Source organism: Emys orbicularis, chromosome 3 (genome assembly GCF_028017835.1).
Source record: "Emys orbicularis isolate rEmyOrb1 chromosome 3, rEmyOrb1.hap1, whole genome shotgun sequence".
NCBI lineage: Eukaryota > Metazoa > Chordata > Testudines > Emydidae > Emys > Emys orbicularis.
The window spans coordinates 129,276,137-129,420,315 of NC_088685.1; the positions used below are offsets into that span (position 1 = coordinate 129,276,137).

General features: G+C 43.9%; 4 protein-coding genes across 6 annotated transcripts; 1 reads left to right on the plus strand and 3 right to left on the minus strand.

Annotated features, from left to right (window-relative positions):
- The first annotated feature begins 16,494 nt into the window (after nucleotides 1-16,494).
- On the plus strand, nucleotides 16,495-70,798 carry LOC135876836 (centromere protein J-like). The gene is made up of 20 exons (XM_065402190.1): nucleotides 16,495-16,929; nucleotides 20,780-20,876; nucleotides 30,051-30,296; nucleotides 31,347-31,442; nucleotides 32,754-32,895; nucleotides 36,572-36,671; nucleotides 42,241-43,696; nucleotides 47,987-48,113; nucleotides 52,788-52,953; nucleotides 57,650-57,865; nucleotides 58,998-59,144; nucleotides 61,317-61,463; nucleotides 62,114-62,228; nucleotides 62,528-62,634; nucleotides 62,933-63,088; nucleotides 65,335-65,439; nucleotides 67,534-67,674; nucleotides 68,451-68,535; nucleotides 68,867-68,987; nucleotides 70,609-70,798. Exons 1-20 carry the CDS (start codon nucleotides 16,495-16,497, stop codon nucleotides 70,796-70,798), a joined length of 4,395 nt encoding a protein of 1,464 aa, XP_065258262.1.
- GPR31 (G protein-coupled receptor 31) lies at nucleotides 24,848-25,813 on the minus strand. Its single transcript, XM_065400408.1, has one exon. The coding sequence runs from the start codon at nucleotides 25,811-25,813 to the stop codon at nucleotides 24,848-24,850; it is 966 nt and encodes a 321-aa protein (XP_065256480.1).
- A 5,134-nt stretch (nucleotides 70,799-75,932) lies between the features above and the next one.
- On the minus strand, nucleotides 75,933-77,600 carry TTLL2 (tubulin tyrosine ligase like 2). The gene has a single exon (XM_065402184.1). The coding sequence runs from the start codon at nucleotides 77,598-77,600 to the stop codon at nucleotides 75,933-75,935; it is 1,668 nt and encodes a 555-aa protein (XP_065258256.1).
- A 9,932-nt stretch (nucleotides 77,601-87,532) lies between these two features.
- UNC93A (unc-93 homolog A) lies at nucleotides 87,533-117,931 on the minus strand. Of its 3 annotated transcripts, none has more exons than XM_065400865.1 (9): nucleotides 117,303-117,931; nucleotides 112,545-112,750; nucleotides 110,081-110,262; nucleotides 106,846-107,075; nucleotides 102,267-102,395; nucleotides 97,623-97,840; nucleotides 94,950-95,085; nucleotides 93,019-93,150; nucleotides 87,533-88,100 (listed from the first exon to the last, which is right to left on the minus strand). In XM_065400865.1, the coding sequence occupies exons 2-9, from the start codon at nucleotides 112,629-112,631 to the stop codon at nucleotides 87,835-87,837; spliced, it is 1,380 nt and encodes a 459-aa protein (XP_065256937.1). In that variant the 5' UTR covers nucleotides 112,632-112,750; nucleotides 117,303-117,931; the 3' UTR covers nucleotides 87,533-87,834. The 3 variants fall into 3 exon arrangements, with proteins under 3 accessions (XP_065256937.1, XP_065256935.1, XP_065256938.1); XM_065400863.1 differs by having other exon boundaries at nucleotides 102,267-102,398; XM_065400866.1 differs by lacking the exon at nucleotides 117,303-117,931 and having other exon boundaries at nucleotides 102,267-102,398; nucleotides 110,081-110,257; nucleotides 112,545-112,619.
- Nucleotides 117,932-144,179: the final 26,248 nt, after the last annotated feature.

Genomic DNA, 144,179 nt, shown 5'->3' on the forward strand with positions numbered 1-144,179 from the left:
CATGGTAGAAGAAGGTAAGCTGGTGGCCGGGACAGCACTTCAGGACAGTTTGGATGTGGTGGACTCAGTGGCTTGTTCCATGGAATCTGCCATATCTGTGAGGGGATGTTCATGGCTGCAGGGTTCTGGTTTCCCTCCTGAAGTACAGCAGACCTTCCAGGATTTACCATTTGAGGATCCATCACTTTTTTTTGGAAAAGATGGACAGTAGGCTGCATAGCTTAAAAGATTCCAGGGCAGCATTGAAGTTCCTTGGAATCTACACACCGGCAATGAAGAGGAAGCAATTCCAACCCTAGCAGGCTCACAGATATCAGAGCTTTGTACCTCGGCCCCAGGACCTGCTTAAAAAAAGGGGCAGCAGTTGATCACCGACCCCACTCATCATCTGTAGCAGCAAGTTCTTCTTGACCAACAGTCAGTCTAAACATACATTTTGATGGGCTTGTCAAGGGCAGCATACCAGTATTTGTAGACCAGGCTGTTCCTACCCATATCTTTGCCAATTGTCTATCTCACTTCCTCCATGCTTGGGTCCTAAGCAAGATGGATTTGGGATATTCCCTTCAGTTTGTTTCTACTCCCCATTTCCACTCCACTTATCATAGAATCATAGAAGATTAGGGTGGGAAGAGACCTCTGGAGGTCAGCTAGTCCAGCCCCCGGCTCAAAGCAGGACCAACCTCAACTAAATCATCCCAGTCAGGGCTTTGTCAAGCCAGGCATCAAAAACCTCTAATGATGGAGATTCCACCACCTCCCTAGGTAAGCAATTCCAGTGCTTCACCAACCTCCTGGTGAAATAGTTTTTCCTAATATCCAACCTAGACCTCCCCCACTGCAACTTGAGACCATTACTCCTTGTTCTGTCATCTGCCACCACTGAGAACAGCCTAGCTCTATACTCTTTGGAACCCCGCTTCAGGTCGTTGAAGACTGCTATTAAATCCCCCCTCACTCTTCTCTTCTGCAGACTACATAAGCCCAGTTCCCTCAGCCTCTCCTCATAAGTCATTTGCCTCAGACCCCTAATCATTTTCGTTGCCCTCCGCTGGACTTTCCAATTTGTCTTTTCTGTAGTGGGGGGGTCCAAAACTGGACGCAGTACTCCAGATGTGGCCTCTCCAGTGCCGAATAGAGGGGAATAATCACTTCCCTCGATCTGCTGGCAATGCTCCTACTAATACAGCCCAATATGCCATTAGCCTTCTTGGCAACAAGGACACACTGTTGACTCATATCCAGCTTCTCATCCACTGTAATCCCTAGGTCCTTTTCTGCAGAACTGCTGCTTAGTCAGTCGGTCCCCAGCCTGTAGCAGCGCATGGAATTCTTCCGTCCTAAGTGCCGGATTCTGCACTTGTCCTTGTTAAACCTCAGATTTCTTTTGGCCCAATCCTCCAATTTGTCTAGGTCACTCTGGACCCTATCCCTACCCTCCAGCATATCTACCTCTCCCCGCAGCTTAGTGTCATCCGCAAACTTGCTAAGGGTGCAATCCAGCCCATCATGCATAACATTAATGAAGATGTTGAATAAAACCGGCCCCAGGACTGACCCCTGGGGCACTCTGCTTGATACTGGCAGCCAGCTAGACATTTAGCCGCTGATCACTACCCGTTGAGCCCGACGATCTAGCCAGCTTTCTATCCACCTTATAGTCCATTCATCCAATCCATACTTTTTTAACTTGCTGGCAAGGATGCTGTGGGAGACCATATCAAAAGCTTTGCTAAAGTCAAGGTATATCACATCCACTGCTTTCCCCATATCCAAAGAGCCAGTTATCTCATCATAGAAGGCAATCAGATTGGTCAGGCATGACTTGCCTTTGGTGAATCCATGTTGACTGTTCCTGATCACATTCCTCTCCTCCAAGTGCTTCAAAATGGATTCCTTGAGGACCTGCTCCATGATTTTTCCAGGGACTGAGGTGAGGCTGACCGGTGTGTAGTTCCCTGGATTTTCCTTCTTCCCTTTTTTAAAGATGGGCATTATATTTGCCTTTTTCCAATCGTCCAGGACCTCCCCCGATTGCCACAAGTTTTCAAAGATAATGGCCAATGGCTCTGCAATCACATCAGCCAACTCCCTCAGCACCCTCAGATGCATTAGATTCACACCCATGGACTTGTGCATGTTCAGTTTTTCTAAACACTTCCCCATCCCGCTTTGGGGACCACCCTCACAAGACCATTCCTCAGCAGGAAATCCAGTCTTGCCTAGTGGGAGCAATAGAAGAAGGTCCTCTGTTCCTCAGAGGGAAATATTTTAGTTCCCACTATTTTGTATTCCCAAAGCAGAAGGCCATCTCAGATCTATTTTATATCTAAGAGAGTTAAACAAATACCTGAAAAAAATAAAGGTCCGCATGGGGGCTCCCTTTGAACCTCTTGTGATTTGCTCCCTACTCCATCTTCTTTATGGTTGAAATAACCTTAGCAAGGTGAGTGGGCAAACTGAGAGCCCTGGTCTCAGAACCTCCTTACATGGTTTTCCATAAGGTTAAAGTTTATCTATGCCCTCACCCAAAATTCTTGACAAAGGTGGTTTCCAATTTCCACATGACCCAAGCAATTTATTTGCCAATGTTCTTCCAAAAGCCTTATGCATACAGATAAGCAGAGGCTTCATTTGTTGTATGTGAGGAGGGTATTGGCCTTCTATTTGGACCACATCAGACTATTTTGATCCTCAGTGCAGTTATTTGCCACAATTGCAGACACAGTGAAGGGCAAACCAGTTTTCACTCAGAGGATTTCCTCCTAGATTTGCTCTTGCATTCGGTTTTGCTACCAATTAGCTAATGTCATGCCGCTCACAACAGTATTGGCGCATTCGACTAGAACACAAGCGTCAGCAGCTTCCTGATCAAAAGTTCTCCTATTCATGACGTTTGTAAGGCAGCAACCTGATCATCAGTTCACAATTTTGCTGCTTATTATACCATTTCCCAACAGTTCAGGAATTATGCCACTTTTTGACAGATTGTTCTTCAATCACTGTTCAGGTGGACTCCGAGCCCACCTCCATATTAATCTGCTACAGTGGAATGGACATGTGCAATCACTTGAAGAAGAAAAAACAGTTACCTACCTTTCTGTAACTGTTGTTCTTTGAGATTTGTTGCATGTGTCAATTCCATGACCCTCCCTCCTTCCCTTCTCTATTGCAGTCTATCTGGCAAGAAGGAACTGAGAGGGGTAAAGGGTGCTTCTGCCCTTTTAAATTGGCATGCAGTGATGTGTGGCAACAGAGGGCACTCAAGCTGCCCTGATGGTACTGCTGAGAGAAAGAGTTCTTCAACTGCACGAGGTGTGCATGCATCTACAGTGGAATGGACATGTACAACACATCTCGAAGAACAACAGTTACAGAAAGAAAGGTAACCATTTTTTAAGTGCCTAGGCTCCCTATACAATGAATGGGGAGAGATGGGTGCCTTAGAATGCAGTCTGCAAAAGCCAGCCTATTAGGTGGGGAGCTGCCTAAAGTAGCCAGCGGGAGATGCCCAGGAGAGGGCTGTATCCTAAACCCTGCTGCCCTCACAGAGATAGGTACCTCCCCACAGCCTGAATTTGGGCACCTATCTCTGCAGTGGTCCTGCAGTGCTGGAATCCACAAGAATCCAGTATCAGAGTGTTTTAGGAACAATGCAGGAGAAATCAACTGCCCTAAGATGGGAAAACTACAAAACAAATATGCATTCCCTCCATATTCTCCATTTTAGGGACAGAATTGGGTACACCTCATTTGTTCCCCATTCTCAGACCCCACTTGTCTCATGATTACTTTTCTCTTTATCTTCATTTGCTGACATTCCCTTTCTCCTGTGTACATGCCCAGAGGCAGAAACTTAGGTGCTGAGGGAACTTTTAACCTGAAAACGTATGCACTGCATGAGTTTAGGCACCTACAAGTTTCAGCAGGAGTTTTGTGGAGTGCAGTGGTGCCTAAGTCGTGGGTTTAGGTGTTCAAGTACCTTTGTGGATCGGGACCCTGTCTAGCTTTAGTAGGATGTTCTTACCTGTGATCTGCTTTTTCATTCTATTCCTGCTCCTCTCTAGTCTATTAAACTGAATTTAGCATTCTTTGTTAGAGAGAAGCTTTGTGTAATCCAAATGAAATAGCACTTTCTCCTCCAGTGTAGTTTCTGCTGCCTCAAGCTGAGTTGTTTCAATGTGACTGATCAGCACCTCAGACAAATTAAATGGGAACAGTAACAAGCAAGGTAATGCAGATGGACATGAGGAAGTGACAGTAGGCAAGGGGAAAGAGACAGGTAAGCATAAGATAACTATGGTGGGGAGATAAAAACTGCACATAGGAGAGAAACATTTTACGATCACTACAGTGCCTCCTTTTGCTTACAGACAAGATTCTAGTATCTTCATATTTTAGAAACAGTGCAGGAGAAATCAACTGCCCCCCTAAGATGGGAAAACTACAAAACAAATATGCATTCCCTTCATTTTAGGGACAAAATTGGGTACAACTTACCCCTGTTACCCATTCACAGCCCCCACTGGTCTCATAATGACTTATCTTCATTTGTGGATCTTCCCTTTCCCGTTGTTCCTCATTTTTCCTCCCTGCTATTGCTCCCTGAGTGGGTCCTATAGCTGGCTGCAAAAGGAGCATAGAAATCTGTAGATAGGCAGTCCAGTTGCTTAAAGGGAATTGCCCACCAGGCTGTGGTCCCCACTTCAGTGGCTCAGCATCAGCCCCAGCTATGAGGAGCTATATGAAGCAAGACAGATTGGAGCATGGCAGCTATCTCTGCCACTACAACTCTTCTATCTACCCCTTCCTCTGATGCTTCTAATTCCCTCTCTGCTCCTGCCTTATGCTCATTCACTCTTAAATTCTCTGGGCAAATTAGAAACATGGAATCAGAATTTAGAAGCTTTGGGGGGGAAATCTGGCCACCAGCATTGCAGGCCAGGTGGTACTGGCAGCTTCCACTCCATTTTAAAACACAGCATCTGGTACAGCCCTGAAATACCAGTGTTACCGCTGTTCCCCTAAAAACCAACCCAGGGTCACACTTGTATTAGTTTTATTACGATGCCGCTGTTGGGTCAGATAGAAAAGAGATGGAGCTTATTCATACATGCACACATTCACCACATTCATACCCTCATGCATCCACACACTTACACAGGCGGAGAGTTACCGGAGACAGCATGGAGACCGAGAATCCGAAGCGTGGTAGATCTGGTGTGTCCGCCTGCGGTCACGAATCCAGGCTGCTGAGCAGGTCAAGGAGCAGCAGCTGCTTGTGTGCATGGCTGCTTCCTTTTTCTGGAACTGGGCAGCTCCTGTCACGTACGCTGAGTTTTCCTTCTGTGTCCATCACCGAGAAGCATTCCCAGACCAGTTCCTTTCATGCATACCAGGTTCTTCTCTTTACAGCACTTCGTGATTGCCTTCTCAGAGCAGATTATATCAGACACACCTGTCTCCTGTCTCTGGGCTCCTTTCTCCTTGCAGCTCTTCTCTGCCCAGTCCCACATACACTCCCTTGTTCACACTCCCTCGTTCACGCTCTCTCTGAGGGATGGGATATTACAAAGCTTGGAAGTTCATACAAGTGGTAACTTTAAAAGGTTACAGAGCTTGCAAAGGTTACAAAACTTAAAAGGCTATGCTAACAATAACTGAAGTTACAAAATCTGCAAAAAGGTTGCAGAACTTAATGATACAAGTTACAGATCTTACAATTGCATTTGAGCAGAGGATTTACATAACAACCAGTGCTGTAGCTGAGAAATATTAATACATTGATGGAGTTACTCTAGTTTTCCATCAATGTATTGGCCCAACATGTCCAAAGGGGAAGTTTTCACAGTAAAATGCCTCTAAATTGTGTATACTTTTCAAAAATGTTTAGCATTTGGTTAAATATTATTCCCCACAAAACCATGAACAATTAATATTCACTTGATAAATGTGATCTTTGGTGACCACCACAGCATTTGCCATGTGGTATGCAAGTGAGAACAATGATTTAACTGGCAGTATTCAAAGATAGTTATCTTGCACTGCATTTCATAGAGGAATACTTTTTCTATGCAGAAGGTTATGAGTGAGGAAAGGCGAAGCTTGATGTGGAGGTTTTTCATTGTGACAGCTTTAGATCAACCTGAGTGAGCAATTTGTAAAACAAAAATCTCCCATGGCATTGGGGCATCAGGCTTCATTAGAACTGCCAAGATAAACCACATGCAGTTCAAGCACTCCAGTGTATACTAAACAGCAGGCACTAAAGAAACATATTGTGCTAAAATTAAAATAAGTTATGATAACTAGACTATTGCACCAAATTTGGTAGTTATTACTGTGTTAGAAACCATTGAACAAATCATGCTAAAAAAGTACCAGAATCTGTAGCAGCAAGAAAAAAAAAGTACAACACAAACACTTGTTAAGAAATCACATGTGGACAGTGCAAATCTGTGGAAGTGTAGGACAACATTTTAGATTAACTACAGTCTCCAGTGGCATCAATTTACTGTGCATACAGAACTAGGATTTTGTGTGTCTGGCCATGTATTTTTTATCATGACCCTGCTGGATGGTGGAGATACAATATTCTTCATCTTTCAGTTCTTGTTGCTATTACAGTCTAATTTCTAAGTGTCACTGAATGGTGGGCCATCTAAGAGGCTCTCTTAGATATGTATTCAGACCAGAGATGTTTAGAGACTTTAAAATGCACTTTTAATGATAAATAACAAGAATAAGGACCATATATTCAGCTGGTGTAAATCATTGTGGTTCCACTGTAGTCAATGGAGCTACCCTGATTTACCCTGGCTGAGGATTCAACCCAGAATGTGTGTACTTGTATTTGATGCAGACTGGCTGTTTTAACAAATATCAAAATAATTTTCACTGCTTCTAAGTGAATTTTGTAAAATCATTGCTAGTAGGGATTTAGCACCAATTACAATTCAGATTGTCAGCAAATAACATTCACTATGAATCTGCATTAAAACTTTTATTGGCTAGGAGAGAGAAGTTCTTCCTGAAAGTACAAAGACAATTTTGGCATTGGTTTACATTCAATTTAAAAATTTTAAATATATAATATTCAAATGATTAATCAGTATTTTTGCTAGCTGAGTATGTTACTGCGAATGACATCATTATTTTTAGGTGAACATTCTGTAGAGTAGTAATTCCCAAACAGTGAGTCCTGACCCACCAGTGGATCACAGGAAGGGACTAGATAGGTTGCCTGTCACTGCCCCCCCCCCCTCATCAGTTCCTGCCCCATGCGTGCCCGAGAAGCGCTCCCCTGTGTCCTCTGACTTCTAAGAGGCCAGGGCAGCAGGCCGCAGTGTGGGGAATGGGACCTGGCTCCAGTGGCTGACAGCTGAAGCCGAAAACATCACAGAGGTCTGATAAAGTCAGGGAGTCCATGCCTACCATGACCTCCATGACTAAATGGTATCCTTAATCATCAGGAACTCTGGTTCAAAGTGGTTCATAAAGCTCACAGTGCACTACGAGGAGGGAAAATTTAGCTGACATCTGGACCTCTGCCCCTTATGAGTACTTCCATGGGTCTTCAATGTGCACCCAGAGCAGACCGGCCTTCGGTTTTTAGCCTGTTAAACTGCGTCTAGCTGGGCAGCATCCCCTGCCCCGCAGCCCCCTCCACTCACTCACTGGCGTGGAGAGGTGAAAGGGCTGTAGGGCTGAAGAGCTGTTACCAAGGGCAGTGAGATGCTCCGCCTCGGTGTTTGCGCTGGTGCCGCCAGCAGGGATCGGTGCCCTGCACTGTGCAGCTTCTTCCAGGGGCTCTGGGCAGCGCCTCTGGAGACACGTGAGGCCGGTGTGCAAGGAGGCGGCTGCTGGGGTGCTCCCCTGGGCAGCTCCCCCGCTCCCGCCCGGCTGGTGAGTTCCTGACCCAGGGCCGGCTCTCACTGAAGGGCCACGGGAGGCAGGGACAGAGAGACGGGACAACGCTTCCCTTGCCTGGGGCCGCACTTGCTGTTTACAGTTGCTGTAGCTACCGCCGCAGCTCAACGGCTCCAGGCTGCTGCAGGGCTTGGCAGCTCCCCAGCAGGGCGAGGGGCTGTCGCTCCCCGCGGGGCCCCGGGACTGCAGAGAGTGGGACGGGCACAAGGTCAAGGTCCTCGCTGTATAATTCAGCGTCCTCCAGAGAGAGGGACTGCTGATCACCCGTTTTACGACACTAGGTAGTAGCAGATGGAGGCTGCTCTGAAAGAGCCACTGCTGAGGTTTACAGCGCAGTGGGCCTGCAAACTTGGAAACTCCCTCCTTGGCAGCAGGAGACTCGTCAGGCTTTAGGACCCAAGGGAAAGGCTGTTGCAGCCAGGGTCCAGGAGAGCTCAGGGCAGGTAAGGAAGCCAGTGGCTGGGGGAGAGAGCTGCTGCTCCTGGGAGGCTTTCTGGGGTAGGCAGGCGGGGAGGGGCTGTTGCGCAACGCGGAGAGCCCAGCACCGGCGGGGGAGGAGCTGTAGACGCTGTCAGTAAAAGCTCAGAGCCAGCTGTGTACTGGGGGGAGGGGGGCAGACACGGCACTGAGGGCTAGAGCCAGCTGTGTGCTGGGGAGGTGAGGTGGGGGAGAGGCACTGTGGATGACGCCCAGAGCAGGTGTAAGCGCTGCAGCGTGTCGAGGGAGCCCGACGCCCCACTGCTAAGAGCCCTGCCTGCCCAGGGGAAGCTCTGCAGCCGTTTTGCTGAGCCCAGGTGTCCGTGAGGAGGGGAGAAGTTGGCGTGAGTCTCATACAGCAGCTCGCCCTCAGCCTCTACTCAGTGCCCTGGGGTGAGTCAGGTGTCTCCAGTGGATATTAACCCTGGCAGAAATCAGGGGTGCACATGACCCCATCTGCCCCCCACCCCAAGCATTGTTTCTGCACGCTCTGAACACGAGGATAGGAGAAAAGTCCAAGTGCGCTGAATGGGGAGCTCTATTCATTTCGGGATGGGGGTCATGCCCCACCAGGAGGCTCCCACCTAAGTTCCTGTGGGATGCATGCAACCTGCTGGGATCACCCCTTCTCATTAACATCAAGAGATCTGTGGGTGATGCGGCATGAGCCCGGGCTGCAGGGGAATCCTTCCTTGCTGCCACTTACAGAAAGGGGTTTGCTCCATTTCAAAACATACAGAAGAATGGGCCCATATCCATCAGTAAGGGATTACAGGATCGGGCTCCAGGACTGGAAATATTTTTTGTAAATGAATGTTTGCTCTCAGATTAATTTACAGCAGTGAGTTCTATCAACTGTGCATTGGAGCTCTCAGGCAGACAGCCAGGGTGGTGATGGACAATTTAATTAGGCTGTCTGGTCAGACATTCCTTTGCTGAAATAAACATATTAATTCCTATAAAATCAGCAGACCATTGAAGCAAACATACTGCACAACAGGAGTTCAATGAAATAAATAAAAAAATCAATGTACAGAAAACAATTGCTAATTTAAAATCCATAAAAGCAGTTAAGGAAGCATCTGCTACAATATATAGCCCTGAACCTGCAATCAAGTCCATGTAGTTGGCTCCTTGCATGTACAGAGTCCCATTTACTTCAGTAGGTGTCCACCCACACAGCACTAATTGTAGGATTGGGCATAAATGCTCCCCACCTCTCCAATCCCTAATTTTCATATCAAAGCATAACTAGCCTACAGTGAAATGATGTATCAGGAACTTTCAATTAGTTTACATAAGTAGCTATTTTCTGAAGATGTATATATCCCAGCAATCCTAGGAGAGAGGCAAGAAAAACAATTTTTTGACTGCAAAGATTTTGTTTTTATCTCGCAAGGGGAAAAAAAGGCAATGTATTGCCCTACATTTTAATGAGAATTGTTTTTACTGGAACTGGAAATCAAGGAACTGATTTAAAATTCTGATTACAGTTCTAATCTGTTATTTTAATTATTTAAAAAATAGGTAAAGAAATTTGTTACCAAGTTCACAAGACTTCAGGTATATCTGAACACAGAGGGACTTGTACACACATGGGCATGTCATCTTTTTACTCCACTGGTATCAAAGCAGAATTGTATTATTATTTTGGAGAGTCATCCCCAGAAGTGCTAGGCGAGGGGGTTGTAGTCTGAGCCTGACCAGTAGCCGTCCATCACACCAAGAGGAGGAAGCTGCATGAGAGTGGTGCTAGGCGACTGCAGGGCCTATTTCTGTTCTTTTGTTCTGTCATGCCTCTGAGCAGAGTTCCTCTGGGTAGTATCCAGTGACTCCTTAAATGCCTTTGAGGAGCAGTGGGTGCTATCGGGGGTTCTTTGCTTAGTGTCCCCTTCTGGTTACTTGATTTTCACCTATGATCTTCACTCCCATCCCTGGGTTTTACATTTGTTGTCCCTCACTGTTACTTGTGGCCTAGGTTCGCTGGCCCCCTCTCCCTCAACTGAGGGGAAGGGCCTTTAGCTCTGAGCGGTAAGCCCGCCATCTCCCAGAACCACATTAAGTACACACCTTCCCACTTCTGCAACAAGAGAAGCAGTGTTCTACAGACAAGAGTCTCCTCCACTGCACAACACTGATTCACCTCCAGAGCACCATCTAGCTTGTGTACTGAATGAGACAGGGTCCTGTGGGAAAAATAGTATGTGATGATCACTTGGATGGATAAAGGCTGTATTATAACACATACACACAAGGGGAACAAATTAAGATTGCACAAGCAACCTGGCATTTACTAATTTTTGCAACCTAATAATGTTTTTTCACATTGGTTTTTTTGGGGGTATAATTTCTTAGTTTTTTAGAAAAGCAAACTGAAAAAAACATAAATTCCTAATCCGGCATTATATTGACCACCACATAGGTCATCAGCAGCACTGGAACCTTGAGATCCACCACACAGACCTCTGTCACTTGAGTTAGTGGAGTAACTGGTAGAAGTAGTATGTTGTCATCCTCTAGGTAGAGCCGCACTAGAGGAGAGTGGATCACTTTGCCAGTGTGTTTCAAGATATTGGCAGGCAACAGATGAATGGTGAGACTCAGGAATCTTCAGTTCCATTCCAAGCTCTGTAAGGGTATGTTCTGTAGTGGGCACAGATTCTTCTTCTTCATTTCCGCCCACGCTTGACCCCTTCTATCTCAAACCCTCCACCCTATCCCTGCCTCAGTCCTGTCTCTTCCCCACCCTGGCTCTTTGTCCTATTTCCAGTCTCTGCTTCTCAGACTGCTTATCCTATTCTTAGGATCCTTGCTAGAAAGTCCTAGTCTTACCTCTCAGGACTACCTGTTCCAATATCCCCTTTCAGTCCCAGTCTCTCAGCAGGTACTTTTCCTAGTTTTGCCCAGCCATTCCCAGTCCCACTACCACCACCCTGGTTCCTTGTCTCCAATCTCCTTGCTCAGCCAGTCCCAGGTTCCTCCCTATGCCCCAATCTGCCTCTCTCTTCCCCTGGTTTCCTGTCATCCTCTCCACTTCTCCTGTGTCCTATCCCCATTGGGTCCCAGTATCCCTCCCCAGGCTTCTCATCCACTCTGTATCCCTGCCTTCCCCAGCTTCTTACCCCAAACTACTCCTCTCAGCAGCGGCGGCTCCAGGCACCAGCGCTCCAAGTGCGTGCCTGGGGCGGCAAGCCGCGGGGGGCGCCCTGCTGGTCCCTGCGAGGGCGGCAGTCAGGCAGCCTTCGGCGGCTTGCCTGCGGGAGGTCCACCGGTCCCGCAGATTCGGCGGCAATTTGGCGGCGGGTACGCTGAAGCCGCGGGACCGGCATACCTCCCGCAGGCATGCCACTGAATCCGCCGGACAGGGGACCTCCCGCAGGCACGCTGCCAAATGCAGCCTGCCTGCCGTGCTTGGAGCGGCAAAAAAGCTAGAGCCGCCCCTGCCTCTCAGCCTCCTCCTCCAAATTCCAATCTCTGGCTCTTGTCCACACTGTGTTCAAGTACCCGTCTGGGCTGCCTGGGTGCCAGCAGGGGGGTAATTGGGAGCACAGGAGAGACAGGCTTTTTGCTCTCAGTTCTGGTGCCCAGCCGCACACTAGTGCCTGTATCCCTAGTATGGAGGGAGCATGCTCATTCTGTGGGGATGGTGCATGTGTAGTCTGGTCTAATATAAGAACTGTGAGGGGCTGGAGCATGCTCAGTTGCCCTGTGAGAATGATGCATGCATGGTCTGGTCAGCACTAGGAGCTGTGAGGGGATAGAGCATGCTCACTGCTCACAGATGTGTTGGAGATTTTAACTTCTAAATCTAAGAAGTCTCTACTGAGCATGTGCAAACTGAGAGTTTTCAAAGGTTATAACTTGGCCAAATTTGGGGTGGATTTTCACAGGAATAGCAAAAGATGCATCTCTGACACAAAGGCCACCCCCCTTCCAAATTACAAGCCCCCACTTCAAAGCATGGACAGGCCAACGCTTTTCAAAGAAAAGGTTGTCAGAAATGTTTTAACTTGGGCAAAACAACAGATTATTCCCTAGTCTCATTCTCGGAAATGACTGAACTGTTTTGGCTGAACATTTCCAAAAAAATTCAACTAGAAGCAGACATCCAGCATGGGACATTTCAACCCAAACATTTCCAGTTTGGCAACATTATAAGAACCTGTTTTCAGTTGCTTATAATAGAAATGTCAGGCTAATTTAGTAACCGGTGGTGCTACCAGCCCCACCTATAATATCATTCCCCAAACAATGCTTTTTTATTTGAGAGAAAGGAGAAGAGCAGAATATTTCACCAGGCACATTTAATTTACCAGGGGAGCACCTAGATAGTACAGTGATGGGTACTACAGAAAACCCCCAAATTGACAGACATCTATCTTATTGGTCTTGGATTTCTAAAGAGGCAAATGTGAGTCTTGTTGTTGCTACTTAAGCTTCTTAATTAAGTGCCTGCTGATAGTGGATATCTCCTCCAGTCAGCGTGTTTGTAGCTGAGGGTTTTGTAGTTGATGGCTGCAGCTGTGCTGCTGTAGCACTTCAGTGTAGACACTATCTCAGCAGCCAGGAGGGGTTCTCCCATTGCTGTAATTAATCCACCTCCTCAAGAATTTCTCCGTCAACCTAGCATTGTCTACACCAGGGTTTAGATCCGCTTAACTACGTTGCTCAGGGGGATAGATTTTTCACATCCCTGAGCAAGGTGGCTGGGTCAATCTAACTTTTAGTATATACCAGCCCTGAATATCTTCAGTCCAGTTCACCCCCGTCTTATAACTAGACTTGGAAGGATTAGATTTTTATTGGGTAAATGTCAGTAAACATCGATTTCACAGTACACACACATACTGTTGAAAAAATATTTCCATTGACAATAATCGAAAATACAGATGGGCAAAATAAGGAAAAGGCTGCTTGAGAACTTATTAGGGTTTGATGTAAAGATATTTACTTTGTATATCTAAACATGTGATGTTGACAGTTTGTGTTTAACCATTATAAAGTGTAACTTTTTGAATCTCAGCATCTACTTCATTAATAATTATTGTCTGACTTTCCCATATCCTCTGACCCCTCCATAACTTCCCACAACAATGAAAATTTAAATAGATAAAAATAAGCTTAAAGCCCATAATTTTGTGCATCTGTGACTATTTAAATTGATAAAAATAGAATAAAATATTTAACAATAAAAGTCAATATTATTGGTCAAAATTATTTTAAAAAAAATCAAATTCTGCCAAGCCTACTTATAACTGATACTCTTGTCCTCACTCTGACTTTGGCATCCAGATCCGGAGCGAGGCAAGTGGTACTAATCATAATAAGTGGATCTGGAAACACTGGATCAGCGATCATGAATTCTCCCAACACTGAGGATCTCAGGAGAGGAAGAAAAGAGAAGGTCAATGCTGATGCAGGGCTCTTCCATTTCTAATCAGTGACAGCCAATAGAATTGGCTGGGGCCTTGAGTGAGATTAATATATGGCATTCAAGGAATTAAGCTTATGCTATGCATGATAAAATCTGGCAGACTGGAAGCAACAGCATGTAATGTCATGTCCAAAGTGCCTGAAAATATTCATTATGCTTCATTCTCAGCAGCCCAAATCACTAATCACATCAGAGTGATGGATTGTTTGGTGTTTGGCACGTACAATAATTTTATTACTACAGCTCCATGCTTGTCAACTGCACTAGCTCACAAGGAAAGCTTAAAGGAGGCCAGGAGGGGATATTAAAAGAAAACCCTTACGATAAAACCACACTCAAAGTAAAAGTAGTACAAAGTAATCTACAAAATGTACCTTCTCTAGGGCTCATAACTAATAGAAATATTAATTCCTGGAACAGGATTCTAATGTATAAAGTTTGTTAGTGCTAGTCTTTTAACATACAATATGTAGGTTTAGTAGTTGAATGCTGAATATTATATTCTTGCAATTATTCAAATAAGAGAAGTCTACTCTGCTTGAAAATTAAGATAAACTATTATTTACTCTGCTAATGTTTTCACTTTCATGTCTGCCAGATAATTTTAATGGTCGGGTTTTACTTCTGTCTTGGTTTTCTTTTTCTCCTGTCTCTTCATTCTGCATTCTGTTATGTTGGCTTTTGGATTCTTAGCCCGATATTCACTATACATACCTTTTAACCAACATAACCTTTCAACTTGATTTTTCAATGACTCTGGTAACTGAAGTTGCCTCCCCTGGGATGCGACTGACTCCCAGAAACATAAATTGGAATTATGTGTGTGCCCTCAGAGGAGGATGGACTCCTTGGTGCCGACAGACTCTGCACAAGCCACCCTGCCATGCAGTATTTAAATAGAAATTGCCAGTCATGCAGTGCAAATGCTTGTCCTGTAGGCACCAAGATGAGACCACCAAACACACGTTTACTTCTGGACTTATCCAGGATTGGAACCCAGCTCTCTGGAGATGAAAGGCTAGTGCTAGCCCTGGCAACAGCAAACCCTGTACACTATCTGTGATACACCCTGTACATTCATATAACATACTGATATATGAAATGTTATGGGTACTCTGATGGACTAAGATTTTTGAGTTTCTATTGTAATTTAGCAACAGAGGGTCCTGTGGCACCTTTAAGACTAACAGATGTATTGGAGCATAAGCTTTCGTGGGTGCATGACCACTTCGTCAGACGCATGGGTCTGACGAAGTGGGCATTCACCCACAAAAGCTTATGCTCCAATACATCTGTTAGTCTTAAAGGTGCCACAGGACCCTCTGTTGCTTTTTACAGATCCACACTAACATGGCTACCCCTCTGATACTATTGTAATTTAATTTTTTGTATTCCAGACACCTTCTGAAACTGGAAGCCTGCATTTCAAACAAGGAAGAAGGTGTTAAACTTTGACTGATTAATATCTTAGTTTAATTTTTTTCAAATTGTTCATTATTCCCACCTCTCATTTCCCAGGACATCTTGTCTTCTCACTGTCTTCTCCTCTAGCCTGCAAGCACTTAGACCTAACTTTACTCAAATCACATTGAACTCAATGCGGCTACTCACATGAATAAAATTACACATCTAATGCAAACAACAGTGAGATACCAATTGCAAGCTGTTAGAAGCAGAGACCGTATTTTAGGTATTGTACCAGCACCAAGCACATCTTCAGTGCTTAACTAATAATAATAACTGATCAAGATAAAATGGGTCCGTACATCTTATTCAAACCACTTAAATTAAAGTCAGGAGAAAAAGTCATTAATTATCCCGGAGCTTAATCTATTGGAGAGCCTATATTGCATTTCATAGAAGGCAGGAAACTGCCTGTGAATCTAATTAAAATATACCTGGAAGACCCCACTAAGTTCAACTGATGAAATACTTTTAAAAATCAACTATGTAGAAAATGGAGCAGTCAGCCACTCTCTCAGAGAGGAGGACTGAGAGGTTAAGAAAGTTTAAAACAGGGAAATGTGCTTTTTTTTGTCCCACAGCTTTCAGATGCCCTAATCTTCTTAATCACGTGAATCAAAGAGAATGGGCTGTAAGTCATGAGTGTATTTTCCCCTTCCTTTTATAACTAAGCTTTCTTCTGAGTAACCCAAACCTGTCAATTTTTCAGTAGTGCATTTTTTGCATAATCATCTTCTGTTCTCCATGTTTCTTCTGTGGTGTTTGGCCACTAAGCAGATTTTTCTGATCCTAAAGGCTTACGGTGAAGCTAAGGGACTAGTCAGCTCACTTCTGAAGGATGTTTTTGGTGTTGAAAAGTATATTTTTTGCAATATACCTTTATATCTGCTTCCCATCTGTGTGACACTTTAGAATTTAATAGTGAGCAGTTGTCAGGCAGGACACTCCAAGTGGTAGAAATGTGGGATTTTGTTTTTGTTTTATTGCATGTTTCCTGACTGCATAATATTATATTTTGACAGTTATTATGGATGGAAGATCCTTTGCCTTCAGCCTAAAAAAAAGCTCTGGGATTTAAAAAAAAATGGAGGCAGTCGGTAGGATCCACTCGGGCCATCGCTTTAGCACTGCATGTTTATTTTCAACTGCATTCACTGTATGTCCATAGGCTGGATTTCAGAAAGCGGGATATGGAAGCAGATACTCTCAAAGATGAAGACCATATGGCTGAGTGGACTGCCAATGATCCAGCAAGACTGGTGCCACCTCCTAGCAAAATCACTGAGAAGGCCATGTGCTTTTTGGCCCCGGGCCAGATAAACAGCACAAATGGCTCATTCAATGAGCAGTTTACACCTTTCTGCTACTCAGCGGACAGCAGTATGATGGGCAGTAATGGCAGCTCATCAGATAACAGGTTCCATGGCCAAGCTTTTCAGGATGCAAAGCAACTCAATTATTTGGCCAACTCTGCTCTTTTTCCTCATTTGTTGGGATCCAGCATAACTCAGACTGGAATTGTCCAGGCCAGTAAAAGTAGTGACTTGGAAACACTCCGTCCTGTTGCTGCTGCTCCTGCTCCTCAGATAAGTCAGGAACCCACATGCTACAGAAACATGGAACAGGTGGGTTTGCTTTAAGCATTCCTTGCATTTCAATGGAGTATGATCACACCCGGTTTTTGAAGACTGCACAAATAACATCTAATACATTGTCCTAAGAAGGAACAGGTCTGCTAACTTTTGTGTCTGCAACGGAGAGGCTTTAGTGTCAATGCCAGGATGTGGAGTGTGACCCTGTGTCTGATTATGCTGTTTTAAAGCCATCAAGGCAATAAAATGCTGCTTTGTTATGATACTTTATAATAGCAAATTCCTTTTTCCAAGAACAAATCAGTTTGTTCACCCCTTGTTCCTGTCATTTTGATGTTTATTCCTCTCCACTTCCCTCCTTTAGGAAGAATTCCAGACTTTGGTAGCACAATATCATGTATGTGACAATGACATGGAAAACCAAAGTTGGGTTTTTTTTTTTTCTTCAGTGATCACTATTCTCTGTCTTCTTCCTATGCCTTTTTCTTTTCTTTTCTCAACCTTTGTGTCTTTTCCCTCTGTTTTTCTCCGACACCTCCTTCTCTTCCCTTTTGACTGTCCCTTTTCTCTTTTTTCTTCTTTTAGGGGCAGACAGACAGCTGGACAAGAGTAGCTCTGCACTGTCTCCTGCACCAAAGCAGCCTGCTGCACTGGGTTTCTAACTACCAAATAAAACTGCACTATGGACACCACCTATAATAGGCAACAGCTTATCTGAAATGTAGGGTACGTCTACACTGGGAATCTTCAGCACTTTTCCCACCATTGTGCAGTGCCACTAGAGATAGCAATGACAGAAGCAGTGGTGTTGACGAGGCACAGACTTTATTTTACTACTGCCACACCTGGGAAATGCCTGGTAATAGACCAATGTTGGGAAAAGTGCTATTGTGAACAAGGCCCTACTTGAAGACTATGTCTAGCAGGAAAATGGAGTTTGCTGGGGCTTAGTTATTTAAGATTAGGTTGCCGTGTAGATGGTCTGCAACATTTTCTGTGAGGTGTAAACTTATCTTCAGTTTATTGTCAGGCAGTTAAAATCTGGCATAGGGTCCTGGAGATCCTAGATTTTCCTATAGGTCCTTGCCTCTGTCTTTTTGAAATGCTTTTGCTAGAGACTCCTACAGAGAAAGAACATGTTTGAGTGGCTTCTGTGTATGGTGCTTCCCCAGAGAGGCCAGAAGGGGCAGCAAGAGAATGAAGATAATGCTCTCAGCCAGGCTGCTAGGGAAATATCAGATGCAGAAATAATACAGTCACATTATTACTGTTTGTTTAATTCCTGAAATGAGTTAGGCCTTCACAGAACGTAAAGAAGACATGGCCCCTACCCCAAAGAGTTTGCAGTCTAAGCAAAGATGAAAGGCAAGGAGGACAAATTGAAGGGGTGGTGTAATGGAGGGAGGATAGAGGTTATGCACAAAGACTAGAATCAGGTTTCAGAGTGGTAGCCAGGTTAGTCTGTATCAGCAACAACAACGAGGAGTCCTTTGTGGCACCTTAAATTTATTTGGGCATACGCTTTTGTGGGCTAGAACCCACAATGTGAAAGGAGGCTAGAACCTTTTGTGGGCTAGAACCCACGAGAGCTTATGCCCAAATAAATTTGTTAGTCTCTAAGGTGCCACAAAGACTAGAATATTGCTTTTTCTCTGCTAGGTTATGAGCTATTCCCTCTCCACCCCGCAAGGCTTAACTCATTCCTGCACTGCTAGGGGCTGGAGGTTTTGTTCAACAGAGAGGACAGAGGAAGCAGGGCAGTGGGGGGAACAGCCAAAAAGCAGAAGGGGAGAGATGGGAAGGAGACAAACAAGGTGAATGGGGAGTGCACGAGTGAAGGAGAGAGAAAGAAGGAGAGACTGACTAGAAGGAGCAGTGGGCAGTTTAGTAGCAGCATTTTAATTTGGGGCAGATTTGGGTCTCTGTTTCTCTGGACCAGGAGTTCTATGGAGGTAGGGAGTTGTGTTGGGGATAGAAGGATAGCGCCTGACCTGTTCTATTCCGTAATAGTTTAATGCTTGAGGTGCCTATGACTGTGACACTAACAGCTGTAGAGTGCTGAAAGTCCTGAAATTTTAGGGGCACTCTTAAATCTCTCCTTTCTACCCATTCTCTCTCTTCTTCTATGACCCCCACCCAGCCCAAATTCACAGAGTGCCAAGCAGGTAAGGCATTTTCAGCATGTGGAAAGAGTGGAACATGGCTATCTATCTATCTATCTATCTTACTATGGCACTTAGATGCCCTAAGTGAATCACAGCCTTATTGTGCTAAGCATTATGCATATATGTAGTAAGAGACAGTCTCTGCCCTGACCAGCTCAGAATCTAAATAGAAGGGCAAATGGGACAGAGAAGTGAAGTGACTTGGCCAATGTCACTCAGCAGGTCAGCGGCAGAGCTGAGAATAGAACCCAGGTTTACGGAGACACCTACAAATCCCATTGGCTTTTGTGAGAGTTGTATGTGCTCAGTACCTCTGCAAATCAGGTCATGAATTATTGACATAGCAGCTCAGAAATCTGCCAGCAAACGTGTTTCACTCTACTGATATAGCTTATTCTAATAGAGCTGGGTGAAATGTTTAAAACACTTGAAATTTCAAGGAAATTGTTTTGCAGAAATGTTTTACTGCTTTTTGACTGGCTTATAGAGTGGTCTAAATTTTCAAAGAAAAATGTTCTGGAAAAATTTCATTTTTTTTTAAACGTGTGTATTTTTCTACCAGCAATAATACTGAATAACACTATGAAATAATTCACTCTTGAATATGTTTTTAACTATGTGTGATTTGACTGTAAAAACTGCAATAAGACATCAAAGCTTGGGAAAGTGAGTGAGAATACTGTCAAGATTAAAATTGTGTTTAATTTTTTTTCCATATACGTTACTAACAGTATCATAGACTATTGCAAGTGAAAGAATTTAAAAACTCTACTTTTCATCATTTATGTGGTTAATTTACATTTAGAATTTCACTCAAGTTGGACAGTGAAAAAATGGTCAGTTTCACTTCCTGATTCTGATACCCTAGCACAGAGCCTTGTGCCGGACTATTTTTAAAATCCTGGCTCCCATCCTGCCCTGCAATACCAACTCCCACCGGGTCCCACATAGTTTCTTGCATTTTTATCCCACTCCCACCTGCAAAACCCTTAGATCCCACAAATCCCGCAAGAAAGACAGATTCCCCCGTGCCACTAAAAAAAATCAAAAAATGGTCAGTTTTTATATATATATACATATATCTAAACTGACCATTTTTTGATTTTTTTTATATGCAGATATATATATGCGGATATATATATGCGGAATTCAGACACAATTTTTACCATTAAAAGAATTAAAAAAATCTTGCTTAAACCATGTAAAAATACTTTAACTCCTGTTATAATGGACATGAAATCTCTTTCTATCCCTCATTTAAATTTAAGTATTAAAACCTTTATTTAAAAAAAAGAAAAACTTGCTTTTCATTGCTGAAATTCTATTTATGACAAACTGATGAGAGATTTAGTGTTTAGCCACAAATTACTGCGGTCTGGTTTTTTTTTGGTTGTTGCTTTTTTTTGCCCACCCAATCCCTCCCGCAATAAAGTACAGTTTATCTGCTCCCAGAATTATGCCAGCGGGTCCTGCAGGACCCATGGGCTCCCAATCCCGCTGCAAGGCTCTAACCTATCACACTGCTGTTTTCTTTGAGCGTTATCTCTGCAAAAAAATGTTTAAATACAAATACACTCTCTTTTTATTGGAATAAAACAATGGAATCACCTTTTAAAAAAAACAAACACCTCAAAACTAGACTCCGAAAAGAAAGATTCCTTCCTGTTAAAAGGGAGAGATGAGCATATTTTAATTCATTTTGTTGGTGCTATTTACAGAGCCCAGGGCAGCAGGAAATTGTGATGATGGAACAGATGGAGCAGCTGCAAAGGCTGGTAACTGAACAACAGAAAATCATCACATACTATAACCCAGGTACTACCGGGATTTCCTCCTAAGAACTCAGTACTGTACGTGGCAGCTGTTCACATTCCTACAATGAAATGCTGTAGTTCCCAGAATAAATTCAAGCTATGATATGGGGTTGGTCGGAGGAAGTAGAAGGATCTTCATCTGAGAGTTGTACTAAAATATTTTATTCACACCACAAAAATGGTAACTCGAGAAAACTTTTCTTTGACTTTAAGTATTTCCTACAGACATTTCATGTGTAAAAGTGCATTTTTGTTTAATACTAACAGACATTCATGTACATGTGTCGACTAAAGTTTAGATTAAAATTCATTAGTGTTGTAATAAATTTTAGTGTAGTGGGAGGCACTGCTAAAACCTAAAATATCTTCTTTCTCACTATATCAAAACTAGACGAGAAGGGGAAGGGAAGGGATTCAGCAGACAGGGCTTCTAGTGCTGGTAATTCAGTCTCTTCCCCACAATACAAGATTATAATATAACTTCCGGAACAGCTTCCTCCTTAATGGTAGCAGTGCCAGAAAATGCCATCAGCATAGCAGATGAGAAAAGGAGAATCCATCCTCTGCAGGGATTTCCTTGCCCCCCTCCCAACTTTGGAATGGGTGTGGTTCCACAGTGCAAGTGAGACTGGATATGTGAGGGACCAGCTGGGATCTTCACCCACTGCACGGAGTCTGGTTTTGCAGGGTCCCTCTGCATGAGTGCAAGCAGGGGGAAGTAGAGAATGAGGCACAGAAAAGCCAAAGGAGCTTTGAATTGGTTCCCTCCTGGAGGTGTTCCACCAGGGGGGAACAGTTTTTTCCTTTGGACAGGGCTCCACAGTGCCCCACTGGCAAACGTTGCCTGCGGTATGTACATCTGTACATTGCTCTGGCATCCTGGCCTCCCCTCTCCACTTTCTGGGCTACATTACCCAATTTGGGGATTGCAAGTATCTTGTGCTGCTGAGATGCCTTGAGGACAAACTTTCCACTGCTGGTGGTCTGCAGCTGTAGGACATGCCATAACGTATGCTAGGCTAAACTCTAATTCATCAAGAACCCATGAACAATGATTCCTGCAATGTTGTAATCATGGATCACCTGCATCCCTTAGAAAAGGTCTTCTATCACAATTCTGAATAGGTTTGGCAAAATGCTTAGGATTGCAGAGCTCACAAGTGGCTTTAAACTGTTCAACCAACACTTACGATGCAAATGTCACTAATTTTGGACAGGGTCATATTTTATGTGGTTAAACTGCTGTTAAATGATTTCTCCATGCTTTTAGTGACACAGGCTTTTTCCAACACCAGGCCTGCATGTCCTTCCCTCTTCCCCCACCTCCTTCCCTTCGCAAAAAATACAGGCTGTGCAGTCACTGTAAAGAAAATCATGTTCCATTCGTGTCCCTCATATATAGTATAGTCTGAAGCAGTACAGAATTCTTTGCGCATCTGTGGGTTACCATGGTGTGTTTTTGAGTAGGGGTGTCAGAGTGTAAAATTATGGGACTAGCTTCAGCCTGCAATGTGGTGCAGGAGGGTGGCTTTGGTAGTGGGGAAGTGCTGGAACAAACAGGTTTTGACTCTTTAAATCCCTGAGTTCTGGTGGAAAATATAACTCAACATTTGATACTTTTTTACTCTTGTATAGCTCAGAACTGGTTTTTCTGTGTGTGTGTGTAAGTAAGTAAGTAAGTAAAAGGGATGGAGGGAAACCTAGATTTCAATGGACAACCTGCATGCCCTGACTCAGACTGGCAGGTCTTGGCTAAGGTGAGGTAATATCTTTTATTGGACCAACTTCTGTTGGTGAGAGAGACAAGCTTTCAAGCCACACAGAGCTCTTCTTCAGCTCTGGGAAAGATACTGAGAGCGTTACAGCTAAATACAAGGTGGAACAGATTGGTTAGCATAAGTAGCTAGCTCATATTCTAAGGGACCATTCAAGGTAGAGTGGCCTGTTAACACCTTTGCAGTCATAGGACAAAAAGGGGGTTAGTGGATTATAGATTTGTAATAATCCATAAATCCAGGGTCATAACTCTGTTAATCACTAAAAATCATGGACTCAACAGAGCTCTTGAATGGTCCAGTAAAAGATATTACCTCACCCACTTTGTCTCTCAAATATTCTGGTACCGAAACAGCTATAACTACACTGCATAGGTCTTGGTTAGAGCATTCAGCAGCGACCGATGATCCTTAAGGATGTTATGGGTGTCTCTTGCATGGTCCATCTTCTGTGATTGTAGGGGACTGGGTGTTAAATGGACCTTCACGCTGCTATCTTTTTATATTTCTATAATGCAGAAATAATGATTGGTAAAGAAATAAAAACTTGACTTAAAAATTAGACCGTCAGGAAATAATATGTGCAATTCATAATGATTCTTGGTAAAATATGGTCCACACCTCAGCATTTCTCACTAGACTCAAGATATTGTTCCACCAGATAATAGAATGAGTGAATTGCAAAGCTTCATGGGTTCACAGAGGGAGCATTTTGCAATCAAAGGTGTAAATCTTTTTCAGTTTCACTTCCCCCACTCCTGCTGTACTATGTATAGGAAACATTCTTGACAAAAGACAATAAAGTCCCTCTATCCCTGTGGTGGGCAAACTTTTTGGCCTGACTGCCACATCCGGGAATAGAAATTGTATGGTGGGCCATGAATGCTCACAAAATTGGGGTTGGGGTGCAGGAGGGGGTGAAGGCTCTGGTTGGGGGGTGGGCTCTTGGGTGGGGCTGGGGATGAGGAGTTTGGGGTGTAGGAGGGTGCTCTGGACTGGGACCGAGGGTTCAGAGGGCAGGAGGGGGATCAGGGTTGGGGCAGGGGTACAGGAAGGGGTGCAGTTTCCAGCTGGGAGTGCGGGCTCTGGGGTGGGGGCTGGGGATGAGAGGTTTGGGGTGCAGGATGGTGCTCTGGGTTGGGATCAAGGGGTTTGGAGAGCGGGAGGGGGATCAAGGCTGGGGCAGGAGGTTGGGGCATGAGGAGAGGCTCAGGGGTGCAGGCTCTGAGCAGCGCTTACCTCAAGCGGCTCCCGGAAGCAGCGGCATGTCCCTTCTCCAGCTCCTACGCGGAGGTACGGCCAGGCAGCTCTGCACGCTGCCCCATCCACAGGCACTGCCCCTGCAGCTCCCATTGGAGCGCGTAGGAGCTGGAGCAGGGCCATGCGGCTGCTTCCAGGAGCCATGTGCTGCAGCCCCAACCCTGCACCCTGGCCAGAGCGCCAGAGCGTGGCCAAGCTGCATGGTGTGGCCCCCAACCCAGCGCCCCGGCTGGAGCACTGGAGTGGGGCAAGCCCCAGACCTCGCTCTCCAGCGGGAGCTTGCGGGCCAGCTTAAGACAGCTTGCGGGCCATAGTTTGCCCACCCCTGCTCTGTCCCTGTAAAAATAAAACAATAGTGCCTCACATGTACATGAAGGAACAGAACATGGCTAGTTTGGACAGAATTATTTATAATCTAAATTCAAGTTTCAGTCAACATATAAGGAACAACTGCTTGTAAAGCTTCATTCATGTTAATCTTTATATTAGGTACAGCTAAGTATAAGAAAATAATTTTAAGGGTTGGAGAATCTATTTGGCTTTTGTATATATCACAATTTTAAACTGATTTAAGACAGCATCCCCTACTTCCACTGGAGTCAGTAGGAGTTTTACTATTGACTTTAGTGGGAGCAAGATCGGGGCCCTTAGACTGTAGATTTTGTAAAAAGAAATAATCAGATCCTCTGCTGGCATAAATTGGCATATCTCCACTTAAGTCAATGGAGCTACCCTGATATACATCACCTAACGTTACATCTAGGTTTTTGACTTGTTTAACTAGAATTCCAGCCCAATGGAATGAAAGGATTTAGAATAGCTGAGTTCTGACAGACCCTTCATTTGCAGGATAAGACGTGGTAATGGGGGGGGGGGAGAAAGTTTCCTTTCCAACCTGGCATATACATTAGAGATTATCAGAATCTTTCCAATGGCTTCAACTTTCAGAATCTTTGGAAATGTCCAAGCTCTGGGGTTCCACTTCATTTCTTCTCACCCTTAGAGAATTAATGATCTTTCTATAGGAACTTCGAAAAGTCGGACTTGAGAAGCAGTACACGATGGGGTCCAAAGCACTGTTGAGATAGGTCCAGCAGATAGTAACATCAAATACATTCACAGCAAAACGAAAAGCTGCACAACTTTCAAAGCTTTGGAGAATATACACAAGCACTCTGCCCAACACGCTAGGCAGGAAGCAAACTCCGAACACCACCACCACTGCAATCACTAACAACATGGCTTTCCGCAGCTTAGGTTGACTGCTCAAATCACGGGGGCTCTTTTTCAGCTTCCTGACGATGCCAACTGTGCAAAACAAAATGAGGCCAAAGGGAACGAGAAACTCCAAAAAGAATACGATGACATGCCAGATGCTGTAGAAGTTGGCTTCTCCTTGTAGGGTGAAACTGCGGCACTCGGAGGTTTTGGGTCGAGGAGCAACCAGGATCTCAACAGTCAATCCAATTGCTAAAAGCCAAACCAAGCAAGCAATGACTTTAGCATTCCTGGCTGTGAGAGAGCTGGTTTTATTATTAGGGTGGACCACCCGGAAATAGCGATCCAGAGCCACAGCAGTGAGGAATGCGATGGAGACAGCTTGGGAAAGAGACAGTGCGAAGAGTATTACTGAACAGAGCAGCTCTCTATAATCCCATGTCTCTATAATGCTAAACCTGAGAGCAAGCGCCAGTCGAAACGGCAGGCAAATGTTCAGCAAGACGTCTGCGATAACCAAGTTGAGCAAGTAGACAGCGTGTGGCTTCCAAATTTTCAAACGGAAGTAGAACGTCCACAGAGCAATAGCATTGCTTGTGAGTCCCAGCCCAAATTCCAAAATTAGTAGGATGTTCATGGCTATTTCCACAGGCTCATTGTAAACAGAGCATTTAGAACTTGTCATTTTCTGCTGGCTCCTCAAAAGGACTGAAAAACTGAAACCCCTCTGGATCATGTTACACTTTAAAGCCCCAAAAAAAAGGGTTTCTTTTCCTCCTAATACTGTAATTACTTCTGCATTTCTCAGAGAAGGAAGTATACCATCAGCATCAGGAGGTCAAAAGTAAACCACTATTAAGCATCATTAAATAAAATGTAAAGTGTACTGCGTATGTGTGTATATTTATACATACGTATAGATGTGTGTACACAAAACCACACACAGAATGGTTTCCTGAACATGAAATCTTGGCCTGAATCTGCACCTCCTGTGAATCACTGAGCATTCAACTCCCAGTGAAACAATGTGAGTTGAGGATGCTCAGCTCCTTGTATGATCTGGCTCTATTTATGCTTTACAGATGTAAAACCCCAGAAAAGTGTTAAGTGTTATTTAGCCTTCCATGGTACAAACATGTCACTATTACATTGCCATCCTTTTTAGGGAAAAGAAAATATGGTGATTTATTGAGAAAATCAGTCTCCCAATAAGAGAGATGATTCCATTTTAATGTTTACCACTTCTATGCAGCTAAAAAAAGAGGGGGGTGGCATGTTTCTGCGTGTCTGAACAATGGTACTTCAAGTCTCGTTACTAACGAGTCACTAGCACTGGATTGTGACACTAATTACACTGCCGTTCCCAGAGAATATACTGGAAATGCAGTAACATAATGTCACATGATTTCTTCCCCAGTGTGCTTAAAATAACTCCAGTTTCTGAAACTCAAAGTCATTGAACATTTTTTTTTTAACCCAAATGACACTTCTTCTCTCTCTGACTCTTTTCTCTCTGTGTATACACACACACACACACAGACTACCTGTTGTGGTTTTTTCTTCAGTACCCTTCTCCTAATAGGCGCTGACTCTGTGGGAACTCCAGGACCAAGCTCCTCTCCCCCCAGCACCTCCCGCTCGCCAGCAGCCCCGCCAATCAACTCCTTCCCTTCCCTCCCAGTGCCTCCTGCCCGTCGCGGATCAGCTGTTCCATGGCGTGCAGAAGGCGCTGGGAGGGAGAGGAAGGAGCAGGAATGGGGCTTGCTCAGGAGAGAGGTGGGACTGGGTGGGAAGAGGCAGGGTGGGGGCGGAGCAGTGGTGGGAAGATGCGGGGCAGGGGTGGGGGACTGGGGGAAGGGGTGCAGTGGGGGCGGGGCCTAGGGTTGAGTGGGGGTTGAGCACCCCCAGGGAAAGTTGGAAGCTATGCTTCTCCTCCTAGAATTGCTCAGCTTTCTCCACAGGACTGACTGCTTTCTCCAAGCCCTTCAGAGGGTAGCAGTGGGAAGCACACTTGATTGGTGCTTCACAGGGAGAGAGTCAGCCAAACGCCAGTTGCTCTCTTTCCCTGGCTGTGTGCAGAAGGAGCCTGTGATTGGCGAGCTCCTATCTAGGAATCCAGGAGCCACCCAGTATCAAGGAGTAGCCGTGTTAGTCTGTATCTACAAAAACAACAAGGAGTCTGGTGGCACCTTAAAGACTAACAGGAGCCACCCAGAAATCCAAGAGAAAAGCTGTGAATTCCTGGAAAACGTAGAACAGGTGGGGAGATGCAGAGGTGTCTTCCCTAATTCTGGGGTGCTCCAGGGGCTGGTGCAGCCCCAGGTACAAGTTAGAGAAGCCCCAGGGTGGCCTTTGCTGTGGGCTTTGCTGCAGCCTAGAGTAACTGGAGCACAAAGTACTCTAGCCATCCCCACTCCTGATCTGCTCCTAGCCATGCCCCTACGCCAGGGCTGTGTGTGAGGGTGGTGAAGGGCTCTTGGCCCTGTGCTGGGATAATTTCTTAGAGGGGTATTGCAGACCTTTCATGCTGTTGCAGTTGCTTAAAAGGGCTGTTTCGGGGGGCAGAATCTGTCCCCATGCCTCACAATACCCACATGAGGTGCCGTAGGTGAGCAGTGTCCCTCTTCCAAGAGTCTGCTCCAAGTGTGGAAGAAGAAGGCTCCAGGTTGGGAGTGTGCACAGGAGTTAAGTGGAGCTGTCAGGAATGTGTGAGGGGTGCAACAGCATAGAAGAGACAGATGGGTGAGGTGAGGAAGAATTTAGTTGGTGGTGTTCCTGCTTTGAGCAGGGGGTTGGACTAGATGACCTCCTGAGGTCTCTTCCAACCCTGATCTTCTATGAGTCTATGATTCTAAGTCATGACTTTCAGAGCGCGGTCTGAGCAAAGAGCATGCAGCTGTCTGTGTGGCCAGGCCAAGCCATCTGTTAAGAACATTTTCCATATGGAAATCAGTGTATGTGAGCCAAAAATCTCAGGGTGGTTGGAACTTAGCTTTACATTGTATGTGAAATGCAATTTACTCTGGGGGATTACTAGTGTGCTGAATCAGATGGGGCAGGACCAGACTCTGAGGGTAACAGGCAGTTCTAGCCATTGCCTGTAAGATGAAGGTCTTAACCCCTCTCCTTAGCGAACATAATGTCATATATTATCTTTATATTAAAATACGTTTTTTTTCCAGTCTCATGACCAATTATTGATGATTCCATTGGTGCACAAATGACACAAAAATGACACAATTGGGACAGCATGATAGACCCTTTACCCTATAGACCAGATACATTCTGCATAGAGTTGCCAGGCGTCTGGTTTTTAACCGGAACACCTGGTCGAAAAGGGACGCTGGTGGCTCCAGTTGGCACCGCCGACTGGGCCATTAAAAGTCCGGTCGATGGTGCAGTGGAGGCCCAGGGCTAAGGTAGGCTCCCTGCCTGCCCTAGCTCCACGTGGCTCCTGGAAGCGTCCGCCAGGTTCCTGCAGCCCCTAGACTCATGGGCGGCCAGGGAGGCTCTGTGCGCTGCTCCCTCCCCCAGTGCCGGCTCCGCAGTTCCCATTGGCCAGGAACCACGACCAATGGGAGCTGCGGGGGCAGCACCTGCAGACGCGAGGGCAGTGCATGGAGGCTCCCTGGCCGCCCATGCATCTAGGGGCTGCAGGGACCTGGAAGCCGCTTCCTGGGAGCCATGGTAAGTGCCACTGGAACCCCAAACCCCCCACCCCCTCCCGCACCCTAACCTTCTGCCCCAGCCTGGAGCCATCTCCCACACCCTGAACCCCTCATTTCTAGCCTCACCTGGAGCCCGCACTCCCAACCCAGAGCCCATACACCCCACTCCCCAACCCCCTGCCCCAGCCTGGAGTCCTCTCCTACACCCCAAACCCCTCATCCCTGGTCCCACCCCAGAGCTGGCACCCCCAGTAGGAGCCCTCGCCCCCCTCCCGCACCCCAACCCAGTGAAAGTATTGAGGGTGGGGGAGAGTGAACGACGGAGAGAGCGGGGATGATGCAAGCAGGGACAGGGTCTCAGAGAAAGGGCAGGGTAGAGGCAGGGCCTCGCTGCTCCTTTGTTTCCCTGCTGTGCAATCAGAGAGGCAAAGAACAGGGAGCTAGGTTCCTGGCAGGGGGAATCTGTCTAGTAGTTAGAGCTATAGTCCCTGGTGGCAGAGGACAGCATTGCAGGTAAAACCTCCTAACAATTCAGAACCTTGAGTTCAAGTCCAGTATTCAGTGGGGCCCAGCAAGGAAAGATGAGATTGGCCTGGTCATCTAGTTGGAGCTGCTAGCCAGTATGGAATAGATTTAATTTATTATTTGATGTATCTCATTAGGAGGCATAGTCCCTTCAAAATTAAATATTTCAGAGCGGTATTAAAGTTATATCTAGAATGTCTAGAAACCTCTTCTCTCCAGGTGCTCTACCCTGACACTAGAAGTGCTCATACTGACAGTCCCTACTCTGTATTTCTGGTGTCTGGGTGCTCTTTGGGAAGGCCCCCTCACTTCCATCACTGCACTGAGAATGCCTTAGTTCCCCTTTGGGAGCCATTGCAAGGCCTTTCTGTTTAGTCACGTTTTTGCCTGACGAGCTGGCCTAGAAGAGATGGAGGGCACCTGATTTTCTTTGCTTGGGGGTACTTTGTGAGGACCCTTTAAATGACAATGTGTCAGCTGAGTTATGCTCTGATCTATGTGGTGTTTAATAATTATGGGCATGTAACTGGTGGTTGTGGTAGGCCTGGTTTAAACATTAAAAATAAATCTTATAACAAGATTCAATATTTTAGCATTTTGGCTGAACATGTAAACACCAGTAAACATGAAAAAATGAGTATTTTAGTACAATGCCTGTTTAGCAGGAGTATTCTGGGTCAGAACTGGTTCTATACCAGACTGACTTTTCTCCTTTGTTTGTTATCGCAGGCTTTTCAGTCTATCCCGGCACCCCTTCCCAGCTCGTTGCCATGGTGCCAACACTTCCAAGATTTCCTGCCACTTTGTTTCCTGTCCAGCTCCCTTTGGAAAACTCTTCACCAGTCCAGAACCACGGACATTTACAAACCAGTCCATCAATAACGCAGACTTCCCTTCAGAGACATTCCCCAGCGTCCTCACCCAACAATAGCTGCTCAGAAACCTTAGGGGAGCGCCTGCAACCTCCAAGTCCAGGTGGGGAATTAACCAAGGCACTGGAAATCTGCACCCAAGGACATTGTGCAAATCATGAAAGCTAAAATCTATATGATTTTTGATGTTTTTTTTGTTTTAAAAGCTTTGAAATAAAGTTTTAAACTCATTTCCCCACTAGTTGGAGATGGTGGCCATGCTATTTTCAGTGCTAACCAAGTAATCAGAGGCTTCTTGATGTGGATGGAACTGAAATAAATGTTAGATTAAAATAAAAAAGTTGAGTCATAAAGTGTAGGGAACATGGTGGTTTCCAGGGGAGAGACGATAAGAAGGAACTAAGTGATATGGCTTCCAAAGGTGATAGATGTGTCTGCTTAGCTAAGGAGGAAGTCTCTGTGTTAGCACTCTCCGTGTTTTCACAGAGGCACGTGGTCCTGCCTTAAAAGGACAGGGATGGAAGCTCCAGTCTGGCTTTTTTCCCCCCGTATCACACTGTGCTGTACTCATCCTCAACAGTATTTCTCAACCTTTTTGATAACAGAGACTGGCTTGCTGCCTTCCTAAACTTCAGGGAGATCTCAGGGACTGGTGCCAGTCCACAGACTGGTAGTTGAGAAACTGCTTTATAAGAAAATGTTGAGGAGTGAGAAGGAAGCAAAGCCAAAGTGGTCAAAGAAAGTGATAGCAAGAACAAGAAATGAGAAACCAGGGTAAAGCAGGGAGAATTTATTATGGATGGGATGCAAAAAAGTGCAAATGGTGAAGGCAATTAAATGCCAAGGGGAGAAAATGTAAATCAGACCTTTGTCCTAGCTTCCTTTAAGTTTATTGCATATCAAGACCAGCTACAGCACAATGGTATGGTTTCCTTTTACAGTGGGAGACACCAAGGGACCCATTCAGCAGGGTATTTAAGCAAGTGCCTGACTTTAAACATGACTGGTTAGGCATATGCTTAAGTACTTCGCTGAACTGGGGCCTAGTCGAAATTACGATGGGTGTGTTTTGTTAGGCCCTAGACTTGAAAACTAACAACAAGTGTCAAAATGTATATAAACTAAAAAAAAAAAGGTGTTTCTCTGACTATAGGGAAAGAGATCGAGTCATTATCTCAAAGTGCTGGAAGCCCCACAAGAAAACTTTCCAGACAAGATGCTCAAGAAGAGGAAATCATAGCCAGCAAAGGTGAATTACAGGAACAGATCTGAGCAATGTATCGAGTTCCTGTAAGAGAAAGAGGAAACATGCTAAGTGTGTTTTGGGAGAGGTTATGAAGAGTATTTTCTTTCTCCAGTACACTGCGCATTATGCATATTATTCTTCCTCTTAGTTTGAAAATTGTAGAGCTAGAGCAACTCATATATCAGAGAGCTCATCTTGGCACTGTTTGCAGAGTTAGGCAGGCACTATAGAAAGGCAAGGGACGCAGCATGGCTCAGTGCATCGGGCACAGACTTGGAAGCCAGGAGAGCTTGGTTCTAGTTCCAGTTCTGTTACTTAACTTGCTGTGTGACCTTGAACATGCCACTTAAACTCTTTGGGCTATATCTCCATCTGGCATAAATTAGCATTGCTCTGTTTACTTCCTCTGGAGTGTGCCAGCCATAAACTAAACTACAGCTGATCCCAAGGAGGAGTAACTTACATCTCCCTGCACCAGTTCCTGTTGAATCTGATTCTTCGTAAATCACCTACATTAAGTCATTCAAGCTAAATGAAACTAGTTGTTAACCTCCATTAAACACTTGCAGATGCTTTTTCTCTAGGAGCAAAATACTCTCCCCTGTGCAAAGCTGGAGTAGCTTGGCTTGGCACTGGGGGTTGGGATGTCTGTTGGAGAGGAAAATCAAGATGTCTCCACAGGGCTTCAGTAGCGCTTGCTGTATTTGTGCTGCAAAGAGTGGACACGAGTTGCCAGCAATGTCATATTTGTTAAACATGAAGGATCAAACATAGGCTCTTCTGCTCCCGGACCACAGAATTCTGTGATTTGAACTAAAGAAGTAATTCTCCATTGGTTGACACTAGTATTAGGCTTTTATCAAAGTGACAACCTACTAGTTGTAGTGAGTCTTGCCAGTTGGTTCAGTTTGGAGAGTGTGAGGGGTTGGCACATTTTTGTGACAAAACCTCCTATTACAAAAACGACATGCAGCTCTTTTTGTATCCATTTAGTAGGCGACATAAACGGACACACTTGAGCAGGTTTAATTCTATCCAGCAGATAGCAATGCTGTGCAATACACTTACTAGCCAGTTAATTTCAGTTTTATACATTGAACGGGCATAAATGAATTCATTTTCACTTTCCTTCTTTGTAATCATTAGATTTAGGGATTAGAGATTCTTGTGATCTTTTGTGAGTCTCATTCTTCTGTCTAGTTAAGTTTAAAATATTCCAGGAAGCATTTTCAAACATTAAAAAATCTTAGAAGTTATGGAAAACTTGAAAAATGTCAAGGCTTTCTTCTTATGTCCCTCCTTACTGCTGTTTAGATGAAAGCCCACTAAAGGAAGAGGCTTGTCCTAATACTCTGCCTGCCATTAAAGAAGAAGAGGGAGAGCAAACCGATGAACAGATTCCCCTTTCCCCTTTTGGCATAAGGATGGACGCAAGGACTAGAAACCTGGAAGACAGGTGAGGAAAGGGTTTAGTTTGTCATTTACAATGATACAGATAAAACTGTCAGTGAACAGTTACTAGTTTTCCTCACTTTTATACACATAAAGTCCTAGGTGCTGGAACTAGGGGTGCTTGGGGTGCTGCCAAACCCCCTGGCTTGAAGTAGTTTCTAAATACAGGGTTTACAGTTTGGTTCAATGGCTCTCAGCACCTCCACTATAAAAATTGTTCCAGCGCCCCTGCATACAGTAAATTGCAAATGCTAGCATATCAATGGGTATCACAGACAAAGCTCCTTTCCCTATTATGAGATTAGCTTGTGTGCATGGGTGAAGGTGGGACAGTTCCATGGCTCCTTGATAGGGCTGCCAGCTCCAGAGCAGAAACACCGATGACAACATTCAATCACCTCCTAGAAAAAAAGTCAAATGGAGGAGGTGTGCTGGGAGGGGGCCAGACGCCCTGAGCACACCGGTGTAAGTGGGGGTGCAGGCTAACCAGCCAGAGAAAGAAAATAAAGTCCCAGTGATGGGCCTCTTCATATCCCTTTCACAGGGTTTCCAAACACACCAGAACAGAGCAGCTCAAACTACTGGGTAATAACCCCCCGAGGCCTTTTCAGTTTAAGACAGCTGGGAGGGGAGAGGACTGTTGTACAGAGAGCTTTGTTTTCGAAGTTGCCCAGGTAATCGAAGTCCAATTTAGCCTATTATATACAATTGATTGTAAAAGTAAAAGATGGAGACCAAGACTGGTACAAATTGGACTGTTTACATTAAAGAACTGGGATAAAGGGTCTTTAAAGCTCCTGCTAAAGTCACTGGCTGGCATGACTGAGCTGAATGATTCTAGAAATGGAAGGAAATGTTTGCAGTTGAAATCACCAACATGTGTTTTGATTGGTTAATGTTAATTGTCACCCATTGTCTGATATTGCCCATCTGAGCATCACTGAAAGGAACAATGGGATACCTGGGTTGTAAGAAGCAAGCTCTACCATCAGGGGTTGCCGCCCTGTCAGATCTAGGGATCCCGGGACCCACCACGACACGCTGGGCCTTTGTCATTCTCATCTGCAAAGGCATCCTCACCAGACCCAGTTAAAGAGAGGGAACCAGATGGCATTGCTGCTTCCACTGGCTTTGGCTAAATCCTGACCAACACTTGGGATGTGAACCTGCTGTCACCCCCTCCCGAATGTCTTACTTTCTTCCCCCACCCTCCCTTATTTCTCCTCTTTCCTATCTCTCTCCTTTTGCCTTTTACCTAATAAGACTGGCCAGCCGGGACAGCTCCACCTTATGCTACACTGCTGTGAAGGACAGCTAAAAGCACAGTTAAACACAGCCTGATGCTGGTAAAAGTTTGCCAGGTGTTTGAGTGGCTGATCTGACTGTGCTGGGCCTGTGTTTTTCTAGCAGCAAGGTTGTAAGTGAAAATCAGCCCCAGAGGCAGAAGCTGCATTTCCTATCTTTACTGTTCCTTTCTCACCCCTTTCTTGTGCTTTTGCCTTGTTTTGTGTAACTAAAGAGAAAGGGAACAGGATGCACCCTTCCCCCTACAACAGCCTCCTTTGCAGTAGCTTCCTCTTTTCTTGCATAATCTTGCCTAGCTCAGCTATGTGATAGTGAGGACCCAGATAACCCCTTTCATGTCAAAGCACCCTTACACCTTGTCACAGGGAAACATTCATATTAAATAACCTAGAATTCCCCAAGATTCAGGATTGCCAGCCACAAGTGTTTAAAAATAATAATAATAATGAGTCAGCCTCGCACACCCCAGAATGAGATTTTTAAAATGATAATTTTGGGGTTCTTTCATTTGCCTTCTGAATTTCGGGTTCAAATCTTCCAGCTCTTCTCTGCAGTCTTGAGGGCTAGAAAACTGGGTTTTTTAAAAATGAAAGCTGAGATTCTCACAAAATCAGAGGACTCCTGGAGCTGAAGCTTTAAGAAAAAATACCAATATTGGCAACACTGAGATGCACACTACATACACAGATACTTCTCACACACACTTTCTTTCACTCACTCCTCCTTCCCTGGGGCAACCCTAATTATTCCAGAAACAACTTTTAAATATTAGCAACTATGCATAGTTTACAAAGAAGCAGGGCAGCAGGAAACAAGGAAGAAAAAAGCTGACCTCTGTGGGCAAGAAGACTAGGGCTAATTTTTGCAAAAGCACCCTCCATTTTTGCATATACAAACACCTGCACACACGCTTTTCGAGCACTAGCACCTGCACACACAGGTGGTAGCATGTACAAGTGCAAACCCCATTCTTGCATACGTGTTAGAATGTATCAACTTTCACACACGGGAATTAGTGCTTGAAATGGTGTCTGCAAGTGCAAAGTTTCATGCAAACAAGTGAAAGCCAGTTTGAGGCCCTTTGAAAATGCAGCCCTTAGCTTCCTCAAGTGATTAAGCCTATGCAGAAAAAAATCACCTGGTGCCTCAAGACATCTCTTGAGCATTAGCAACAATTATAGCCATAATTTTACTCTTCATTGAGCTTCAGAGAGCTCCAGATCAGGCAATAATGTCATCAGCAAGCAAGGATCATCCACCCGGAAGGAGGAAGTAATGATAAATACTGAGATGCTTTTCTAAAGCAAATTAAGAAGACCCTCCAAAAATATTTCCATATGTGTCCTCAGCATGCTTGTATTTTCAAATCTTATGATGTTTTCAAGATTTGCTTTCCCTGAGACTTCAGAGACTTTTTAAATAAGCTTTTAGATACATCCCCAGTATAATACTGAAAGATTTACCTCTGCTTCACTACCCTGGTCTGTTATTCAGAGACTTCCATTTGGCCTTCCAATGCATTACAGACATGCTTTTTCTCCTCTGACAAAGTAAGGGCATGCTGTGAAATGTCGCTTTTTTCACCAAGTATTTCAGACTTCTCCCTCTCGCTGCGTTATTCTCTGCTGGAGCTGGTGCGGGTCTGGGACAAGTGCTTGGAATAAGCAGGCTGTGCAGGGTTGGAAAATAGTCCTGCTTTTGAGATTTATTTTTCCTTTAGGTATTTTCCATTTCCCAGTGTTTTAGGAGAAATTTGCTATCTGTCTGGCTGTAAAACATATATTCAGGCTCACACAGGATATTTTCAAAGTGAAAGGTGGGTCCTGTAAGGATCCAGAGGGCCAGAACCCTGGTTTGTAGGGCTCCAGATGACCAATGCTGCCCTGCCACTCTCTGGCAGCTATGGTAGAGCCATGATCAATGCACTGTAAACCATGGGAGACTAGGCACCACAGGAACTGCCATCCATGGAAGCCTCAATTAGCAGTATCCCCGTGACCTCTGATTGGTCCAGGAGGAGCACTATTTAAGCATGGAGAGAGTTCCAGGAAGCTGTCTCTTCTACTAGGTGGATCACTGGTTGACTGTTATGACAGACCTTACTCCAGACCTGTCCTGCTCCCTTTCCTGACTCCAGCTCTAACCCTCGGTTCTGGTTCCTGGCTTTTGACCCTGGCTCCACGCACTAGGCATGGGTTCCTATGTCCTGGCCCTAATAGGTGCCAGGTTATGCTCCATTCATTGCTCTGTCACCTCCCCTTTTTAAAAACTGCAGATTACCTTTGAAATCGGAAGTAGAGGTCAGCTGTACTACAATTATAAAGAAAAATAGCTGGGAAGTCATTACATTTGATGCCATCTTATTCTTTGCCTAGACCAATCAGACCAGGAATTGGTGTAAGACAGAAGACTTTTGAAGAATTTGTTGAAGAACAACTTAAAGTAGATTCTCAAATAACAGAAAACCACCAGCAGGTACTGTGTTATTGGCTGTATTGATGAAACTGTTCAGCTTGTTTCTACAAGTCCCTATGGGCTTAAGTGGTACATGGGCCTTGTTCTGGCTCTTTGCACAAGGATGAATTTCTCCCCTCACCTGTTAATAATGGTAGAGGGGCCTAGACTAGCTTCCACAAACTAAAGTTGTGTCCCCAGAAATGCACTGTTTGCCTATGATATTGCTGACATTTTGTGGGCTGTTTAATATTCACAGTATCCTACTCATCTAGGTACTCCATGGCCTATATTCTAGCCTCCTCCAGTTTATTTAAACTAAATTAAATCTCAGGATGGCTCTGTTATTCCATTGGTCACCGTTCCCTATCCTAAAACTGGTGGTGTTTGATAATCATGTCCCTCTGCTTTTTGTCTTTTCTAATGTGAATTTAGTGCTTCATTCTGCCCAGTGCTGAGCATGCTGGTCCCAATCCTGCAAATTAAGCACATGAGTAATCCCACGTGCTTAATCAGTGAGATTGCTCACATGCTTAAAGATCAGCATGTGCTTAAGTGCTTTGCTGAACTGGGGCCAGAGTGCTCAGCACCTTGGGCAGCATCAAACCCTTAATCCTGGTGACATGTTCTGATTTGGCTGCCCTGAAGACAGATCTTCAAATAATTCACAGAACAGGTATATCTTGGACACTAACAGTCCAGACTTCTCACATGCCTTATTGACGTTGTACTCCAAACCTGATCTGGATGAGCTATGTGGGAATGGGGGTGAGAAGACACATCATTTTCCAAGGCTCGTTAAGTCCTTTCTGCTGAGACTGACAGAAAGGGTACAATGTGGATGGAGCCAGATTTTCAACAGCGCTCAGCACACTGGATGAGTGTCACAACGGGAGCCACTGGGTGCTGAGCACTCTTGAAAATCTGGCCCTTAATGTCAAATGTAGCAGTGGCTTTTGTCCACTTGAAATTGGGGTGACTGAGACCTGCATTTTATCTTCAATCCTGTCTACCAGCTCTGCCACCTTGCTATATTTACTGACCTGGAAGACATACAATTCAGTATCAAACGTTTGGAAACCCAGAGCAATAGATTCCTGTTTCCTCTTTGTCCACCAACAAAGTAACGCACTAACTCAAACTGATACATTATCTTCCTTTCTATATGATATTACACAAAACAGTCATACCTGCCTTAGCTGCAGGCAAACTTATCTCATCCTTAGGGGCTGTTCTTCTTTTTTCCAGTATCATATTTAGTAACACTAGAGATAACACAGAAGGAAATAAGTTGTTGCGTGTCATTTAGTACTCCCATTTGCATAAGGGATAGCTAGTATGTAGGTGCTACTGAATAAAATGTGAAATAGTAGTAGAAATTAGGGCCAAAATTTTCCAACTTGGGTGCCTAAAATTAGGCACTTAAATCCATATATAGGCACCTAAATTAGTGGCTGATTTTCAGAGACGCTGAAAAATCCAAAGTCAGTCAGAAGCCCAGCGCCTCAACAACTGAAATCAGACTACTAATATAGGTGCCTCATTATGGATTTAAGTGCTTTAACTTTAGGCATTCAAGTTTGAAACTGTTAGCCTAGTGTAATATGATTAATAAGTGTGGACATCAGAAAAAATTGTTACAGAAAATACATAAATCTAAGGAGTTGAACTAGACCCCTTTCTTTTAGCTCCAAACACACAGGCCTCTACCACTTGAGCTAAAGGAGAAGCCCCACAGCTGCTGCTGGTAGTTCTCATATCCTCTCTGGGGGCTAGCTATGATTCATTTGCAGTCACCCAAAGCCAGTACTGTAGACTAGGCTTCTGGTGGCCCAGTTAGGTTTCTTATTGAATCCTTTGCTTGTATTATCATGTGTGAACCTTTGCACTGGGTGAAGCCACTGTGCTTTCTGAATAATAGAGCACTTAGGGCCATAGCCTGTCTGGAACCACATGACAGCTCTCACTCATAGCAATGACGTGGATAAGACTTCCCTGCAGGCACAGAGGACGCCTAAAAATAAAAATTCTTTGCTTTTGCATTTGTAGTGTAGTTGTAGCCATGTCGGTCCCAGGGTATTAGAGAGGCAAGGTGGGTGAGGTAATATCTTTTATTGGACCAACTTCTATTGATGAGAGAGACAAGCTTTCGGGCTACATGGAGCTCTTCTTCAGGTAGCGCGAAAGCTTATCTCTCTCATCAACAGAAGTTGGTCCAGTTAAGAATATTACCTCACTCGTCTTGTTTCTCTAGGTTTTGTGTGGTAGTTTCCACCCCCAGATAACTTTAAAAATATTAATTGATCCACATAGTACTCTTGTGAGTTAAGTGTATTACAAATTGGGACAATCAGATAGAGAAGGTAAGTGGCTGCCCAAGGTCACTGCGGAAATCAATATCACAGCCAGAACGCAGACGTTTCTGGCTCTTAGTCCAAGACTCAGTCCACTGGACCTCACTCCTCTCTCTCTTGGGGTGCAAAGCACAGGTAAAGGAGGATGAATTCCTCCCTCCTCTGAGCTGGAGGTGGGTATGAGTCACCTTTTCACTCAGGCCATAGCTGCTGGTACAGTGTATGGGCTCTAGTAGCAGCTGTAGCTTGCTGTACAGCATCTCTTTCCTTGTGTACACACACAGTTTTGTGGTCCAGTGGATCAGTGCAGTCTGAAGATCTATTGTCCATGCCACCATTCTGCTGTCTACCCACAAACAACCCTAGTCTTGCTTCCACAGCACACAGGGATGTGGAGGCTTCTGCTTTCTGCTTCTTGCTTCCCATCATAACATATTGTTTCTGTCAAGCTTTGGGTCTTCTGTGGCATGGAGGGTGTATTGCCTTTTTAGCGCTTAAAGGACACATTTTGGGTTTGAAAGTTTTTATGGTGTCGTGTAGTTCTTGTTCAATTCAGATATCTGAACAATAATGGGGTACACTTGCACATTAGAACAGATGTGACATGAGGTTAACAGAAAGAGTAAACTATCTTAGTTTAGTGATAAGCATAATACAGAATCTAGAAGGTTCTTATAAATCTCTCACAGGTTGGTTAAGCATCAGAAGAAGAGCTGGGCAGGAAATGGTTCTCCTGTCCAATGACAGTTTTCAAGATTGCAACATTTTTTCCCCAGTCTGAATCAGGACAGAAAGTTGGAATCTCAAAAATGTTTATGAATTGAAAATAAATTCTGTTTGGGTCAATCAAAACCTGTCATTTTGATTTTGACCATTTTTATTTTATTTTACTTTTTTTACTCTAATTAGCATAAATTTCTGTGCAAAAATTGTTTTGAACCAGAAAACAAGAAATTTTTTATTTTGAAAATATCAACATCTTTTTTTTTAAACAAAAATTTTTTGAATTGAAAAATGCATTGAATCCAACTACTTCCTGTGAAAAGTTTTGGTTTCAACAAATTGGCATATTTTCAACAACAAAAAAATCTCCCCTCTCTCCCCGCTCAAAATTCCTGACCCGCTCTAATCAGAAGGCTCCTTAGCCTGGTAATTTTCAACTATGCAAACTGTCAAGTGCTGACCTATTGTTTACAGCTAGGTTTTCCAGTTCAAATAAATACAATTAAAACTCAAGTGAAGAAAAAATCTGAGACCACTTGCTGGGAATTCATCCCTGGGTGTGTGAGATTTCAGAAAAAGGTCAACTTTAATATAATTCAAGGAAAATTATCCTTATAAACAGATTATTAAAACAACTATTTTCTCCTCTTAAATATTATCCATTAATTTATCTATCAGTAAGCATTGCAAAATTGACAAAATAATCACCACAAACCAGAACGTTGTACTCTATATCACTAAACCAGAATAGAATGTATAACATTTGGAAACTTCAAGGTGATACAGTATACAGTATACATTCCTCAATCAATTCAGGTACTACTATAAAAATACAAGTAACGTAAGAAAACTTTTTTTTTAAAGATTATCTAGATTTATAGAACTCAAACTACTTAATACCATAAACCTTTTCACTACACCGTTTAGTGCTGTCCATATGACATAAAAGCAAAGGTGTTTACGTTAATAAATTTCACTGGCCTGAAATTAAATAAAGGAGAGTTCTAACACCTCTCAGAATTTTTGGGAGGCTTTTGCCAGATCACATCAGCACAATAGCAGGCATCCATGGTTCACTTTAATCTGAAATTCTGGGAAATCTTAGTATTTCTTTCTACATGGAAATGTAATAATAAAATGAAGTAGTGAATTATTTGGTATGTAATGCACAGTTATATTCATTACATTCCTCTATCATTCTGCCTTCTATGATATCCTTTATTTGTTTCCTGTCTTTCAATTCTGTGCATGTTGAGAGGGATTTTCAAAAGTTCCAAAATTATTTAGGAACACAAGTCCCATTGACTTTCAGTGGGACCTGTGCTCATAAGTGATTTAGTTACTTTTGAAAATTCCACCCATTATCACTCTGTATTTCCCCAGAGTATAGTAATTCAAGATGTGCTTTAAAAGTAAACTGACCCAGCTTTAAAAAAATACAGCACAAAATCCTGTTTAAGGTCCTCTTTCCCCCAGTGCAAAAGGGCCATCACTTGACCTAAGCACCACCGGAGGCCTCAAAATAGGATTTTAGTGGGATTTAAGTGATACAGAAAGGTCTGGTCCTGTCCATCTGCACAGGGATGAATGTTGCCCTAACAGAACATGGACTAAATCAACGAGACTGCTTTTGTGAATAATCTGAGCAGATTTTGGATTTAAGCGCAGACTCAAAATGTATTTCAGTGCAGTTGTTAAATTATGAGAAACAGTGAGAATCATTTGCTTGCCAGAATCTGAGTTTATTGGCAACATCTGATGTCATCACTAAACTCTTTAGTGCAGTGACTGTGGGTCAGGTTCTGTTTTCAGTTATACTGCCGGCAGTTTGTTAATTTGTCCATATACCTGAGCTTAGAAAAAGAGGACATGATTTTGTGCTAGCTTTGATGTCATCACCTGTTGCAGAGAGCACAGAACCATGAAGGCAGGTTAATTTATATATTTTTCTGTAATTTTTATTTTTTTTTTAAAGAAATGCAGGGCCTTAGCCACGAAGTGATCATTGAATGACTTTTTAACATTTTTTATACCTTTCATCTGAGATATTGAAACTATTTCATTGTTATGAAAGCAGAAATAGGAAAACACTTTGATCACATGGAAATAAAAATTCTAAGATAGCTGTGCACAAGGACTGAATTAACAGGGTTACAAAAAATATCGGGGCATTTCAGAAGTGAATTTTAACTTATGTTAACCAAATACTCTGGAAGGGTTTTTAGGACTTTCTAAAAAATGATTAACTAAAATAACACTGTTTGAACATTATCTCAGTATAATATTCCTCCCTGTGAGAATTTATTTTGTGCTGTGTGACTTGAGCAGTATAAATGCTGGAAAACTAGCATTGTGTGTTTTTAAAAAGTTTTGATATAAAGGAAAATAGAAAAATGTGGCATACAACAAAGAAACTGTTTTTATTATTATGGCTTCCGCCTAATGGGATCTGATTTCTCTCTCCATTTTTGAAGAATGTCTCATAATTTAAACATAATTTTTGGTATTTGCAGAACTTCTGTGAGGCTAAAGTGACCCCTCGGAAATCTTTCCTGAAACGTGGAGAAGGCATTGCAAGGCTGGAAAAAAATAAAGAGAACCTTGTGAAAGAACAAGCCAAACATCCCAGAAGAGTTAGCTTTGATTGCCAGAATCTCTTCTCTTTGCCTCGCCAACAGGATGCAGGAAAATTACAGCTGGGGAAACATTTAAATCGTTTACATCGACGGGCCAGCAGCCCCACGGTGTTGCTCTCTAATGAGAAGAATACAAATTGCACTGTCTCCTTGAGTGAAATAAAGGCTCAGGTTGACAGTAAGGCAAGAGATCCTGAGCAATGCCCAGAAGAAAGAGGAGAAGGAGGTGGTGGAGAAGAGTGTGCAAAGGAGGATCCTGCTGTACCACTGCAGATGAACTGGGCTGAACTCCTGCAGCAGTGTCAGGAACAAATTACTGAAATGAAGCTACAAATAGGTGAGAAAAATAAAGCTCAAAGTACTGATTCTCTAGGACATTCAGACAAAGCAGACAAAAATTCCATGGAGTCTACAGTTCAAAAGGACCTAGATATTGTGGATCAGCGTGTGAGGGGCAATCTAACTCAGAGAGCAGAAAAGCCCTTGGAAATCCTTCAAGAAGGTTCTAAGCTTCAGAATTTAGAAGGAAGCCAAACCAAGCAGATGGATTGGAGCACAAGCCTCAAATTCACACCAGATGTGAAAGGAATTAGCAGTTGCCACAATGAAGATTACACTGTGAGCAAAAGCCCAGAGACCCAAAGAGGAACCATCACTGGGTTTAAGATGGTTAATGACAGAATAATGAAAGTTACCCACAAATCAACTCAAGGCATGGACAGGAAAAAGAATATCACATCTGTCAGCCACCAGCAAGAGTGGCAAAGTAATAGAAGTGCTGCCAACAGGTTGAATGCTCAACCTTTGTCTAGTGGGTCAGGCTGCACATCCACTGACAGTGAGGATGACCCCAAATCTTACTGCACTCGGTCTCCCACAACGCACATGCCTCAGAAAGCAGGTCGCACAGACAAAAATTTGGATCTCTCTGATGCTGATTATGCTACTGATGAGCCCAGTGGAGCAGAAGAGCTGGCCCTGAAAAAGCACACCAAGCCACCTCCAAAGAAACTGGGTGCTCAAGAGATAAAAGGCAAGCAGGATCTCTCCCTCAGCACAAGCAGCAGTGAGTCTGGTAATGGGGTTGCCAGGCTGAAAGGAAACAAGGCTTGCTCTTCTCTTCGAAAGTCTCCCTTTCGGTCCCCGAGATCTGCAAGAGGTGGAAGAGAGCCTGAGCCAAGGAGTGAGAGTAATGTTGGGGATGTTAAAAATGTAGATCTGCAGTCATCACCCTCCACATGTGATCTGGTGGCCAGCCTATTCCCTGCGTTCAAAAGTAAAGAAACCCTTGCAGAGGAGAGGGCACAAAGAAAACCAGTTCTGGGTATGCTAGGTAAGGGCTAAGTAAAACTTCTTTCCCCATGTCAGTAGAAGTTGAATTTTTCTTGGTTTATAATGATTCTACACCAGTGGTGCAAGTAGAATTCATTTCTTACCAGTACGCTGCACTCATGGGAGGGACACAAAGGGGAGCACCAGCTAAAGGGGGGGGGCACATGACACCCCACGTGACTTCTCCCTGCCCCACCCCTAGCCCAGGGCCCCATGCTCTCCCGGTGCTCTCCCCTCCCCATGATCCAACCCACGTTACCTGGGGGGGCAGGCCTCTGTCCTCTTCCCGCTGTGCCGGAGACTTCTGAACCACAGGGCTCTCCAGAACCACAGGCGAAAGAGCAGAACATGGGGCCACCTGGCAGCTCCTCCAGCGGGCTGTACTGCCCCCAGCCCTGTCCTCTGGCAGGGCTGCTGTACAGACCCCAGAAAGGAGATGCAGCTGCATGGAAGGGCTGGGGGCAGGGATGGAGGTGGTACAGTCACGCCGGAGGAGCTGCAGGTGTATGGCCACCCAGCAGCTCCGCGTTCTGCTCCTGTGTCTTTCCGATATGGAGTACCGGCTATAAATATCTTACTGGTACGGCGTACCAGACCGTACTGCCGTACTTGCATCTCTGTTCTACACATGCTCCATTAGTGCATGCACCATCCCATGCCATGCCAACCACCATGCCAACATTCCTCAGCCCTGACCTAGAAAAACCAAGCTCCCGCTAGGGCTGAGGGGATAGTTCAGTCTATATGCCCGTTCCAGTCTTGGCCTCTTTGCAGAGACTGCCAACAAGGACGTCTATCAGTGCCACTTGTAACTGGTTTCATGAGGAGAGCAACTGTGCACTAGGAGCTGGACTGAGCCCACCCACTACTAATTGTATATCATTTAATACTGTTTCGGTGTGGATGTGTAGGTGTGGTTGCTTAGCCCTCATAATACTTCACATCTTCACAGCACTTTACAAATTGTTAATTCATCCTCACCGCACCCAGAGTTGTCACCAAAGTTGAGTTGCTGCCATTTTAGGGATGGAGAAACTGAGAGAGAGTTTAAGTGTCATGTACAAGGCCAGAATGGGAGCTGGTTTGAGATCTGGGATTAAAGCTGAGGGGTTCAAATTCATCCCTGGTGAATCGTCAGTGAAGTTATGCCTGTTATATCCTGGTTCCCGGCCATGTGCTCAGATGCCAACATCACATCTCTCATTTTGTAATTAATTCGTATTGCTATTAAGCACAGGCAAACGTGCTTGGCACTGTGCAAGACACAGACATTAAGACAGCCTCTGCCCTGAAGAGTTTACAGTATAGGAGACATTCAGCCCACAAGAAAAAGCAGGATGCATTGGAAGAACCAGAGGGGAGAGTTACCTTACAAACTAGGGTTACCATACGTCCGTATTTTCCCGGACATGTCCGGCTTTTTGGTTCTCAAATCGCCGTCCGGGAGGAATTTCCAAAAAGCCGAACATGTCCGGGAAAATAGGGAGGCATGGTAAGCCTAGAGTTACCTGTAGGAGCTGTGTGTCTGGGATGCTCGCCCGGCCCCGGCTAAATGTGTAACCCGCTTCACCCCGTTGTGTGAGGGGGCGCTGCGGTTTTGATGGGCTCTGGCCAGCCAGGAAGTGATGCCATTCCTCTTCCGGCCCCACACCGGCCGGGGGCGCGGCGCTGTGGGAGCGGGAGTCATGTGGCCGCCGCCTGGCCCTGGGCACGGGCCCTGTTGCTGTGCTGCTCCCCTGGCCCTGGGGCTCCCGCTGCTGCTGCTGGGCCTGGCCTTGGGGCTCCCGCTGCTGCTGCTGCCTGGCGGGTCCCTGGCTGCTTTGCTGGCCTGGGCTGAGTCCTGCTGCTCGGCTCGGGCTGCTCCGTGCGCTGCTGCCCCGAGCCGCTCTCCCCGTGAGTACCCGACACCCTGCCTGCAGCCAGCCCCTGCCGCACCCCCTGCCCGCACCAGCCCCACACCCCCTACCCTGCCCACAGCCAGCCCCACACCTCCTGTCTACAGCCAGCCCCTGCCGCACCCCCTGCCCTGCCTCCAGCCAGCCCCTACCTCCAGTCAGCCCCTGCCCTGCCTCCAGCCAGCCCCACACCCCCCGTCTCCAGCCAATCCCGCACTCCCCTGCCTCCAGCCAGCCCCACACCCCCCAGTCAGCCCCTGCCCTGCCTCCAGACAGCCCCACACCCCCCGTCTCCAGCCAATCCCGCACTCCCCTGCCTCCAGCCAACCCCACACCCCGTTTCCAGCCAGCTACACACCCCTTGCCCTGCCCGCAGCCAGCCTCACACCCCCTGCCTCCAGCTAGCCCTGCCCCATGCCCCTGTCTGCAGCCGGCCCCATGTCCACTGCTGCCCTGCAGTTCCCAGGGCAGTAACCCTGCACACCTGCTTCAATGAGAGGGGCAGGGAGCAGCTGGGACCCACACATGTGAAATGGAGCTCATTTCTAGTTCAGGCCCATCTTTTTAAACAAGAACTTTAGGTAGGGTTACCATACGTCCATATTTTCCTGGACATGTCAGGCTTTTTGGTTCTTAAATTGCCATCCGGGAGGAATTTTTAAATTTAAAATTTAAAAATTCCTCCGGGAAAGTACGGACGTATGGTAACCCTATTTAAATATCTAAAAACGTCCGGGAGGGCACTGCAACAGCAAAGGTTAATCCCCGCCCCGTGGAGTGTCCTCTTTTTTGAATGTTCAAATATGGTAACCCTATTACAAACTCGATTTAATCTTATATTTTATTTGATCCTCTTACATTTCTTCTTAATGTGGGGAGAGTCTTGCAGAGGAAGTGGGTTTTCAGGAGGGATTTTTCTATTTCCATTTGAGCGATAAGGACAATACTTGGGAACTACAGTGGCAGAAAAAGAGCCTGCCCTGTGGTTTCTGGTTCATTGGACCCCTGGAAGCCCAGGGCTGCAATTCCTAAAATTATAAAAATACCACATGCCCATGCAATTTAGTTACTTATTTTCTGGGGTTGAGTGGAAGTTAATTATCTATTTATTTATTACTGTGCTTCTGCCATGTTCAGTCTCCTTTCCCCTCTGGATCGGTTTGATGTCCAGGTGAAAGTTCTGAGAGGCTCCTCTGTTCTGAATTAGAAATTTTTTGGTGCAGCACATTGTACTTAACGGGGGTGAATTCCAATTGGATTTACAGTAACCAAGAGCCTGATCCTGCAAATACTGTCACAACCTGGTCCAGTCCCACTCTCTGGATGGACTCTAGTCTGTAGTAATTGGATCCAATCACTGAATCCCACATACTAATACACTCCCAGGATCTGGATACGAGTAGTGGATAGTCACTGTTCCTAGCTCAGGCACATTCCCAGTTGCAGATCCATGTCTGACCCTCTTCTTGGGCAGTGGGACCTTACAGTCTGATTGCCTGGACCCAGGAACCAGTGCCTGAGCCCCTTGTTGCTCATACACATCCCCCTCCTTCGTTCCATTCTTGGCTATGGGAGCTCTGGTTTTTCTAGTTACACACTTCGGGGACAACATGGCAGGAAAGCAAGGAAACACAGGCTTAGTGAAGGAATTTCTTATACAAGGAATGTCTGGGCAGAGAGTCGTTCAATGTCAGTGATCCTGCTGGTAGAGAAGCTACAATAATACAAATAATTAATAATAATTGTTCCACTGGAGTAGAGCCATTCAGTGTTGATGGCCCTTGATTGCTCTGTCACACCTCCTCAGACACAGACTTTTCACTAGCTGTCAAGTTCCTGCTACAAAATGGATGCTCAAAGCCACTTCAAAAGTTACATTCAAAATGGAGGTTGAAATACAGCGTGGCATTAACAAAAACCAAAATGGAATTTATACCTTGGCCCAGACATAGCCCCCAATCCATTAAACTTACTGCCAGGTGTAGTGCTTAATTTGCACTAGTAAGCATTATGCTGTATAGCAGGGGTTCTCAAATTGGGGGTCGGAACCCCTCAGGGAGTCGCAAGGTTATTACATGGGGGGTCATGAGCTGTCAACCTCCACCCCAAACTCCACTTTGCCTCCAGCATTTATAATGGTGTTAGATATATAAAAAAGTGTTTTTAATTTATAAGGGGGGGTCGCACTCAGAGGCTTGCTATGTGAAAGGGGTCACCAGTAAAAAAGTTTGAGAGCCACTGCTGTATAGTGAATAGGTTCAGGATTGGGTCCCAAGATGTTAATGTCAAAGAAATTTACATTTTCCTGGTCTGTGCAATTCTACTGTAGTTAAATATGTGCACTATTTTAATGAATACACAGTAAGTTATATGTACTAACATGATTGTCTTCATAGAAGCAGCTCAGAGAAGGCTTACTGACAAGTTAGAGGAATTGGAAAAGGAAGTTGGTGTATATCATGGAGAAACCCCTCTTCTAGCGAGGATGAAAGAAGAACAAGAGAAAGCAAGGCATTTTCTCAGGTACGTAAACCATCCCATGGTATGCAAAACAAATCTAGCTGAACACGCACTACGGCCAATATTTTCAGTCTTGGATTCCTAAAGCTAGATTGTTAAATCCTACATAAGTGGCCTCATTTCAGTGGGAGCTGTGGATGCTCTGAAAAGCAGGCCATTTATGTGGATGTCCAAATATGGATGTAGCTGACTAACTAGAGGCACACAGATTTGAAAACTGTGGCCAGATGACTAGTTTTAGGGCTTGATCTTGTGAAATGCTGAATGATCTGTACAAGTTGCTGAGCATCCTTAAGTCACAGTGAAGTCACTGTGAGCTGGGGGCACTCCCATCTCAGAAGATCAGGCCCAACCTGGTTATCATCCTATGTCACATTTAGATTTACTCACCTTTATATAGTGGTATCTATCCAAACCAGGCAAAAGATGTATTTGGAACTACGGATGTGCCAAGCTTGAAGTTTCAAAAGAGCTGATTTGTAAATAATCTAAGTGCAATAAAGCATCTGAAAAATTGCTTAGCTGTAAAATGTTTGTTTGCAAAATTCAAACAATTTTCTCCTCGGTTGAGATCAAGCAGGAAAGTTTTCAGTCCAAAACGTAATATTTTGAAGAAAATGATGATTGAAAACAGGGGTTTGGAATAGAGGGAACCATCTCAGCTGTAGGTACCCGGTAGCCATTGGGGTGCCTGTAATAAAATCGTAGCATGGTTAAATTCAAACCCAGTGTGATTTTTTTTTTAAAACGTGTCTGCAAGCTGTTAGAACCTACACTCACCATGAGGGGCGGCTCCAGGCACCAGCCAAGCAAGCTCGTGCTTGGGGCGGCAGATTCTAAGGGGCAGCATTCCGTCCAATCGTAGGGCGGCACGGCTGCCCTATTTTTTTTTTTTTATTTTTAATTTTTTTGCTTTGCCTCCGGGTCCGGCCGCCCTGCGCCCTGGGGTTTTGGGTTTTTTTGCTTTGCCTCCAGGTCCGGCCGCCCTGCGCCCTGGGGTTTTGGTTTTTTTTGCTTTGCCTCCGGGTCCGGCCGCCCTGCACCCTGTTTTTTTTGTTGTTGTTGTTGCTTGGGGCGGCAAAAAAGTCAGAGCCAGCCCTGCTCACCATATATCTATTGTAATACAAACTCCTTTTTTTGGTATTACTGTGTTCATTCTATTTCTTACTCGATATGAGAATTTTTTTTTCTTATGTAAAGTAAGAGTAATTTCTTGATTTAGATTTTTTTTTTTTGCATTCCTTTAAAAAAAATTGAATACATGTTGCAAACTGAACACGCCCCAAACCAAACCATAAGTTTACACTTTTATATGTTCACTCCCATTGATTTCAAAGAGCTTAGGATCAGGTCCTTTCAGCATTACAGTGTGCTATATTTTTCCTTAGCTATCCTTGCCCAAAATACTTTGCATTTATTATAAATTGCTTCATTAAAGATATTTTTCTGGGTATGATCCCACAAGCATCCTGCAGGCTGATCTCCAATGGACTGCAATAGGAGTTCCATGTGTGAGAGCTTGTGGGTTTGGGCTGTTTATGTTTAACATCTAAAAAAGCAGTAAAAGAAAGTAGGCTGCAGTTTTCCCAAAGTTATGTACTGGTGTTACCTTCAGCTGCTAAGTGATGTTTCTCATGCAGAGTTAATGCAATACTTTCCCAGACAGCACTGTACTCTGCTCCTCTAGATAGATGGTGCCCTCTGGTGGGTTTGTCTTACTGAGTATAGTGCTTTGGCATCTAATAATAGTGTTGGCCCTAAAAAGAGTGTTGTTGACAGTGTTTTGGTGGAGTTAGCTGTAGTTGCCTCTACCATTTTCACAAAGATGTTTATCCACGAATCCATAGATGGCATGCTGTGTAGTGTAGACCTTTTCATTTCCTCTTTCCAGTTTGTGGGCCAGATCCTCAGCTGGGGTAAACTCACTTAGCTCCATTGACGTCAATGACCTCACAATGATTTACACCAGCTCAGGATCTGGCTCTGTATTTTTAAACTAATGAGCACATCAGGAGCCCTGGCTGGTAACCACAGTGATAGAGCTCTTCAGTTATTCCATGTTGACTTTTTTGCCTGGTCGAAGCAATAAGAGCCCTATTGAGAGAGTCAGCTGGCATGCCTGGACCTGTCCAGGCTCCTATCCATTCTCTGGTTTCCAAACACATTTTTTTCCTTAGGCCTCTGCAGGCATGAGGAGTGCAGACTGGAGGGTGAACATTCTCTGAGTTTAGAATTTGGCATATACACAGTGCCTAACGGAGACCGGGGTGGAGATGAGAGCTAGTAGACTGAGACTCCACCCAGACCGAACTGAGGTAATTGCTGTTGGCTGTGGGAAGCTGTAAGGAGATTTGGTGAAGATTATTTCTGGGGAGTTTTCTGCCGTTTGTGACATATAACCTGCAGTTCTTGGTGGATCTACAGCAGCTTCTGGATGTCCAGGTAGCAACAGCAATCATGGGTGCTTTTTCCCTCCGTTTAGCTAGAAGGTTTTCTCTTGGCTGTGGATTTTGCTTCCATCACCAGGGTCTTTGTCAGTTCACAATTAGGTCGTTGCAATGTGCTTTACATGGGGCTACAGCTGAAAACCTCATGAGAACTTCAGTTTGCATGGAACATGGAGGTCTGCTTTGTAGGCAGTGTTTTCTGCAGGGAACACTTTACACCTGTGATGTGCACTGACCGCCAATTCACTTCCATGTGCAATTCAAGGCTTTGGTTTTAATCAATTGTATAAGGCCCCTAAAAGGTTGGGGTCAACCCTAACTGAAACACGTCTGGTCTCTTTGGGTGATTCTGCAGCAGATGAAATCAGTTGAGGTGCTGGAACTGATTGCTCACTGGTCTAGCTATGAAAGTAGGGCATTTGCCGTGAAAGACCCTCCACTTTAGAATTGCTTCCTGCTGTGGTCCAACTTTGTTGACTTTCTGGGTAACACTTCTGTTCTCAAAAGGGGCACGGAGAAGATGGGCATAAGTAGGGGTGTTGTATTTATTACTCCTACTAGATGTTGGGGTGAGGAGTTAATTGGTTACTGGGGAGATGTATTACTTTTAATGTTCATGAACCCAGAATACTGTAACGGCTCATTTTAAAAAAAAGGAACGAATGAATTAAATCCAAATGAATAAACTGTAAAGGTCTCTCCTGCAGTGGCACCTTCCTTCGGGCAGGAGGAGGAGGGGGCCTGTGCGTCTCTTAATGTCAGTGTTAGTTTCCATTTTGTACATTAGAGAACACTCTGCAGTGACAGGCTCAGTTAGTGAGGTGAATGCTCTTAACCACCTCACTGCCACCTCATGTGCCTGCCTATGAGGCTAACAAATGATATAATATATTCAAAAAATGGGGTAAGCATTTTGGCCAAACACTGATTTCAGTTCATACAAATATGCTACATTTTGGGCAGGGCTGGCTCCAGCTTTTCTGCCGCCCCAAGCGGCAAAAAAAAAAAAAAAAGACAAGCGGCAGCACTTCGGCGGCAGCTAAATCGCGCTGCTTCTTCGGCGGCAGTTCGGTGGCGGGTCCTCCATCTCTTCCTCTTCTGTGGCAATTTGGCGTCAGCTCAAAGAGGAAGAGAGGGGATGAGGGGCCTGCCGCTGAATTGCTGCCGAAGACCTGGACGTGCCGCCCCAGAGTGCCATCCCTTTGAATTGGCCGCCCCAAGCACCTGCTTCCTACGCTGGTGCCTGGAGCCGGCCCTGATTCTGGGCTCTATTAAGAACTTACAGCCTGGAGCTCCCGTGGGGGAAAACATGCACTGCCCCAGTGCTGGCATCTAGAGGCTTTAGGATTGGAATGGCAAAATGTCTCCTAGGTGCTAAGATTGTACATTGGGCACTTGGACTTGCCATACCTCTAGCAAGAATTCCCAACAGCTCCCTATCCACTAACTGGTACGTAAGGTCTATGGCCATTCTCACTCCGGGGAAGCTAGGGCTTCCGGAAGCTCAGCCTCCAACCTTGCACCCTGCATGGGTATGTGTGGGGAAGGAGCCACCTGTGCTCTCTCTCTCTTTTCAAGCACAACTGCTCTGGGCTGGGATCAATGGTGTGCCGTCTAGGTATGCAACGCATGCATTGCATGCCCCAGAATTAAAAAACATGATCCAACTGGTGGCCCATGGGCCAGATCTGGCCTGTAGGATGATTCTGTCTGGTGTCTTCTGTACAGTGTGACCTCACAGTCACCAGGGGCATGGTCATGCTGCATAAAGGACACCATATTGTGCAACATCACTAAAAAGATTGGACTACCTAAGGCATTCAAGTTTAGAATTGAATCATTGCATGCCTTACTAAAAATGTCCTGGCCTGACACTGGCTGCCATAATTTATCCCTTCATGGCTTAAGAAAATGTGTTTGAAAGCCTATAAAATTCATGGCTATAGAGCTGGCTGGGAAGAAAATCCCAATGGGAATTTCCTTCCATTTGCTCAAAAAGACAAACTCTACCTCCAAACACTCACCTGAGACTCTCAGTGATTAAGGACCTGATTTTTTCAGAGGTGCTGAGTACCTATTGCTCCCCTTGACTTCAGTGTCTGCTGTGAATGCCCGAGACCTCTGAAAATCAAGCCCTAAATCTGGGAATCCTGGATACTCATCCAAAGACAGGATTCAACCTACATTCTTTACAACAGCTTCATAATCCCCAAATTTACCTTTTGAACAGAACACGAATGGATCAGCTTGAGACCAGCAAGGCTCAAGAACTTAATTGCTTAGAAGAATATAAGACAGACCGCATTCACACACCGCAGAAAGAAAAGGTTGAATTTAAGAAGTACGCAACAGCAGCTAGAGTCACTTGGGAGGAAGTCAAATCAGAAGAAATACAAGTAAGTAGTGTATAAAGAAGGGGGAAAAGAAAATGTGATTTTAAAGATCAGTTTGTAGTCCATCCTAGAATGGATATGAGAATTGCTCCTCAAGTGATGGAGAATCCACCATGCTTTGAGATAACTTGTTCCAATGGTGAATTGCCCTCACTGTTAAAAATCTACAACTTATTTCCAGTCTGAATTTGTCTTGCTTCTGTTTCCAGTCACTGGATAGCATTATGCCTTTTTCTGCTAGATTTAGAAATCACTTCCCTATGTAAGTATTTGTAGACCATAATCAATTCACCTCTTAAACTCCTCTTGGATATACTAACTAGACTGAGTTAAGTCTCTCCCAATAAAACATGATTTCCAGACCTCAAATCATTCTTGTGGATCTTTTCTGAATCCTTTTCAATTTTTCAATATCCTCTTTGAAATGTGGACTCCAGAACTGATACAGCATTTCAGTAATGGTCTCATCAATCCCATACACAGAGATAATACCAGCTGCCTATTCCTACTTGATATTCCCCTCCTTATACATCCAAGAATCACGTTTGCCCTTTTAGCTACAGCACTGCACTGCACTGGGACCTAATGTTTAATTGGTTATCTACCAAGTCCTTTTCTTTGCCAGTGCATTCCAGGATACAGTCCATTATCTTGGAACTATGACCTACATTCTTTGTTCCTAAATGTATGACTTTGCATTTGACTCAATTAAAATACACGTTCAAATGAGCTCAGCTTACTAAGATCACTCTCTATAACTGACCTGTTCCTATCATCATTTACCACTCCAAATCCCAGTGGGAATCCACTACAAACACCTCACTGGATGATGATTCCCCATTTACAATTGCTTTTTGAGATCTATCAATGAATCAATTTTTAATCCATTTAATATGGGCTACATTGATTTTATATAGTGCTAATTTTTAAATTACAAAGTCGTGCAGGATCAAGAGACACAAGGTGGGTGAGGTAATAATACCTTTTATTGGACCAACTTTTCAAGATTGTCCAACTTCTCTATAAAAGATATTACCTCACCCATCTCGTCTCACCGCTATCCTGGGACCAACATGGCCGCAACAACACTGCATGCAAGATTAAGTCAAATGCCTTACATTAATAACATAGCAGGTGCACAACATCATTCATCCTTGCAAGATTGGGTACCCCCGCTGTCTTTGCTTGCTCATCACTTTTCACCTTCTGCTTTTAACAAGCAACAATACACACCTGCCCTTGTGCAGGATCAAGCCTGTCAATGTACATCAAGTGCCCCCAGTGCCATAATGGTGGGTGCATAAATATATAAATAAATAGCTTTCTTGTGTCCACCTCAGTTTGGAGGCATGTCCCACATCTGGCAGATTAAGAGGTAAATCACAATTCCACTACCCCACAGTGCACTATTAATGGTGAAGTTGCAGAAGAAGAAAGAATTATGTGCTTGAAGGAAGAAAGGAGGGAGAGGATGAAGAGACGGGAGAGGGAGGATGGGGAAACTGCTGCTTTTCCTCACTGCCTTTGCTAGTGTTAGGGGTTGGGGTTTGCAGGGTTTTGTTCCAAAGGGTCAAGGATTTAAAATATACTGTTCAATTTGTCTGGAAATACGCAAAGAATGAATGCAAAACCACTTAGTGCAAGAAAAAATAATAGGATCATAGAACTGGAAGGAACCTCGAGAGGTCATCTAGTCCAGTCCCCTGCACTCATGGCAGGACTAAGTATTATCTAGACCATCCCTGACAGGTGCTTGTCTAACCTGCTCTTAAAAATCTCCAATGATGGAGACTCCACAACCTCCCTAGGCAATTTATTCCAATTCTTAACCACCCTGTCAGTTAGGAAGTTTTTTCCTAACGTCCAGCCTAAACCTCCCTTGCTGCAATTTAAGCCCATTGCTTCTTGTCCTATCCTCAGAGGTTAAGAAAAACAATTTTTCTTCCTCCTCCTTGTACATACTTTTACATACTTGAAAACTGTTATCATGTCCCTTCTCAGTCTTCTCTTTTCCAGACTAAACAAACCCAATTTTTTCAATCTTCCCTCATAGGTCACGTTTTCTAGACCTTTAATCATTTTTGTTGCTCTTCTGTGGACTCTCTCCAATTTGTTCACATCCTTCCTGAAATGTGGCACCCAGAACTGGACACAATACTCCAGTTGAGGCCTAATCAGCGCGGAGTAGAGCGGAAGAATTACTTCTCGTGTCTTGCTTACAATACTCCTGCTAATACATCTCAGAACGATATTTGCTTTTTTTGCAACAACGTTACACTGTTGACTTATGTTTAGTTTGTGGTCCACTATAACCCCCAGATCCCTTTCCACAGTACTCCTTCCTAGGCAGTCATTTCCCATTTTGTATGTGTGCAACTGATTGTTCCTTCCTAAGTGGAGTACTTTGCATTTGTCCTTATTGAATTTCATCCTATTTACGTCAGACCATTTCTCCAGTTTGTCCAGATCATTTTGAATTATAATCCTATCCTCCAAAGCACTTGCAACCCCTCCCAGCTTGGTATCGTCCGCAAACTTTATAAGTGTACTCTCTATGCCATTATCTAAATGATTGATGAAGATTTTGAACAGAACCGGACCCAGAACTGATCCCTGTGGGACCCCACTCATTATGCCCTTCCAGCATGACTATGAACCACTGATAACTACTCTCTGGGAACGGTTTTCCAAACAGTTTTGCACCCACCTTATAGTAGCTCCATCTAGGTTGCATTTCCCTAGTTCGTTTATGAGACGGTCGTGTGAGACAGTATCAAAAGCTTTACTAAAGTCAAGATATACCATGTCTACCACTTCCCCCCATACACAAGGCTTGTTACCCTGTCAAAGAAAGCTATCAGGTTGGTTTGACACAAAATTTGTTTTTTACAAATCCATGCTGACTGTTATTTATCACCTTATTATCTTTTAGCTGTTTGCAAATTGATTGCTTAATTATTCTCTCCATTATCTTTCTGGGTACAGAAGTTAAGATGACTGGTCTGTAATTCCCTGGGTTGTCCTTATTTCCCTTTTTATAGATTGGCACTATATTTGCCCTTTTCCAGTCTTCTGGAATCTCTCCTGTCTTCCATGACTTTTCAGAAATAATCGCTAATAGCTCCTTGAGTATTCTAGGATGCATTTCATTAGGCCCTGGTGACTTGAGGACATCTGATTTGTCCAAGTAATTTTTAACTTGTTCTTTCCCTATTTTAGCCTCTGATCCTACCTCATTTTCACTGGCATTCACTATGTTACTCATTGAGTAACAGGCCTACCCTGTCCTTGGTCTTCCTCTTCCTTCTAATGTATTTATAGAATGTTTTCTTGTTACCCTTTATGTCTCCAGATAGTTTGATCTCATTTTGTGCCTTGGCCTTTCTAATTTTGTCCCTACATACTTGTGTTATTTGTTTATATTCATCCTTTGTAATTTGACCTAGTTTCCACTTTTTGTAGGACTCTTTTTTTAATTTTAGATCATTGAAGATCTCCTGGTTAAGCCGGGGTGATCTCTTGCCATACTTCCTATCTTTCCTATGCAATGGGATAGTTTGCTCTTGTGCCCTTAATAATGTCTCTTTGAAAAACTGCCAACTGTCTTCTATTGACTTGTATCCCATGGGATCTTACAACCAACTCCCTGAGTTTGCTAAAGTCTGCCTTCTTGTCTTTATTTTGCTGTTCTCCCTCCTACCATTCCTTAGAATCATGAACTCTATCATTTCGTGATCACTTTCACCCAAGATGCCTTCCACTTTCAAATTCTCAGCCAGTTCCTCCCTATCTGTCAAAATGACAGATTACAATTAAGCATTAGGTGTAGTTCTCCCTGAGCAAAGGAAAGGCTCGAGATCTTTGCACATCCACTCCTTTACATTTAAAGGTGCAGGATTAATAAAGGGGCAGGGCATGTCTAAGGAGATGTACGCTTAAATGTATTTCTAAAATGGCTTGGCCAGTGTCCATAGATTCATAGATTTTTATTTTAAGATCAGAAGGGACCATTATGATCATTTAGGCTGACCTCCTGCATCACACAGGCCCAAGAACCTCATCTACTAATCTCTGCATCAAGCCCATAACTTCTGTTTGAGCTACAGCATGTCTTTTTGAAAGACATCCAGGCTTGAGTTGTCATTGACGTCAGCAAGAGTTGTGGATGTTCTAGACTCATTAGGATCAGAACCTGAATCAGTCAAATTGTTCCATCAGTCCAAGCCGCTTAAAGAAAATCTTTTTTTTTTTAATGCAAACACAGTGAGATGCTCCATGATGGTTGGAATGTTAGATCCTGATTTTGAAAGGTATTGATCACCAGCAACTTCCACTGACTTCATTTATAGTGGGTGTTCAGCAGTTCTGAAAATCATCCCTTTTGGCTTAATATCTCACTGCTGTAGATGCTTGTCAGTACACCTTAAATACTGTAGGGGGCTAATACCTATTCCTTTTTCTTAGGCTCCTTTTCTTTGGCTCTTCTGCAGCATGGATTTCTGTTTGTTTGTTTTATTTATTGCTGTGTATTTTGGTAGATCTGGTGTGATTTTGTTTTGTGTGTGTTTATGTCATAATGAAAAGTTTCAATAAAGCTTTAAGCAAAACAACAGATTTCATGTGTCTTTCCAAATGCATGAGCTGCGCTTGCCTCGTCTGGAATGGTGCACTAACGTTCTGTGCCTTTCCCTAATAACAGATGTTAAAACAGCAGATTGCAGGGCTCCAGGAGGAGTTCAGGAGAAATGAGTCCCACTGGCATGCTGCCCATGGCAAGCTAAAACATCAGATTGAGATGCTGACCAAACAGAACCTGGAGCTTCGAGATGAGCTCAGAGTTTCAGAGCATCAGAGGCTGGAAGCAGAAAAGAAATCTGGAGCTGTGGATTTCATAAGCAGAAAATCAGAAACCCCGGTACTGAAGGATCTATTGTCTGTAGGTGGTTGTGTGAGCAGTGGAACTGTCTGGTATACCAATGTCAGAGCAATTCAAAGTTTTAAGATTTCTTCAGAATCAGGAGTGCATGAGCATACTCTCTCTCTCTCTCTTAGCCAATTATTCTCAGGGAAATAACCAGTCCCAGGCTAGTACCCTAACCACTGGGCCATCCTTCCCTTTATAAGTGACAGTAACTACATTCTTCTTTACAAGGTGCCTGGAACCACCAATTTCACTTGATAAAGCAAGGGAAATGGTAAATAATCTTTATATATTTTAATATAGCATTAATGAGAATGAAGCCCCTAACTCCCTTAGGCTCCTTTGGACAATGTAATCCCAAATTCAAATTTAATTTTGATTTTTAACTTGACTGGAATCTGCCTGTTACTTCTGATGACCCTTTTTTTTATGCATAGTGAAGGTCACACAGAAAAATGATTCCAGCTGTGCTGTATGCAACATAAAGGACACCAGTACGGAACAAAACTGTATAACAATCCCAATCAAAGCAAGAGCTAGAGAAGGCAAAATACGCTGGACATTTTTGTCTAGATTCTGGCCCCCACTCCACCTGCTTTGGCCTGCTCTGGTGGTGCAAAAGAGCCATAAAGCCTGGGCCTTCAGCCTCTGAAGATTCCCTCTGGGCTGGAGAATCCTCAGCTGGCATAAGGGCACTGTATAGGGGACATGACCCTGAGGCTGCTGTAACTTATGCTGGGGACCACCCTGTCCCTGGCTAGCCCCAGGCTCAGAGGAGCATAACTCAGCCAGATGGGGGATCTAGTCTTTTGTGTATAAACTTAGGGTGATTCTGTTTTATCTCCTGTCAGAGCCATTACGTTTTCCAACTCCAGGCACCTAATAGTGAGGGATTTCCATTCCGTATTGATCTCTTTGCTTGGGAGAAAACTGGTGCCACCTGCTCCCTCCACCCCCCTGTGGTCTAGCTGACTGAATAGTAGCTACCTGTGTACATATTGCCTTGTTACCTCAGAAAATGTGAAGGTTTGGTGTGAGTTTTTTCACCAGGTACAAGATGACGTGACTGATTCTATTAGATGTGATGGATAAACCATTGCTTTGTTTATCATAAATTCTCCATTAGGTTTCAGAAGCTATTTTGAGAGGGACATCGTCTCTGGCTAACCTAGAAGAAAGGCCATTGCGAAGTAGCCATAAGAGTCACAACACCACTCCGGTGGGGAGGAAAACTCCAGTGGAGAAACACCCCCCCAGAGATGTGAATATGAAAGTATGGATAAAACTCGGGTCCTTATTGCAAACAGTCACATTTCCACAGTTTAAAAACATGAGACTTATTTTAGAGAATGATTTCTGGGACCAAAATGTATGTAAATGAAAGTGTCCAGATACATGGGGTCACCTTTTCTACATAGCCCCGTGTTGTGACTCAGCACTAAGATCGTGCAGTAGTAAAGTTTTCCTTGCACTCTTCCTAACTCCATAATGGTGTGAGACAATCATCTGTCTCCTATTTTAAGCCTAACTGAATTGCCTATTTGTAGTTATCACAGTGTACTATGCCCCTGCCCCAATGCATGGTTTTGGCCCTTGAATTTGCAGTGTGAGAGGATCCAGTAGCCTTGCCCCACCCACTCTTCCAGCCTCCCCTTCCCCCAACCCTCCCTGGCTCTTTGGTCCTGAAGAGAGAGACACACTAGAGAATTGCACCACAGCACACATGAGGCTGTGAAGTCTCCTTTCATGGGCTCTCTGCAGCCTTGTCTCTGCAAAGCTGAAATCCAGTATTTTCACTGTTTCAGGCTTTGCATAATTACGAAAGAGACCACACAGAATTTGGCCCAAAGTGTGAAACCCAATTTCTCTTTAGTGCACATAAGACCTAATCCTACTTCCAGTCAAATCAATGGCAAAACTCCCATTTGACCATAATGAGTGCAGCACTGGGCTCATATTGATAGCCCTTTGACTGCTCTTCTGTGGCTGGATTACACCATTGTCTGATGCATCTCACTTTTAAGAACTTTTTCCTAAATATCTAGTTAGAATTTTCCTCCTCCTGGCTTCAAGTTGTAACTTTTTATTTTGTCTCCATTTGAACATCCTGAATAATAATCCTTCCCTTGCCTTTTTTTTACACCTAGTCTACATCTGTGCCTTGTCGGTCAGATGAACTGAGACTCCTCCTGTCTCTGCAGTTAATGATCTCATGACACAAATATGTTCTAACATCCAGGGACATGTGGAAGCTACTTCCCACAGTAGCTGCAGCAATTACCACATTTGCCTGCCCAGTCACTGAAGTAACTTGGAATTTAAAAACATGTAAAAGGCAGTTACTTGTGAAATGAGGTTACTGTGCAACGTGAATAGAGATGGCAGGAAGATTTTAGGAAAAAACCCTTAAAATTCTATACTGTATTATTTGTGAAGTAAAATGTGATCAGGTGAATAAAGACTGTATTGTGTAATGTGCACAGACACAAAGGGGCAACATTTATATTGTGTGTGAACTATTAGCTTGTCATTGCCCCACTTTTGAATGGGGTGGCCTAGATTGGATGTTTGTCCTCAAGACTGGATGTCTTTCTAAACAATATGCTCTAGTTCAACTAGAAGCTATGAGCTGATGTGGGAATTACTGGGTGAAATTCTATGGTCTGGGTTACGTATGAGGTCAGACTAGGGATACAATTTTCAGAAGCACCTAAGAGACTTCGGAGCCTAAATCCCATTTTCAAAAGAGACTAAGTCACATCAGAGCTGGTGCTAGGCATAAGCAGACTAAGCAATTGCTTAGGGCCCGAGCAGCTCAAGGGGACCCCCATTTGCTTTTTATTATGTGTTGGGGGGGGGCAAAATATTCCTGCTTAGGGCCCCCAATGGGCTAGCACTGCCTCTGAGTCACACTTAAAGTCAGTGGGACTTTAGCTCCTGAATGCCTATGCCATTTTTAAAAATGAGGCTTAGGCTCCAAAGTCACATAAGGGCTTTTGAAAATTTTACCCAAGGCAATTGTTATGGTTCCATCTGGCCTTAAAAACTGAGAGTTAAATCTTGGCCTCAGTGATGTCAATGAGAGTTTTGCCATTAACTTCAGTAGGGCCAGATTTCACTCTATGAATCTATAAGTGCTTAATATGTGAACATCCTGCTGCTGTGATTGCAACCTTTCGCAGGGTTGTTCCAGCTTTACAAGAACCAGAAAATGAAACTGCTTAGAAACAAAAGTGAAAGTGGGTTGTCCACTTCCATTTTCCAAGCAGAGAGAGAAACGTGAAAAGTAAACAAACAGCAAAAATAGTGAAAAGTAAATTTAAAAAAAAATTCTAACATTTTTGAAATAAGCAAATTATTTTTGTTACTTTTACAGAATGACTTCAGTGTGATTTTTTTAACATGACAGTGTATACTTAATGCAAAAATATTGAATGCATTTCAGGCAGTGCAAAGGACTGAGTCTTTGAAATCAGTAACCAGGGAACCCAGAGAAAAGACACCATCTAATCACTTTCATAGCAGAAGTACGACACCCACTGGCAGGAGAACACCCCATCAGGGAAGATTAACACCCTTTGAGCCAGAGAAGGTAACCAGTTAATAGTGCAGACTATTCTGATTGTTATGATTATTTACTGTTTATATTATGATATTGCTCAGAGGCGCTGGTTGGGATCACGGATCCATTATGACATGTGCTGCCCCAAAGAGTTTACAATCTAAGGGTATGTCTACACCCAGCCGCTAGTTCGGCGGCTGGGAATCGAAGTTCTGGGTTCGACTTATCGCGTCTTGTCTGGACGCGATAAGTCAAACCAGGAAGTGATCGCCATCGACTGCGGTACTCCAGCTAGACGAGAGGAGTACCGCGGCGTCGACGGGGGAACCGCGGCGTCGACGGGGGAGCCTGCCTGCCGCGTGTGGACCGAGGTAAGTTCGAACTAAGGTACTTCGAACTTCAGCTACGTTATTCACGTAGCTGAAGTTGCGTACCTTAGTTCGAATTGGGGGGTAAGTGTAGACCAAGCCTCAGATGACAAGCAATACGCTTATGTTGGGGGAGAGGTAGACAGTTAAATAGAAACAAATTGTAGATACCATATCAGTAATTTATGGTACAAGCTTCATTTCTTGACAGCCCAGGAGAAGTTCACATGTGACCATTCATACACTGAGAATTGCCAAGTTACAGAGATGGTAGGACTGTATATTTGTCTAAAACTCTTCATTTTGTTTTAGGTTATGCATCAATCATCTCTTAATGAACAAAGAACCTATGGCAGGAAGTCACCTGTACTTCCCGTCTCACACTTGACTGTGTCTAAGGAAACCAACTCATCGTCTTACATAAAAGGTAAGATTTCCTGCAAGCCCTACATTTCTATGGCTACGATTTGTGGGAACTTTCCACCTGCCAGCAATGGTCTGCAGGTGAGTGTACGGCTTCTTTCTTTTGCTCCAGGAGGAGGCAGCACCAAGTGTTGCTGTCAACAAGAATGATATTATTGCTGCAATAGGCAATGTGTTGCATGAATCTGAAAGTCAGCATTTTTAAAATGGACTCTGAAACAACACCGTGGCAGTTGTATGACTGGGCACTTTCCTAGGCCTGCACTGACCTTTTGAATCTGTTTTTCTTTCCACACTCTGTAGGCAGATTTTCATCCACCTCAGGTAGTTCAGAGGACACAGTCCTCTTTCGCAACCAGAACGATGATGTTTGTAGCTCTGCATCCTGCAGTAACAATGAGGAAACACAGGTATATTTATACATAGAGAAATATTTAATCATCCAGCAAGATTTATACTTCAGCTTTCACAGACACTGAGCTAAATCCTAGTCCCATTTCAGTCATTGGCAAAATTACCATTGTCTTCAGTGGGGCCAATATTCAGTCTGCTTCATTTTCCCTCCCATCTGTTGGTGCTGACTGTACTTAAAACAATATAGTGACATCTTACAAATCCTATGGTATGTTTCTCTGTGAAAATAGCCCTTTATAACGATTTGTTTTAAGGAGGTTTACGTTGCAACTTAATATTTTCATCTTGACACAGGAGAAAGAGAATCTGTGCCTTAAAAGGACTCAAAAATCACTTAAACCTTGGGATCAAACAGCCTCTGTGACACTCTCCAGGAGAAACAGCATAATCCCAAGTGGCAGAAAAACACCAGCAGAAAGTTTTTATGCATTACTGGATGCTGAAGCAAAGGTTTGAGCTAATTATAGGTACTGGCTCACGTACTGATCTTCAACACCCATAGCTCCAGCCATGCAACCATGTGCTGAAATGTTGTTTCGTCAATCCAAGCAAAATAAAATACGCCAGGGAAAACAGAACCCTCCATTTCAGCCTTCTAATCACTAGACTATATCACATTTCTTTCATGGGTTAATATTAGTTCAAGCTCCTGAAAGGTCTTGCCTTCTGTTGCCTGATGAAAATGCATATGACCTTGTGGGGGTAGGAAGAGGGATTATTTTCTCTGCAAGACTTGGGGCTGCTCTTAGCTCCAGTGCAAAGCTTAAGCAAAACTAAATATTTTTTAACTACAGTTTAGTTGCCACAGCTGTCTTCAGAGCTAGTCAGAGTGTGTGTTTTCTGTCATTGCCTGACATTGCTAATGTGCCCCAGAAGGCTTTGCTGCAAAAGCAGCACTCTGACCCTTTGGAGATATCTTGGCATACATCGGCAGGCAGCAGAGAAAACCCGAAAGTGTTTTGGGCCACTGTTAGGAAATCTGGATTTGGAAGAAATGGGGAATGGAAGACAGTTAAATTCAGAGAGAAGGGGAACCACTGGTGAAAATACCACTGAGGAATCATGAATAATGCAAAAGATGAGGGAGGCCCTTATCTTGGCAGGGAGGGAAGAGGCATTGCTAAGGAACTTCAGAGAGGGTGGACAGCTTCTGGAATGCTGTGACAGTGTTCGGGGTCCCCAGGATTGTGGGTCACCTTGTTACCCCCCCACCCTGTCTCCAGTGAGAGGGAGACTTCCTTGTGCTTAACTGGCTGTCAGCAACCTGATACCTCCAGCATGTTAGCCACCCAAACCCTCTCCTCTGGGCTGTGCCCGCCCTTCCTTTGCCTTGCAGCTTAACAATAGGTGCACCCCAGTCCCTGAACCCCTTTGAAGCATTTGCCCTGTAGCATCTGGCCCCTTCTCCACTGAACACTCACAGAAATACCAGGGCTGCAGTCCCCAGGGGAACAGCGTACATACCAGCTTGTATGATTCAGCTCAGGATCAGCACCTTGTTTAATACCCCAGCACTGAGTTTTATGTATAGTGAGAACAACAATAAGTTTATTATCAAAGGTTCAAGAGATAGTGAGTAAGGATAACGGAACAAAAGGGTGATATATAAAACAAAATCTTGATTTGCTTCCTAGAGACTAAACTTAACTATTAGGTTAACCTCCTGTCTAGTTTATCTCGCCCAAAACCTTTTGCAGCGATTTCAACCAAGGCTGATTAAGGTCCCGTTTTCATGAATGTAAACGCACTACCTGTTTACTTCCTAGGTGCAGGTTACTAACTTTTGCCTTCTACCTATATCCCCAAAGTTCATTGTCTGTACTCTGAGATGGGATAACCCATCGCTTGCTTTTCCTGTATGCTCTTTCCTGTTGATTTCATGTCTCCTGTTGACTTCATATGTAAATATGCCTCCATTGTGTTAGCTTATGATGCTTAATTTACATGCAACAGAGAAACAGGTGAATAAATACCTTTTTTTCTGACAGGAAACCTGTTTCTCCACCTCTGCTGTAATACAGAATTTAAGAACATATTTTTAGTATAGATATGTAATTCCTTTGTAGTATCTGTACATACATTTCACGGTGGTATCAATGGCCAGTGTGACCCTGGCTTTCATTTAAGACCTCATATGATATTCTTTGGTGAACCAGAACACATCAGATCAGGATATTCTTGTAACCCCCTTGTCAGCTGAAACTGAGAGGCCCAGGGTCCCAGATAGGGCCGGTGATTTGGGGTGATGGCTCACTCTCACACCCTAAACTGTCTGCAGCTTACTGTTTCCCTCTTGTGTTGCTCACCTGAATGGGTTACTATCCTGCCAGGAGAAAGACTTTGTGTTCCACTGGATTTCTGCCTCCAAAACAAAACACACATACTCCCTGACTGTAGCTAATATTGGTTCAGGATGGGTCTGGACACTGTGGGCCTGATTCTCACTTACATTGAGGGCCCTTTACACTGTGGGTGTAAATATACCTTGAGCACATTTTAAGCCAGAGCAGCCTGAAGGGGCCTCCATGTAAATGAGAAGAGGGCCCTGTGTCTCACCCTTCTGTGCAGTGCTTGTCTCCCATAGTAATGCTCTTCTGATTACCATATTTTTGGCAGAGTTGATTAAGATTAGCAAAAATATTAGCAAAACTCTATGTTCATGTAACAATATAACAGGGACTATAATGTTTCCATAGACTTCTCCTCCAAAATCAACATTATCCAGAAGATCTTCGCTATATGAAGAAAGCAAAAAGAGTGATGAGGAGGTCCGAGAAAAAATAGAGTATGCAGATGGCAAGGTAAGGGACCTTACGCAGATGTAAGGGTAGAAAAAGGGGGATCAATAGGATCCCTGATATGGCTATGAATTACCGTTACACAGGCTCTAGAGAACGTTTTGTAAGTGAAGTTTCCCTTTTCCACAGGAAAGCAAAAATGTAAAGATCACACCATATGTTATGGGAAATTTGATTCAACTAACGAGCTTGGAATCCAGACACCTGGATTCTATTCCCAGCTCCACCACTGATTCACCATGTGACCTTTGGCAAGTCACTTATCCTGTGTGCTTTAGTTACCCCATTTGTAAACTGGAGATAATGACACGTACCATCTACAGATGAAAAAGTGCTATCTAGGTGTGGTGTTTATCTGCTTGCATGGATTGGGCAGCCCTCTTTCCAATGCCATTACAGGAAGTGCGGTTGAGACTTGCACCTAGGCTCCTGCCAACTCTTGTGTAACATTGCTACAAACCGTCTTGTCCCATTAAACTGTTTTCAGCACTAATTTAGGGGGGACCCATTGTCAGCTATGGGTCAGTTTTCTGGCATCGACCAGGGCTTAAGCCATGAGACATTAGTTCATTCCTCATGTCCATTCAGTTCTAGACCTCTCTGCAAATGCTGCCAATGAGGGTGTCAATTAATGACGGTTGTTTTAATGGGAGTTTATGTGATGTAGATACTGTCTGGCTGGTGGGGACTGGCCAGAGACCACCAACTCTTCACAGTTGTTATTGAGATGGGCTCTGACAGCCTCTACCTGTCACACTTCCTTCTCACAGAAGTAGCAAATGCAGGACCTGTAGTTCTGCATCTGGAAAGGAAAACAATCATGAAAAGATTAGGCATTTTCACCACTTCTTTCAGCTCATAAAATCAAGAGTTGTTCTGGGCTTGTTTGGGGGGGCTAGAGAAATGGGATAGAGAGGTGTTATGGCATTAAAGGTGGAGCGAGACATTAACACCCACCCTAACGCACGTGGACCTCTTAGTAGCAATACTTCTTGTTAAAGTGTTCTTCATAACAATTTTCAGTTATTATCCAGGCATCTTTGAATACAATTGCATTTAAATAAAAATATTGTCCCAAGTATTCATTACAATGCCTGTTTTGGGAAGCCCTAGTTTCCTCTCTTCCTCCTCCCTTCCTTTTTGTATTCCTCCTCTCTCCTGTTCATGACCTTCCTTTCCCATGAGGAATGGCTTATGACACTGGCGCCATATGGTAGAGTTAAGGCACAGCTCTTCTGACCACCTCCTCCACTGGGATTTCACTGAATGGATTGTGTTATGTAAATCAATGCAACCTGATGACCAGAAGCAGCTACCCTAGTGACTCCAGCAAAGCCTGCTTGGGTTAACTAGAGGTTCTGCTAGACAGCAGGTCTCATCTGATAAACACATCAGCTGCAGAAGCGTACACGGATGATGTGTTCACTGTCTGCTTGTCAAGTGGTCTTGAGTGATTTCCGAGGGGCTCTCTGCATACAGCAAATTTAGCTTCCATAGAGCTGAAGTGCTTGTTAATGGGGTCACATTATCTGGAAGTAAAATTGCCATCTGCATATGTTACCACCATATGCCAGCTTATCTGATCAGATCATTTTGGTCCCCTCCACCCAGATCCTAGGTTTCTTGGTGGGGGACTCAGTTTGTTCTGACTTGTGTGGAGATATATGCAGACTAACTAGATTGTCTTAATCAGGAGTCTTAGCTCGCTCCAGCTGAGTAGCTGCAGAATTGTCATCCTTCATTGAAATCACAGTGCTTGCCGGCGCTCTGAAACTCAGACTGAATGAGAGGAAATAGCAATCTGGTCAACCTGCCAAAGCCCGCATTTGGGGGTGGGGGGGAGAGATAGACAATGTTGAGGTTTCTGTGTTGGCACACAGGTGACGTAGGAATTACTTACCCATGCTATAGAAATAAGCTTTGAAGGGCTGCAGCATAGCCTCAGGTCCCTGTGTTAATGAAATATTTAGCAGCAAACTCTCATTTCAGTTACACCACTGCAACGTTACTGACTGCACTGAGGCTGCACTGGTGTAGCTGAGAGGGGTGTTTGGCCCATTTTGTTTCTCTTATGCAGGGTATTTTGTGTGTTTAAAGGTAGAAGAGGTGCTTACTGATGGCCGTCGAATCATTACTTTCCGCAACGGTACCAAGAAAGAGATCAGTGCTGATAAAAGGATGACGGTGGTTACTTTTTTCAATGGAGATGTAAAGAAGGTCATGCCGGATCAGAGAGTGGTGTGTAAACACCTGTATTTTCTTTTTTTTTTTAAAAAGCTTGTCAATATTTTATGCAGATTGACTAGTACTACAAGGCCCTACATCTTGTGGCCATGGTAGAAGAAGAGACTTTTTAGTAGAGATTTGAAGGAGAAGCAGGGTGGCTTGGTGACCTGGGCTAGAGAGTCTACCCCACAGACAAGTGGAAGAGTGAAAAGATGCCAAGATAGCAGTAGAAGATGGAACAAATGGCGCACTGATGCTGACATCTTTGGTGGAGCAGGTGGAAATGGAAACCATGATACAAAGCAAAGTGTGAGACATGGCTCCTTGGGGCAGGGAGTGTCTCTTTATTATACGTTTGTAGGGTGCCAGTGCAATAGGCTCCTGTCCTCTAGGTGCTACCATAATACAAACAGGAGATAATAATGTAATGTGAGCTGGGGTGGAGTTGAACAGGTTCTTGAAGGTAGGATGAGAATTTTACACTTCATTACGTGTGCAAGGAGGAGCAAGAGGAAGGATCCAGTGGGCAAGGAAGATAATTTTAGCAACTGTGTTGATCATTTGTATGTTGTAGAGGAGAAAGCAGTAAAATTGGGACACATCCTGTATGTGAGGGAAGGAGGAGAGGAAGGAGTTGAAATATAAATACAGTTACTTGTGCGTATTCCAAATACCCTACGTTAATTCAAAATCATTTTTCTGTGAGAGATTTTTTAAAACGTTGTTATAACTGTATCCCATTATTAAAATATTAGAAACAAAATACAAACTCTTCACTGTCCTTGCAGATTTATTATTATGCAGATGCACAGACAACCCATACCACTTATCCAAATGGCTTGGAGGTGCTGCAGTTCCCTAACAATCAGATAGGTATGTGGTAGCTCATAACTGTTGCAGGAGTATCTTCTTATAAAAAATTGCCTGACTCTAACTCTGGGAGACTGGGACTTTTCACGTCACCACTCTGTCCCTTGGATTCCCCATCTATAAAACGTGGATAATCGATATTTGCTTTGAGATCTACAGATGTAAAAGCACCGTTTTGATGCTTATCATTATTTATTCTTTACCATTTTTAATAGGTTATCGTCTATAAAGTTCATTCCTCATCCCTGTATCTTGTGAAAGAACATGCTGTAGTTTCATATAAACCAACATGATGGAGTTTCTAAATAGACTTTAAAAATATTGTTTTCTACAGAAAAACACCACCCAGATGGGACCAAAGAAATTGTGTTCCCAGATCAGACAGTGAAACGCTTCTATGATGGTGGGCTTGAGGAAACGGTTTTTCCAGATGGTACAGTAGTAAAAATAGAAAAGTAAGTATCCTGTGAGGTGACATGACTGGGGTACTGAGCAGATGTATACCGGCTTTCCTGGTGGGAGGGCTGAAGGTTACAGCTTTAGTTTGTGTCTTACAAGGTTCATTTTTACAAACGAGAGGGTTGTTTTGTTTTCAGTACATACCGATTTGTTCGGAGGTTTCAGAAGAATTGAAAAGAGACAGGATTTGGAGTACGACTGGAGGAAAGCTTTTACCAGAGCGAAGCATTGGGGATGATTCTTCACGGCCTTGCATCTTGTATAGTCATTTGCAGCTGGATACAGTGGGTGTGATTTGATTTAGTAGCACTTTACACTCACTTTGTTCAGCTGTAATGACTTGTTACGCAAGGGGCAAGGCACCAGAGGGTCAGGTGCACTGGGTTAGTGGATAGAGCAGGGGACTGAAGATATGGACTCCTGGCCTCTATACTTACCTCTGTGGCTGACTCTCTATCCTTGGGCAAGTCATTGCAAGTGACACCTCCCTGTGCCTCAGCGAAAAATGAGTAATAATAATACTTATCACCGCATACATCACAGGGGTATTGTGAGAACCACTGTTTGTAAAGTGCTTTAAGATTCTTGGATGAAGAGTGCTCTGTAAGTGCAGATTATGTTGTTCATTATTATTTGAGTTAAGTTTACATACTGACACATCTCTGTGATGAAGACCACATTGTGAGAACTGCTGAGAACCGCAGTTCTTCTGTAAACGCTGTTACGTTTGGGTGGTTGAAGATCAGAGCTGTGCTGAAACTTGGAGGGGAAAGCTTCCATCTGATGTGTTATATATATTCATAAGATATATTCATAAGAACATTCAGTCTCAGTGATGCATTCCTGTGCACCCTGTCCGTCTCCTGCAGCAGCATATATAACATTAGGGCTACTTTCACCCATGTGAACACAAGGAGATGTCAATCGTGTGTCCTTGCACCAGCCTGGGCCTATCCGCCATAGGGAGGATTCATTTCACGCAGCATAATTGCAGCTTCACCTCCCTTGTTGCTTTCACCTGCAGGGAGCAGTTTTAAGTTATGGATGGGACTCCATCAAAGCCCCACTGTTGGAAGCAGCTCTTGGAATGTGTTGATTCAGAATATCCACGCCCCTTCCCTGTCCAGTGCTGGCCACTTTGGAGGCAGCCCTGGCCCTCAGCATTGGTTTCTGCAGCTATCTATTATACTGTAGCAGCCTCCCCACAGTGTATTTTCCACTGCTGGAGTCTGTCAGGATCAGGGGAGCCAGAACAGGGGTGACCAGGGGGTCATGGCCCCATCACTTTTTACCAACCATAAGACCAAGCGACAGGGGGAGGAGGTGGAGAGGAGTGAGTGCGGGGGGGTGTCTTGGTGGGAAGAGGCGGTGCGGGAGCAGGGCCTCAGGGGAAGGAGTGGTGTGAGGGTGGAGGCTCAGGGAGAAGGGGTGGCATGGGGGCATGGCCTCAAGGGGGGAAGGGTGGCATGGAGGGGCAGGGCCACGGTTTGGGTGCCAGTCCCTCCTCCCCCATTTTAGGGAGCTTCCACCGCTCCTGGTCAGGATGTACAATACACCCCTGGGGAATCTGGGTTTTTGTACATGGCTGAATACTTTATCGATTGTCATTTTTTTCAGGAACGGCGATAAAATGGTGATGTTCAGTAATGGGCAGAAGGAGATTCACACGTCACAGTTCAAGAGGAGGGAGTACCCCGATGGCACTATAAAGACTGTGTACTCCAGTGGCCAACAGGAAACAAAGTATTCCTCTGGACGGGTGCGAATCAAAGACGAAGAGGGCAACATCATCCTCAATAAGAAGTGATTCATCTGCTCTAGGCACAGTGTTGTATGTAGGTTGTTCAAGCCAGTTTCTGGTTGAGATTGGTTATTATTTTACAGTGTAGATATCTGTATCCCCCGGAAGTACACAAGTCTGATGTGTTTTGTTTCTTGTCCCTTTGCCTGCCTTTCTGTTCCTTGAAAGAATTAGGGCCTGACTGTGAGTGGCGCTGAGCACCCACAACTCCTCTCAAAGTCAATTAAGGATCAGGCTCATAACAAGTTGTGTTCTCTAAAATCATAAATGAATGCCACGCGTCTCAAGGAAAACCAGAAATTGCAGTGTGGAGAACATTTCACTTCTTCCCACCGGGTGTAAGGAAGAAGGGGATGGACTAGGAGACTAAGCATATGATATGCCTAGATATGATAAGCATATGATATGATATGGTCCACTTTGTCACGTGGACCATACGTTCACATTCCAAGTAGATATGTAGGATTGAATTTTACTTGCATTCACTGAATTTTAGTTAAACTACAGCTTTCTGGGTGGGTGTTTCTTGAATGAGGCTTCTAAAACTGCACTCACGTCTGCCCTGAATAGACATTAACCAACCCATGGTACTTTCCTTTCCACCAGGTGTTTGCCTGATGACCTTGCCCAGAATTTCCCTTCCCCTTACTCGGGTGCTAGTTGGCTCCTCTGTCTACCCCAGAAGTGCCTGCATTTCAATGGTGTTGTATATATACCCCATAGCTGTAAGGCACTTTGAGATCCTTTGGAAAGACACCATATAAATGTAAAAAATATTGTTTTTATTATTCAGCATGATAGATCCACCCAGACATGCTGCATTAAACAAAATCATTAATGTGAACGCAGTTTATTAAGTAAAAATCTAAAGACCATGGTCCAGCTCCTCAGACTTCAATAGAGCCATGTTGATTTACACTCCATGAAGATCTGGACCGAAGTCTTTAATTTTAAAAATATTTCTTGTTGATTGTCTCTGTCTCTCTCTCTCTAGCATTATTTAATTTCTTTTGACTCCAGCACCCAAAATACATGTGTAAAGTCCTGCAGACTCCTAGCAATCTACCTTTATTCTTTCCTCACATGCAAGTGTAAAATAATTGCAAGATTATGCAATTGTTCATTTTTCTGTTTTGTTTCTTGCAGCTCAGAATACAAACAAATTTACATTCAAATTACTGTGCAGTCTGGAAGATGTAGCCTGACTAGACAGAAAGTGTATGAAACAAGTTATTTCCCATTAATATTGATCACAGATGACAGTGTGTATAAATGTAATTACTCTTTTCTAAGCATTTGATGATGAATACTTTTTAATGTGATTCGGGTGTGATAACATAGTTGTAGTTTTATTCCTTTTACTCCCTATGTATAAAATAAACTATTTAGAATTGTGTGCTTTTCACTATCACTTTAATTCATTTCTACATAGCTTGCGAAAGGCAGCTTATTTAAGAAATCCAAAAAGATCTCTATTCCATGTCCTTTGTTACAGGGTAATACTTCTTGCTGCTATATAAAGGCTGAAACGAGGCTAAGTGGTTTGTCCCAAATAGCCATCACAGCAAAGCTGTCATTGAAAACTGCATTCAATCAGGTTAGGAAAATAGACATGGCGTTTGCATCTGCAAATGAGAAACATCAAGCTTATTCCTAAGAATACTGTTTTTTAAAAAGTTTACTGATCATCAATGAAGCAGCTGATTTGTGCTCATTTACGGGCATTGAGGAAATGTTTGGTGGTTTTTGCTTGTCACTTTTATCCTTAAATCATGACTAAGTATCTAGAAATCTGCTTGTTTGCACCATTAATTATAATCCTGTTATGGGGTGCCTGCCCCACACTGGGCTCTAAGGGGTTAGCCTGTGTGGGAGGCAACCAATCAGAGAAGGGCTGAGAGGAGCAGTCAATCAGGGCTGGGCAGGCCCATATAAGAAGGGCTGCAGAGCATTCACAATGGAGAGATCTGACAGCCTGAATCAGTTGCCTTTAAGGGCACATTGTAAGGTCTGTTTACCCAGGCTTTCTCTGAGGGTGTCGTTTGGGATTGTTTGTGTTGGCTACTATTAGATGCTGGAGGCATTGTACTGTTAGGCCAGGTCTACACTACCGCGGTAGTTCGACAGCTGGCAATCGAACTTCCGTGTTCGATTTATCGCGTCTGGTCTGGACGCGCTAAATCGATCCCGGAAGCGCTCGCTGTCGACTGCGGTACTCCAGCTCGGCGAGAGGAGTACCGCGGAGTCGACGGGGAGCCTGCCTGCCGCGTGTGGACCGTGTCTGAACCGCGGTAAGTTCGAACTAAGGTATGTCGACTTCAGCTACGTTATTCACGTAGCTGAAGTTGCGTACCTTAGTTCGAATTTGGGGGTTAGTGTAGACCAGGCCTTATATGATTGTTCTTATTTAAATGTGCCATGGGTAATAGTATACTCTGTAAGTGACATAAAGACATTTACACTGTGGTACATGAGGAGAGGCATCTTCTCAAGTAACCAGGCTCTAATCTAAACTATGTACTGTAGGGCTTTTACAGATCAAAGTCAGCACCTTGAATTGGACCCAGAAGTAAAAGTGAGAACAGTAAAGTCAACAAAAAACTGGTGTAAAATATTTCCTCTGAGTAATACCCATCTAATAGTTATATAGTTGCCTTGTCCACTACCAAAACTTCCACATGGCCTTCATGTATAGGCTCATGTAGATGAAAAATACATTGCAGTAATCCCAATAAAAGTCACAAAAGTATGGTATTTCCTTGGCAGGCTCTTGATCCAAAATAAAACGTCACAAATGTCTTACCAGCTGTGCTTGAATTATGGTGGGGCTGGGGAGGGAGGGGCAGGCCCCCATACTACTTTTAGTGGTTACCTCACTTCTGTCTTATGACTCCCCCTTACTTCTCACTACTGTTTACATTAAAGCCACCCCCTATTTTTTCCCCATAATTTGAGCACTACTTACCATCTGCAGGTAAAAAAGGTTCTCTGGGCCAAAAGCTTCACCAGTAGCACCCCCAAATTGCAAACATCTTGGAGAAAAGATAAGCAAAATCTCTTTCAGGCACAGGGCAGGAACTACTTCTGTTGTATTCCCAGGTTCCAACCCACTAGTATCACCTATGTCTTGTCTAGACTGAGTCTCAGGCAACTCGCTCTAAGTCCCTGTCCTGGCCAGGCACTAGGAAAGTGGACACTGCACCATCTGGGTCTGATGGATTTAGAGCTGCATGTCCTGTGCATGTTAATGATACCACACCCCAAATCATTTTGCTAGCTCTCCCAGGAGCCTGGCACCATACTGCCTGGGGTAGTGGCAAACCAGAGCCTAGCTCGTAGAACCCTTTACAGCTGCAATTGCCCATAGTATAACCATTTTGGGTGAGAGTAGGAATGAATATTTAATGGTAATTTTGTTGTCTTGTCTGACCTGGGGTGCTAGAAAGCAAGCCTCAGGAGATGCTGAATAGTATAAAAGCAAAGGAACCATCAAAATAAATAGCACAAGACTAGTTTTCTCTCAGAGAGAGGGAGAAGGTGATGGCATAAATCACAAGAGCTATGTAGCTCATGCCGTAACCAGAACACCTTCAATGGAAATAAAAACATAGTAAAAATGAGCCCTGATTTGGTTATTCTTAATACAAAAAGACAGCTCCCTACCTCTTCCTCACACCCCTCTGTTCTCTAATCCTTCATGCTGCAAAACCCCTCTGTCCTGTATTCCGACTGACAATGGCCTTTCCCAGCCACAGATGATTCCTTCTAAGAGCACAGATAACCTGTATCAGTGTGGCTGCATACTCCATTTGCAGGATCAGAGTCTTACCAACCCTAAACACACACAACAAGCCAGCCCCAAAACATCCCTCTGTGATTCTTATTATAGAAGCTGTAAGGGGTGACTTTGTAGGGAGATAGAATACAGTTGCAACACTTCAATTCTTTGTTACCCACAGATTTTCTGGCATCAGACTTAGATGCCACGGCAGTCCGAATTTTGCCTAATGTTTGGAACAAAATGAGAATGTACTTCTGTAGATCAAGCAGATGCAGTTACTGCCAGACAGACAGTTGGTGGCAGTAGAGATGCACAAGGAGCTCAAATGTTTCAATTCAGTGTTAATGGTGGGGGGGGGGGTTCTCCCTACTCAGTTTATTGCACAAAAAGTGTTAAACCAGCAGTCTGATGTAAGGCTGCATAATTATGGCATAACATAGCTGAGTAACTGTTTAACATTAGTAAGGCCCCAGCAGGTATATAATGTATTGTGTCTGTGGGAGAGATTTTATCTGGTGATCCAAAAATGGCACTTGGCGGTCTCATCGCAGCTCCAATATTAAATTCCTCTGTTGCCATGGGAGACTTAATTATAATATTTTCTACCTCACAAAGACTGTTGGGGATTCTTTGTTTAGTATTTGAGAAGTGGGTTTGAAAACCAGTCTGGAACAGCATGTAGGATATTTTTGAAATTACATTTCATAAGAATTTCTGCAGAAACCCATTTTTCAATAAAATGAACGTAATTCTATTTGGATGGTATTTCTTCACACAACATGTAGTCAGTTTGCAGCTGTGACTGCCCAAAAGCTCAGTGTATGAGATCGTGTACTGAATTCTTAAAGAGACTTGATAGTTTTATGACCATTAATAACACTGTAAACTATGGGACATGGATATCCAAGTCGCATGCTTCAGGGGGTAAACTAACCAACATTTTATAGTTATAAAGCCTCCCAGGCAGGAAAAGAAAAGCTATTGGCAACGAAGGGTAGGACTTAATAAATGACTCATAAACAAAAGCAAAGATTGAGATTTTTAAAGCTTTTGAAAGAATATACAAGTTTATATTTTCATTTTGGGACTATTTCACAGGCAGAAGAATACTGTATAAATTAATTATGCAATTCATTCTTTTATTTAAAAAAATAATTTCCTAGTGTCATTGTTAAATTACAAGAGACATTTTCAAATTGTGTGTGGTTTTGCAAGATCCCTATTTCTGAGATGACTTCTGCACATACCCACCGTCTTCAAACTAAACCACCAGCTAAGATGTGTCAATAGCACCATTCATATCTGGTTATTGTCTTCCTCTTTCATTGTGTGGCAGCTTATATCCTAACATCCACTGAGTTATCTAAAAGTTAAATAATCTTTTCTCTTCTTTACTTTCTGCTGTGCTGGGGGCAACTGTTTGTTCATTAACTTGTGTATTTCTTGTACGATGCTTTTTACATCTATTCCATTTCTGGAGGCGTCAAGCGCAGCATCGTTGAAAGGAAATATAAGGACAAAATCACCTACTCGAGGGAAGGGCCTTTTGTCTTTAGTGGAGAGAAAATATGGAGGAATAGTTAATTTGTAGTTACATAACTCAGTGGTAGGCAACCAATGGGTGACTTGGACAGATGCATGTGCAGGGTGTCTAGATCCTGGCAGCTGTTTGCTTTTAGACGCCGCCTTTGATTGCGAAGATGTTTTCGGCCTGTTCATCCTTTCCCGGAGCTGTGAGGTTAGTGTTTTCCTTGGATATGTTCTGGCCATTTCCCCCATCACTATGGCCTCCTTCTTAAACGAACCTCCTGCAACCTCTAAGAGAGACTGCACTGCAGAAGTGGCAGTGCATTCACTCTCTTGCCTAGAAGCAAGGAAATTGGGAGCGTCATCTGTTGCATTTTCACCCTGTGTCGTCAAGGGGATATGTGTTCTACCAGCATATGAAGCTTTATTGCCAGGCCCGTTGTTTTCTCTCAAGGTGTCAGTTTGCTTATAATTTAGCAATTCAATGATATCATGGAGAAGTCTTTTTTTCACTGTTGTGTCAATGGAACAGTCTAGGCGCAAGGCTGGGCTGTAGTTTACCTCTAAAAGCCATGGTTTGAACGTGTCATCGATCAGAATGTCGAACCCAAAGAGCTCAAAGCAATTGGACGTCAATGGAACAGAAGGGGTTATAGCAAGCAGGGTCAGCATTACGATGTTGTTTATTCTCCGCCACAGAAGCAGGTCATCCACCTCATGGCTGCGTAGGTAAGATCGGAATTTGCTGAATGTCCATTTGCAGCCACGGCCGATCCCTTCTTTATTTTTTTTGTATGAGGCGCCAAATTTATTGATGCTGGTGTTTGTCAGATGGGCATAGACGTTGTCCAGAGAACCGAGGTCAAACTTTTCAGTGGCAAACCTCACCAGCCCTTCTTCGTAAGTGTAAATGGTAAGGGGACAAAAACTGGTGACACAGACATAGAGGCGGAGATCCCATTTGTACCCAGAAATAAGCAAAGGGTTACTAATGTACTTCTGCACAATGACCATGCAATCATATACAAAATCTTTAATGTCCTGGAAAATGAGTATGCCCCTTCCACGAGACAAATCCACAGGCTTACAAATCCAATAGCTTGGCTTTTTGCCCTGTGACTGTCTCTCCTTGGTGTATTCTGCTATAAACTTGACATAGTCATTAGGCATGATGAATGCCACTGGACTAAACTCATAAAGAGATGGTCCATAAATCCCCTTCATGCGTTTCAGATGCCTTGCCAGATAGTCTTTCCTTGTGATCCTCACTGTTTCTGGATAGTGGTTGAGCCTCTGCCATGGTTTAATGCTTCGGTGGTCAGTCATACAGAAAGGGGAGTTCTGCCAGTACAGATTCCAGTCTGCTTCATCTTGCTCTTGTTCATCAAATTCACTCCAACCACGTTCCAGTAAGACCTCACGGACTGCTTCAGGAACGCTCTCGTGGAGACGGAAGACCAAAGGCTTCAGGATGTCTTCTGTATCATGGTCATATGCCATTGTGTGGGCCTTATTTTCTGAAAAAGAATTATCAGGAGGGAAATAAATAAATAAATAAATAAATGATTGTCACGAATTGAGCTGAAACACATCATATACATCTCGGCACACCCAAAGCCTCTCTCTCCCATGGTTCTTTCTGCCATGAATGTGCAAATTGCAAATGAAAAATGGAGTCCAAAGCTTTATTTACTGCTGAAGGAGCAATTGTACGAGCCTCATGTACAATACTGGTTTCAGAAAACTTTAAGGCAGCATGAAACACGGCTGTCTCTAACAAATTGAATGTCCATATATTTCCTTTTGCTTTGCTTTTTAATTTAAAGTGACCAATCTTAGCAGTATTGGGCTTGCGCTTTTGTAATTCACAGATATCTATTATTTTACAATGTCATTGTTCAGTCCAATGATCATAACTTCCCCTATTAGACCTTGTCTAAACTAGTAATTTAGGACCCATAATTCCCAACAGTTGCCTTGTAGACAAGGATCAGACATTTTACCACCATGTTATCAAACCCTTTTCTGAGGAAAACCCCACTGTAGACAAGATCTTAGGACCTGATCCAAAGCCCACTGAAGTTAATGGAAAGACTCTATTGGCTTCAGTGGGCTTTGGATCTCAGCCTAAAGTCCTGGTATCACCTGTCTGGTCTACCTAATACTTTGCTGTTACCAGTGAAGCTTTTCCTCCTTCCTGAAGAGCTCCATATACTGTTCCTTCTCCCCATTGCCCTCCTGCAGAGGAGTTAATACTCCCTGGGGTTTGTAAATAATCTCCTATAGGAATTAATGTAAACTCCAAATAATGCACCATTTCAGAATATGCACAGCAGATGGTGCATGCCAGCTCCTTTGAGTTGGAAATGCATTTTAATTCTTCTAGTTTCCTGGGGAAATTAGCAGCTTTAACACAGAACTCTTAACTTTTAACTATTAAATAAGACACTCCCTTCCCACCCTCCCACCACACACACACACCCCAATTAATTCTAAATATAAAGAAATGGGGTACAACTTGAAGGCTCTGTTGCCCCTGCTGTCTGTGGAGGGCACAAAATCCCAGTTGATATCTGCCTGAGGGGGTATTGCTGCTTCTGTGGCAGTGCTCTGCCCTTCCCCCAAATCTGCTGCAGAAGCTCCTCTACATCTAGAAAGGAGGAGAGACTGCAGTTAGGGGGAGAGCAGTTCTACAAGGTATCATGTCTGCCATTGAAATCCATGCCCTTATGATCAGCATGAACTTACCTATTTTACCACTCCACACTCTGAAATCCCCCAGGATTGGGCCTCCAGAGACGGACATTAAATTTTACTCTTGGAATGTAACAACATCAGAAAATAAAAGAAGAAAGGAATTTTCCTAATCACAACTCTTAGGCTTTGTCTACACTGTGCCGCTTTTAGCGACACAGCCATGCCACTACAGCCGTGCCGCTAAAAGGTGCACAGTGTAGCCGCTGTTTGTTGGCGGGAGATCTCTCTCCTGCTGACAAAAAACTTCCACCCCAACGAGTGGCGGTAGCTTTATCGGCAGGAGAGCACTCCTGCTGACAAAGCACTGTTCACACCGGCGCTTTTCCTCGACAAAACTTTTGTCTTTCGGGGGCGGTGTTTTTTTAACACCTCTGAACGACAAAAGTTTTGTCGTTCACTTGCCAGTGTAGACAAAGCCTTAGTGTCTGCACAGGTCTGATGTTTCCCAAGACATGCACATCAGCTATACAGTGGTCAATCCTCTGCTCAAACTGTTTTCAGACTGACATCTTGGTATATTTTTTAAGGTTGAGAATCTTTTCTCCTGAGGTTTAAACTCCCAACTTTTGAAACAATCCCCAGAATGTAAATTCCATACATTCTAAATCGCCATAGAAACCTAGGATGCGTGTCACACCTCACAGCACAGAGTATTTATGGGGAAATGGCAATTTGTCAAAACTGAAACTTTTCACCAAAAGTGGTTGGTTTGACAAATTTCCTGCTTTGAAATATTTTTGAAAAAAAAAAAATCTAAATTGTTGAAAAGTTCTGTTTTTCAATTGAAAAGAAAAGGCACAGTTGAAATGAAATGTTTCAATTGACCTGATTTGAATTTTTTTTCAGATTTGTCAGTCCACCAAAATATTCAAGATTTTGACTTTTTTTCCCCAATTCAGGATGGAAAAAAATTTCAAAACCTCAAAAAATTCTTGCAGGATGGGAAAACCATTTCCCACCCTCTTCCAGTATTCAGTGACATTCTTGTCCAGCGTACATGTATTGGTTACCTGAGCCTTGTGCTGTTGTCAACTGGCGCTGTCGGCTCATCACACTAAGTATCTTTCTTTTGTGAGCTTTAACCCTTGTCTACCTTAGAGAATTTCATTGTTGCAACTTGAAACAGGTATGAATGGTCTGGTGCTATCTTCAGTGGTGCCCTGTGCACAGGACAAGTTAGGACTTTAGGAAGAACTCAGGACCAGCTCTCATCTAGGTTTGACTTGCTGCCCAGGCTGTGGGACTGGAGCCAGGTCTGCTGGGAAGAAGAAGCCAGGTTCAAAGACAGATTGTGCTGTTCAGTCAAGGGAGAAAGCTGAGAGGCAGGGCAGTGGCTGGGAGAGATCAGGGGACAGCAGTGGTGCCCTCCAGTGACCAGGCATCTGAACCGAGACTGGTGGTGGTGCCCCTGACAGGGAACTGGGACCAAAACCCAGGAGGGTTTCAGCAGAGGATTGATGGCAAGAGGCTGAGGAGAAGGGCCTAACAAGAGACAGACATCATAGGAAGTGGCCCCGGGAAGCAGTGAAGCAGCACAGTTAGTGTTTGAGTCAGGCAGCTGTGTCACAGGAGGACCCAAGGGCTGGACCCTGAGTAGAGGGAAGGCCTGGTTTCTCCTATGGCACCGCCTGTAGGTGATAGGGAAATGGCTGTGTACAAAGGGGGTGACTGGGGGGAAGTGGCAGGAAGGTGAAGAATAGTGTGATCCCTGTTGAAAGAGGACAAGGAGAATCTCTGTCCAGTGGGAGCAGAAACTATTGAGGACACATGAACTGGGGCTGAATTTCTTCATTTCATGATTTCTAATCTGTTACTCAACACTATTTATAGTAAAACAAAGTAGTTAATAAATAAATGAATATTTTTTCTGTTGTTTTGCAGCTGAATTTATAACTTCCTTCTCTCTTGTGTTTGAGCCAGAGATGGAAGTCAGCCTGGCCCAGGTTTGGATTGAGGACACCCCTCTGAGCCTCTTCAGGTGACTCAGGAATTCCTCCTCCCCATCTCTCTCCTACACATAAGGCAGAGTCCTCAGGGGATGTACCACTCTTGGGAGATGGGATTGAGGGGAACCATGTGGGTACTAAAGCACCCTAGTGATGTAAGTAGATTTACTTGGGTATATGGGAAAGCAGCCCACCAATGTCTATTTTCTATTCTCTTTAAGGTCCCAGGAGTGTGGTGGACACTGCTGGGGCAGAACACACATTGCCATGGCAGCCCCCAGTGATGTAAGTACATGTTAGTTATTGTCCTTGCCTCCATCTTCTTCCCTAAAGTTCCACTCTCTCTTATAAAATCGCCTTTGTAGATACATATTAATCATCCATTTAAAAAGCCCTGCAAAGAAACATTCGTGCTGCAAATTTTCTAGGCTCCGACTCAGCTCCCCTGACAAGGAATACTAAATTCCAAATAACATTTAACTGAATTGACCAAGCTTGACAGCTCTGAGTCATAGTTTAAATGTTGCTGTTAGTTGTGTGTGTGTGTGTTATGCACTGATCAGTAGTGCTATTAGCAACCCTTCATTGAAAGGCACCGTATTATATGACTACTGAGCACAGTAAATGCTGCCACCAAGGAGTCTTAACTAACACATTGTAAATTACTCATTATTGGCTGCTAACAATACCTAACCAATAAAGCTGTTGACAGTGGTTTGCTCATGTCAGGTTGTGTCAGTGGAAAACCTTTCTTGCCATTTACACTCACAGGGAAGTTGACTGGAAAGACAAGTGCTTTGCAAACCTAGACATAACAAATATCAACACCAAATTCCTTGGAAACTCAGTATCTAGTGTATATGGAGTGCAAAAATAATAAAAAGATTTCAGATATAAGGAATACAATTTAAGCACAATGAGAGGAGAACTATCATCTAGTGATCAGCTAAATGCGTGAACACAAATTTGACTACTTTTTCCCTATAAATGTGTGTGAATCACTGTACAAATGTCCTTTCATTCAGATGAATTTGCCTGAGTTGCTCAATTTTCTTTTGCAAATTATGAAAATATAATAATTTTAAGCTCCACCTATTTGCAATCATTGTTGCACAGTGCACTTGCAGTAGTTTCCATTAAAAGTTAACATCTGCCCACAGTTCTCACACAGTGGTATCTGAGAGGCTAATGTATTTCCTTGTATTTAAATAAAAAATACTTGTGCTGCAGTGACTCCGTAACAAATAACTGTATGCTGATGATATTGCAATGACCACTACTGTAAAAGGTGTCCAGTTTTAAAAGTTCACTTTTGAAATTGAACATTTGAATTTGAAATGATTTTGTTTCAAAATTTTCTTTAATTTTATTTTTAAAATTCTAAAACATTTTAAAATGGTCAAAATCGAAATAACTTGTTTTGGCTTGGTCAAAATGAAATGTTTCATTTGACTCAAACAATGTTTTTCTTTTTACTTCTCAATTTGCCCATTTTTTAAAATTATTTTATTTTGGTGTGACCCAAAATGAATTTTTTCAACTTTTTGAAATTGCCAATGAATCAAAAAATCCATTATTCACCCAGCTCTCCTGGCTCGTAGATTTCAAGACCAGAAGGGATCATCAGATCATCTAGTAGTCTGACATCCTGTATATCACAGGCTATCAAATTTGACCCTGTTACCCCATATTGGTACCAATAACTTGTGTTTGACTAAAGCATATCTTCCAAGGAGGCATACAAGCTAGCTCAGATAACTGATTTTCCTTGCACAAAAGAGTTTTTGTGGCATCAAATCTAGCCATAGCTGCATTATGTTGGAATTAATATTGTAAAAGCCATTGTACAATGGACAAAAGATGTATTGGACAGGTGCATACTAAATATTTATTTATTGGCACCTTGTTCTTATTTAAAAATGCTACTATTGAGGATAGTCGAGAGAGACTTACAAAAAAACCTCCCTTTTCTTACTCTGCCAGTTGAAATGCAGTTGAATTCAGCATCTTACAAATCATTACATCTCTGTGAATCTGGTATGAAACAAAGAAGGCTGCTAACCCTTACACTCTCAACCCCTGTTGTGTGTCCTCCATCATCAGCTGGGAATGAAATCCTTTTCACAGGATTTTTTTTTTTCCCCTGTATAAATTCCTTCTTTCACAAGAAAGGCCAAGGACTAGAAAGTGCTTAACACACACACGACTGTACTCATCAATTCAAAATGTGCACATACCTCTCCCGCTGGTACATCTACACTTCTGGACAGGTGCATTCTCTGTATGGTAATTGTCCTAATCAACAATGCATGCTGGCCGGGACACTCCAGGCTCTAGGTAGAGAATCAGCATACATCAACATGCACTTGAATTTTCAAATACGAACATAAGGAAACCCCTTCTTTATGCTCGCAAACGCCAAAGGGGGATTTGCAGGCTGCCTGATTCAGCAGCTACAGCTGTCTGATTGGTTTTTCTTGCCTGGATGTCTCCAAGGGCAGGCCAAGAGGGTTGAAGTATTGTTGCCTAGCAACACAAAGTAGCAATCCTGTATACAAAGGCAAAGAGTGACAGCATCATGGAAGTAGGCGAAGTGTTTTATTGAGTCCTTTCAGCTTCTGTCACCAGCCCATAGGTTCCTCTTTCTCTTCTTTAATCTCCATGAGCCAAAGCCAGCCAGCCTTGCTGTGTCAAAACTGAGCCCAGCTGGCCTTGCTCAGGCAAAACTCCCATAGGAGTCAATGAAAGCCTTGGCTTAGTAATATCAAACTTTAGCTTATGTTGCTTTTAATTTATTCTCTTTTGTGGTTTCATGCGGCGCAGCGATGGGCTTTGGTTTTTATGTGTAGGACTCTTACTGCAGTCACTGGATGTATGTAGACAATGATTAATATTAATGATATTCAGTTTAATTTAGAAAGTCAGGTGGTAAAGTAGGATGCCCCACCTTCTGCCTCCTCTCCTCTCCCCCCACCCCCCAGTGGCTGCTGCTTGGGCCAGGGCTCTCATCAGTGCCCCCAACTTCCATATCAAACTTTTATCTCAGCTGCACCGAACTAGGAAAACAGGATCACAAAGTGTGAGACCAGGTCCCAGAAGGAGAAAAAGTGGTAACTTCCCTCGTCTCCATCATCTATTCTCTGCTTCCCTCCTCCAACTAATTCAGTTCTGCTCCCTCGCTCCGCATTTGAGTGTCTCCTCAGCCATGGCCTGGGAACTGAGGGAACTCAGCATCTGACAGGAGGTACTCAGCAGCTTGCAGGGGGTGCTCAGCACCTTGCAAAGCTGTGACCCTGTATAATATTTGTCTGGTATAAACATCTATCATGCACAGCATTTAGTGGCAGTCTGCTTATAAACTGTTTGCTGTCCAGGTGATTGGTGGTTATCTTTCCAGTACCTTCAAGCCTGCAGCGTGTACATATTGGGATTGCTCAGCATGCTACCAGAATGGGCACTCATTAACCTCATACAGGTGGAGTCAGTGATAGAAGCTACTGGGGTGAACACAGTTGTTGCTGGTGGCATTATAATAGATTGGCCATCAGTCAAGCGTGAGGTGAGAGGGGATGGCGATTCCAAGTGAGTCCTGCCTCTAGTTCAGTTCAAACGTGATTTGCCTGCTTACTACCCAGTCAACCAAAGCAAGGCTTGTGGAATGTTCCTCTGGAAGGCCAGAAGCTTCATGCCACAGTGACACCAACCGTCACTTTGTTTTCCCTCTGGAGCACAGAGGCCTCCCTGGCTCAACTCCCTACCAATATTTTGATGTTGTGAGTCGTTCTATAGCACAGGCTTGGTTTATTAACTTTATATTAAATCACCACAGTTCTAACTCACTTATGGGGCCTGCTCATCCACAGCCTAATTGAAAGTTAAGGCTGAATAGATCAAGTTTGATAGTTGCCTCTGCCAGACAGCTCAGCCGTGTTATTCGCATATGAGGCTATCGTATGCTTCACCTCACTCTGCCCTGACTAAGGCATCTCAAGTTAACTGTCTAGCTGGGTATTTTTATGGCTCCCATTGCCATACTATCTGAACTTACCCTCACAATACCCCTGTGGGGCAGAGATGTAATTATCCCCATTTTACAGAGGTGGAGCTGAGGCACTGAGATATTATGTGACTTGCCCACGTCACACTGGAAGTCTGTGGCAGAGCCACTAACTAAACACAAATCTCCAGTCCAGTGCCTGACCCACAAGACCATCCTTCCAGTTCTGACTCTGCCTAGCCTGTGTGCTGAGATTCCCCGAAACCAGCAGCATTTTGTTGCATACTGCCTGCTTCATCCGTTGTAGCTTCAGTTGGAATCTATGGTGTCTGTGGCAAGCCACTGTGGTGTCATTGCTTAACATGTCCACAGCATGAAAAATAGCCAAATAGTTTTGGAAGGAAGGAGAGGAGGTAACTGAAAGTATTTTGATAGTATGGTGATAGAAAAAACCTGCTGTAGCAACAGATGCAAAGTTGCATGCACACAAATGGACATTGGGCTGAAGGACACTAAGCCCTGGTCTACACTGGGGGCGGGGAGAGGGGGGAATCGATCTAAGTTACGCAACTTCAGCTACATGAATAATGTAGCTAAAGTCGACATACTTAGATCGACTTACCATGGTGTCTTCACCCTGGTAAGTCGACTGTTGCTGCTCCCCCGTCGATTCTGCCTGCGCCTCTCGTGGTGCTGGAGTACAGGAGTCGACGGGAGAGCGCTCGGTGGGAAGCGACGGCCAGCACATCCCTCGGCCCGCGCTGCTTCCCGCAGCCCCCATTGGCCTGGAGCGGCAAACCGCGGCCAGTGGGAGCCGCGATCGGCCAAACCTGCGGATGTGGCAGGTAAACAAACCAGCCCGGCCCACCAGGGTGCTAACCCTGGCGAGCCGCATGCCAAAGGTTGCTGATCCCTGATCTAGACTGTTCTCAGTGGTACCAGATGACAGAACAAGGAGTAATGCTCTCAAGTTGCAGTGGGGGAGGTTTAGGTTGGATATTAGGAAAAACTTTTTCACTAGGATTGTGGTGAAGCACTGGAATGGGTTACCTAGGAAGGTGGTGGAATCTCCTTCCTTGGAGGTTTTTAAGGTCAGGCTTGACAAAGCCCTGGCTGGGATGATTTAGTTGGGGATTGGTCCTGCTTTGAGCAGGGGGTTAGACTAGATGACCTCCTGAGGTCCCTTCCAACCCTGATATTCTATGATTCTATGAACATGTGTTAAGAATATGCAACAGAACGGTAAAGGAGTCAGGAGGTAAACTAGATGTTATTGAAAGTCCATCTGTAATCACTGAATGTATGGTGAACATTCCTGAGGATTCCACTGCTATAATAGTTTAGTCACACATATAACAAACAGAGTGATTAATGACAAGCCTTTTTTCAGAATTGACAATGCCATCAGGGAGGCAGAGCTGTAAAGGAGCTCTCCTGTTTTTGTTTGTTGTTGTTTTTTCTAGACATAATGAATTATACTTAATTATAAACTAGAAGGTAAAGAAAGATATAATATGAAATGCTAGACACAACATGGATGAAATTTGGACAGGAATCCTGGTACTAGAAAATACTATTTGAGGAAGGAAAGTGGTGTGAGAACAAAATTGTAAAAAGGAATACTTTGGGGGGGAGGTTCCCACATTAATCTGATTATTTCTTTCTATCTTCTTGTTACATCCACATTTGTTTTTATTTCATTAATGCCTCACTCTCATGGTGCAGTTAATAACTGAACCTATTAGTCTTAAATGTTAGCTTTCATGGCATGACATAATTTATCTTACATGTCATTTGTTTCCAGGTGTGGTGCTAATCCTGATGATTGGCAGTCATTGTCTTCAACTTTTCTTCTCTTACATTTTGTTAGCTTTACAAACAGGATTATTTCTGTCCTGCTGCTGTTACTACTACTACTAATAATCATTGATTTTGGACAGTACACACCTGCCAAGGTGCTGGGGACACTGTTCAATAATTTCATGATGCACAAAATAACCCCAACAATGTAATAAAATTCCAAACAAAAATGAAGTGGGGTTGGGAAAACCCTGCGTGGTACATAGCAGGAGGGACAAGGTGACTATGGTTATGATTTTTTAGAAATGTTGATGACCGACATTTTGAGTGGGGGGTGTTTTAAAGTGGCGAGGGAGGAGGTGAAGAAAGGAACAATAGGAAGGCATGAGTACCAGGATGCAAGAACCACAGTGGCACAGACACAATTGTCTGCTCTCCTAAGACATGGTGGAGTGGATTTTGCAGAGTGCAAATACACATGAAGACAGCTCAGATAGAATTCTTAAATATTGTAGAGCCAGGGCCTACACCATTAAGGTTTTAAACACGAACCAGGCCAACCACACGTTCTCTGTAGTTACAGAGAGCAAGTGTAAAAGAAAAAAATTCTAATGGAGGATGGCAATAATATGATGACAGATACTCTTAGGCACACAGTGCGGCATTCTGCACAAGCTACAAGCAATGGAGCAGCCTTGCATTAAAACTAGGTGGGAAGGAACTGCAATAATTTGGGTTTGCGTTCATGGGAGTAGATGTTATGATGAGGTAGTTATAAATAGGGGGTCCACTCGCATGAGGTGAGGAGTGCCCCCTGAAAAAGGCTGAGCACGCTCTATGCCCATTGACTTTTGCACCACTGTATCAGACCCTTTTGTATCCTATCTATTTATCTAATACTTAGGTACAAAAACTATCCTACATTAATAAAAGGTTTTTTATCATGTTTAATAAAATTTTATTTTATTGTAAAAAAAAATCCAATACAATTTTTAAAAAAATAGTTGGTCATTATTAGTAAGAGTTTGAGTGAAATGACAAAGTCAGATAATCTTTTAAAAACCAGAGGTATGAAAGGAGATTTATTCCTATTTCTTTATATTAGCCTGACCGGGAAAACAGTTCCTTTATATTCTTCTAAAATCTGACTGAACACTTTGAATCTCCCTTAAAGAAATCAGTTGTGCTGAGCTGCCCAGCATTCTTTGTTTCCACCGCTCTGATCCTGTTGGGTTTAAAGGCGTGTTTGCTGGACTACAGATCCTGTTATTTCCTCCTTCACAGTGGTAGGTGTTCCAGGCAAGTCCTTTGCTTCCAGGTATTCAAGTGCCCCATACATCACTATAGCCACCACCAGCACAGCCATTACGATGTACAGTTTGACGTAAACATGTAAGAAGGTGCTGTATCCAAAGGCGATGACAAATCCCAATGACTCCCAGAGTCGATAATTAGCAAAGGCTGCCTCTTTGTGCTTCTCAAATAAAACTCCATAGAGTGCTGCAAAGAAAGAGAGATGATCTTTGTGATGGTAAGTCTGAACACATTCTATATTTCCTACAACAGCAGCTATATTTCCTTCCCTGTAAAGGTCAAATCACAGGAAAATACAAGCTTGTATTTTAGTCTTCTCTGTCATGCAAACTGTATCCCATAGTGTTATAAGAAGTTAAATAATACATGTAACTTGGTGAATATATCCTAGTTGGGGAGGTGGGGGAGACAGCTATAGGCAAGGAAGAAAGGATGTTTTCTGTTGAAGATTGAAATGAGATGGCAGGAAGTTTATTCTAGACTCCAAGAGCCATGAAGCAGAAGGCTCTTACATAGAGTGATGAGAACAGAAGAAGGGAGATGAGGACAGTGCTAGATGCAGTGAGGAAGTAGGATGAGGAGTAGAATGAGAAGCTTGATCTAGGTACTTATCTGGCCTGTAGTGTTTCAGTGTAAGATCAATGAGGTGGGCTTAGGACACACTCCTCTTTCTGGCATCTTCCATTGGCTAGTGTAGGCCCCTCCTAGCATGCTGGCTTTTGTGGATCCCATTCTCAGGTGCCTATCTCTCCCTATTCATTGTATAGGGAGCCTAGATGCCTAACCCAGAATTTGTGGATTCCAATGATTTTCTAGGCACCTAAAAGTTAAGTGTTGCAACACTCAGCATGGCAATGCCTAAGGCCAGATCCTTAAAGGTAATTAGGCACCTAACTGATAGATTAATGGACGTGAGCTGCCTGAATAGCTCTGAGGGTCTGGGACTATGTCCCTTTGTAAATCTGGACCTATAACTCTAACTTCTGGGTTGAACATGCGCTAACAGCTGAGCATAAGTCACACAGGAACATGAGTCTGGTGTCTCATCCCAGGCCCTAACCATACGTTTGTCCATAGCATAAAACTGTTGGCACAAATTGGCAGGTCAGGTCTGAGATGCTCCAGCAGCGCTGTGCTTCCTTGGTGCGATGCCTGATTCCAGCTGGCAGAAACAGCCCCTTGCTTTTAGAAGCATAAGCCCCAACCTCATTTTTCAAGCATTTCCGTTAACTCCTTTCCCCCTCATTATGATTAGGAATGGGCACAAACCAGGGCTGCCGAAAATAATGTGAGCTCCAGTTCTATCAGCTTTCCAGACTGATTCATATCATTTCTAAACAGGCACGCAAGGCTGGAAAGAATTTTATTTTGCTACCCTCTACTTGGTTGTCCTGTACACAATTGCTATTGAAGAACTGCAATTATTAGCAGGAAGGCCTGTGGCAGCTGTGTTCAGTTTAGATAAGAGTGGGTACTGCTCAGGCTAAAATGGAACAGATTCCATTCAAAATAACTAGGGACACACATAACCACCCAGCCACTCAAAAATATTAGAATATTTTTCCTATATATATATAAGGAAATAGGTGAAAGGATTCATTCAGTTCTAATTAATATCCTCTAGGGGGAACCCTTGATCAGTATTAGAGTACATATCCATACCAGATCACAGTAAATCTTCTCTGATGATCTCATAAGTCCTAATTGTGCACCACAACCTAGTGGTCTTACTCAGTTTTTCTCAACCTTTAATCTAAGATCCCAATGGACTTCAATGGGGGTTTGCCAGAGTAAGAAATGCAAGATTTGTCCTTTAAACTTTTATTGTAAAAGGCATGAATCTTGACTCACACTGCTGTAAATCAGGAGTAATTCCAGTGAAGGTAGTGGTGTTATACCTGTGCAAAACTGATGTAGGTGAGAGGAGAATCAGACCCATATAGGACTCCTGAACAGACTCATATAATACTGGAGATCCCATGGTGTGATGCAGCACTATGATGTAATAACATTGCATCTCTCCACAAAGGGGTAATGTTATCATCAGTGATGCTATGTGACCGTGTGAAGATGCAAACTATTGTGCTGTAGTGATTTTATTTTGTCCTGCAGCACAGCTAAAGATAAGAAGAAAAGATATAGGGGGGTTGTACATGTATGAAGAACACTTATTGTGCTTCCTGGTCAAACACTAAATGTGAACTTGGCTGAATGACCTTCCAGGAACTTAGGAAAGAAGGTAGGGTGACCAGACAGCAAATGTGAAAAATCGGGACGGGGGTGGGGGGGTAATAGGAGCCTATATAAGAAAAAGACCCCAAAATCGGGATTGCCCCTATAAAATCGGGACATCTGGTCACCCTAAAAGAAGGTGACACCTGTACTAGGGAACAGTTCATAACAGTGGGTAACCATGCCGCTGCACCACAAGGCACATTAGCCACAATCACTCACTCTACACCAATATGAAGAACCATCCATTGTCAGTGACTACTCTATGGTTAGGAACTGCCATCCCTCCTCAACCTCCTTCTATGACCTTGGGCGCTTCCCTCCTGTTTTTTTCTTTCTCTCTGCTGTAAGGACGTGCAGCCACTTTTAAGGGAGATGCAGCCCAAGCCTCCTGTTAGTGGGCCATGGTCCCTTTAAGGCCAGGCATTCTGAAGGATGTGCTATCCAGAAGGAGCAAGTTGCGGAGCGCAAGGCTTGCTGAGAAAGCAGGAAGCAGGATAAAAGACAGGGCCTGTTCCTCAGTAAGAGGAGAGCCTGGGGATGAAACAAGACCTGCTGCATGGTTAAGAGAGCTGGGGAAGAAGCCTGGGAAAGGTGAGCCCAATAGGCAGGACCCCCATGGATCAGTATATTGTTCCAGCCAGGAGAGGAATGAACTGTTTAATCCAGGGAGGACAAATAACTATTGATATCAGCCTTACCTCAGCAAGTGTGAACCTGGATATGAGAGGTGGGGGTGATTAGGCTTGTGCTGGATGCAGGAGAAGGATGTGGCCTGGCATGAGAGAAGAGGTGTGGGCTTGTAGCCTGGTGTGTGCACCTGCTCTCATTTAGGGGTCCACAGGGAGAGGGGGGTCTTCCAGAGTGGGTTAGAGGAAGCCCCACCTTTCACTCCCCTGTATCTAAGGGGAAGACTATGGATCTTGGGAAGAGGATTATAGCCTGAGCAGGGCAAAGGGACTGTGTTTTGTTTCCTTTGGCCTATTTGGGACCATGAAAGGGTAGAGCATTTTGATTTAGCCAGAAGGTAAATTGATCCAAACTCCCCAACCAACCAGAGGGAAGCTGAAGCATTACAGGGAAAGGGACGCCCAGCTATACAATCTGACATAGAACCTGGTAGGCTGGCCATGTCATACTCCCACATCTCACCCTCGAGAGAGTCAGCCAGCACCTGTAATGCTATGTTAATAGCCAGATCTGAATTATAGTTGCAGTTGAAAAAATTAAGAAATGGAGAGAAAAGAAACACATGATAAGATAGGAGAGCACTTGTGATGGGGTATACCAGACCCTCTGAGGCCCTGCCACACCCCGCCCCAGAAAAGGGCAGTGGAGAGGGTCCTCCAAACTGCCTAGAGCGGCTATGTGGGACACCACCAATCAGGGCCAGCAGCCTAGTATAAGAAGAGCTGCAGGGCCAGAGAATTGAGTTCCTTGCTGGAGCTGTAGTAGTGTGGCTGGCTGACCGACTGACCTACAGAACCCTAGACAGGGCACTGCGGCCAGAAGCCAGGGAAAGCAAGAAGGCGCTCTGAGCTGGTTGCTGGGACTCCATTAGGACAAGGCCCTGAGGTAAGGGTGAAGATGGGGGGGCTGCAGGGAAGTGGCCCAGGGAATTAGAGAAGCCATGTGACATAGATGAAGGGATATAGCAGACGGCTGCTATCTACAGGGTCCCTAGGCTATGACCTGGAGTAGTGGGTGGGCACGGGTCCCCCGCACACCCCATTAGCCTCTGGGGGGAAGTGGCCTGGACATTGAGGCACCCTAGAGAGGCAACTGAACTATAGTGTCCCAGTTGGACAGCTGCAGCCAGAAGGCCCAAGAAGAGGGCGAAGACATTGTCACCAGGGAGGGAGCCTTGGGGCACTATCCCAGAGCAGGGACAAACTAAGTGCTTGTCTACACTGGCACTTTACAGTGCTGCAACTTCCTCGCTCAGGGGTGTGAAAAACACACCCCTGGGCGCAGCAAGTTTCAGCACTGTAAAGCGCCAGTGTAGACAGTGCACCGGTAGCTACGCCCCTCGTGGAGGTGGTTTTTTTAGAGTGCTGGGACTGGGAGAGCTCTCTCCCAGCGCTCTGCAGTGATCACACAAGGCACATTAAAGCGCTGTAGACTAGCCCTGAGAGAGAGAGTGCAGGCTCTGGCACATGCACTCAGCCAAGGGGGTGCTTACGAGAGGTGGGTGTGCCTCGTTACAGCACTTAAACTGTGTCTTGCTTGTGGCAGGCTATGGAAAATCTTGCCAGCACAGGTTGGGATATTCAGTTAGGAAGACTAAGGTTGGTGTTTGTTAGACTTTACGTGTTCAAAGGCAGTCCCTCAGGCCACCATAGTGCATGACTCTTTCTTGATTTGTCCTGTTTTTAATCTTTAGGTTGTGTGTGCCCCCATCTTTAAAAAGAAGAACTTCCTTTATTCTCAGCAAAGTGAGGTATTGAAATATATTAATATTTAGAGTTTTGAGAACATTTGCATCAACTGTTTATCTCAGATGTCAGTATATACAGGCCATGTCTACAATGATAGCTCTATATCACAACCTGGTTATTAACTTAATTACCTCTGAATTTTGATTTTCCTTCTGGAATTTAATGAGCATTTCAAAGATATATTTTGATCATCCATTACCTTGTTCAAGGATGTCCCCTTCCTCCATCTTGGCCAGGCTAATAAGCATTTTAATTAGTTTCTCATTCCTGAGTGTTTTTCTGACTGAAAGGAGGGTAAGCATATTTTCTGAAGCCCGTCTTAAACCCATCACCATGTTTTATGCCCATGTACAGTAAAACAGACTGCATATAAATTAAAAACATACAGAATACTATCGCTCAGTGAGGCTCAGTTAGCTGTCGCTGGGACTTACCGTTGGTTTGCGTCTGCCAGATGGCATCAGCTAGGCCCCAAAGAGCAGGGAATATGAAGAATACAGCAAGTTGGTTTGGGTGAGGGTTCCACAGCAATAGTGCTATTATACAGGCAAGGTTTGTAATTGCAGCTGTATGTTTAGGACAGGAGGAGAAAACATAATTACTGTTATAAACTGGAAATTTCATATTAGATATACAGTGTTTCAGAGTCTATTGCAAGAGTTCTTCAAACTCTATTGAGTAAAATAAGGTCAGTGAACCAGGAAGGTTCCAACATTTGTACTCATCAGTTTAAAGTTACATGAAGACACTGCAATACTCTCTTGGTCATCAGTTAATATTGTACAATGAAACAGTTGGTAAGCGCCTGTTTTCACATAGTCATCCCAGGCCATGTCCTAAATAGAGAGGAATTCTGAGCTAATGTAAATATTAACCCACAGGTTAAGACCTACCAATGGGAATAGTCAAGCCAATGTACCACTGAGTAGGCATAGGGGACCCCAGAAGACTTTGAATCCTAATGTGATGTATGTGTCTACTGGTAGATAACTGAAAGGATGTTTCATTCTGTTTTCCATATACTGTCTGTAAATATAGATTTTTGGTTTTTTAAGGAACCATTAAGATCATCTAGGTTGCCTGTTGAAGGGGCGGCTGCCATTTTATCTTTCTGCTTAGATGGAGAATGTTAGTGAGTCACTGCATTTTGATCTCACACTCCAAGGTCCTGATTCAAAACCCACTGAAATCAGTGGAAAGAGGGGTGGGTGGGCGGTGGCTTTGAATCACACCTTTATAAAGACTGTAACTTCTTTGTTTTCCTTAAGATAAAATGGGTCACCAAGAGGGAGGAATACACAAAGAGCAAAAATATGTATGGCAAAAACTGAACTAGAACCTGCAAAGTTCTTAGGTTCTATATTAAGAACTCTGAATCTCTTGTCTCTAGCTTTAAAGCTACCTTAGGGGAAATTTCTAGGGCAATGCATGTGGAATCAAGCAATGTGGTTTCTATTAATAAAGGGAACCGTGCTATGGAATTCAGGACAACTCATTGTAATAAACTTTCTTCAAATGGCACAGAAATCTCATTTTCAGATACTCAGCTGAAAATGAAACACTTGCCTTGATATTTTTCTGCCCTGGTAAATTATTTATTGGGACCGACCGCCTTTTTTCAATGTCCACTGAAAGGAGCCCTTAAATATATCCATCACATAAGTCTCTTCTCCTCATAGTACCCTGCACACTTCTTGTCCATATGCAGCACTTCATTTATTCTAAACTGGCGCACTGAGATAGTTCTCTCTCTTGCTTTTATTTTCATTTTTTCTGTCCTACAAAATGCGTGGCAATTAGGACACAGGACTAATGTTCAAAACATATCCTGCAGTTATTAGACTGACTGCCAGTAGCCCCAAGTTCACATTTCCTCCCCAAGGACCAAGCTAATATGTTAGCTCATTACTCACTGTGTTTTTTAACCAAAAGTAGGCAAGGAGTTTGGTCCTGACAGAGCTATTGGTAAATTCAGATCTCGTTGAAGCAAATAGCAATACTGCAATGGAATTCAACAGGATCAGGATTTTGTCTCTCATTAATGGGCCATCTGGCATCAGTCACATTAGCTCCAAAGAGCTAACAGCTCAGCCTGAGTATATCATATCACCAAAAGCAGGGTGAGCTGAGCCTGTCAACAATGGAGACATGCTGAAATGAGTCAATGGAATGACTTGAATATGCCGCTTAATTGCAGCTCCTCTCTTCCCCAGCTCCTCTAATGAATGAAGAGTTTGCCTCCAGGTATATCTCCTTCTAACTGGTAACCTATAGCATGATGCCCCCTGCCCCATGCTCTGGGAAGGGAGCACAGGATTTGTCTTACCGGATGAGATAATTGGTCCTCCAAGCAGTCTTTACATACCTAATGCAAATAGGGCTTTTCTGCCAGTAAACTGGGAAATCTTTCCAAAGAACAGAGAGCAGAACGAATTTGCAGCTGAAAAGGAGATCATCACATAACCAACAAAATGTATCCCCAGGGCACAGGTCACATATGCCTAAAGAGAAGAGAACAGACACACGGCATTATTATTCACAGACTACGACTCGCCTTTGTGGCCAAAGTCAGAGGGTCTGATTCTCAGAGCTGGTGAATATTCATACAGTGTAGACATGATCAATAAAGCACAGTTATGTATCTCCACTGTCAAGTCTCTGGAATGCTGCTGTATCTGGCCTCCAGCAACATTCCCATCCCAGTTCCCAGTGAGACCTGCACCACAGTAGCAGCATTTCTTTTAAAGGAACAGGGGCTGCATTTGGAGCCCTATTTCCCCTTCAGATCAGTCCCCATGGTAGTGTGTGATAGGGTCTACAGGCCCCATGCTGAACCAGGGCAGGGAGTAGACAATACTGGTCCTGCCCCTCAACAGGTGCAAGGCATGTTCCCAGGGGAGGAACAGTTTAAAGGGACACTGGTAGCCCAGAAGAAGGTGAGAATGAGCTGGCACCAGGAAGCAAGGTTGATGCTGAGAGCTGTTCAAGGAATGACAACAGCTTTGTGAAGGCTGCGCTAGCAGCAGGGACTTGGGCTCCCCCCTCCCTCCTTGGGAGTTGAAAGCCATAGTGAGAGAGATTGACTGACTGAACAGGACACTGAGAGACTGAGGAGAGTCTGCTAAGCCAGTGACCCTGTTCCAAACTGAGGAGCTCCAGACTGGTAGGAAGTGACCTGGGGGTAACATAATTTTTGGGGTAGCTCAGTAACTGGGCTGGACACTTTGAGAGAACTCCTAGTGCTCTGTGTTGGTACCTGGTGGAATGGGTGGGCCCAGGTCCCCCTACCTTGCTCCCCCCTCTTTGTAGTGACTGAGCTTTGGGGGGAGCAATTGGAGCATGAGGGGGTGATTGAGGCCACAGTCATCCTGGATGACTAGACCAGTAGAAACTGTAAGACCATGAGCTGACCACTAGGCCATCTGGTCACTAGACCTTCTTGCTACATAGTGGCACAAGAACTCTCTACCCTTCCTTGGCTGGGATTGGGATTTGAACTCTAATCTCCATAAAAGAGCACCCCCAGAAAGGGAATGGATTAGTAATGGGTACATCCTCCCTCCCTGGTTGTGCATGGTGCTTGAACGCTACAGTTTCAGTTGAGCAGTCTAAGAAGATGTTCATCTCCTTCCCTATTTCGGATTCCTGGAAGACTTTCGGAATGTACAGCTGAGGAGTAAGTCTGTTTTGTGCTGATTTTTTGAGAATGCATGTGAGGAGGGGTGGTTCTGACTCTTCCTTATCACTTCAGGCTGTCTGGTTTTGAACATGTTGTGCAAGTAGCTAGATAATGTTTTGTAGCCAGCCAGCTTACAGATCAGCCATCAAGCCATTCAGTAGGATTCAACAGGGGGATTTAACTTCACAGCCCTAACTTAGTCTCCCTATACCAGTGGTTCTCAAATGTATTTGCTCATGCCCTCCTTCTTTGTGTCTAGTAGTTTATGCCCCCCACCTGCTACACAAGTACATATACCAATAAAAAAATCAACATGCAACGCTCACTAAATATTAAAAACAGTAAGGCATTGATTCAAACAGAGCCATTTAAGTATATAGGAAATACCAAGCCATGCCACCCTTATTTCTGCTCTGCTGCTGATGGCAACACTGCCTTCAGAGCTGGGTGCCTGGCCAGCAGCCGCCACTCTCCACTTTGCCTTCAGAGCTGGGCGGCTAGAGAGCGGTGGCTGCTGGCTAGGCGCCCAGCTCTGAAGGCAGTGCTGATGCCAGCAGCAGCTCAGAAGTAAGGGTGGCATGGCATACCCTGAGAAGGTCTCGAGTTTTCTGAAACTTACTGTACTAGTGACTATGACAAAAATGTGAAAAGCATGAGCCAAGACAAAAGGAAGCCTGAAGAATGACAAGGTGGCATGATAGTGTTAAAGAAGAAAAAACTTGTATTTGAACTAGCGATATTTTTGGACCTGTTCCAGAATTCAGGATGAGCTAATCAGCAATTGCTCAGTGTCCTGTATTTGCAAATCTTATTTTAGAAGATTCTAATTTTTGTTCCAATTTTATGCTGCCTCCTGTAATAGCACTGACTTCTGCCTTTTTAAAACTGCCATTGATTTATAGACATGGAAAAGAAATGTGCAATATAATTTTAGACAACTTAATAGAACTAATAGTTTAATAGTCTTAAACAAAAATGGAACCAAAATGTCTATGCAATACTTAAAAAGAAGTCAATAACATTTTAATGAACAATAATGTATTGATTCATTACTGAACAAATACAAATATTATACCTAATTCTAAGGAAATTTTAAAAAAACCTTTTGCTGTAAACTCAAAATAATTTCTTTCCAGATTTTTTTTTGCTTTGATTTGGTTACTGCCAGCCACTTGTATTTGAAGAGCTCAGTCGGAGTTAATTCAAATAGTATTAGGCAGTAATTTAGCCTTGCCAAGGATGTCCCCTGCCATTGAATATATATCATTTTACTCTGAGTAATTATCTGGTAGATGAAATAGTATTAAGCAGAGGTAAATTATAAAGAGATCGGGTATAACTAGGAACATTCAGTCCCACCTTTGTATAGTCACCAGCAAGGAATGCCTGTTCAAACCCACTGTACATTGTCAGCGGGATTAGGAGACACTGTCGCTTATCTTTAAGATGCTGGAAAGTTGCTAGGAATGTGGACCAAAAGGACTGTGTCTGCATTTTTTCTGTCTCACTCTCTGCTTGGTTGGCTTTGATTTGATCCAGAAATAGAGCAATCAGCAGCACAGCTATCACACCACTACCTGCAAAAACAAAACAAATGCATGAAACCAGGAGGGAAGCCAAGAGACTGACAGACAGTTGGTTTATTATTATTCAGACTTAGTGCTTAGTTCTGGGTCACATGTTTTGGTGGCTGAAAAACTGATTTAAATACAGCCTTGTGGCCATTACTGTCTAATTAAAAATGCCTGATCTAAGGTCCAGTCCGCAATATGCCGCTGTGCACTTCACAAAATTCCCTCAGCTGAGGTGTGACATACATGTTATGACAGCCGCAAAGTCAGCTGCACCGTTACATCAGAACAATCTCTCACTCTTCCAAGTCATATCAGAGGTCGTAGGGAGGCTAGCATGAAAGAGTTCCCTTTGCATCTATCAGCAGCTCCTAGCTCAACTAGGTTACATCCACGTTCAATGCCAAGATATTCATGGTTAGTAACAGTCTTCCCCAAAATACTCGAAAAAAATAAATATCAGGCCACAGATAGAATTTTAACTTTTATTTTCCTGGATCCCGCTACAGATTCCTTTTTGATTGTCATCTCAAAACAGTGCTGGTAGCTGACTTGCCTATAACAGTAGTGAATGTATGGGACATGAAAAATGAGAGGAGGCAACTGCATATAGCTTGATAGATCAATTATGTGGCTGTACACTAATATAAAAACTACAAGTAACGGAGCACATTGACAGTTAGCGCAGATGATCATATACATATAGGGCCAAATTCTCCTGTCACTATAGTGTCATTCCACTGAAGTCAATAGGACTGCATTAGTATAAATTAGAACAGAATTTTGGCCCAGGATGTCTGAAGCAGCAGCAGGTGATCGTTTCCTTTATTAAAAACTCAGGGCCTGACTATCTTTTTTGCTACACTGGTGTAAAGCAGGCATCACTCCATTGAAGTAAATGGAGTTATAAAGTGAGAGGAGAATCAGGCCCACTGCATGTTTAACATGCTGCACATCCATGCATCACTGTAACACTGTAGTTGTATGTGTGCATCTGCCTATCCATTAACTCAGAGCCAGATGCTTTGTGCTTTTCATATCTCCTCCCAATGCAGGGGCAGGCTTACCATAAATTGCACAAAACCACTAAACTTGCTTCTTAGGTACGTCCCCTTAAGACAGTGTTAATATTAATGTTCTCATGAAGCGATTACAGGTGTTCTGTGACCGCTGGAGTGTAGCCATTAGTGATGTGAGTTATTTTTAATTCAGTTAGGGTTTATAGCAGTGTTATGGACTTATTGCAGGGAAGTGAGGAGTGCATGAAAAATCAAGGGACATCTGCAGGATGAATAGTCTATAAATTCCTATAGTGAACTGAGAGCAATTGCAGGAGATTAGCAGTTGTGAGGCTTATAAATATAAACAGAGAAGTCCACACTCTGGTTTTCAAAATAACCCCAAAAACTCTACAAGATAGCCTAGCTATTTATCCTTCTCTCCAGCCAAGAACTGCCAAGTACACCTCTACCCCGATATAACGCGACCCGATATAACACAAATTCGGATATAATGTGGTAAAGCAGTGCTCCGGGGGGGAGGGGGGGGAGGGGGACAGGGCTGCGCACTCCGGTGGATCAAAGCAAGTTCGATATAACGCGGTTTCACCTATAATGCAGTAAGATATTTTGGCTCCTGAGGACAGCATTATATCGAGGTAGAGGTGTATATAGTCATCTACTAAACTGAAGAGACATTTAAAATATGTCTATGAATGAAATATTCAGATATTTGGTTTCCCTCAAGGTAGGAAAGTAATATCTCTTATTAAGAGTGAAAGAGAAATTGAGACTGTTGGAGTGAGGTCAGTGGAAGGCAGGATTACATTCATTTTGTATGAGCAAAGCTTAGGGGAGCACACATTAGTAATCAGATTTAGAGTTAAAACTCACAACCCAAACCCACACTCTGCAGAAAGGTAGCAGCTCCAACATACTCCAGATGAGGTGGAGGGTGTGTGTGGGGGGGTTCCTTTTTTACTTCCTCCTTTTTCCCATTAATTAAGCATGGCAGATTTGAGGTGTTTTGCCAGATGACACACTCCCTTCCATTGGTGTATTACACATTTAGTGTTATATCTCCACACAGAAATTGCATATATCTGTAGAAAACATAAAACCATGTCAAAAGGTGAAAGGTGACATGTGGCTGTCAAAAACCTCTCCCCTTTAACCAGAGGGGAAGATTTTTATCTACCCAGTTTGGAGTCAGCTGCATTATAAGCTTTACTCACTGCTGTAAAATGTCTGAGTGACATGAGTGTTCTTTGTCTTGAGGACTGGATTCCAATTAAAGTTGTTTCATTGGCTGCATTAGTCCTAATTTACAAGTGCACATTGAGGGGAAAAGAGGGTGTGAAAAGAGATACCTAACTCTGTTCATGTGTTTCCTCAGAGCAGAGGATGTTGTGCTGCCTTATCCTTTTCCCCTTGTCAGCAGCTAGATCCTGACTTCAGATCTAGGAAAACACTACACTGGCAAAATGCAGCCACACTAAGGTGGGCAGGCTGTAATGCACTCTTTATTCCTTATAATGGGCTTTTGGCCACATGTAGACAGACAAAATAGTCACTTGACAACTGTACCAGCTCTGGGCCCAACTCTACTCCACTAGCTTGGCCAGTGGAAGGAACCTATGAGCAGCTTTCACATACTCCATCCAGTGTGGGGGTGGGAGAGGGGGTAGTACATACAATACCAATGTACTGGTATCATAGTGGTGCTGCAATGGGGTCTATTCCAGAGGGTAGAATGGAAACTGTTAATTCTCTCCCTCTCCCTAGAGGAAGAATAATTTATGCCTATCTCTGAGTGTTGTGGGGCTGGACCAGCTGTAAGGAATTATGTCCTCTAAGCACAGCTGGGGTGTATCTAGACTATGTTAAAAGGATTTATTTAAAGTGTTAGCTAACCTGTTTTAACTATTTCAAAACCCTAGTGTAGACAGGACAAATTGTATTTTATAGGTTCTCTCCTAGGATTCACTTCAACCAGCTAAAATGTGTTAAAGATACAACTTGCTCTGTCTACACTAGGGTTTTAATAGATTTTCCAAAAGGAACCACTATTATTTACTATTATTTATTTGTATTATTGACTTACTCTGACCTCCTGCAGAAGACAGACCAATGAACTCCATGCAATAACTTCTGCATCAAGCCCATAGCTTGTGTCCGAGCTACAGCTTGTCTTTTAGGAAGACATCCAGTCTTAATTTAAAGACTTCAAGTGATGAAGAGTCTACCACATCCCTAGGTTTTAAAATAAGTGAGTGAACACTTAAGAAAACTCCTTTTATCCTAGTTTAAGCACATCCAAGAAGACAGATGTTCTGTTTGGGGTTGAAGCTGAATCTGGCAGTAAGATTCAGGGAGGTAGGATCTGTAATGAGTCATTTTTTAACCTGATGAGTGCTCTCAGAGCCTCCATAAAAATAACAGGAGTACTTGTGGCACCTTAGAGACTAACAAATTTAATAGAGCATAAGCTTTCGTGGGCTACAACCCACTTCTTCGGGTTGCCCACGAAAGCTTATGCTCTATTAAATTTGTTAGTCTCTAAGGTGCCACAAGTACTCCTGTTATTTTTGCGGATACAGACTAACACGGCTGCTACTCTGAAACCTGTCATTATGCAGAGCCTCCATGTCACTCAACCAGGGCTCAGCCAATCCACAGGTGCAGGTCTCACCAGGTGACCCCAAATCCAGGGACCCACTGAGAGCAGCTACTTCAGTCTGTTCAACATTGCTACCCCACTGGGAGTATCACCTGCCGCTTGGTGGCACTGACACTCTGCTCCTGCCCCAGCCTCTGCTTGCTCCTGTTCTGTTACAGTCCCAGCCCCAGCCTGTCCTTGTCCCCACTTCTGCTTTAGTCTTGTTTCAACCCCATTCTTGATTCTGGCTCCTGTCCCCAGCCCAACCACTAGGCTTGACTGCTGCTGCTCCAACCACTACCCCAGACCATCCACTACTCAGTTTCTGACAGGCTCTCTAGGAAGAGGCTAGGGGTTCCTCTGTGGGGGTTGTCTGAAGTGAGCCACATTTTAAACCTTTCTTTTGGACATTGGTTGAAGAAAGCCATATTCTATGGGGCTTTCCTTAGCCGAAGTAAAGACTGGTCCAAGCAGGAGAGGATTGTGTGTGCCTAAATGTCCAAACTCTACCTTAATTGTAATTTTCATTCTAAGTAAAAATGTAAATATAAAGGATGTCCTGCTCCTTTAAGGACTAAAGGAATACAGAGTTGCACAAAGCAGCTGGGGCTTCTCAGAAGGAAACTGGTTGCAGCTCAGGAGAAAGGGGCTTTCCTTTTGTCAGCTCAAATTGGAGGAGGAAGCTGGAAACATACTCTGCAAGATCATTTTTGATTTCATTTGCATCTAGTTTCCCTGTAAGTGATGTTTGGTTGAGACAGCTAGAAGCACGTACCAGTGTAGACACCCAACAGGATATAGATTAAGGTCTTGGTTGGCCCACTCGATGCAGTGGTGTTAGTTGTAGCATTTGTCATGCAGTCATATGCTCCACAGCACATCAGGTCTTCTTCTGAGACTTCCGCTACTTCAGTAACAATGAAAACAAAGGCAGAACATGAGGGAGGTCAGATAAGCACAGTTCAAGGCAATAAGTAGAAATGGAGCCAAGTAACACAGGCTGATCATAGATCCAAACTTCCCCAAAATTCAGCAATATTCTAGTTTACCCATTTATAAAGAAAGGACCAGTTACAGAGTTTGAATCCTGAGTTGTGCTGCTCCAAAGTTTGGGACTGTTCTTAGCTGGGGCTTTGGTTCATGCCACTCTTTATCAATAAGCCCTGTGCGGGAGGGGCATGCTTCCAAGGCCTGAAGTCACCCTGAGTAAACTTCAAAAAGGTTGATGGTTCAGTTCAGCACTCAAAAAGGTTTTTTTTATTTTTTATTGAAGCCTTGTTTGAATTACTTGGGTCTGCAAAGCTGGGCTGGAAATCTGAAGAAAACGCTTCCCTAGCAGATTTCCATCTGGGTCACAGAAACCACAGGAATTGCTTTCCTTGAGATATTGCACTTCAGCACATCCATGAAAATGAAATGCAAGTTAAATGAGCTTTTCTGAACCACAAAAAAAAAAAAAAAAAACAGTGCAAGTTCTGGGTAAAGGTTGGATAGGTAAGGTTCTTAGTTTGTCCAAACTGGTCCTCCCACCTCATAGTGTGTATTTCCAGTGCAACAGTAGCTCCAGTTAGAGTACTGAATAAGTGGTTATCTGTAGAAATGGTCCTAAATCAGTAATCACAGATCTGAGCACATCCTCACTTTGTGAGTGTTTGAAGTTCAAATAAGTATCTGGATCTCAGATTTTTCAAATGGGCCTAATTTGTTATCCTAGGTCAAACCAAAACCCCTTGTTTGGAATAGCCCTAACTTGGGGGTGTACAAAATCCAGTTCTAGATCTGAATTCTTCAGTTGGGATCCATTGTAGGTTAGTTTCTATACATGTTTGTTGTAGTAAGGAGGACAGTAGACAAAGTTACCAAACTAGAGCCCAGGCAACTTGAGTTCTGGTCCCACCAGTGAAGCTTGCTAGCTATGTAACTTTAATTAGTCACTTCTCTTAGTTTTCCAGTTGGTAAAATGAAGCTAATGATGCTTACCATTCATTACAGAGTACTTTGACATCTATGGATGAAAAAGATCAAAGTATTTAATAATTAGTTTGTAAAAAAATAATGTTGGGATCTTTCTGGATGAATGGCACTGAAGAAATAATATTAAAGAATGATCTAACATTTCTGGTTGCTCTTAACGCTTCTGAAGAGGAAACACAGGCCCTGGTTGTTGTGTTTTTCTGAGTAGCATCCTTCTTTACTCTGCTCCCTAATAGAATTTCACATTCCAGTAGCACTCTGTCTGGGAGGACAGTTCTGAGACACTCATTTTTGATTGATCTAGGTGACATTTAGCCATAATCCATCCCTGCAAAGAACCAGTTCTTCCTGGTTTTATTGTTATTTGCGAATATATTTGAAACTAAAGCAACTCCACATGGCTTTGCTTCATTTAATCGTCTAAAGCCTATGCTGAGCATATGACAGTACCCACCCCACACACACACAATCCCTCTGTAGCATGGTCACACCATGCTAATTCCCTCCTGTACTCGTTACTCATTGTATGAATGCAAAATAGTCATCAGAATTGTGAACCTGAATAGGCCGGGGCATGCTAGGAGGAAAAGAGAGAGCCTTAAAATGAATTCAACAGCTTTCATTGCAAAGTGTGTCGGTTCATGAATAAGTGGGAATAAAGTTTATCTAGGTTGATTCCTTACTTAATTAGGTCTATTGTATGGTTATTTTAAACATTAATTGCAGTTGGTTTGTTTTCATCACAGCTTTTAGTCTAAACACCCACATGCACAAGCTGTTTATTGACCACGTACACAAATCAAGTTTACTCTGAGGTAGGGTGACCAGATGTCCTTTTTTTAAAGGGACAGTCCCGTTTTGGGGGACTTTCTTATATAGGCGCCTGTTACTCCCCACCCCCTGTCCTGTTTTTTCACAGTTGCTGTCTAGTCACCCTATCCTGAGGGCAAGTCTACACTACAGCACAGCATTGGCGCAGCTGCACCGATGCGAGAAGCAGAAGCTATGTCAGTGGGAGAGTGTTTCTGGCCGACATAGCAATGGTGTGGACAGTGCAAAACTTGTGTTGCTTGGGGCTGGGGAAACTTTTTCACATCCCTGAGAGTCATAATTTATATCGACGTAGGCAGTAATGTAGACATGCCCCGAGGTGAAAATTAACAAGGTGGATAAAGTGATCACCGCGGCCAGTGGCCACATTTGCATAGCTTTGGACCAGTGGCACTTCAGGAAAACAATTGTATTCCAGAAGTGTGTTAAATAAACAAGGGTGAACTCTTCATTTTGTCCCAGAGTCTTTATGTCATACTGGAAGCTTAAACAGAGTGTAAATGGCCCCTGGGGAATAACCCTGGTATAAAGGGATTCTCCAGATGACAGAGACCTGCCTCAGCAGTTTTACATCACCGCCTGACACTGCACTCTGGCTATTCTCAGCTTCTGCAAAGGCCCCTGGGGAGCAAAGTATAATGTAGAGCAGTCCTGAGGCTCGGGAGTGAAAAATAAATCAAGAACGTGATTAAGTTTTCAACTATGTAAAGCAAAACCTGGTGCTCTTTCTTCTCACGTGCAATATCCTGGTGGTGACACAGGGCACTTAAGTAGTATGAGGCCTGGTTTCCAGCAGTGCCGAGGACCCACAGCTCTAACTGAGGTCAATAGGTGCTCAGCACCTCTGAAAATCAAGCCCAAAGTGGTGCTAGTAGGAAGGGGAGAGGAAAATGAATGTTGCATTTTATATGTGGCTACTGCCTTTACAATTTTATCTCCTGTGTCGTTCCCTCGTGATGCAGCCAAGCAGCATGTCCTGCCAGCCCCTCGATATTTCGGGAGCTCTCATTCTTACAATGTTTCCCATTAAAATCGGGGTGTCCTGCTTTCATGGGGATGGCTAGCTATTGTGACGGGTTTGGCCCAGTTTATAAGTGTGTGTGTGGGAAGGAGGTCTGCATTTTGTAAAGGTTTTATTCCAAATGAGCATATTTTACTTTTTTTTCCATCTTGCTACAACAAAAACAAATGTTGGTGATGAAAAGTACGAGTACGCCCTTGTTGGTAGTGTCCAAAGAGAGGCTAAGAACTGAATTAGCTGGAGACTGGAGTTCAATCTCAGCTGTATAGAAGGTCCCTCCACTTCAAGGCTGAGGCTCATTGGTGAGGCAATGGGGGGAAGCTTATACTGGCTCTGCCCATGTTGTCACTGTTTAGATAAACAAAGCTTCAGATGTGAGAGCTGCTAAGTTAGCCCCCTTCACAAGTACAGCATTCACTAAAATCCAAAGGAGCCAATCAATGAAATAAAAGCGGAGGCCCACAGAGATGGCCTCAGCATTTTAAGGGAGACGTGCAAACCTAAATGTAAGAGTGAGGGAACCTCCTCAAAGTGGATCTGCTGTATCTCCGTGAGCCACAATACAGTTCAATACTAGCGAGACTGCACCTGATTCTCCCTTGCCTTGCACCTTGTGCTGCCACTCACTATTCTGATATGGTGGTGTGTTATATCCACCTTGCTCAGGGGCAAAGGACTGGAGTAGAGATTCATACCCAGGGGACCAAATTCTCCACTCTGTTATACAAGTCTGACCCAGGGTAACTTCACTGACTTCAAGAGCTGCGCTGGCATAAAACAGGTGCAACAGATTGGACAATATTTTTAGACTTACACTGTTAATAAAACCTGATGTGAGTTTCCTGAATATATAAGGTTAAACCCAATTTCTAGTTGAACTCTGAACTCTTGGAGACAAAAACCTCCTTTAAAAGAAGCAATTTTTCCTGCTTGATCCAGTGATGTCTGTAACTTCTTTCCACTCAATAATCTCCCATTTCCATTATATACCGACCTTTGAATGAAGCAGCAAGATTAATGTGATAATGATACATTATAATACTTCCCATCTTCAAGATGTTGACCAAATACAACATTCTTGTTAACGCTTGTTATCCCCATTTTAAAAATGGAAAACTGAGGCAGAGAAGTTAAGTGACTTGTCCAAACTATATGGTAATTCACTGACAGAGCGTGGATTAGAACACAGGAGTCCTGGCTCCCAGTCCCATGTTCTAGACAGTAGACAGTTCTGCCTCTCTCTGGCACTTAGTTTAAGCACTAAATCTAAGAAACCTCAAAATCAGTTCAATTATTATCAGTGATTAAACTTGCATTTTTAAAAATGTAAAACACATTTGACTTTTCACCCCAAAACATCCATGAAATTGCTTCTGCATTATTCTGCCTGACTTTTTTAACCAAGTTTTTAAAAAATAAACTTTAAAGCAATAAATCTTTTCTTTAAGAAACCGGGCATGATGGAAGGGTACAAGAAATAAATATTATACTTTAGATCTTTAAATATACATATATATATATATATTACCTGTGGTGGTAGTCTGGCCAAATATCAAAGATGAAATAAGATTTCCCCAGACTCCAGAAGACTGGAATATGAGAAAGAAGAGCCCAAAATACTGATTGATGACATCTCTTCCAATTTTCCCTGCCTTTTGGGCATACAAATTGCCAGCTATTGTGAGATAGGTGCATTTAGCAGACCACAGAGGGGCTCCCCCAAGTCCCAGGATTATGGAGGTAGGGATTAGCGTGTACCTGCCAAAGAATACTTTATTTAGCATATATTTTATCTGTTTGTCCATCTATCTGCCCTCCAAGGCAGATCACTGAACACTGCATTCCATAAATAAAAAAGATAAGCCAAATTATTCCCAGAGCCTCAGATATCACAATACACCTAAACCATGGGCAGTGTGTGCATCCCCTGTTTGGGGAGGCTAGCTCCCTGCCCTGCCTCTTCTGCCTGAGGCCCTGATACCACTCCTACTCTTCTGCCCCAGCTGGCCCACCAGCACAGACTTGAACCCTGGCTAGTGCTTGGAGCAGCCCTGAACCCTGGCTAGCCTGCTACCCCACCCCCACCAGCTTGCTTCTGCCCAGAGTAGGCTGGAGAAGCCCTGAGCCCCAGCCAGCCACCTGGGGCCGAGCCCTGAGCCTGAGCCACCCAGAGAAGCTCTGAGCTCTGCCACACCCTGGCCCCGGGCCAGTGGCAGGGAGCATTAATGTAGGTTTGGGGAGGTTTAGCCTCCCCCAGACTCCATTACCCACCACCCATGACCCAAACATATTCAACTTTTGTGTAAATCAGTGGAGTTACTGCAGGGACAAATTTGCCCCAATGAATTTAAACTAGGAATGACTGAACATTGTGAAATCTGAGAACGATGCCAACTATATTTTGGGGTTGGGGGGACTTGTGCAGTTCATACAAGTAGTCTTAGTTCATGAACCCTTTCCTTCTGTAATCTAAGGACTAGCTTGTGCCTACCCTGGATGGATGTAAAGTGGGCTGGAGGGGTACAAAACAAGTAGCCTTCCCTTCCAGCCTCACGTCCCCTACCCAATGACGAGCGGAACTGGGTTTGGCATGAAGGGTACCACAGCTTGAAAAAGGGTCTAGCAGGGGCTGCCCAGTTCCACAATACCCCAGCCCCCCCAGAAGCATTGGATTAAAGCTGCAGTCTTGTCCTAAATATTTTTTGAAAAAAATGTTAAAGGGAAAATCAACTTACAAGGAAACATTTTTGTAGCTAAAGGGAAGTCTGTGCTATGCATTTGGGATAGAAGAAAAAACCCCAAAAGTAAAGTGGCTCAAATGGATGGTCTGCATTCAGTTCTATTTTTTAGTTAGAATTTTACAATCTCATAGTCTGCTCTTTTCTCATATTCTATTTGTTTTTAATCCTTTTTTCATTCTGGGCTAGACATATTCCTTTCTTCTCTGGGATAGCCTCTTGCAACTTCCCTTAGGAAGAACATGAACCAGTAAAGTTCAGGGGAGTGGTGTACTTTCTAATCCATAGTACTAAGGCAGGATAGGAATGAGGCAAAACAAGGGTGTCCATCCTCAATTGAAACGAATGGTGATTTATGCAGACAACTGAAATGTTAAAGCATAAAGTGGATGGAGTTGGGGCACTATTTCTTTTTCTGCAGATGGGTTAACAGTTTTGAGGACTCACATTTGGGGAAATTCCTGGGGATTTTGTTAATGTAATGTCTCTTTTGTTTCTAAGATGGACTCTGGCGGAAATAAATACTGCATATCAGACCACTAGGTCAGCTGGTTTCTCCCCACATCTTTAGTGCTAGAAATATCCAAAATCCTGTCCTTAGAAGCCCCGTTTTCTGGCCTCAGCTTGGTTTTAGTTGGCACAGAGCAGTGTTTACTGATGGAGGAGAACCTTATGATCACCTAAGCTACAAGAGTGATGGACATACACAAGTACAGCTTAAATGGTATGTTGTAGGCTATCTATTTACTCTGCTATGGCTTTTCTTCTCTTACACTGGTCCAAAAAGCTGTATGTGTTTAGCTGTTTTGTTCTTATGAGAAGCTATTGATTGAAATATAGAAATGGACAAGAACCAAAAAAATTGATCTAGAGAAGTTTGGTTTGGATATGAACTTCATGACTAGCTCTAAAATGAGCCAAACCCCAGATTTGAACACCCCAATCTATGGGAAAGTTTGGATCCACATCCAAACTTTGCAGCTTCAGCCCATCTCTAAATGAAGCATAGAAGACGATTGGCTGGACTAGTGTTCACCAATGCCTTGCCATTCCTACAGCTGCAGTGAGAGTAAATTAATCATGTGGCATGTACCCACCTGAGCCTAAGGGATGTTTGCTGCTGACTGCTTCAAAATAAGGCAAATCTTCCCTACCCTACAGCCTTGCCAACAGGTTCAGGGGAGAAATTCTTTCCTGATCCCCATCAGTTAAACCTCTATATGTGATCAAGAATCTCACCATTGTTAAACTTCTAATTCTGTTTATACCCCAAGATACCATTGGTGCCCAAGTACAGGGCCGTCCCTAGGGGGCTGCGGGGCCCGGGACATAGGCCCCGAGTTTCTAATCTGCTGGGGGGTGCTCCTCCCCGCTTCCTCCTAGGCCCCGCCCTCACTCTTCCTCTTCCCCTGAGGCCCCACCCCCATCCTGCTTCTTCCCACCCCCCCTCCACCCCTGCCCTGCCTCTTCCCTGCCCAGTTTCGCCCCCTCCCCTGAGCATGCTGTGCCCTCGCTCCTCTCCCCTCCCCCCCGCAATGCCTCCTGACACCCCGAAACATCTGATCCGTGGCAGGCGGTAGGCGCTGAGAGGGAGGGGGAGGTGCTGATCGGCAGGGCCCACTGGCAGGCAGGAGGCATTGGGGAGGAGGGGAAGGTTTTGGTAGGGGGGCTCCTCCTCACTCCCCTGCCTGACTGCTGCTTGCATCCCCATTCACCTCCTCACCCCGCTCACCCGCCCGACCACCTCACCTCCCCACCTGCCTCCTCATGATTTTATCGAAGCACAGGGCCCCCTAAAGTGCGGGACCCGGGGTGGTAACCTTGATTCGCCCTACCCAAGGGACGACTCTGCCCAAGTAGTTGTCCATTTGGTTGGTTCTGGCAGTTCCAGTGGGGGCAGGAAATTCCAAACACTGATAACCCTCTGAGGAGGAAAAATTGCCCCTCTGCATATCTAACCCAGATGTAATGAATGGGGTTTCACTAGTTAAACTCTGGCAGAACAGTATAAAAGGCCATTAGTACCAGCTGGCATAGAAGTTGCCCAAGGAGTATGTGATGTAGCAGCACATAGAGCCTGCAATGGTCCATTTGCAGCCCAGCTTCTTAATGAGGATTGGAGGGAGAAACATGGAAGAGAGGATGAGAGCTGCATAGATAACACTTAGTGAGGCAACGCCAAGACCTTCTTCAGAGTGGAGACTGCTCTGTGGAGACAAAAACAAGTTGACCCAGAATTTACCATGTGAGAAGGGGAGATATGGTAGCTGAAATATCAGTGCTTCAAAATTTTGATCCAGATTCAGGTTTGGATTGTGAATTGTCTAAACATTTGGGATGCAGAGTGGGGTTCAGATCCAGGATTTTGGTTTGCAACCAACGCATTTTGATTTTTAGAGCAATGAGACTTAAGGAAAATCTGTTTTCCTTCTCTCTCTCTTTCTTGTTTACTTTGAAAAGAAAGTCTCTTGATTCATAATCCCAAGGGGATTTTTGCCTGAGGCAATGTCTTAATACTTTAAGCACAAGGTTTGAAAACTTCTTAGACCCAAAGGTTCAAATTCCAGCATGGTCTAGTTGGCCCTTCCTAGGTAGATCTGAGTTCCAGACAATTTGCCCTGTGGAAGGTTATTTCAAAGGATACCTTAAAAATTGAAGTTGTGTGTGCCCATGTAAGCCCCAGGGCATTTTTTTGTAGACGCATGCGGTCACCTTGACCAAAATTGTCTCCTCCCTACCCATCACTATTATGACACGTTGCATGGTGGGTAACTGGTTGTCTGCTGCCCTCCACTCTAGAGATGGGTGCTTTTCAGTGGCTGGCTACAGCTCTTGGATGTATATAGAGTAATTAGTAGAGTGCAAAAATGTGCTTCCTGTTTACTAGCTAAACACAGCACCTAAACCATTGGGGTTCTGGTCGATGACTAGGGCTCATAGGTGCTACAGTCATATTAATAAATAAGAACCTTGGGTCAGATCATGCTCTCTACTTCCATGAGCACAAGGGGTTAAAATTAGAGCTGGTCTGAAACTGGAATTTCCATTCCATGGGAAATTCTGACATTTCACACACCCACACAAAAAAAGTTCCCAGTCCGAATGAAAAGAATCAAAATTTTGAAGTTTCCCACAAAACAACAATTCCAAAAAGGTTTGATTTGGGAGCATCGAAATGTGTCATTTCAATAAGGTAAAAATATGTTGTTTCTAGTTTCTCGTTTTGATTTGTTTTGACTTTTATATTTATAATATTAAACTATAATACAAAGTTGAAATGAGAAAGTCAAAATGATTGGTTTCAGCTTTTTCCCACTGAAAAACATTGTTGAAATCAACATTTTTCTGCAAAAAGTTTTAATTTAGGTGAAACTGAATTTTGACCTAAAACTAGTGTGTTGCCATTTTTTGGACCCATTCTAGTTAAGATCTTTCAGAGTGGGTGCAGGGTACCATCTTCCATGGCCTCGTCTCATCCTTCATCTGAGCCTCCAGCAGCTTCTCCACCAGTGGAGCAACTGGCTCTGCAGGGTTTGGACCTCAGAGTTGGCGCTGAAGGCCAGCTGCCCATAATCCCTGGCTGGTTCCGAGAGCAGTTCGGAAATCCCAGTGGGAGTAATGCTGCCTGAAGCAATATTAGCTTCTGCCACTTCCCTTCCATGGCCGCCATTGTGCAGCTGTAAGGAACTCATTGTTCAATAGACATGCAGATTGGCTTGCAAATCAGAGGGGGATTCTTATTTAAAAATCCATTGATAAAGTATTGCCAGCTCCAAGCATTTAAATATTATTAGTCAGAACACAAAAAATCATGAGATCGGTTTAAACATCATGAGATGAAAAAGAAATTCTTTAAAGGTTCCTGCTAGGCTACAATGCAACCAGTTAACCAGGCTTCAAATGTATTAGACTGCGTATTAACAGGACTTTCCAATCATATTAAGTTTACATGATTGAAAAATGCACCCTTTTTCTTCATCAAGAGGGGGCCACAGAAAGAAGAGAACCACATCCTGAATTACCAACATCCCTACTTGCAGCATTCTGGGTTTTTCGAGACAGCCTTTTATTCCGAAATTTGATTTGAGATCTGACAAGATCACAGTTTAAGATCGTATGGCAGGAAGGGTACATCCTGCTTTTGGCATTGCACAAGTCTGCAAACAAGATAGCATGTCACCTTTTCCTGGCCAACTTACGTCTTAGGCATTTCTTTACAGATCTAGGCATTTCTAGAACTATTTCTGCTCCTAAAAATCCCCTCTCTTTCTGAGGCCTTCCATTGCATTACACGGATAAAATTCTTAACAGAAGCTCTGGAACTTGGGTAAAACACATCATCTTTTGCCAGACTGATATCTCAACCCACACCAGAAAAGCACATGTGTTCTTCAAAGATACCAAGAAAAGATTATGTTTCACACCCCTTGACTGGACTGATACTATAGGAACGGATATCATAGCAACTAATGAAACTAGCTACATTTACCTGCAGACTCTGCAGCCCTCCATAAGCAGTAAATAGAAGTAAAAATCCAAAAGAAATGACAAGAACATTCTTAAGATTGCTTTCCATGTTGGTTCATAGAAGATAAACGCCTGACAGTTAAAGGTGGTGATCCAAGTGGCCCAGCTGGTGCTTAGGGAGGGAAAAACAAGGTCTGCTTGTTGGTAAGGATCAACTTCTCACTGCATCTGTAGTAGAAAGAATTGTTAGCCAGTTGTGTGTCAGCCAGTGAACTTTACTTTCTCTGATACTGAAAACTCCATATGAACCTGTTACTCATTCAGTTGCTGTGAAGCAATAATAATTAGGACTTATCAGCTCGCATTAGATCTCTGTACTTTATATTCAAGTTCACAAATCACTTGTAAGAATGAGGCAAAATTTCATATTTCATCTGCATAGTATGTGGCTTCTTTCTGTTCCTGGCACAGAAGAATGCAGATAGTTAAATGCATAGCTGGAATACAATTACAGCTAAACCTTAAAGGGCAAAGATTAAAAGATTGCTTGGAAATCTATATCAGGTCTGTTCCTTAACTAAGGTTGCAAACCATACAAACAAACCAGACTGTTTATGTGACTAGGTAATGTGAGACTATTACTTAGAGGGTTTCACAATCTTTACAAAGATATAGCAGACAAAAACAAGTTTGTTGCCTGTTTGTCTAATGGAAGATACCCTACCCCCAGCAAGCCCAGTGGAATTTGAGAATACACAGCTGGGAATCATTCTACCAGCTACTAGATGGCACAGTGTTGCTTCCCATACACACACTCATTCAAGACCAAAACAAAGAAAACATGAAAAAGGCTGAATATATTTTAACATACCAAGAAGTCAAAGCTAGCTCCTGTTTTTGAGGAACGTCCAGTTTCTGATATTTTTAGTTCTTGTTTTATAATTCAAGTAAATGCAGAAGAAAAATATTCTTCCAACCCCAAGTAAGAGTGAAGAAGTTCTTAATATCCCTTTGAGAATAGCATGTGTATAAATAAATGCAAGACTTTCTAAATAGACAGTGAAATACTGTCTCTTCATATTAAGGACTATCACACTTGGCACACATACATAAAGTCTAATTTTCAGCTGAGCCTCAACCCAGTCTTTGTTTTGGAGGTGCAAATATTGGTAGTTACATACCTAGCCTTCTCCTGTAGTGTTTGTAACCCAAACCAGTGCTGAACTGAACTAGTGCATAAGAACATGACAGTGATACTGACTTTAAACAAAAATGAAACGCTTCACGGCCCACTCTGATGCAAGAATAAACAGAGCACACATGCAACAGTGAGAGGCACGTTAAATTTTCAAAATCCTTTGTTTTGTAATACTTCACTGTGTTGGTAGTCACTCAGATAGGGAAGCTTTTTTAAAATTGTTTTTAACATGCCACTCTTTTTTAAAGGCACAATTGGAGAGATTGTCAGTTGAGAGCCAACACACAGTCTTTCCCGCCAGCAACACCTGTTCCGGGAAAGCATTTTTGGGCCCTTTGTTTTTTTGATTGATCTGAGAGACATTTTGGCCTGCTTGATGTCCCTGTCCAGACCTTTGGATTATCTGCCTTCTAATGAGTCTCTCCAAAGGAATGTGCAGACTCTTTACCAATGAAATCTGATAAGGTTGAGATGCTCTTCATTTTGTACCAAGCTGTGAGCGTCTCCAGTGGGCCTGCTGTGTATCAACCTGACACCCCTTTCATTCCTTCTGTCAGTTTACCTAAGATTAAGTGAGTCTCAAGATCTGAGCCCAACGTGTGTGCAATCTCAGTTCTCAAGCAGGGGATCGACACACTCCTAGCTAAAAGCTCTCACATGGAGGGCTCACTGAAACTGGAGATGGAATGGACCTATTAAATTAATGACTCCATCTCACAGTCAGGAATGTCTGTTCTCTGAGGTGACTATAACTGAGCCCTGGCTTCTCTTAAATCACAACAGACCTTCTGGCTGATTTTTTCCCCCAAGTGTTCACCCCTCCCTCTAGCCATCCACCTTTTACTAGGGTATCTGTTCATTTTAGGCTTTCGTTGAACAAACCCAACAAAAACAGAAGATCCACCCTAGACCCCTCTATCTCAGGCCACAGGCTGGCTGTTACTTTATTGGCTTTGATCTCTTGCTATGCCCACTAGCCAATGGATGCAGCTGAAGGAGGGATGAATAGCATTTTGTGGCTCCCTGATCCTGGGTCATAAGAACATAAGAACAGCCATACTGGGTCAGACCAATGGTCCAGCTATCTAGCCTGTTTTCCAACAGTGACCAATACCAGGCACTTCAGAGGGAATGAGCAGAACAGGCAGTCACTGAGTGATCCATCCCCTGTCATCCACTCCCTGCTTCTGGCACCAGCATAGTTTACAGCAGTCCAAGAGCTGCTCGAAACTATCCCTGGCTGCTGCTGGCCCCCAAGGGACTGACCACTTACTGGGGGTTGCCAGAGCACACTGACATCTGGCCATGCTTTCCCCCCAGATTGTTCCCCATGCTGGAATCAGGCTATGGGGGGAGGGGGGATGACAGAAGGTAGCTATGACAACTTTACATGCCAGCTGGAGACATCTGGCTGTTTTGCAGCCCCTTTCCACAGCTGGAGTGTCACACATGGACTAGAATGCGGGCCCAGGATTGTCTTTAACAGCAGCAATTTATAAAAAAAAAAAAAACGTAAATCGGTCACTGTGGAGGGAGATCCCCTTCCCAGTTACTTGGTTTAGAGCCATCCTTTCTTGTGGGCTGACTGTTCTCTGAGCTTCCCCCACAGGCAAAGTCAGCAAGTTACATGCCCCAAATTGGCAAGTTAACGAGGCCCACTTGTCTAACAAACTCCCCTTGTATAACCCATGCTGACCTCATTATATTAGAGGGATGGATGCTGGGGTTTCTTTCCAGCGACCAACTTGGGGGTAGGGTGCTGTCAGACCAGAAAAAGTTCTTCTCTGTGAAAGGCCAGAAACACCTCACACACTCATCCTCTCCGAATGTGACCTGTGATTCACTCTCTAAAGATTGCAGCAGTATTAGTGTCCTGAGAAAGGAAGTTAACCCTTCCCAAGCTGCCTCCCAGGTCAGTGTCGTACATGGAAAACATAAGGCTGGAGCCTCAAGTAGTGATGGATGATCTGGAGATTAGACTCTTTCACAGTATGTAACCAATACAGGGCAGCATGGCCTGTAACCAAAATAAAAGGGTTCCCAAGCCAGTACTGTCTTAAAGCAACCACCCTCTCTACCTTAAAGATCTTCCCCACTCCGCACCCCGATGGGAAGGAGTCTACATCTCCAGTATAATATATTGTGGTCTTCACCCTGAAATTTCTGGAATCATACAGCCCCCAATTCAATATCCAATTAATCTGCTCAGTAGAATAAGCGTCCAGTTAAAATCCAGGCTGCTCAGTCCAGGCTGTTTACAAAATATGTTCTTGTATCATTGTGAAAGCCTGGTCACATGGTTCTGTCTCACACACCTGCTGTGGTGCCTCACTGTTTTCTAAGCTCAGTCAAGTGTGGTGAAATATGGCAGGAATCCCGTGCAATAGCCGGCCATCTCCAAGAAGGATCATACCTGCTTCTTGGTTTTAGGGAATGGCTTTTTGCAGGATCTCCACTTTCTCTGTGGGTGGAGGTAGGGTAGGTTGAACCTGCCCATTTCCTAGCAGGTATGTAGCTTCTCCTTTCCCAGATTTGCAGGAGTTCAGGTGAGCACTGACTTCAGCCTCCCTCCAGGTCAGTTCCCTCCTCACTCAGATGTGACTGATAAGCAGGACTAAAGATGACGCATCATGCAGGTGTGCAGCTGCATATTGCTGGTGGCCATGGAGGATACAACCTATTAAATGCTGAGGGGTGGCTAAGTGGAATAACCCAAGTAGCAAAGGCTGTTTTCTCCTGGGAATCAATCAGGCCTAGCTGACAGCTGCCAATCAGTGGAGTAATTCTGTCAACAAAGTCAAGGGAGGACAAAGACACTCACAGAACCAGGAGCCACGCTATGCCCAAAGCTCCCAGCAGTATTAGTTCCCTCCTACCGCCACCTAAAGTTCTAAACACCTCCCTGGCCTCTACCTAACTTTCCATCCCTCTCTCCTCTACCCACAAGTCCAGTCTCTACTTCCTGTCCCTTCAAACACCATCCATTCTCCTCTCCACAACCTACCCATAGCTATCCCACTTCTGTTCACTCTTCCAAGGTGTCTATAACCCCTTTGCCACATCCAGTATCCCTCTACCCTTAGGTCTGTCTAAATCTTATCCTGTGATGTCCCCCTCTCTATCTTCCTTCTATGATGCCCACTTGCTTTTCATTCCCCCTCTTTGCCCCTTGATGTATCCTATCATCCCGCCTTGCTCTGCCTCTCCCCAGTCCCATCTCTCCAGCCCCCCTTGTCTTCATCCTTCATTTCTCTGCTTTCTCCTCCACAGCTCCTCTTCCCCAAGTCCCCAGCCCAGTTTCTGCCTCTCAGGCTTCCCTCCTGCAAATCCCTTGCACATCCTGCCATGCTCCTCTTTCTTCATTTCTTGATGTTCCGCCTTGCCCTCACCAAGGTCCCCCTCTGCCTTCCCTCCCACACTGTCCATGTCCACACCCCTCCGCTCCCTTTACCTATCCCCGAAGGTGGGAAGAGGAGAAACTTCCCCTGCTCTGCACTCAGAGTGAGCTGGGGTGGGGAGAGGCGCCTAGCTAGAAACAGAGCAGAGTGACTGCAGACGGGAGTCTAAGCTATGGTTTCTTACCTGCACATCCATGGGGCTGTGTGGTCCTTACTTGCAGGAGGCTCACAGCAGCTGCCACCTCTGCTGAGTCCAGTTGTTCAGTTAACCTGTGCTGGTCCTGTAGTAGAGGCTGGGACTGGCTTGGGGCAGGGTGCTCTCACACAATAGGGCTCCTCCCCTGAATCCCAAAGAGCCAGGACAAAGAAGCATTTCCTGCTTGCTCAGTCAGGGTGCCAGACTTAATCTTTGTGTCACAGATCCAGTAGGACATTAAATTCAGCGGGGAGCTCCCCAAATATGAAGTAGTCTGTTTCTCTAGTATGCGTATTGCATTCACTTCTCTACCTGCAGTAGCTCTCTTCTGCTAAGCCTTCAGCCCATCCACGTCTTATCTTCTAAAAATATCCTGCCTCTGAGCAGTTCACATCTGCATTACCTCTGCTCTTTTGCGTGGCTCAGAACAACTTTATTAATGCCCGTTTTACTGGCTTTTGCTTGGCTGCATACAAGGTGACTCTGACTCAGCAGGACCGAGCACTGCTAAGAAAAAGCACATGCCGCTGTTGTGATATGGACCTTTTCTAATGAAAGGAGCAGGCAGTTCCTGTTTGTGAACAACAGCGGCTTGTACCACGGCTGCTCTGCAAAACTCAGTCGCCACTTGTTGGCAACTCAGGAAATTCACTCAACTGCTTGTTAACATCTCCTATGATCACGCCTCAAAATTACTGGTGCACTCATGACTCACTCTCCTCTTCGATCCCTCTAGTGGCATCCCGGCATCTTTGCTTTGAAGTTTAATTTTCTTCTCTTATCTGCAGGGCCACGTACGACTCCACCATGCCTACATCTCTGCCATCACTTCTTACTACTCCTCCCCTCTCTGTGCTATTGAAACCAGCCTCACTACTCCTCCTGCACTCATCTCTAAGCCCCCTTCCATGCTGTCCCTAAGCTTGCAACATCTTGCCTATTCCAATTGGACAGTAAGTATGGTCCAGCAGTTAATGTCCTAGTTTAGTATCTCTGAGTTCAATTCACTACTACATCACAGAAGTCCAGTGCACCTGTGGGCAAGCCGCTTTCCCTATCCGTGACTGAGTTCCCTATCTGTAAAATGGGAATAATCGAATTTCTCTACTTCACAGGGATTAAAAATTGTGAGGCACTCAGACACAACAGTGATGGGTGAATCATATAAATGCCATAGATAGTTTGCCAGGCACATACCCATGTCAGCAATGCCCATTACCAAACTAACACAAAAGATGCTATAACACACAGATTCTCAAACTGGGTTTTGTGATCCCCCAGAAGAGCCACAAACAGGCCTCAAGGGGTCACAACTCTCCCCCCACCTGTCTTTATAGCTAAATAGGAGAGGGGGGAACCTGAAACATGTTTTTATTAGGATCATGGGATGGAAAAGGCCAAGAGCCACTGTTGTAATGTAGAGAAACCTCTCGGTCTCCCAGTGTTCTTGGTGATGAGTGCCTGTTAAGAGCTTGAGGTTCTGATTCTCCACTGCCTTGTCCCCAGTGTGGTCATTTACACCAGTGCAAGGGGAGTGCTATTCGGGAAGCATTTCATACCCGCTTTGACGGGTGCAAATGACTATGCAAAGTGCGAGGCAGTAGAGACTCTGACCCTCCCGCTACAAGCCTAGTTTATGCTCTGTAGCAGTTGCTCATGTGAGCAGGCCCACTGAGGTCAGTGGGAGCAGGTGCTACTGAATGTGAGAGAGGGTTGCAGAATCGGACTCTTAGATGCAAACTAGTGAAACAAAAACAGAAAGGAAAAAAAAAGTGGTATATGCCTGAGGTGCAATGAAAGGGCTCCTGTAGGGTAAATTGTACATTGCAGAAAAAAAGAGTTATGATTAGAGCTGGTCAAAAAATGTTTCATTTTTGGTTTTTTTCCCCCATGGAAGAGTTCAACAAAATCATTATACCCACCTTGCAGAGGCGTAAGTAACTGCAAGCTGCAAAGCACCTAAGGCCTGGTCTACACTACACCTTTAATTCGGATTTAGTGGCTTTAATTCGAATTAACTCTGGAACCGTCCACACAACGAAGCCATTTAATTCGAATTAAAGGGCCCTTTAATTCGATTTCTGTACTCCACCCCGACGAGCGGAGTAGCGCCAAAATCGAATTTGTCAATTCGAATTAGCGTTAGTGTGGCCGCAATTCGATGTTATTGGCCTCCAGGAGCTATCCCACAGTGCACCATTGTGACCGCTCTGGCCAGCAATCTGAACTCGCATGCACTGGCCAGGTGGACAGGAAAAGCCCCGGGAACATTTGAATTTCATTTCCTGTTTGCACAGCGTGGAGAGCACAGGTGACCACAGAGAGCTCATCAGCACAGGTAACCATGCAGGCTGATAATCGAAAAAGAGCACCAGCATGGACCGTACAGGAGGTACTGGATTTGATCTCTATATGGGGAGAGGATTCAGTGCTAGCTGAACTGCGTTCGAAAAGACGAAATGCCAAAACTTATGAAAAAATTTCCAAGGGCATGATGGAGAGAGGCCACAATAGGGACACAGATCAGTGCCGCGTGAAAGTCAAGGAGCTCAGACAAGCCTATCAAAAAGCAAAGGAGGCAAACGGTCGCTCCGGGTCAGAGCCGCGGACATGCCGCTTCTACGCTGAGCTAAATGCATTTCTAGGGGGGGCCGCCACCACTACCCCACCTCTGACTGTGGATTCCGAGCTGGGGATAATCTCATCAGGGACACCTGATGATTCTGCGGAAGGGGAAGAGGAGGAGGAGGAGGAGGACGAGCTGGCAGAGAGCACCCAGCTCTCCGTTCTCCCCAACAGCCAGGAACTGTTTCTCACCCTGACTGAAGTACCCTCCCAAGCCTCCCAAGCCAGCACCCAAGACCATGACCCCATGGAAGGGACCTCAGGTGAGTTTACCTTTTAAAATATAAAACATGGTTTAAAAGCAAGCATTTTTAATGATTAATTTGCCCTGAGCACTTGGGATGCATTCGCAGCCAGTACAGCTACTGGAAAAGTCTGTTAACATGTCTGGGGATGGAGCGGAAATCCTCCAGGGACATCTCCATGAAGCTCTCCTGGAGGTACTCCAAAAGCCTTGCCACAAGGTTTCTGGGCAGTGCAGCCTTATTCCGTCCTCCATGGTAGGACACTTGACCACGCCATGCTAGTAGCAAGTAATCTGGTATCATTGCCTGACAGAGCCTGGCAGCGTATGGTCCCGGTGTTTGCTGGCATTCAAGCAACATCCGTTCTTTATCTTGCTGTGTAATCCTCAGGAGAGTGATATCGCTTAGGGTAACCTGGTTGAAATAAGGGAATTTAATTAAGGGGACTGAGGTGGCCGTTCCTACTGGGCTGTTTGCCTGTGGCTGAAAAGAAATCCTTCCCTGCATTTAGCCAAGTGCAAGGGGGGGGGAGGATTGGCCCAGAGCTTTTCGCGTTTTGCTAGCAGGGATCTTCCCTGATACCAGCCAGGCGGTGGGGGGAGGGATAAAGCACTCATCCCAGAGAATTCATGGCGGGTGGGGGGGGGGGTGTTAGTTTGGTTCCTGCAGGGATCTTCCCTGATACCAGCCACGCGGTGGGGGGAGGGATAAAGCACTCATCCCAGAGAATTCATGGCGGGTGGGGTGGTGGTGTTAGTTTGGTTCCTGCAGGGATCTTCCCTGATACCAGCCACGCGGTGGGGGGAGGGATAAAGCACTCATCCCAGAGAATTCATGGCGGGTGGGGGGGGGGTGTTAGTTTGGTTCCTGCAGGGATCTTCCCTGATACCAGCCACGCGGTGGGGGGAGGGATAAAGCACTCATCCCAGAGAATTCATGGCGGGTGGGGTGGTGGTGTTAGTTTGGTTCCTGCAGGGATCTTCCCTGATACCAGCCACGCGGTGGGGGGAGGGATAAAGCACTCATCCCAGAGAATTCATGGCGGGTGGGGGGGGGGGTGTTAGTTTGGTTCCTGCAGGGATCTTCCCTGATACCAGCCACGCGGTGGGGGGAGGGATAAAGCACTCATCCCAGAGAATTCATGGCGGGTGGGGGGGGGTGTTAGTTTGGTTCCTGCAGGGATCTTCCCTGATACCAGCCACGCGGTGGGGGGAGGGATAAAGCACTCATCCCAGAGAATTCATGGCGGGTGGGGGGGGGGTGTTAGTTTGGTTCCTGCAGGGATCTTCCCTGATACCAGCCAGGCGGTGGGGGGAGGGATAAAGCACTCATCCCAGAGAATTGGATGGGGGGGGGGTGTTAACCTTCAGCAGCAGAAAACAAGCTAACAGGAAAACTGCAGCACAACGGGCTTTGCTTGGTATGTGGGAAAGCAGGGCGCAGAAGCCTAAAGACAGTGGCTTACCATGGCAGCATGCAAGGTGAATTCTGTTTCCCCGACCTGCGTCTGTGATCTCTAGCAGCAAAGCCACAGGCACTCAATATTAAGAGGCAAAATGCGACCTTGCACAGAAATCACATGTGCTATGTAATGTGAATAGTATACACCGTGAAAGAGTATAAGCATTGTTCTGAAAAATGTATCTTTTAAAAAAATTCTCTCCTTTTTTCACTCCCTCCAGCAGGTGCAAATGTTTCAAGCCTCCCTCCTCCTTCCCGAAGGCTATCCCAGATAAGGCGTCGTAAAAAAAAAACGAGAGAAGAGATGTTTTCCGAAATCATGCAATCCACCAGGAATGAAAGAGCTCATCTGAATGAGTGGAAGGAGACGGTTTGCAAGTATAGGAAAGAAGCCAGTGACCGTGAGGACAGGAGGGACCAACGTGAGGACATGAGGGACCAACGTGAGGACAGGAGGGACCAACGTGAGGAGAGGAGAGACGCTCGAGATGAGAGGTGGCGGCAGGAAGATCAGAGGAGTCGGGAAGCAACGCTGGGGCTGCTGCGTGAGCAAACAGACATGCTCCGGCGTCTGGTGGAGCTTCAGGAACGGCTGCTGGAGAACCGAGTGCCGCTACAGCCCCTGTATAACCCCCCTACCTCCTCACCATGTTCCATAGCCTCCACACCCAGACGTGTAAGAACACGGGGGGGGAGGCTCCGTACACCCTCCCATTCCACCCCAGTGGACAGCCCAAGCAAAAGGCTGCCATTTTTTTAACCTTTTTTTACTGGGCTTTTCCTTCCCGCAGATCCTCCTCCCAAACCCCACTCAGGTTCTGTGCCGCTACAGCCCCTGTATAACCCCCCTACCTCCTCACCATTTTCCATAGCCTCCACACCCAGATGTGTAAGAACACGGGGGGGGGGAGGCTCCGTACACCCTCCCATTCCACCCCAGTGGACAGCCCAAGCAAAAGGCTGCCATTTTCTTAACCTTTTTTTACTGGGCTTTTCCTTCCCGCTGATCCTCCTCCCAAACCCCACTCAGGTTCTCTCCCTCTTTTTATAATCAATTCATAAAGAATAAATGATTTTTAAACAATGGTGACTTTATTTCCTTTGAAAGCAAGCTGGGGGAAGGGGGAGGGTGGGTTCCTTACAGAGAATGAGTCAATAAAGGGGGCGGGTTTTCAGGAAGGATAAACAAACATAAATTTCACACTGTAGCCTGGCCAGTCATGAAACTGGTTTTCAAAGCTTCCCTAATGCGCAGCGCTTCATCGTGTGCTCTTCTAATCGCCCTGGTGTCTGGCTGCGAGTAATCAGCAGCCAGGCGATTTGCCTCAGCCTCCCACCCTGCCATAAAGGTCTCCCCCTTGCTCTCACAGAGATTGTGAAGCACACAGCAAGCAGTAATAACAATGGGGATATTGGTTTGGCTGAGGTCTGAGCGAGTCAATAAGGATCGCCAGCGACCTTTTAAACGGCCAAATGCACATTCTACCACCATTCTGCACTTGCTCAGCCTGTAGTTGAACAACTCCTGACTCCTGTCCAGGCTGCCTGTGTATGGCTTCATGAGCCATGGCATTAAGGGGTAGGCTGGGTCCCCAAGAATAACAATTGGCATTTCAACATCCCCCACGGTTATTTTCTGGTCCGGAAAGTAAGTCCCTTGCTGCAGCCGTTTAAACAGATTGGTGTTCCTGAAGACGCGAGCGTCATGAACCCTTCCCGGCCAGCCCACATGGATGTTGGTGAAACGTCCCTTGTGATCCACAAGTGCTTGCAGCACCATTGAGAAGTACCCCTTGCGGTTTATGTACTGGGTACCCTGGTGCTCCGGTGCCAAGATAGGAATATGGGTTCCATCTATTGCCCCACCACAGTTAGGGAATCCCATTGCAGCAAAGCCATCCACTATGACCTGCACATTTCCCAGAGTCACTACCTTTCGTAGCAGCACCTCCGTGATTGCTTTGGCTACTTGCATCACAGCAGCCCCCACAGTAGATTTGCCCACTCCAAATTGATTCCCGACTGACCGGTAGCTGTCTGGCGTTGCAAGCTTCCACAGGGCTATCGCCACTCGCTTCTCAACTGTGAGGGCTGCTCTCATCTTGGTATTCTGGCGCTTCAGGGCAGGGGAAAGCAAGTCACAAAGTTCCATGAAAGTGCCCTTACGCATGCGAAAGTTTCTCAGCCACTGGGAATCGTCCCACACCTGCAACACTATGCGGTCCCACCAGTCTGTGCTTGTTTCCCGGGCCCAGAATCGGCGTTCAAAGCCTATAACCTGGCCCATTAACATCATAATCTCCAAAGCACCGGGGCCCGCGGTCTCAGAGAATTCTGTGTCCGTGTCCATGTCCTCATCACGCTGGTCGCTGCGCTGCAATCGCCGCCTCCTCCTCCTCCTCGCCTCTTGTTTCTGGTCCTGTGTAAGCATAAACTCCACGAGAAAGCGCGAGGTGTTTATAATGTTCAAGACTGCGTTCTGGAGCACAACGGGATCCATGCTTGATGCAGAATGGAGTCTGCAGAGTTCACTCAGGAAAAAAGGCGCGAAATGGTTGTCTGCCGTTGCTTTCAGGGAGGGAGGGGGAGGCTGTACCCAGAACTACCTGCGACAATGTTTTTTGCCCCATCATGCACTGGGGTCTCAACCCAGAATTCCAAGGGGGGTGGAGACTGCGGGAACTATGGGATAGCTATGTAAAAGCTACCCACAATGCAACGCTCTGGAAATCGATGCTACTATGGTAGCTTGGACGCAAACCACCGAATTAATGGTGCCTAGTGTGGCCGAATACATTCGAATTTACAAAATCGGTTTCCTAAATTCGAATTATATAAATTCGAATTAATCCTGTAGTGTAGACATACCCTAAGTGCAGGGACTGTAGTGGTGGCTGGCCTTACATATGCTGCATAATGGGAGGAAGCTCCTTGCTCATCCCCACACACACATGCTATGTTCACAAGCTAGTCAGACTCTAGCCCTTAGCCATTTGTTCAATTGAATTACCTTTCAGGAGGCTTGCTGTGAATTGCAATTTCAATATTGATTACAGACCTCTCAAAAGGAGTCACTGGAGTCTGTCACTGCAGTGGCAGCAATTTACAGCCTGTTCATCTGAATCAGTCCTGATTTCCCCCTCTGTGCTGTGAGGCTGGCAAACGTTCCTGTGTAGTTCTAATCTTACCCAGATCTAAAAGCAAACAGTCCCAGTGTGCTCATTAGAATTGCAAAACTGTTTCCTGTTCCTTCTCTGTTTGAAACCTTCCCGTAGTCATGTCAGCTCCTGGTGTATGCCCTGAGCTAGTAAAACAAAATAATATTTATGAAGCCACCCCCACATAACCTCATCCTTTGCCGATCATGAAAAATAATAGCAATCCTTATTTCCCAAAGAAAGCAGAATCTTGAGATCAATTTTTAAATTGATTCTTTCTTGCATATCTAGTTTTGAATGGTCAAAACACTGCAATGCAGTTTACCCAGCCCCAGGAAACAGTACTGGGTGATTGGAGACCAGTTTCTCAGCTGCTGAGCTTTCCTCCTGCTGTTGGTAGGGTGACCAGATGTCCCGATTTTATAGGGACAGTCCCGATTTTGGGGTCTTTTTCTTATATAGGCTCCTATTACCCCCCACCCCCGTCCCGATTTTTCACATTTGCTGTCTGGTCAGCCTAGCTGTTGGGCAAGTGCCCATTGCAGTCTTCTTTCCAGCTCTCAGAATACTGTTTCCAGATGGTATACATTTGGCAATTAGAAAGCATTCTAAGGGCTTAAAGTCAAGTAATGGACCCAGGGGACATACAAGTACATCCCAATTTTCATGCCCAAGTAGAAGAGCATGTCCACTGACTCTGGATGATCCAACTCGGGGGTTAGTGGGTAATTAGTTCTCCATGCCTGTTCTTTTCTTGGTGTCTGCTGAGGCTGCCAGTTGTAATGGTGAGTTTGTCAGTAGAAAACCCAAACAAGACTTTAGCTCACTTTACCTAGACCATTGCACTGCAATGTCAGGAAATAGTGGTAAGTAATTAGTGTCAACTCTGGCGGTGTTTTGTGTATGTGTGACATAGTCACTTGTCCAGTCAGAAAGGCCTACAACGCATCTCACATAAGTCACCAAATAATTTCAGGATTGTAATGATTTTCAGTAACCCTCAGCCTAATAAACTGAGTTTTTAAAAGGTGAAACACTCTACATTCCATTCCCAGTCCCTCAGTCATTCAATGACACCTCTGAAACACCCCATGTATACACGTTTTAACACTGTATCATGTTTCTGGAAGCTCAGGGTGTGACAGATATGGCAATTTTGTGCGATCTCTTTGGGAGCGCTTACTGTGTTAAGTTTATGTGTCATTGTAGGCCTGGGATTGCATGTAATTCATCAGTTGAGGTATTTCCAGTAGAGATAAGGAGGTGTTAGTACCATTATACAAGGCACTGGTGAGACCTCATCTGGAATACTGTGTGCAGTTCTGGTCTCCCATGTTTAAGAAGGATGAATTCAAACTGGAACAGGTACAGAGAAGGGCTACTAGGATGATCCAAGGAATGGAAAACCTGTCTTATGAAAGGAGACTGAGAAAGAGCTTGGCTTGTTTAGCCTAACCAAAAGAAGGCTGAGGGGAGATATGATTGCTCTCTATAAATATATCAGAGGGATAAATACCAGGGAGGGAGAGGAATTATTTAAGTTCAGTACCAATGTGGACACAAGAACAAATGGATATAAACTGGCCATCAGGAAGTTTAGACTTGAAATTAGACAAAGGTTTCTAACCATCGGAGGAGTGAAGCTCTGGAACAGCCTTCCAAGGGGAGCAGTGGGGGCAAAAGACATATCTGGCTTCAAGACTAAGCTTGATAAGTTTATGGAAGGGATGGTATGATGGGATAGCCGAATTTTGGCAATTAATTGATCTTTGATCATTAGCGGTAAATATGCCCAATGGCCTGTGATGGGATGTTAGATGGGGTGGGATCTGAATTACTACAGAGAATTCTTTCCTGGGTGTCTGGCTGGTGAGTCTGTGGTGCCCACATGCTCAGAGTTTAATTGATCGCCATATTTGGGGTCGGGAAGGAATTTTCCTCGAGGGCAGATTGGCAGAGGCCCTGGGGGTTTTTCACCTTCCTCTGCAGTGAGGGGCAAGGGTCACTTGCTGGAGGATTCTCTGCACCTTGAAGTCTTTAAACCATGATTTAAGGACTTCAATGACTCAGACATAGGTTTGATACAAGAGTGAGATTCTGTGGCCTGCATTGTGCAGGAGGTCAGACTAGATGATCATAATGGTCCCTTAAATCTGACCTTAAAGTCTATGATTCTATGATTAATTCCATGGGGCAGGGTAATCACAGCCCCTCCAGGAATTAAGAACAGTGGGGGATGATTAGGCAAATTCACTCAGGATGTAACACCTCCAGAGAAGTACCATGGGGGAGGCTTACATATAATAGCTCAAATTGAATTCTTCAGAGACCAACAGACAAAGAAAGGACTTTGAAATAGCCTGAATTTAAACTGACTCAGGGCCTCCTTTCTGATCTTGCAAATGGACAGAACATTCTATCCGGGGGAGGGCAATCCTTTCTAGGAACAATTAGAAGGACTTTGGCCCCATAAGACTGAGGGGTGACCTCTGGGAAGCTTTTAGCATGCATCTCAGAAATTGTATTGTTTTTATGTTTTTTCTGTAATGCTTTTACCTTAAGAATAAATGTGATTGCGTATAAAGGGCTGTATGGTAATTTATAACTGCTGGCAATTATGCTGTTCATAAGTCTTCAGAGAGAAAGTGATGCACAGACACTGGCCTGGTTAGGCAGTCTGGCTTGATGTGGGTATCACAGTGTAGGCAGGGAACTGTGCAGCCTGAAAAAGCCCTGGTCAGGAGGGAGAAAAACATTGGTCTCTACTCAACAGAGGTGATGGCTGAGGAGCTGGGAACCTCGAGTGGGTGCAGGTGCAGTTGCCCCGAACTGTGACACTGGCTTCCCCTTAGTGTTTTCTTATTAAGAACCACTCATGGAGCCTGATAAACCACTCACTGAAATCAATGGAAAGACTCCCATTGACTTCAGTGAGCAATGGATCACGTCCTTGATATGCTTGTGTCCATGGCTTGCAGCAAGTAGACTGCTACGCTCACAAATGCTTGTGATACAATAAATATTGTTGGAGCAGCATTAAGGCTCTGTAGGATGAGTGGTGGGGCAGTGTCAGAAGCATATGTCTAGAGACCCTCCAAGCACTTCTGGAGGGAACAGTCTGTGAACCAGCTAGGAAAGACTGTCAGAGCAGCATGAGGGAAACCACAAAGCAGCAGCCAGTTCCCAGTTAAACCACTTTCATTAACCTTCACAGTCGCTGTTTGGTAAAAGAGAGATGTTTACTGGATTCTCTAAAGCCAGTGAGCCAGAGCATTTGTTTGTGGCTACTTTAAGAAGAAATGTTGTTATGAATTATGATTTGCATATAAACATAGCTTCTGACATGTGTACTGAAGTAGTCAAAATATCTATGTGCCATTATTCAGCATTAAGTGGATGGATATGAGAACAGCAGCAGTTCAAAATGTTGGCAGGCTATGTCTGTACAGTATAGGAAGTCATTCATAAATTCAACACAAGTAACTTTGTGGGAGTGATCTCCAAAGCAGAGATCACAAGTCTGTAACATTTTTCTTGTTTGTCCATTCTTTTGCAATGCCACTTCTTATAAACCAAGGCCTTCAATAGGAATTCTGCCCACATATTAGATGAAAGAGGGTGTGGGCCAACCCATGTGGGCATGGGACACTTTCTTCCAGTCACTAGCATTGTTTACACTTAATACAAGCATGATTCTCTTCGCCCTTCAGATTTAAAGTGGTCATATTTCCCAGCAAGCAAAATCATGATGTGATTTCAATAGATTAGTCAAAAATTTCTCTAGCAATAGTTCTGATAATTTCCAGAATGTTTGAACACTGCGGGTTTGAAACCAGAACCTGCAGAGCTAAAATATGAGCCTCAAAAGCACTTAGCAGTAGGCTCACTAATCTCTTATATGAACCAGTCACTAGAGAGGAAAATGGCTCCATGTTTTCCAAGCAGGGGTTACATGTGCACAGATTCAAATCACATGGGACAAAACTGATCAAAGCCCTCCACATTTTAAATAAAGGGGCAAGGGATTCAATTACTCTATACTTGATGGGCACATGATGAAATGGACAAGCTGCAAAAGAATTATTGTGGAAGCTGGGGTCTAATGTACATCACTCCCTGTGGCTAGATATCACATATAATCTTGCTGGAGAAGTTTTGCTTTGGTTTAGGGATAATGTAACTGATATATGGTGGTTTCCAGTTTGTGATATAACTATTTTATATGGTTATGTTAACCTAAAGTGGTTTGGATTTTAGCTCTTTCTCCCTCCGTTTAAAAGCATGTATAATTTAAGCATACGTGGAACAGAGAATATCTCTATGGAACTGGAAGGAGAAAAAACCCACAGCATTAACTGAAAAGAGGATTTGAAAGGGAACTGCTCAGTATCCATGCAGACTCACCAGCTGAGTGTCTCCTCATTTGCATACAGAAGCCTAAGTCCATGTGTTCTGTAAATGCCAGGGACAGCTGGCGGGTGGGGGGAGATCACCAATCCTGGGGCTCAAAGCTCAACTCAGGCTGCTTTAAACAATTCCTATGTGGCTATGCTCAAAGGGACTGCTCTACCAACTGGGGCTCACTGGAGGGCAGTATCCTCAGGCCACACCCTCAGAATGTCCCTCTGCAATGGGTGCTGGGAATTGGAAAGGAGTAGACTAGATACCAGCTCTGTGCCACCCAAGAATGCCCCCACGCCAGAAAAATCCCCATTTGGGAAGAACCACTGGCTTTCTTGCCCCTTTGCACTGCTGTTGGAGCAGCACAAAGGACCTGGAGTGGAGCTCAGGATTGACCTCAGAGGGTATGAAATACTCTGTGTTTGGGATTGAAATCAATGGGACTTAAGCATGTATTTAAAGTTAAACACATATTTAAGTGTTCTGCTGAATCAGGGCCCTGATCCTGAGCTTTAACTATTTTTATTTTCAATTCTTTTCCATTTTTTAAAAGTTCAAATTTTAGGTACAGCATTCCTGTGGTGATTGACTTTTATTAAGATAAGTTTTTTGGCAGTACACATATATCCTAAGACCGGGAGAAACAGATTTCAACTTGGGGCAATGGGTTGCAATAGGAAAACTTCATTTAATTTATGGTTTAAAAATGGGCAAAGACATCTGATTTAAGTGTTTAAACAGGAGCAGAGCTTTCTGAAAATCTGATCTAAGAGCCGGTGTGTCAGAGACGACATTCCTAATGGGTTAGAAATACTGTGATTTGTAGCTTTCTCCCAGTTCCTTCTTGTAAATGTGAGTCATTATTGTCTCCTCTTGGAATGTCACACGCAGAAAGTCCAATGTGGAGTTACTTGTATTCAATAGGTGACAGTCAATACATGAACTGGTTTCTGGCTGTAAAATTGACTTTAACAATTTAGAGACCACTGAAAATCTGTAGATCTTTGGGGGAGGAAGTAAAGAAAAATCAAACTGCGGTATACTGTATATTTGCTGCAGACCTGAGAACAAAGAAAACAACCTTGTGGGACAGAAATAATTCATTACTGCTAACTTCCATTTGTTTCAAAGTGTTTTGTAAACGTATTTGTCAATGCTCTTAAAAAATCCTATGCGGACTAACTCATGCTTCTCTGCACCAGAGGAACAAAAAGGAAAACACGCTGGGTCAGATTCTGCTACTCTTGCTCATGTAGGGTAGCATTCAAGTCAATGTGACTATTTATGAAGGAAGGTGGTTCCCAGCATAAATACATATATCAGATTGGGGGCATTTGTACTCTTTAATTTTGTACAATACTTAGATTGCACAGGGATTGGTGCATTATAAAAATGTAAGATTAAATAGATAGGGGCATGGGATTATTTAGAATGGAATGAATTATAATGTTCATGTATCTGAGGGAGTGATAGCACTTGGTTTGAGCCAAGTGATAGTGAACATTATGGAAGCTTCTTCCATACAGCTCTGCTAACAAACCTCAGTCCAAACCCAGGAGACCCTATTATTGTGATTTTTTCCCCTGGGCATACACTACCAAGGTTTCCAATCATGGAGTGGCTGTGTGACATGGAGAGGCTTGTAAAGTTACAATATATATAGACTTCTCTGTCACAATATGACATTTTACAAAGCTAGAGATGTCATCGTGGAGAGATTAGGGCTTGTTTTCCGAAATCCAGCTTGAAAATTTTGAAAAGTAATTGAGTGACTATGTTTTAGAGATGAACATATATTAAAACCCATGTTATGACCCCAAATCTTGATCTGGACCTCAGATCAGAGTTCATAGCTTGTACTTATTTAATGGGCTGAATCTAAACACTGGATCTGAATATCCAATTCTTTGACAAATTCTGGATTCAGATCCAGATGTAGAATTAGTATCTAGGGTTTGGTTCAGGCCCATTTCTAGTATTGTTTCCCCAAGAAGCCTTTCCATTACAAAAAGTTGGAGCCAGGGTAATTTTCCAGTGGATCACTTTAATGTATTTACAGGAAGGTCCAACATAAAGGGATTTTAGGAACACAAAATGCCATGTAGCACGCTAGCCTTCTTTTTTTTTTTAGTTCTAAGTCTTTTTCTCTATCCTCACAGATTCCTTCCTTCAGAAAAGATCTAGATATTTCTTGAACTCCTTTAGGCTCTTTGCTTCAATCATGTCCCTGGTAATTTACTCCATATATTATCCTTTGTGAGAAGTGGCTCTTCCCTACTTATTCTGAAAGCCAAATTCTCGACTAAGTTCCATCAGTTTTACACAGGTGATTCTTGAGGAGTCACACCAGCATAATACTGGCATAATACTGTGGATAATCTGGCCCTGGATTTTTACTTCTTTTTAATCCCCCTCATCAGAACATCTTTTTCATAAACTTTGAGTGAAGAGCTGATAAACATAGAAACTGAACATAACAAATAGCAGGGTTAGTCAACTTGTCAGCAAGGTATGGAAGCAAACTTGAACCTGAAAATCTGCTCATTCAGCATCTGGGTCAGTTTAAGTAAAAACTAGGCAAGGCGAATTATCAAAGGGATCTCTGGCCCATATGACCTTGTCCTTTTCTCTAAAAACTTTCTGTGAAAATCTATTTAGTGTCATGAAGCATATAAAATGTAAAAGCTGCCTTCCCAAGACTCAGAAGTCTTAGATTTAGAAGTGCATCAGAAGAGGACTAAGGAAAATGAAAACCAGATGTTACTTCAGGAGCTACGAAAACACTATGATCATCCATATGGTTTCATGAAACTTCAAAAGATGGCTCAAGGTAACAGGTGGTTACTGTGTCTCAGTGTTCCGTATTTGGAGCTAAAATAAACACTTCCTACGCTTATCCTTTAATACAGGAACTCCATTTATAAAATGGACCATATAAATCCAGTGATCTGATTGGCCACTGACTAAGCTATTGAGAGGTCAGCAGGAAGGTTTGGAATTCATTTACTCAGTCTCACAAAATATCACTTTGCCCAGTTTCAAAAAACAGATTTTAGTGGTGAGGAATGAGCTGTCAGATGAAAGCACAAAACAGAGAATAACAGTTTTTTGGAAATTTTAAAAATCTTTTTCTGTCTCTTCAAGAGCGGGATATAGATGGGAAGCGGAAAACTGTATGTCAGGAAGATAAAGGTGAAAATGCGTGTGAAACAATTTCTTTTTTTGGTAAATGACTCGTAACAGTTTTAAAACTCCCCATTGCTGGAAAGGAGAGTTGACAGCCCACTGGAAGGACCTGGCTTCATAGTTATCAGAGGGAGATTTGGAATACTTAGGTTCCCGAGAACAACAGGCTCAGATCCTGACAGAGTGATATAACATGCTTCTGACACACACAAGTGCTGGAAAGACAGAATGAGTTTATTTCTTGGCTCTAGTCACCTGACCTGGGTCAGGGATTCAATGGTTAATGCCTGTCAGATGATAGAAGTCAATACAAGAACAAGTGGGAAAAATGAGAAAATGTATTGTAAAGAAAATCATCCCTTTTTTCATCAAAAAATCAAAATTCAGATTTTTTCAGTGAGCTCTGGTCAGTACCACACATCTTACTGTGTCCAGGGCTTTTAGGTGAACCCTTAAAACCTGTCAGCCCTTTATTGACATGAAAGATCCCGAGATACTTTTGACAAGAGCAGGCATTTACTTCATGACTTTGACCAAAGAATCATCCATTCCTCCCCACAAATCCACAGTTGACTGTCTGCTGGTTTCCCACCCAGAGGTGGCTGCATTTCAGAGGAGCTATAAGTAGATACATTACATGAAAGGTGCTATGTATCGGTGCAATATTATTACTCCAAGTTTCCTGGGCATAACTCAGGTCTGGGAAAAGAGGGGCTCTTGTGCTAGAGAAATGGGACCGTTATTCCGAACTGTTGTTCTACCTCCTCTAATAATGTGCAGAAATTACCTGGGTAGCATCAGTTTGTCAGCGAGGCAGGCAGGAAATCGTTTATTTATGACAAGAATAGTTCCCATGCAACCCCATCAGCTAAAAGCAGATTGTATTGGGTGTGCGTCTGGCCAGAATTTGAATCTGACTGTTTAATGGGAAAGTCACCATGGAACAATGAAAATACATTTTTTTAAAAATGTAAGACAAGGCAACAGACTCCTCCAACACCACCTACTTGCGTAATTGCTCACAGTGCTCATGGAGATTATGCATTACATCACCTCTGCCAATCCTTGGTAACTCACAAAGTACTTTAGCAATGCTTTAGAAATTGAAACACAAGAGAAAAATCATCCATATATTTTTTTCCTTGACCTAAATCTCCCATCCAGCAGACGTTTCAGGCTAGATTGCAGGGAACTGGAATACAAGTTATCTCCTCACTGCACAAGTAAATGCATTCAGGCACTCCAGGTCACGCATTGCATTATGTAGTGTAATACATCTCTGGTGCTTGAGACGCCAATGCACACCCTGTCATGGGTTGTTATTAATTACCTATAGCACACACAAGCACCAAGGGAAACTGGGACACTGTGCAAGGCAGTGTCTGGTAGATCCAATGAGATAGTACTCTGATTAAATGAGATGAAGGTCACTGAACACAGCAGGCTGCATTCTCTACTTGATGCATGCTCCTAACTCCCATTAATAGTAATCGAGGGGAAGCAGTATTGCTGGCCGGACTAAGCGAGTCTTAACTGATGAGGCAAGTTTGTTGTTGTGAGTGGGAAAGTTCAGGATTATTTTTCTATACAGGGCAGATCCCCCCAGGTGTCAATTAGTACAGTTTCAGTGAAGTCAATGGGGCAAGGCTGATTGACACCAGCTGAGGATCAGGCCCATACTATATAAATATGTACTCCAATTTTCCTGTCTGATTTACACCTCCTAGAAGCCAAATTAAGTCAGTGGGATTGCATGCGTTGTAAATCCAAAGGGTTACTGTTTTTTCCAGAGCCTTTCCCCTTTCCGTTAATTGCAGTCATAGCCAATCCAGAATTACTCCTAGTGTAAATGATCCCCTGCTCTTGCAGTATGTGTGTTAGTTAAAGATAAAGGAGACTTAACTGCACATGGTAGAGCTGCCCAGAAGATTAAACTCTCCTGCAAGGTTGTGTGAGGGAGGGAGTAATTTATGTATGTGTAGATTGTGGTATGTTACCACGGGCCTGCATTGCATGCACCGGGGAGCTGCCCTGCCCCACCCCGGGGAAGCTCTGGGAGGGGTAGTGTCTCAGAGAGAATGTGCGAGCAACAACATTTCTTGGGATGGTACCGCCTGCTTCCTGCAATGTACCTCTGCAGGTCTGTGAAGAAGGAGAAAGGAGGACCAATGTCTCCTCTGCCCCTTCTTTGGGATGGACTCTAGGGCATAGAGCGAGGTTGACTAAAATAGGTTGAATAAGTTGAATCTGGAGGAAGGATTGAAACTGTGCAATTCCCCTCATGCCAAACCCCAGTCTGTTCATGTGCCCAATTGCCCTGCTTAATAGGGTTTCAACTGTGGTGCCATCAGTGGAACCCACAATCTTTTGATATATGCATTATTTTCTAGCCTGTATTATTATTTCTTATGGGCATTATGGTAGCGGTTAGGTGCCCTAGCCAAGATCAAGGCCCTATTGAGATAGACTCTGAACAAACACATTGTAAGAGACATTATTTGCCCTGAAGAATTTACAATCTAAATAGACAAGACAGACAAAGGATAGGAGAAAAGAAATATTATCCCCATTTTATTCACGGCAAACTGAGGCAAAAAGAGATTGTGATTTGCCCACTCTCACAATGGAATAAGATAGGAAAAGTCAGTAGGCTCCACATACTTAATGTATCATGCTGGTGCATGTGCAAGTTGGAAACCTCTCACAACTCATGTCCTTTCATGGTCTGATTGACTAAATGCAGTTCATTGGGGAAGTGACATTACCTACAGTGCTTTAAAGACTCCCAGAGTTTAAAAGGCACTATATATAATCCAGTGCTGTTCTTGTTTACGAACTCTGTGCCTAGTCACGCACAATCTTCACCAGATAGTGTGTGGAACGTGTTCTTGACTTTCATATGGCTGGATACTTAGAAATCTTAAGCAGACAACTTCTTATCTCCAGCTTTGTTTGCCTACTTGAAATTTAGTCTCCAGCTAAAAGGTAGTTAACTGGTTGGTTGGTTGGTTGTTTTTTCCCTAAAGAAGCTTAGCTAGGTTGTGTTTATCTCACACCTGAAGGTTTTAAATTTTCTGGTAGACTTATTTTCTTCTCACACAGAAATGGGTTTGAGCTGCCCATGTAAAAACATATTCTTTATAATGAACTATCATGCCTTGGGTGCAAATAAAAATCAAACCATTTGGGTTTAATGGATGTTTAGTGAAGAGATGTGCAGGGTATGTAGGCTGAGCTGGTGGCACCATTCTAACAATTGATCAGTCTGAACAAAGATTTGTGCGGTTTCATTCCCTGGCTGACTAAAGCTATCTTCAAGCATTTAGGCTGCTTTGTCCCACCTTCACGAAAACACAGACAGTATTACCAATCCAAAGTATTCAAAAATCATGAGATTGGTTTAATAAATAATAATATTGACACCTAGCTTTTGTATAGCATTTTTCATTCGTAGATCTCAAAGCACTTCACAATCTTTAATATATTTCTTGTCACAACACCTCTGTGAGGTAGGGAATTGCTCTTATCCCCATTTTACAGATGGGGAACTGAGGCACAGAGAAACTAAGAGACATGCCCAAGGACACACTAGAAGTCTGTGGCAGAGCAGGCAGATTTTTAACATTACTAATTGCTGGGGTTTATTTGCCTTCCAGCTTTTTGAAACTTTGTGGTTCACTTTTTCTTCACAATTATGAGGGCTAGAAACTTTGTTTTTTACAATGAAAGCTGAGTTTCTCACATAGTCATGTGACTCCAAGAACTGGGACCTTAAGAAAAACACCAAATATCATGGAGTTAGAAAAAAAGACACCCCCTAGCATTGTTTGGCTGCTTTTTGCAGCTTAAAAAATAAACACACTTTTCCCCCCAAAACCCAAACCAAAACAGAAAAACAACCCTGTGGTGATATGAAAGAAACACGTGTGTACTATACCGGCCTTTCCTTGTAATGCTCTGTTTCAAAAGCCATGTTATTCAAGAGCTGCTAGACCAGCCTGACACTTCCAAGCTACTTGTTTCTCTAAGGGTAGCAGTGTGGGAAGCCTCCCTGTTCCGGACATCATGTTCCAGTTAACAAGAGTCAATCTCTCCTCCTGCCCATATCTAAACAATTGAGGAAGTTGAACACAAAGTTATGTGGTCAATTAGTCAAACACAACATTTCAAAGGACCTCTTGACCTCTCAAAACTGGGCAGGAAAGTGGAGGGATGAAGCAGAACATGTAATAAGAGACCTCTACAGGTTTTCCAATGCCTTGCTCCTTCAGCTAGGTTCTGCTCTCACTTGCACCAATGATGGTTTATTCCAGAAAGCACCCTCACAACTCTGGCAGCAAGATACTAAGTGAACTCAACCAGTGAAACGCAAATTAACGTATAAGGACATCTTCCCTGAAAATCCACTCTTTGGCTGAGGGCAGCACACTGTTCTCTCGCAACTTCTGAAAACGGCTGGCCTTACAAATTAACCTTTGCATTGGTCTCATACTCCACACTTTGCAGCAGGGGTTTAAAGCTGCTAACAGGAACTGCCCCTTGAGAACAAGGACAGTTGGTGAGGACAGTAACAGTCATCATTTTTCTCCAGGTGGCTTGTGTATTCTTTTTTATTTCTATTACATTTTCCTCTGGAAATTGCATTAGTCTGTTTTCCTGTGTCTATTCTGAACCTTTCTTAATTATATTTTATCAATGTCTCCAGTTATATGTCCACAGTTATCTGAACGCAGAACCCCAGTGTAGCATTCCTAATTTTCATTTACTGTGTCAACAGATGCATCTCACTCATGCATAACTTTGCTTTTGGAAAGTGACTCCGCACTTACTACATGTTTCCCAATGTATTTCATTTCTCTCTCCCAGCTGTATCCATTATTCCTCCACTTACAGTAAATATGAAATGTTTTTATTCTTTAATGCCTAGCCCAGTTTGGGCTTTTGCCTTAAACCTGATTGCTTTTATGTATGTAATATGTGTATTAATCAGCATTTGATTCACTTACTTGAGCTGGTATCTGCAACAGTTCACTGGCCAGGCTTATAACTCAGAGTCTGGGGCTCACACGCCCAGGTTAGACTGTTTTTTTATTATAGGTCAGATTATTAACAGGAAAGTTGTACATTTATTGTATTTTATATTAGAGGAAATTGGGAAAAGGTCTGCACTCCAGTAACAATCAGAATGCTGATCTGGATTCTACTCCAGAATATATCAACATCAGAGCCAGTTTGGGGATCCTTCAGTAAGACTACTCAGAATTTTTGTCCACAATAGCCCGAAAGCCTTGACTGCCCTGGTACAGCAGAATGAGTCAGTTATTCTAATGGGTAACCACTCAGCAACTATCCCAAGTAACCCGCTTACTCCTCTTGGTGACAGAGATGAATTACTTTGGCAGTTTTATGGGGTGACATCTGTTTCCCCAGATGTCCATGGTGGTGGAGGGAAGCCAAGTGCTGACTCATTTGCTTTATGACGCTGCCGCTCAAAGTAAAATTTAACACATTTTTTATGTTGGGTTTAACTAAAACGTCAATCAACAAAGCACCTACAAGCAATAAAAGGTTTTTGCAATGGAAACGCACCCTACCCTTTAAAAGACAATTCCCCACTATGATTGTTCATAGCATCTGAAAACAATTTATTGACCTGACCACCAGATGTCATTGAAGTATCAGTTTGAGAGGAATTAGCTGACATTCTTGGACATTTCTGAAATAATCATAATAAAAAAAGAATCCAAGGAATAAAGGGAAGCCCATCTGTGTTTTACAACCAGAGTGGCACAGCAAAACAATGCCAACTGTGTTTATTGGCTCTGAAGCAAGTTGCAAATTATTTTTGCTGGTCTCTTTCCAGTGTAAATCTGAGACCCAAGGCAGGCTAAGCAGTATTCAGAGCCAGGAAGCATCACTAATGCAGCCACGAAATCCAAGCAACTAAAATTAGACGGGTGAGTGACAGAAAGGCTTTGGTAGGGTACACCAAGGGGATATGAATTGCTGACCTCTTCAGAAAGCAAATTTCACTAAATGTACTTGGTTTGGTTTTACTTAGTTAATCTGATGCTAGGAAAGAAGCAGCCTTGTCAGCCGTTGAGACTTAAAGTCCTCAGTTTCAATGGTGGATTAACCACACTGCTCCCATTAGTGTGCTCCAAACCTCAGCTTGAGGCACCTCTGAATGTGTGGAGCTGGTTGGATCGCCAAGTGTCAGAGGAATTGGGGACAAAGTATTCCCAGCTGAGGGGATCTAGCTTCAGAATGAATTTCCAGGAAGGTTAGACAAATGCAGAGTGTAACTACCTCCAGGAAATGCTGCACAATCTTCCTTATTTGACAAAGATTTTCTACCATAACCAGAATGCTATTCAGCATGTCTGCCCTTGGGAGCAACATGCCCAGTCTTTGTTGTCCGTTACTCCACTGTTATATAATTAGTAACACCCCTTTCGAATCATCAATTGATTTGAGTACCATCAAAATTCACAGGGCATCCAGTACACAAATCAAACTCAGAAGCCAATTACATTGATATTCTCTTCCTGAAGGATTTTACTTTACAGACAATTTATTCATATATCCCCATGAATAAATACAGTAGGCCTGATTCTCTAGTCTTGCACCTTGTGTTGTTATTTACCCCTTTCCAAAGTGGGGTAAAATGCTACCATTCTGCTCTGACAGCATTTTACACCCACTTTGCACCAGGGCAAATGAATACACAAGATGCAAGGCGGGGGAGAATCAGGCTCAATAAATGCAGATACCAGTTGCCACTCCAAACACACTACTAGTAGTAAATCTTTATATTATTGTAGCACCAAAGGACACACCATCCTTTACGCCACTAACTCCTGTGGTAGATTGTAGCAAGGGGCATGCACTCTGTGTTGGAGACTTCTCCATGCAGGTAAGCAGATTTTATGGTTACTTGAAAAAAAAGTCTTACAATGATTTCTTAGCATGCATTGGGCTCTGCAGCTCTTAATTTTTTCAAAGACCTGTCTGGGAGTGCAGAGGAGACATCACTACAACAGTACACATATCTCACTGCATTTGGGCCAGATAGGTAAACCCTCAGGGCCCGATTCTCCTCTCTTACCAGTGAATATAAGGAGGAGTCTGGCCCTAATCCAATACCCTTTGAAGTCAATTGGAGTCTTTTCACTGACTTCAATGGACTCTGGATAAGGCTTTGACAAGCATTTTTTTAATACCCCCTTTCCCTCCCTCCCCCCGGCCAATACAAAATTGCTTAGGAGAAGTCAAGGTTATACTGTCCATTTGGAACTGCAGAGGGGACTTCTACATTAGCTAAATTGGAGTTTGGCCTAGACCAGGGGTCGGCAACCTTTCAGAAGTGGTGTGCCGAGTCTTCATTTATTCACTCTAATTTAAGATTTCGTTTTTAGAAGGTCTCTTTCTATAAGTCTATAATATATAACTAAACTATTGTTGTATGTAAAGTAAATAAGGTTTTTAAAATGTTCAAGAAGCTTCATTTAAAATTAAATTAAAATGCAGAGCCCCCCGGACCGGTGGCCAGGATCCGGGCAGTGTGAGTGCCATTGAAAATCAGCTCGTGTGCTGCCTTCGGTTGCCTACCCCTGGCCTAGACTTTAAAATACCCTTCTTAATTGTCTGGTCCTTGATTTTTGCCTATCATCTCAAAGATATCACTTTCTGTAGCCTAATAACCTCTAGCTCTATGCTGGGCCAGTGACTCAGAAGGAAGAGTGCCACCTACTGAACCACCAACAGCATTATCAATAAAGTGGAGATGGGCCCAAATAAAATAATCCAGTTCTAAATATACAGAACCCGAACTTTGGGAAAGTTTACCTCAGAATCCCCTGCTTGTCTTCTACCTCTAATGAGCGGAATGAACTGGATCTGAACTGGATCTGAACTCAGGAGAAGTTTGGATCTAAATCCAGGTCTGAACTTTGAGGTTTGGAAACCTCTCTGAAATAAAGTAACTTTATTTAAATAGCACCCGAGGCTTATATGTGCAGCTATTCAGAGAAAAGGAGTATGGTGGGGCTGGAGGAGGAGGGTGATCTAATTTTTAAGCAGCTGAAAAAATAAGATTAGCTGTCTCTGTTGTTGATTCTTCTGTTACCCTAGCACTGCCTTAAACATTATAAAGTACAATGAATCAGACCCTTCCCCATATTTATTGTTCTTGTCTCTGCTGTGATCACTAATGGTCAGCACTATTCCTTTGGTCTGAGCAGTGATGCATGGAGATACAGTGGCCAGCACTGAGGTCTGCCGCTCTGTTGGAAAACATCCAGGCTTTCTGGACCTGCAGTTACTCACTCAATAAACTGTCGCTTTGCTGTTCCTAATGTTTTGCTGCCCTGGGCAACTACCTGTTCTGCTTATGTTGCAGAGCCAATCTTCCATGGAAATGCTAACAGCCCACCCACAACTGCAGCTGCATTAGACCATCCGCTGTTGCAACATGAATCACAGGAATACGGATTAAGAATCTGCTTTGAGTTTAGACCATCATCTGTAAATTTATGGTCAGCAAAGCTGAGGAGGGAGGCAAAGGTCAGCTGCCTTCATTTCTCTCTCCTTCCTGAGCGCCAAACTGGCCCTCATGCAAGTAAGAGCATCTGTGGGGCTGCTCTAAATTATGCCAACTGCAATGGTCCCCTAGTGGTGGCCTAGGACGGCTGGAGTGCATCACACACTGGCTCCACCTTCTTCCCCACACCACAGTATATCTGAACTGTGGATGTCTGTGGATGCTTTAAATTCCCTCCATGCTGCTAGAGTGGTGCAAAGGGGATTTAGTCAGGATTGAAGTGCTATGTGTTTGAACTGAATTGTCTCTCTGAGAATGTGTAAGCTTCTGGAAGCAGGGACCAGATTTTCCCCTATGTTCTGTAAAGTCTTGAACACAATAATGATGATAAAAATGCAATTATACTTCATGACCTGGCTTTACAAATGGCATTGTGAGTTACCATGGCTAGTGGCTCAATAACAATTTTGCTCTGTCTACAAGTAAAAATATGGCCTTTTTCTAACTGCCAGCCCCTCAAACTCCACCTCGGATCTAAAAGTCCAGCTGGAGTCTTTCTTGCTCTGACGCCACTAGTAGCTAAATTCCTGTTGCAGAATCTTTAACAATTCTGTTAATTATGAAGAAGCTGATAAATATTACAAGCATTGTAAGGTGCATGAGTCAGAAAAATCCAGTTCAGTCTCTCTCCATTGGGTTCTGCAAAGCTATCAGGATTGGAATAAAATATATTATTGTCAGAAAAGTTGGTGTACACACAGTCTGCTGAGTAAGGAAGTGTTGTTTCTAACATACAGCTTCTGGGCCAGATTTTGATTTTTGTTACATAAAGGGAAATCTGGAATAACTCCTTTGGGTTATTTGAGTTTTACACTAGCCTAAGTGAGGGAGCAGAATCATGCATTTTAACCATAATTGCCCTTTATTAATAACAATACTAAATGCTTCACAAATTAACATAGTGACAGATTGAGAGTCTGATGTGCTTCTGTATAGAATTCTGGGAGGGGTGTGTCATCTGAACTATCATACAGAAGACTGAAAGGCATAAGGGATGATATGTATGAACCATACCTGCAGTGCGATAGGAGTCATTGCTATAGGGGACTGACAGCCATGGTCAAGAGCAACAATAGAAGCCAAATGGAGACTTGGCCCGTTGATTGTGCACGTATCTCACAACCTTTTAAGGCTACAGTGTGAGACTTAAATGAATCAACATGATGGACACCAGCAAAAGAGGAGATGGAAAACGTGGTGCAGAGAAACAGTTGTGTCTAATGCAAAAAGACTTCTCCCAGAGGACCAGATTCTGATACCCTTTACTCACCTTGAGTGGCATCTTCCTCCACAAGAGGTAGCCACCTAAGTCGATGGGAAGTAAGGTGCTATTTATTGTATGTGTATCAGAAGCAGGCCCACACAGATAGGAACTGAAGCGCACTGTACATTTCTGTGCGGTATTTCATGTGTGCACAGGATATACAATACATCTGGAATAACTTGTTTCTCAGCCTGTTATCTCCTTGTGGGTGAGAAGTTTGCTGTTTTCTAAAGCCAGTTGACTTCATTCAAAATGTCTTCCGACTCTGTCTCTTTAATTTTATTTCCCCCTGGTTTTTAAAGGCGATCTTTTCTCTTGAAGCAGAGAATTTGCCTGGAGTATAGATGAGTCACAGATACTGTATTTCCTCTTCTCCAGAGCACATTGCCATTCATGCCAATTACAGCTGCCTGTGATCAGCCGTACATTCCAAAATATCCGAGGGGGGAGGATATGCCAAATCAGCCTGAAAGGTAAATGACTGCAAACAAGAGAGAGAGAGAGACTCAGCCAGAAACAGCGAGACAGAGCTTTAGCAGGACAGCTAGATGCAGGCACTTATTGCACAACATTTGATGGTGCTGTCTCAGCTGATAATGTTCACATACTCAGAGGCATTCTGGCATACCTCTCAACACCCAGTCGGGTGTACTGCAGGCAGCACTAAACACAAATATCAGAACCAGGAAGGGCAAATGTCCAGAAAGCTCTATTAGTTTTATGAGTATAGAACTCCCTTCATATAGGGCTGTTCTTTGAGACAAGCATTGTGTAAGGGTAATAAGGTGTATTCATAATGGATTCTGAGGGACACTGTCAAGGTTGTGGTAGGGCTTCAAATCAGTGTGACTCAACAGATATCCCATATCATGGAACTCACCTTCAGGATTGCAGCTGTGTACATTTTAAATCTTTATTTTAATTTTTGGAGAGTTTACTTAAAAAAATCAAACCACTCCCACAGCTTGCTATGTGTCCCAAATTCCTGCATTTGTGCAGTGACAGCAGATAGGGTGCATACCTGAGTTTGCTTACATGTAAGATACTGTGATTTCAATGGGACTGCTCAAGGAGTAAGGTGCTACTCGGTATGCATAAGGGTATCAGAATCCGGCCCATGGGGAGTTTTTTAGTTGTGTGGGTTTTTTAAATTTAATGCTGTAGCAAAGGTGGGTTTAAAAATATGTCTATTGCTGGAGTCCTTAAGGGACAGAGTTTTAGGACCAGATTTTCCTAACCTGAGCTCTCTTTTTGTGTACAAAGTAAAGTATGTGGATGCAAGTAACTGCAGGTGCAAAATGTGAGGCCCAATGAACAGCCAACTGAAAATCAGGCATGCATATAGGATAATTGACAAGATATGGTAAGTCTTATTATGTCACTTTCAGTGTATCTGAGAGCTTTACATAGGGGCCCGTCTTGTAACAGAGAGCACCTCTGCAGTGATTAGTAATTCCTCTGAATAGGCAGCTGGCGCCCCAGCAACAGTCTGTTTTTGACCTTCATCCATAACCAGAAGGAGATGCTTGTTACGGCCTCACTGTACTGCACTAGTTATTCCAGCAAATCCACTGTCACTTCAGCCCAAAGTAGGCTCTGTACCTGTTATTTGGAAGGAGGATAGCAACTAATTTTACGGTTTGACTCCCTCATCAAAATAACCTATCATAGTTCAGAGAGGTAGCTAGGCATTGGAAATTTGTACACACTCCCTGGCTTCTGCTTTCCCCCCACACTCAGTATAGCCAGAATACCCAAGATAGACCTGCCAGTAAACAAAATTCTACCTTGTACCCTATGGGACCCTCTCCTCTGGGGCTCTGTGGGGCTTGAGGGGAAGAGGTTGGAGAAAAGAGGAAGGAACCACAATCCACAGAATTCCCCTCTCCATCCCCCTGGGTATCACCACCTGAACTAGGGCTG

Bases quoted from the DNA above. Each gene is read 5' to 3' on its own strand.
- UNC93A (XM_065400863.1), bottom strand. From the start codon at position 112,631: ATGGAAAGCAATCTTAAGAATGTTCTTGTCATTTCTTTTGGATTTTTA. The intron at 110,263-112,544 runs GTAAATGTAGCT...TTGTCTCCACAG, and splicing joins GAGGGCTGCAGAGTCTGCAG to AGCAGTCTCCACTCTGAAGA. The intron at 97,841-102,266 runs GTACGTGCTTCT...TTGTTTTTGCAG, and splicing joins CCTGTTGGGTGTCTACACTG to GTAGTGGTGTGATAGCTGTG.
- LOC135876836 (XM_065402190.1), top strand. From the start codon at position 16,495: ATGGAAGCAGATACTCTCAAAGATGAAGACCATATGGCTGAGTGGACT. The intron at 43,697-47,986 runs GTAAGGGCTAAG...TTGTCTTCATAG, and splicing joins ACCAGTTCTGGGTATGCTAG to AAGCAGCTCAGAGAAGGCTT. The intron at 57,866-58,997 runs GTACTGAAGGAT...ATTCTCCATTAG, and splicing joins GCAGAAAATCAGAAACCCCG to GTTTCAGAAGCTATTTTGAG.
- TTLL2 (XM_065402184.1), bottom strand. From the start codon at position 77,600: ATGGCATATGACCATGATACAGAAGACATCCTGAAGCCTTTGGTCTTC.
- GPR31 (XM_065400408.1), bottom strand. From the start codon at position 25,813: ATGACAAGTTCTAAATGCTCTGTTTACAATGAGCCTGTGGAAATAGCC.